The sequence below is a fragment of the Heptranchias perlo genome, chromosome 26, assembly GCF_035084215.1.
Source record: "Heptranchias perlo isolate sHepPer1 chromosome 26, sHepPer1.hap1, whole genome shotgun sequence".
Taxonomy (NCBI): Eukaryota; Metazoa; Chordata; class Chondrichthyes; order Hexanchiformes; family Hexanchidae; genus Heptranchias; species Heptranchias perlo.
The window spans coordinates 20,302,476-20,446,654 of NC_090350.1; the positions used below are offsets into that span (position 1 = coordinate 20,302,476).

The 144,179-nt window shown below is 43.0% G+C and overlaps 1 protein-coding gene across 3 annotated transcripts; it reads right to left on the reverse strand.

The window, feature by feature from the left end:
• Positions 1-12,017: 12,017 nt before the first annotated feature.
• On the reverse strand, positions 12,018-99,993 carry fhl3a (four and a half LIM domains 3a). Of its 3 annotated transcripts, XM_068006477.1 has the most exons (7): positions 99,798-99,993; positions 78,930-79,599; positions 33,165-33,339; positions 27,347-27,521; positions 25,181-25,350; positions 23,166-23,352; positions 12,018-16,278 (listed from the first exon to the last, which is right to left on the reverse strand). In XM_068006477.1, exons 3-7 carry the CDS (start codon positions 33,318-33,320, stop codon positions 16,127-16,129), a joined length of 840 nt encoding a protein of 279 aa, XP_067862578.1. In that variant the 5' UTR covers positions 33,321-33,339; positions 78,930-79,599; positions 99,798-99,993; the 3' UTR covers positions 12,018-16,126. The 3 variants fall into 3 exon arrangements, with proteins under 3 accessions (XP_067862578.1, XP_067862577.1, XP_067862579.1); XM_068006476.1 differs by lacking the exon at positions 78,930-79,599 and having other exon boundaries at positions 99,798-99,992; XM_068006478.1 differs by lacking the exons at positions 78,930-79,599; positions 99,798-99,993 and adding an exon at positions 34,866-35,049.
• Between the last annotated feature and the right edge of the window lie 44,186 nt (positions 99,994-144,179).

Genomic DNA, 144,179 nt, shown 5'->3' on the forward strand with positions numbered 1-144,179 from the left:
GGCCCCCATCCGGAAGATGTACATTTGAGGCGGTCCACAAGGTAGGTACATGTCTCTGGACACCGGGGTTGAGGTTGCAAGTTGGTGAATTTTATTGTTAGGAGGAGGGTGGTGGAGGCCAAACTTTGTCCAAAGTGACAGAGTGGCCTCCTGCAATGAGTGAGGGTCTCCCCCGCCAACCTGTCAAATGGACCTTTGCAGCTGCCACAGGCTGATGGCTGCAACACGTCCATTTGAACTAGGAGTGTTTCCCCTAGTACGGGAAACAGTCCCAGTTGTTTGCAAAATCCCACCCCTCCTAAAATGTTATGTTAATCAGGTCTCTAAACGACCTGAAATACCTAAATAAATACCTTAAGTGGCACCCCGCTGGCTTTAATTGCTGGCGGGAGTCCCACATGCGGGGGCTGCGCGCGCATGTCGGTGCATCATTGGAACCTGGAGATGGGGCGGGTTGGAGCCGGGCTCCCGACCCGCCCCGGGAATCCCCGATTTTCGTAGCCCCCCCCGGCCACCAATGCACCTAATAGTGGGTGCTAAAATCGAGCCCATTGTCTGCACTCTGCATACAACAGAGTGTGGCAACTCAAAACATCATCTGCGGTTTACATACAAAGTTCTACATTGTATTTGTTTAAAGCAGCTACACATTCTGCTCATACTGCTAAGTGAGTGAAAGGGGGAAAGAGAATGTGCTCAGAATTTAAGTAAGGGATTGGGCAGAGGGCACGTAATTTGTATCTTTTATCTTTCATTATTCTGTCTCTTTTTTGAGAAGAGGTAAGAAATCTGGAGAATTACAGTCGAGGTAACACTTTACCATTTCTTCCTCTATCTCCAATCCAACCTCAATCTTTTGTCTGCTTCTTGCTGTATTCAATCTGTGGATAATGAAGATGTCATCTTTGTAATGATTCATTTCTTCCTGTCAGTTAGAGTTCTCGTCACAGGTCAAGTTAAACCCCTTACTCATCAAGTGGTGAGCAATATCTACAGCATCCTCCAGCTTTGTGTGCAACTGCAATTCTTTTAAAGAGGAAGTATCCTTGTGTCAATTGTTTTATTGCTAGGTTTTATTGCTGTCATGGCAATCTGAAAATTACATCAACGGAGGCACAAACACAACTTTACAGCATGCAAACTGCACCATATCTCGCAACATTGCCAATGTGAGATTTTCTGGCCTCTTGCACATCCCTGATTTTCATCACTCCACCATTGGCGGCTATGCCTTCGGCTGCCTAGGCTCTAAGCTCTGGAATTTCCTCCCTAAACCTCTCCAACTCTCTCTCCTTTAAGACGCTCATTAAAACCTCTCTCTTTGATCAAGCTTTTGGTCACCTGTCCTAATATCTCCTTATGTGGCTCAGTGTCAAATTTTGTTTGATAACGTTCCTGTGAAGTGCCTTGGGACGTTAGAGGTGCTATATAAATGCAAACTGTTGTTGTTGTTATTATTATTATTATTCCTCTCTTCAATTTTTTAGCCTTCTCTCTTGAAAGACTGACCCATGCTAGGGTTTGGCTCCATATGCACTGGTCATCCAATGGTACCTTGTCTAAGTGGCCATTCTTCATGTGCGCGTCATGGCAGGCTATTTGACTGAAGGAAGCAACACGCTTGAGCCCAATTCTATCATCTGTTGTCCACACACAAGTACTTTCCAGCAAGTGTCAGTGGGTAGCCATCATGAGCAGGCTCCCAAATAGGAACTGGGGATCAAACTTGGAGATTCCTAGTCAGTTCGACATTACCAACCGAGCCAAATTGACATGGAGAGGGAAGGAATATCAGAAAGAAAGGGCAGATTAAAGAAAATCATCAGAATAGTAATGGCAATGTGTTGCTCGGCAACTCTTATTGGTTAAGGAATAATACACAGCACAAAGAGAGGACCTTCTACAACATTGTATTTGTATAAACAGCTACACACTCTTCCATTCACCCGCCACGTACTGCCAAGTCTGTTGTTCCAGTGGTGCAGATGGGCATTTACCAGCCGAAACATCTGCATAGCAACATCGCTCTTTCCAACATACATTCTCCCATTGCCCTTTCTTGGGTCTCATCCAATGCTGCTCTGAAACTGCCTGTTGTGAGGTGTGGAAACCCAGCCTTGGGTGATTAAGGCAAGGTGTATGATCACAGCTCTTCATATTTAGGTAGTACATCCACCTCAGCCTGTGCGGCAAGCATAGTGTCACCTGGGAGTGGTGTAAAAATGTGTTATGCTGCCATTTTGTGTAAAGAGAAAAAGGAACAAAATGAAGAAGTGCATTAAAGGTTGGCAGCTTTCACTGGTATATTGCCATTTTCATCATATTTATGTTTTTCCACTGGCAGCTGCTGTAGAAATGGCTCCTTTAACCTACCTGGACGGTGGTAATTTCTGACATTTTCGGCACAATTCGAGGTAAGGCAGCAGTAGGTAATGACGACTTTGAAAATGAAAGCAGTGCTTTAGGAATGGGCCTAAATGTGCAAGAATGCCTTGAAACAGGGTAAAGTTCTGTCTGATCTATTTAGCCTTGTTGCAATTCTGGCTCATCAATGCAAAGATCACCAGGAACAATTTATATTCGGATGTTAGTATTCATTGGCAGTGCAAAAGCATGTGTTGTGTAGACAAATAATTTTTATTTGCACTGACAAGTGGCAAGTAACATTTGTGCTAAATGCCAGGTAACGATTAACAACAAGAAGAGGCCCAACCACCTCCCCTGATCTTCAACAGCACCAACATTACTGAGGTAGCCACCATCAATATCCTTGAGATTACAATTAACCGGAAACTTAACTGATCCAGCCATATCAACACCGTGAGCAGAGGCTGGGTACTCTGATGAGTGGCTCATCTTCTGACCCCTCAAAGCCTTTCCACCATCTACAAGGCTCGAGCCAGGAGTGTAATGCAATACCCACCACTCACATGGATGGGTGCAGCTGCAACAATATTCAAGAAGCTCGACACTACCCAAGACCAAGTAGTCCGATTGATGGGTGTCCCTGCCACAGAGCTCAGTATTCATCCCTCCAGCAATGTGGCTGCAATATGTATTATCTACAGGATGCACTGCAGCTACTCATCAAACTTTCTTCAACAGGACCTCCCAATTCCTCCACCAAGAAGGACAAAAGCAAGGAGATCATGGGAACACCATCACCTTCAAGTTCCCCTCGAGTCACACACCATCCTGACTTGGACACCACCAGTTCAAATGTCAATCACATCATGGATTTGAGTTCAAACTCCGTGGGTTGGTAATCCAATGCTCTAACACTGGAACTATCTAACCCACTCCTTCCTAATGACTTATCCATGAATTATTAGCAGTCAGATTCTGTGTTGACTTTAATTTTTCATTAAACATTCCAGGACTGTAGTTCACTTCTATAAAATTCTGGAAATCAGATAGTTGGATAATTACTGGTGATTAAGTGAAACATTTCTGCTTTTCATTTATTAACCCAAACACATCAGTTAAAAACTATCCCATGCCTGCTGAGTGACTATATATGTGGTTGGATATGCATCCTCGACCTACCTTATACACTCATGCTACAATTAATCATGTACAGACCCAACTCCTGAGGGAGTAGGTAGCTTTCATGCCAGAACCAATTCAGAGGCAATACAACACAAGCTGGTGGGTGAGTTCACTAATGATTAATGATAGAATTTCTGTATCAATTTACGACGGCACAGATTGGGAGAGTGGGGAGGGCATGAAATTGAGCGAGTAGGCCTTAGGCCTTTTAGTTGTTGCACAATTCCTACATCATGGCTCCGATATTTACGGGGAGGGACCGGGGGAGTGTTTGTTGGGGGGGAAACCCGGAATTGTCGGGGAAGCGGAGGTCCTGCCGAATTTAACGGTAGGACCCCATTATTATTTTTTTTAAAACACAGTTTCTGGCTCGGCAGCCAGCCAGATTGACAGGTTGACCAGCTGCCGGGTGGGAAAGCCTGCGGTAGAAGGCCGCAGCCGGGGACTTTTGGGGACAGTCCCTGGCATCAGGAAACACCCAAGGTTGGTGGGTTGTGGAGGTGGTTGGGGTCGGACAAGCAATTAGGAGGGAGTGGAGACCGGCAGAGATCACAGGTTGGTGGGCGGGATGAGCCGATCGTGGCAGAAGATTTGCTTGAGGGGCTGGAGAGAAGCACTCCTGCTCCTCCTGGCCCACAAGCAGTGCTCTAAAAAGCACTTACCTGCTGGATTCGGCTGCTCCCGCCTTCCTTTAGCTGCCGGGTTTTATGCCGATAAATTTAAATCACTGCCAAAATAGCGGGAGCGGAGATTCATTTACATATCATAATGTCAGACCCAATTCTCTAGAGCGGGTTACTCGGACGCCCCCAAACCTGCCGCGGTTAAAATGGAAGCAGGCATGTTACCCGATTTTTAATTTTTAACCCCCAACCCTCTCTCCCCAGTCGTGATGGGGTCAAGATTACCCCCCACGTGTTTTTTCCAGGCCAAGAATTTTTTCAGTGCAGAGAGCTCTAGCACATTTTAGAAAAATAGAAACAGGAATAGGCCATTCAGCCCCTCAACTCTGCTCTGCCATTCAATTAGATCATGGCTGATCAACGCCTCAACTCCATTTTCCTGCTTTTGCTCCATACCCCTGGATACCCTTACCCAACAAAAATCTGTCAATCTCAGTCTTCAAAGTTTCAATTGACCAAGCATCGATAGCCTTTATACGGAAGAGAGTTCCAAATTTCTCCACACTTGAATGGCCTAACTCTAATTCAAAGATTATGTCCCCTTGTTCTTGATTCCCCCACCAGAGGAAATATTTTCTCCGTATCTACCTTATCAAATTCTTTTAACATTTTAAACACCTCAATCAGATCACCTCTCAATCTCAAGAGAATACAAGCCAAGTTTAGGCAACCTGCCCTCATAATTTAGCCCTCTCAGTCTTGGTTTTGTACGAGAGCTTCATTCAGTCCTAGATTTTATGTACAAATATCTAAATTTGGACCTGGCACAATTTCTGGGCTTTTACTCCAGGAGCAGGGTGTTTATCTTATAAGCCTATTTTAAATGGCTTTATGAAATAAATAGCATGCTTGTGACGGTACTCTTAAAGCAGTGAAGGACTGTTGTGCAAATTTCCCCCTTCATTTTTACAGAACCTTTTAAGTAGTGTTTATAGTAACTTTTTCCACTTTCTACACTTATATATTTTTGTATAAATTTTGGGTAAGCAATTTTTACTCATAAGTGTAGAAATTTATAAGTTGTCCTGAAAACAAGAGTCAATTATGCCCAACCATGTCAATTCAAGTGTTTTGAAGCCTTCAGTAGATGAGCAACTGATGAAACAAGAGAGCTCATGAAAAGGGAACTCTTGCAATACAAATTTTCATTAAACTTCAGGGAACCACAAGTAATCTAAATATAAGCTACAGAGTCCCGTGGCAGTTAGCAAGCCAAGGCTGGTGGTTTGGATGTGCCCAAACACTCTGTTTCATGATTGGAATGGTATAGGATGCCAGGGAGATCAGCTGGTGAGGTGAGAGTGACTGCCCTTGACATCAAGGCAGCATTTGACCGAGTGTGGCACCAAGGAGCCCTAGTAAAATTGAAGTCAATGGGAATCAGGGGAAAAACTCTCCAGTGGCTGGAGTCATACCTAGCACAAAGGAAGATGGTAGTGGTTGTTGGAGGCCAATCATCTCAGCCCCAGGACATTGCTGCAGGAGTTCCTCAGGGCAGTGTCCTAGGCCCAACCATCTTCAGCTGCTTCATCAATGACCTTCCCTCCATCATAAGGTCAGAAATGGGGATGTTCGCTGATGACTGCACAGTGTTCAGTTCCATTCGCAACCCCTCAAATAATGAAGCAGTCCGAGCCCGCATGCAGCAAGACCTGGACAACATCCAGGCTTGGGCTCACAAGTGGCAAGTAACATTCGCGCCAGATAAGTGCCAGACAATGACCATCTCCAACAAGAGAGAGTCTAACCACCTCCCCTTGACATTCAACGGCATTACCATCGCCGAATCCCCCACCATCAACATCCTGGGGGTCACCATTGACCAGAAACTTAACTGGACCAGCCATATAAATACTGTGGCTACTAGAGCAGGTCAGAGGCTGGGTATTCTGCGGCAAGTGACTCACCTCCTGTCTCCCCAAAGCCTTTCCACCATCTACAAGGCACAAGTCAGGAGTGTGATGGAATACTCCCCACTTGCCTGGATGAGTGCAGCTCCAACAACACTCAAGATAAAGCAGCCCGCTTGATTGGCACCCCATCCACCACCCTGAACATTCACTCCCTTCACCACCGGCGCACCGTGGCTGCAGTGTGCACCATCCACAGGATGCACTGCAGCAACTCGCCAAGGCTTCTCCGACAGCACCTCCCAAACCCGCGACCTCTACCACCTAGAAGGACAAGAGCAGCAGGCACATGGGAACAACACCACCTGCACGTTCCCCTCCAAGTCACACAACATCCCGACTTGGAAATATATCGCCGTTCCTTCATTGTCGCTGGGTCAAAATCCTGGAACTCCCTTCCTAACAGCACTGTGGGAGAACCATCACCACACGGACTGCAGCGGTTCAAGAAGGTGGCTCACCACCACCTTCTCAAGGGCAATTAGGGATGGGCAATAAATGCTGGCCTCGCCAGCGACGTCCACATCCCGTGAACGAAGAAGAAAAAAAAAAAAAAAAATTCTGTTACTAGGGGGAATTTTAACTCTCCTCGATTGGCGTGCACAGAGCAGTTAAAATGGAACGGTTCCATTTCTCGCTCCGTTCCCACTGATTCCCGATTTTAACACCGCTGGTTTTGGCGGCAGATGAGGCTGTTGCACAGACTCATTAATAAATGCAAATCAGGGTTCCACGTTGTACACGGGACCCCGATGGCATTTTAACCCGCTCCCGAGCTGGGCACCAACCGTGGCTACCACACCAGGTAAAGCTATCGAGAAACCAGTGAGGCCCTCTGAGGTGTTAAAAAATTTAACAGGAATGTTCCTCCAAGGTCCACAAGGGAAGTCCAATTAGATATCTTCCACAGGTTCCTGTTAGTAAAGGGGGTTAAGTGTCAGTTTCGGTCGATTGGCAGCACTTACTTCTCAAGTCAGAATGTCATTGGTTCAAGCCTTAGTCCAGGATGTAAACACATTATTTTCAGTGCAATGTTATCAGACGTGCCATCTTTCAGATGAGACTTTAAACTGAGACCCCCATCTGTCTGTTCAGGAGGCCATAAAACATCCCATGATAAAATTTGAAAAAGAGAATGGGAGTTCTTCTGGTGTCCTGGCCAATACTTATCCCTCAGCCAACACCACTAAAAACAGATTATCTGGTCATCCATCTCATTTGCTATTTGTGGCACCTTGCTGTACGCAAATTGGAGGCTGTGTTTGCCGACATAGCAGTAACCAATGCATTGGCTGTGATGTGCTTTGGGATAACCGGAAGATATGATAGGCGCTCTATAAATTCAAGCTCTTTTCTTATACAGAGTTATTAGTTCAAGAATCAAGGTAAGGAACTAAACTGGGAGGTATGGAAGGATCTAGGTCTTTTCCGACCTAGAACATTATTCTGTTATGGAATTGGGGAAATAAGGAGGGAGTTTTCTTCTGTGTCTGGCCTATACTGTGTCATAAGAACATAAGTAATCATAAAATGAGCAAAAGTCTTTCAACCCTTCATGGCAGGTCCTTTGACAGCTGTGTACAACCCATAGTAATATAAAGTCTATCCAATTTAATCTTCTGAGAAAAATTTCAGCAAAGTTTCTCCCTGCTCGCCAAAGGATAATGCAGCTTATTTGGAAATGCTCAGTGCTGACTTTGGGTGACAAAAGTGAGAAAATGTTTCTCTTGCCAGCATATAAACTCCTCTCCCAAAAAAAAAGCTAACTTTTGGTGGTGAGGCGAATAACTTACTCCATGTCTCGTTTCCATTAGGCCCCATGTCATCCTGTAACTATTTTTCACATACCGCTACTCCCCTGTAGAGAAAAAAGGGAATCAAATCAGATTCCAAGTAAATAACTGTTGAGATTATAAGGACAGCATTTCTGTACTATCTTTCATCCTTACAGTCATTGAAAGCACAGCAGCAAAAAGGAACATATGCACCAATGCCCTTGGGCCCAATTTATGCTCTCTCCATTGAAACACAGCCTAGTTCAGAGTGTGCGCTGTCTATTGGGATATACATTACATCATTGCTTTCTTACATAAATCAGAAGTTAGCCTGTGTTTATCCGTGACCAACATCAAGACAAGGATAAAATCCAGATGTTTAAGTGCTTAGCTTTTCCAAGAAAACATTAAGCTGTTCATTTCCTTTTTTGGCAATGTAGCCTGGTTCTTTTGCAAAGTTAACCTAAGGCTGAAAGTATAGTTTGTGGTACGCACACAAACACACACACACACACACACACGTCTGTTTGAAATAAACATTAAAATATGTTTATTTCTTCCTATTCCCCACAAACACTGGGAAAACATTCCCAAATTATATGTCCCTAGTAACCAAGTGCATTGTAAGCACTCGGTCATTCAAGGTAAACAGTAATGAGTAATATAGTATTCAAGTTTGAAATGCTCACAATGGTGTTTTAGTACATTTAGCTCTCATTGAAAAATTGTGATTTTAGTGTTGAAACTACTTTCATTGCATACTGCCCACTCTCATTTTGCACTATTAACACTTGCCTACATAATAATGAGTGCACTCCACAAAAAATGTTGATTAAAAGAAAGGCAGGCCTTTGAGATATTTCAAGCTGAAAAGCACGATCTAAACAAAAGTATTGTCACAAGCCTAATGCAATAATGAACAATTAGTAAATCACTAATTACTGAGGGCTAGGCCTGACCAGAATGAGCTGACTGATAATCTTGGGGACCCCTTTTGTGTGCTAAACTGGTCTGATAAAATATACATTTCAAGTAGGGGTTACCAACTCCCTTTTGTATTAGAGATGATGTCACTATTCTGCAATATATATTCTGCTGCATATAAAACTGCTGTCGTCAATAATACCTTTGGAATGAATAAGCATTTAGTTGGATATAATCATGTAGCAGTTTTATGCTTTGTGAGCAATGCAAGATTTTTACAAATTAGTTAATGATTAAATGATGCTGTGTACTGTGCTTAGAAAAAACAGTACATATTATTGACATGGAAACTTCACTTTAACAAACTATTTTAATTAAACTGACAAGGATTTTTCTGCATAACATCAAATACAATTTTGATACCTTGAGGCAGTCCCATATCCTGTCTCAAGAGGTATCAGAAGGCATCATTAGATATTACCAAGCAGAAGACAATTCAAAACCAACCTCCAAAAAGCATCCCTTTCTAGCCTCCACTTCCTTCCTCTGCTTGTAGACTCACAATCTCCATTTTTATTTTAGATCAAATACAGCTCATTCTGACTGCAACTAAGTGTAACTACCTCCTGGATTAATAACAAGATTGTGTGCAAAAGCATTAACTTACCAGCCCAATGTATGCACTGAGTTTGATTGACAGCCATTGTGCAAAAGCATTAAAATACCAACCCAACACATGCACTGAGTTTGATTGACAGCTCAAAACTGGAGGCAATTTCCATCACGTGTTTATATGAAGCAGATGGGAGTTTCCAATGTGAGAGCTCAGTGAACTGAGGGAGTTAATAACTCATGTTGTGTTCCCTCCCTCCGTTCCTTTTTTAGGGCTGTTAATCTGTAATTTCTTGCAGTTCTGATGAAGGGTCTCCATCTGAAACATTGGGGGCCATTTTAATTTGCCCCACCTGAAGGAACAGGGCAAAATTGCAGTGCCATGCTTACCAACCCCTTCCTGCCCAGTCTCCACCCACCGCCAGTTTTCTAGGGGCTTCCACATGTTTCCAGCATTTTCTGCTTTTTGGTTGAGATTTCCAGCATCTGCAGTTTTATTTTTGCTTTTTGTCAGATAATTAAGATCCTGTTTTTTCCTCAGTGTAGATATACTTCCATAGTCCTAAAAGGGAAGGGCAAATTCTCACTTTAAGGTCTTAATGCAAACTTAGTCTCGCATATTTTGCAACATGCATCTTGCCTTCATTTCAAAATTGTGGCTGGTGAGAGCTCATTTTAGAAAGTGCGTAGGTTTGGATTGTTCTTTGTGTAATATATATACCTCGTAAAAAGGTTTCTTCAATTTAATGGGGTGGGTTTGCAAAATAATCGCTGCATTGTATTTTGTTTCTTTTTCTGTATCTTTTTTCAACTCCACTCTTAAAGGTACAGACTGTTCTTAGTTTCTGGTTGCTCTCCAGCACCTCTCTCCAAGTGGCTGCTACTCACTAGACTATCTAACTGTGGAGGGCATCGTCTCTAAACCTGACCCTGTCCTCACCTTATATCCACACACATTAACTTTCCAACAGGGGATCCTGGTTTGTGATATTCCCCCTTCCCAGGCCAGGCAAACTGAGGCTAATTGTAACAGCTGAACTGCTCACCTGGCTTCGATCAACCAACTGAGTGCACACCCCACACCCCCCCTTCTTATAAAAGGGGGGCCTAATACACAAAAAAAAAAAAAATCTGAAAGTTTCTTTTTGTTTAAATCTCTCAGAATGACAACTTTGAATTATTTGATAATAATTTGATATTTTCGCTGAAGTGACTTTTCATAATCTGGTCAAGTTTATTACTTGTTCGTAATTGTAATGTTGAGACAATATTCAAAGCAATCAAGTAGTCTTGATTGAATTTGCAAACCAACCATTGGACAGAGAAATGGAAATTCCATCCCATGGATGGTGTAAAAAAAAAACTGAGTGCAAGGACTGAGCCAAGGATCTATTGCTTTCTATGGCTCTGGACCCTGATAGTCAGTATATTTACTGATCAAGTCATTGGGAGAGGAAGTGGGGGAGGGGCTCTAAATCTAATTTTTGCTTATTTTAATGAGATTTAGTCAATCATTTAAATTGCACATGTGAGACTGATTATACTTAAATCGCTAACCGTGTACAACGTGAAAATTAGACATGCTTTTTTTTCCCCTTCAAAGTTATAGAATTGTGGAATTTTTAACAGGTCAAAGCAAATAGAAGTCTACACCTGAGCTTAGTGTAGGAGCCAGAAGCACAATGACAGATACATGTATGAGTATCACAGTCCAAATATGTACGGTTCTAATTGGTATCATAAGCTGTCGATTTCAACTGACATCAAATACAGATCGTATGAAATGCACAAATGACTTAACTGTTACATTTCAGTACTTGTCTGTTCCTCTTTCAAAGAAAATTAACTTCCAAGCACAATCCTTTAGTACTTCACCCAAATGGACGTTCTCGTCGTGTGTGACCTCAGGCAGCGAATGTTAGCAGGTTACTTCACCATCTCAGCTGAGACAACAACAACTTGCATTTATATAGCGCCTTTAACATAGTAAAACATCCCAAGGCACTTCACAGGGGCATTAGCAGACAAAATTTGACACCGAGCTACGTAATGAGATATTAGGACAGGTGACCAAAAGCTTGGTCAAAGAGGTAAGTTTTTAAGGAGCATCTTAAAGGAGGCGAGAGGGGTTTAGGGAGGGAATTCCAAAACTTAGGAGCTAGCCAGCTGAAGTCACGGCCGGCAATAGTGGGGTGATGGAAATCGTGGATGCTCAAGAGGCCAGAATTGGAGGAGCGCAGAGATCACGAAGGGTTGTAGGGCTGGAGGAGATGGAGACAATCCTGTCTTCACTCTCAACATCCTCACGTGCACTTTTCAGCAGTAGTGATGAGGAATTGAGACCTTGTCCGATTTCCTTTCCCTAACCGGGGGCACGGAGACCAATCACAGCGGTGTTAGTGCTGTACTGGCAAAGACCAGTTCACGCAGCACAGATCGCCATCAAAGCTGGGGGTTTATCAGGGTGGTGCCTATCCCCGCTGAGCCACTGGGGCAGCTGTGATGTTTAAATAATGAGAGTGTATCATATAAAGGAGAAGAGCAACGTCAAAGCCAACTGAAGATTCAGTTTATTTTTCTTTTATTGTGTAAGCATTTTAGGGACACATAAATGAAAACGTAAGTCAGTCAGACAGGACAACTACACTAAGCAGACATTGCATGCTGCTGTTCACAGCTCTCATGTTAAACAATACACAGTACACTCTGACTTACCAGCATCAAAGCTTTTACAATAGTGTTATATATGAACTTTGCTCAAGTGATTAATAATAAAAAAACAACATGCATAACATTCTGTTATATGTAAACTCTCGTGACATGTGGGTCTGGCCCACCGCTCCCAATAGTATTTGGTTACAAAGCACGTGATTAAAAACAGGAAAATATTTTTAAAAGAGCAACAAAGAAAAAACAATGCACACACCAACAACGTTTGGCAATTTTACACATTTTTAGTGGTAACTCCAAGGGAATTTTGATGGGTAGACAAGCTGGAATGTATGAACAATTGCATAGCAACCATCACTGAGGCTGTGTTGTTGGCAGATATTCTACTTTAGTATGCCATACATAAGATTTTAGATACCACTCAAATGGCATAGCTCTGGGTGTTGTCCTCTTATTTACAAGTGTCTGTTCACAATAGATGTTTCTTCTTATAATTCTCAATCCCTGTTAATGAGAACTAACTGAAGTGGATGGTATGGGGTGGGGGGGTGTTCTTGCCAAGTCTGTCATCTTAGAAGAGCATTAGCTTTGAATCTGTTGAGCTGCTGGAAGGATTCAGGTGGGAAGGAACCCACTGGATATCTATCCTTTACTAGCAGCTCTAATCCATGTCATAAACAGGGCTTCATATTTACAGTAAGGTTTAAGGCTGAAGCCAGTCACACAGCAGGGAAGTTTGTATCTGCAATCCTTTAATCCACCTACTTTTGAGCAGTTGAAACGTAACTTATTCAATGACTTTACAGAGTGGACTTTCACCAAAACTTGACAGCTTATCTTGTATAAATAGTGAAGTACTAATTCTCACTGCGCTCAATAAAATGGATGTTCAATATTGGCAGCAGAACAAATACTGTGGCTAAAATAAATGGGAAAAAAACCCTAGTTTTTGTTTTCAAATGGTATCTTTGGAATTGTTGACAATTAAAACTGAACCATAATTTTTATCACACATCACTGCAGTTCTGCTTGTAGAGATTTCCAAATACGCCCTGTGTAAGTCAGTCAATCAAAAGTAAAGTGTTAATGAGACTCGCTGATAGTAATGTCTTTGGTCAACTCATAATAACTGTTACTCCCACAAAGCACCCTACCTCTCTCAGACTATGGTCTAGACATGGGTGGAAAAACATAACTGCGCCTATTTCAATATTGTGTGAAATACAAGATTCCAAGCACAGCTTGTACTCTAAATTTAAAATCTGTTCCAAACAGCTTGAGACTTTCCATATAAGGTGCAAAACACCCTCTGTCTCTTTTTATTGTTACTTGGTTTATCAATGCAACGCCAAGTGCAACCACGCATTTCTGACCTGCTTGAAGCCATTGAGCCATTCCATGTCTCTCAGTCAAACGAGTGGTGAACTCTGGCTTAGATCAGATGTATTTTCTGTAAATACTGACAGGTGTAATGAGCCAGGCTCCATTTTCCATTGCAGTTATAACAAGTAGCCCAAATTAGTTAGCACAGTGCTGCACAATGGGTGAGGGGTGTTCCACCTGAGCAGTTATTTCAATATCACAACAGGGATTAGGGAAGAGATCAAGCGAGCAAAAATCAAGTGACTCATTAATTGATCCTTAGACCAGGGAAACTGCGCAATTAAATTGGGCAACTTGTTTTATATAGGCCAAGGATTGTACTCACCCACTACATAGCCATTTTTTAGTGTCATTTACTACAGTCCCAATCTATTCTGTGCCATTCTACTAAGCACTGCAGTAAGAACATGAAATGGTGCCTTATTAGTGAATGAGTTAATGTAGATTCTGATTGATCTGTGGTTAATTAACTAGAGTAAATGTGCCTGATTCTGAAAATTTACTTAATGATCAGTCAGATACCTGACTAGTGGGATGCAGTGACCCTGATGCGAAGGACTATGATAGTTAAAGTGGAGCTAACTGCACTAGTTGATGAATAACAGATATAATCGTATGCTTTTTTGTAGCGTAGCAGAAGAATTAAGGTTGTCCTTTCCACAAGATAGGTTTGGATAAAGACGACTTTTCAGCCATTTGCTCTCATCCTTTCAGAATACCAACCCTACTGTCTTTCTATTGCAACACCTAGTTGTTTCTTAAATGAGTCTAATGTTGGGTCTTCAACCATTCTCCTGACAATCCATTCCAAATGTTGATCACCCTTCTTGTAAAGAAATACTTCCTGATATCTGTCCTAAATTTCTATCTCATACCCCAAAACAATGCCCTCTTGTTCTGCTGCCCCTGAAAGTATCTTTTTTTTAATTCATTCATGGGATGTGGGCATCGCTGGCAAGGCCAGCATTTATGGCCCACCCCTAATTGCCCTTGAGAAGGTGGTGGTGAGCTGCCTTCTTGAACCGCTGCAGTCCGTGCGTAACAAGATTGTACAACTGAGTGGCTTGCTAGGCCATTTCAGAGGGCAATTAAGAATCAACCACATTGCTGTGGGTCTGGAGTCACATATAGGCTGGATCAAGTAAGGACAGCAGGTTTCCTTCCCTAAAGGACATTAATGAACCAGATGGGTTTTTATGACAATCCGGTAGTTTCATGGCCACCATTACTGATACTAGCTTTTTATTCCAGATTTTATTTAATTAATTGAATTTAAATTCCCCAGCTGCCGTGGCGGGATTTGAACTCATGACTCTGAATTATTAGTCCAGTAACATAACCACTATGTTACCGTACCCTAATCTGAATGATATGTGACACCTGTACTGTCACAAGTCTCCTCAGAGATCGACACACCAACCCATGCGGCCATGTCTATGATGTGATTCTCACAGTGTTCCAGTACAACCACTCTTGGCTTTCACCAAATGGAAAAATGCCTCCTGCCAAGTTCAGAGCCATGTGGCAGAATCAAGGCCAGAACTTGTTCAGAAGTCAATGACCTCATTGTTCATTGAACCAACTGGAAAGGATACCTTGGCTAGAAAAATAATAACTCTAAAGTACTCCCCTCACCTGTCCTCTCCTAAAGGTAGTGTTTCATAATGTAAAAATGTTTTGGGAGACTTCCAGTACCTCATCAAATTACTATTCTTCACGTGACCCTGGACAGTGAGTACCTGTGAGCTATGGGGGGTCGGGGGGGGGGGGAGAGGGGGGCAGGGAATAGGGAGGTGGGGGATTACTGCCAAGCCAAATTGTATCTTCAGTTGATATCCACACACATGTACTTCCACAAGCAATCACTAGCTAGTGATCAGTACCAAGATCCCTGGCTGTTTTTTTCACTCCCTAGTCCAGCAATGCTGAGGCCAATTGTAACATCCTAGCATGACCCTGACTAAGACCAGCAAATTCAGCACAGATCAGGGATCAAACCTGGGTCCTTCCCATCCGAATGGCTCAGTATCATCCCAACTTGGGTGGAGGCGCAGGGTGAAATCAATAGAAAGGGAAATTGGGAGGGGTGTATAACTTGCAGCCGATCTGCTACCACCCATTTTGCGCCCCCACCCAAGTTGAATTTTAGCCCCTATGTGTTTACTTATTGAACCATCAGGAAAGCTTTGTTACTGATGAGTCATTTTAGATGCATTATATAAAAGTGTGAGTTTAATTCTATTGAATAAATAACAACAGAATTGGCCACTTCGAAGCCCCAATTAATGTGAACGGGAATAAAAATAAGTTGGCTGTTGTTCTTGTTGCCTAGAGAGTTGCTACGCATTACTGGTAAGGTGGAAAGTCATAGGGGAGAGGACCTAAGACGTTAACTCTTGTTTCTCTCTCCACAGATGCTGCCTGTCCTGCTGAGTATTTCCAACATTTTCTATTAATTCTTTATTGTACAGGTTTATCAATGTATAAAATGTCAGTCGGAAAGTGTAAAAAATAGATTTTCGCTGAGATACAAACTGTGCTTTAAATGGCCTAATGCTGCATTGGTGCAATTTAGGTGTACAAAAATATATGAAGAGTGGAACTGGTGTCAGCAATCGATTCATAAGTCACTGTTACATTCACGGCAAAGAACGTCATCCTTCTCTGGGAAAAATCCCTTTCCGACCAACGAGGCCGAGCATCGCGAGCAGGTGAAGCAGCTCTGGTGCCACTGGCGATCTTCAAAGGAAATGTATTTACCGCCTCCAAAACCTTTAGAGAAAGAACAGGGTTTTTAGAAACAGTCACCTGACAGTAGTGTGCCTCAAGCAAACTGCAAAGTTGCTCTGTAAATTCCAACTTAGTGTTTGAAGTACATCGGCAAGCTCCGTTCAATAACAGTGCTCAACAACACTTGCAGTGCCAGGTTCAGCAAATCTGTGCAACCCGATGACCTGCCCGTATTTGAGAACTTCTTGTGGGATAGAATGAGAAGTCAATGCAGCCATTACTTCCGATAGCAAATGTGGGAGACTGCCTGATTACAAAAGTCGCCGGCAATTAGTTTGTCCTAAGCATGTATACTGGGCATGACAAACTCATTCTCCAGAAAAATTATAGGATATAAACTATAAGATGTACAGGCATGATGGGCTGAATGGCCTCCTTCTGTGCTGTAAGATTCTATGATAAGCTCTACACCATCATTGAGATTTTCTTCCTTTAAAGTGAAATTGGTCTGTTTCCAAGTCCATTGACCACTATTCAGAAAATCCATGGAGCCAAGTAACAGGATTGCCCAGGTCACAAAGACTTGAACAGATACAAATTGTGGCCAACTTACAGAGCCTGTTCCCCCATCCCACCCCCCTCCGTTGCCAACTTTCCCCCTGCTCTTTTGAAGGTGCAGACTCATAATCCTTGGGTGCCAATATCTCTCAGGTTACCTTGTCCAAATGGCCATTCTTCATGCTTGAGCCTAGTCAGCGAGTGCCAGCAGGGGTTTACGATCAGGACAGCTGGGGAGGGGGTTATCAGAGCCGAGTCTAATGCTCAAATGCGTGCACTTTTCAGCAGGAGTCAGTGGAGAGAGATCAGGAGCGGGAACCCTGGCTGATTTTTCTCCACCCTTGCCCGAGAACACCAAGGTCCTTACTGCTTCCCTGACTGAGTTCAGCTAACTCAGCACAGACTGGGGATCAAGCCTGTGGCTTTCCTGCTTTGTATATTTCAGCAGCACACTAGGCCTTATATTTACTCAACCTGGGTTTTCTATTTTTTTAAAAATTTTCTTTGTATTTTTCTGTCAGAAAACATCTGGCTTCAATTGAGTGAAGCAGTGAAATCAGCCATCTTGCAAAATGCAAAGATCAAATAATGGATCTCAAGAATTTGTTCAACTCACTGGAATTTTGCAACCTTTTAGGAAATTTTTATTTTGATTAGTGCTCATTCTGACTTTTTTAATGTTTCAACCCTTAAAGCTCTTCCCGCCTCATCATATTCCCAGCAGGGAGTGCGTACATCTACATCAGGCAGAGAGTAGTTAAAGTCACTTAAATAGAGGATTATGCTCAGTTTCAAATACTAGAGCACATTAAAAAATAGGCTTCCTGTTTAATCATAATTCATGCATCTCACATAACTGCAATACTTAGGTATCCTATGAAAGGTTTGTTGGTGGGCCCACAAATTTACTGTGTATGCACTAGCACTGTTGTTGTTAATCAAGGAGGCATAAATTAGGACACAGATTAATTTAGAAAGCTTTGTATTTGCAGATCAAAAGGCCCCGTAGAGCTGCTCGTCAGCATTCCAGTACTCACTGCTGATGCTATTACCGTTGTTAAGAGCCCTTTATTATTATTAATTTAAGAGATACCGCTGTGTATACCTTACGACATTATCACAAAATATTTGATCCCCGAGAAGCTTTTCATCAAAGCTTCAGCTCCAGTATTTTGGCACTGCACTAAGGAAAACATTGTGATATTTATCTTTCTGATTTCTGCCACATGAAATCCTTTCAAGTATGACAGAAGTATTTCTGATATTCCTGTGAATATGGCAGAATGTGCCTGGAGGTGAAGTTTATAACAGTAGTGAACCTTTTGTCTCAGTTGGGAGTCTTTTTTCACTAAAACGTCAGATATCAGAAAAATCGCTTTCTGGTAAAAGCAAAGGATTAGTGGAATCATTAAAAAAAATTGCTTCACACAAAGGGCCAGAGCTTATGGTAATTTACAGACAAACATTAAAGCACCAAAATATGATGATTTTGCTCTTGCATGTGTTTTGCTCTCTTACGTTCCCAACAGCCTGTGTTTTCCCTTTCAGCCACGAGCTCTAGGCCTCAGGCTTCTCCCTATTCAATGGACAAAGGGTATTCATCTGCCAGGTGGATTGGTCCTGCTTGTTTTTCTCCTCCCCAGAGACGGAATCCTTCTGTAATGTGATTGACTCCATATACAAGCCTAGCTCAGAGCCACAGTAAGTACAGCTAATGAGGGCAACCAAGTTCAAATAACGTGCATGGCTGGGTTTCAAACCTGGGCCTGCTGGAAGTTTTTGGTTTGGATGGTGCAGTAGTTTCCAAGGCCGGAGCAATAGAATGAAAGTCTCCTCTGCCTAGTGGCTTTAAAGACCTCCAAAAAAATGTGTGCCCACAGCACAAAGCTACCCAAGGCAAACTGGTCAGTCTGAATCATACACAGGAAATGGAAATGTCGCACTAGTACAGTAGAGAGTGCTCTCTCTGTGGTTACATTGTTGTAATGGAGCAGAGGATAATGTTCCACTTCCCAGGACTGCCATACCTCACTTGAATAAGCACAAAAATTATAAATTTAAGAAACTTGTCTCACCTGATTGGGAATCTAACACTTTACTGCTAAAACCACTGGGCTGCTGTCAGAATATGACATTTCAATGTTTTTCATTATTTTCTACAGACTTGCGTTATGTCAGTATATTGAAGTAAAATGTTTAGTGCACAAACTGTCATGGGGATTAATTAATGGCAGGCTCAAAACAAACCTCACACTGGAACACAAAATACCTGAGCCCTCCACAGAAATACATGCTTATATTGCATGTTCGTGAGGTGGAAATGCCCGATAATTGGCTGACGTCCAGTGCCTGACATGCAATACAATCCCAATCTAATTGCGAATTGGGCAGAAGCAGATGCAGTGTTTGGCCGGATGCCAGGTTCTGTCTGGGACTGTGCGCATCCCTGATTTTAATCGCTCCACCATTGGCGGCCATGCCTTCAGCTGCCTAGGCCCTAAGCTCTGGAATTCTCTCCCTAAACCTCTCCACCTCTCTTGCCTCCTTTATGTTGCTCCTTAAAACCTACCTCTTTGACCAAGCTTTTGGTCATCTGTTCTAATATCTCCTTATGTGGCTCGGTGTCAATTTTTTCTGAATATACTCCTGTGAAGTGCCTTGGGACTTTTTACTACGTTAAAGGCGCTATATAAATGCAAGTTGTTGTTGTCTGCATCATGCAAAACAGCACAACCCTCAGTTTAAAGCACAGGAGCTCATTTTATGTCAGACCAGAATGTGTTAAGAGTCTGTGCAACCTCATAATATTGGTGGTTGATGATATAGTGGGATTTACACATAAATTACAACACCGAAACAGGCCATTCAGCCCAACCAGTCCATGTTCGTGTTTGTCCCCAACACGAGTAGTCGCCCTAATTTCATGTACCTGCCCTGTTCCCACATATATTTATCCTCCTTTCCTTCAATCATATATCTTAACTATTCTTAAATGTTGACACGATCTCTGCTTCAGTCATTAACTCCGATAGTGCATTTCACAGCTTTACAATCCTCTGTGTAAAAAGCGTTTCTCCAGCTCTGTCCTAAATCTTTCACATTTAATCTTAGATTTATGTCCCTTCATTCTAGCCTCCTCAATCACTGGAAACGATCTGTTTCTTTCTACTCTATCCCTTCATAATCTTAAGCACCTCTATCAAATCATATCATGATCTCTGTTCTAATGAAAACAGCCCCAATTTTTCAACACTTTCTTCATATTTATGTTTCCTCATGCCAGGCAGCATTCTTGTGAATCTGCACTCATCCCTCTCGATTGCCTCGACATCCTTCCTGCTGTGTGGAGCCCAAAATTGCTCGCAGTACTCCAACTGTGATCTTACTAATGTTTTGTATAGAGTCACCATTACATCTCAACGTTTATTTTCTGTATCTCTTGCATTCCATTAGGTTTTTTTTTACTGCCTTATCCACTTGAGGTGCCACTTTTTATGTCTTTCGAACCTGAACCCCCAAACCCTTCTGCTCTTTCACATCATCCAGCTTTCCCCTGTTCAAATATTACTTCTTTTTTAAACAAAATGTACCCTTGCTGACAGTGAATTATACCTACCACATTTTTGCTCATTCCGCCATCTTATAAATATTCCCTTCCAGCTTCCTTTGCTCCACAGAATTATTTACTTTGCCTCCTATTTTAGTATTGTGTGCAAATTTGGCCACCACTCCCTGTAGCCCTGTATCTGAATCATTGAACAGTGAAGTGGTCCCAGAGCAGAATCCATTGGGACACTGCTACCCACTTCCAATCACTCTGAGAAACTGCCCTTAATTTCTAACCGGTTTCCTCCTTTCTAACCATTTGTTAATCCAGTTTGCTCCCCTTCCCCTAATTCCATGCCCCTTAATCTTCTCCAATTGTCTCCTGGTGGTATCTTACCAATGGCTTTCTGAAAGCCCGTGTACACCACATGCACTGCATTTTCCCAATCCACCATTTCGGTCACCTCAATGAACTCTTATCAAGTATAATCTTCCTTTTTTAAATCTGTGTTGGCTGCTTCTGATTACTTTTTCTTCATCTAGACATTTAGTAATTTCATCTTTAATTAAAGGTTTCAAAATTTTCCCGACCAAAGATGTTAAACCAACAGGCCTGTACTTATCTCCGTTAATACTGCCACCGTTTATGAATATGATTGTTACATTGGCCACTCTCCAGTCTTCCAGCACACATCCACTCTCAATAGTACCCAGAAATATAAATTTTAGAGCTGCCACTATTTCTTCCCTCATTTCCCTCACACGATCGTTGGGTGTATCCCATCTGGTCCCTGTACTTTTGTCGTCCTTTAGCTTAACTAATTCCTCCAATACTTTCCTTTTACTTCAGCTCTTCCCCAATATTATTTTCTTTTGTAAATAGTGAAGCAAAGTGCTTGTTAAGTATCTACCAATTTTTGCTTATCCTCTACTAACTCGCAATCCTCTCCTCTCAGTGGTTCAACCTCACATCTGACCATTCTCTTTTTACTGATATTATTTGTAGAATACTTTACTGTTCTTTTTAAATTATTTTTCAGATTCTCTCATACTCCCTCCTTGCTTTATTTATCACTTTCTTAACCTTTTTCCTTATTTTCCCATGTTCCCTCCTATTTTTATCATTTGTACATGTAAGGATTTTTTTTAAAAAAGTAAAACTTGCTCAAGTTTAGGGTCAGGGTCAGAATCAGCTCAGGCTGACCTGAAGTAAATATAATGTCTGCTGCTTTATACCAAAAGCTCTGTGGTTTTACGACACACAATATTAGACTGATTGTCATGCATTGGGTTTTCCTTTCCTGCAGGTACTAGGAGATTTGCATTCGATATTTATACCATCCTGATGATAAATGCACCCAGGCAAGTCTGTGGACTCTGCTTGGAATGAGTAACTGGGCACTGGCCTTTGGGAGAGAATTAACTGTAAATCCACAGCTCTGGCATAAACAGTACTCCAACTATCAGAAGCCTCATGCCTAAGAGGCCGTGATGCACAATGTTATTTAAAGTCTTAGCCTCTTATTTCATAAAACAAACTTCTAAGAGGAGACACAATGCAATAATTATAAAGCTATTCTAATCCATTCCTTTCTTGCAATTACATTTCAGAGTTGCGAGTTTTTGTACTCTTTAACTAGCAGATATCCCTTAAGGGTTAATTCAGTGATCTTGTGCTTCCAGCAGGGAAGCTGCACTCAAAAGGAGCTTGGGCCAGAGACAGGGCTACAACACTGTAACCTCGATTCTTCATCCCGCGATCCATCTGAGCATAGCTCTCCATTGGGATTGCAGAATTAGCCATTTAGTTCAGGGCAGGAATTAATTATTCTACATTACAACAGTGACTATGCTTCAAAAGTACTTCATTGGCTGTGAAGTGCTTTCGGACATCCTGAGGTCATGAAAAGCGTTATATAAATATAAGCCTTTCTTTCAGAAAGATTGATTTTGCATTTATATAGCATCTTTCACGAACTCAGGACATCCCGAAGTACATTACAGCCAATGAAGTACTTTTGAAGTGTAGTCACTGTTGTAATGAAGGAAATGCAGCAGCCAATTTGCGAACAGTAAGGTCCCACAAACAGCAATGAGGAAATGACCAGATAATCTGTTTTTAGTGACGTTAGTTGAGGGATAAATATTGGCCAGGACACCAGGGAGAGGTCCCTTGCTCTTCTTTGAATAGTGCCATGAGATCTTTTATGTCCACCCGAGAGGGCAGACGGGGCTTTGGTTTAATATCTTATCCGAAAGACGGCACCTCCGACAGTGCAGCATTCCCTCAGTACTGCACTGAAGTATCAGCCCAGATGACATGCTCAAGACTCTGGAGTGCGACTTGAATCAACGACCTTCTGACTCAGAGGCGAGAGTGCTACGACTGAGCCAAGGCTGACACCTTGTCGGTACAGATTATTGCGCCAATCAGGTCTTGCTTAATAGGCCCTGGAGTCTGAGTAAAAAGTAATAAACTTACTTAATTATAAATAACTTGGACTGGTAGCAAACTACAGTGAGGGCTGTGTGATTCTGCCAACACCTCTGATGTATGGGTAAAGCTTAAGTGTACTGAATGCGAGACCACTGAGCTCTCCCACTGAATCGAGAGTCATTTTTCATCATGATACAATCTTAACTCTAAATAAGTGGAATTAGAATTGGAGCAGTCTGTAATGTAGCACGAGGCACATTTTTATGAGAAACACTTTGCAGAAATTCTAGCACTGTTGCAAGATAATGGGATCATTCCCAGTTTCAGTTAGATTGGCAGACAGCCAGGAGAGCATTGTTAGAAAAGGTTGAGATACACCGCTGTTTACCTGTGATGGGCTTGGCACAGGCTGCGCATTTCTTGGCGTACAAGTTCCCAAAACACTTGAGGCAGTACGGAGAATCCTCCCGGGAGGTGAAGTGCTGGCCAGCCAGCTGAGTCTTGCACCCGTTGCAGACAAAGCATTCCTTGTGATAAGGCTCATCGTGATAAGTAACACCTCCTTTGGTCAAGGCCTGCAGATTCATTCAGAAGAGATTTTTAGAATTATCACTGCATCAGATTAATTTGTCACTAGATTTCTACATAAGGATATTCAGCAGTCTGTAAAAGCTTGAGAAACTCTCAGGTACAAAATAATTTTAAAAGGCCATTCAACTGGTGGCAATCGGAGAGACTGTGAGTAGATTAGCTATTGGTATCTTCATGCTTTTATGATATATAACTGCAGTGGTAAAACAAGTCCTCTTAAAACGAAGGGCTCTCAGGAATTAACACTTGCTGACTATCAACAGTATATTGAGCTGAACTAGCAGGCTGTGCAGAGTGGTAGGAGAAAAACACTTGAGAGATGCAATAGTTAGCTTTCTATAACAGTTCAGTGCTGATTGTATTGGTGGGAAACAGTCACAAGAATATGAGAAAAAGTTATTTGGTTCCTCAAGCCTAGTCCACTCTTCCCACCACATAAGCCACACAGATGTTGCCTTATCATAGTCTCTACTCAACTCACCTAATTCAAGGGAAACAACCAAACTGAGGTAATCCTCGAAGAAGAAAGTTATTGACTAGTTCCATGACTTAGCGGCCCCACTCCAGGTTGAGTTCCATCCATACAAATTTCCAAATCCTAAAGCTACAAGGTCCCAATTCAACCCTAACTGACAATATGCAGTTAGATAACATTGAACAAGTCTACTCATTGCTCTATTATTCTGTTGTGCTAATAGTGAGAAATAAGGAGGCTTGAACCATCTGTAAGCAGTAAATGTACCAGGGAAGTTACACTAAACCTTTATAAATCACTGGCTAGGCCTCAGCTAGAGTATTGTGTTCAATTCTGAGCACCACATTTTAGGAAGGATGTCAAGGCCTTAGAGAGGGTGCAGAGGAGATTTACTAGAATGGTACCAGGGATGAGGGACTTCAGTTATATGGAGAGACCAGAGAAGCTGGGATTGTTCTCCTTAGGGCAGAAAAGGTTAAGGGGAAATTTAATAGAGGCGTTCAAAATTATGAAAGGTTTTGATAGGGTAAATAAGGAGAAACTCTTTCCACTGAGGGCAGGAGGGTTGGTAACCAGAGGATTTAAAATAATTGGCAAGAGAACCAGAGGGGAGATGAGGAGATATTTTTGTTTTACACAGCAAGTTGTTATAGTCTGGAATGCATTGCCTGAAAGGGTGGCAGCAGCAGATTTAATAGTAACTTTCACAAGCGAATTGAATATATACTTGAAAAGGAAACATTTTCAGGGCTATGGTGAAAGAGCAGAGGAGTAGGACTATTTGAATAGCTCTTTCAAAGCGCCAGCACAGGCACGATGGGCTGAATGGCCTCCTTCTGTGCTGTATGACTCAATGATTCTATGTACCCCTCAACTTTCAAGGGGCTTTTTCAAATCTGTCAGATGAAATGATTCTCCCTCTGATGTAAATGCTGGCAGTAACACTTCATTATTGAACAGGCAGAGTAATGAGTCACTGAATGCTGAGATTTTTAATCCCTCTCCTGATTAGCATTAATTTTACAGATGAAGAAATAGAAGAGATTTGAGCTGCTCAATAAAATTATTAAAACTGCAAGACTCCTCTTGGCGATAGTTTGTACATGTGTTTAAATAACAGCCCAAGGGTGAACATTTCCCTTGTTGCAACCCAGATTCCATTCAGCTACACAATTGTACTTCCTGCCCCTTCATAAAGCTGGGAGGTGACTTAAAATGGCATACACCATAGATACATAGGGTACGCCCATCACTAGCTCCAGAGTGAAAGCACATTCAGTGCCCAAAAGGCGTAAGCAGTGCGCTAGAATATTCTCAAATCAAGGCTCGGTCATTACCTTCTTGCAGCGAAAACATCGCGGGGCAAAGTGGTTCTCATAGCAAGGCACACAGTAAATCTCGTTCTTATCAGGAACAAAGGCCTTCGATCCTATTGGCTGCTCACAGGTGTGACAAACAAAGCAGCCTTCGTGCCAGGTGCTGCTATTGTATTCAAGCTTACGGGTACCTGGGAGAGACAGAAACGTTACTCACCATCACAAAGAATAACTCATTTGGAACACACAGCAATGCAACACCACTGGGTTGACTGGGTAATACAGTCGCTGGACCAAGATATACTGAATAGCATCATGGAACGAGTGTCTTATCAATGACTCAGATTTTCTCTTCAGCTCCTGGGCGCAAGAGCTCAACAGGGCGGAAGCGGTTATCACAAATTTGGGCACAAGCTGCTCCTAATGTGCCATCCATTAATATCTGTGTTGAGTTAAAGGGTGTGTATACAGTACGGAACTTAATGAATTAGATTAGATTTTGGAAACTTGTGCTTGTGCTATTAATATAGTACATGCATCATTCCCTCACTGGGTGGCTGAGAGAGCCAACTATGCCCAGGCCTCTTTGTTTTGTTCCCCGTTCCAGTTTCCCTGCCTCATCTCCTGAAGGTGTTGAGCTATGCTGGGATATGGTTCCATGGACATAGGGTGTCCTTTGATACCTCACCCAAACAGCAATTTTTCATGTATGAGCCTAGAGCAAGAGTGAATATTGGCAGGATAGTCATATATACTGTGGGGTATCGCAGCTGAATTCATCCCTGTTCTCAGCCAAAGTTCCCACGCATGTACTTTCCAGCATGTACAAGAAGGCAACTAGAAGCATCAGCTGGCTGATACTTCCCTCCCTAGCCAAGGAGCAGTGAGGGTCATTGTATTTCTATTGCCACCGTGCTTCCTGAAATCATCTAACAGTGCAGACATAGCATTAAACTAGAGGTCTTCCTGTTCTTCATATCTCAGTTCTATACTGGGTGGTGCTCTTTCCAACTGAACCAAGAGGAGACCAAATCAGACTGCTGTTTATGCCCTGGGGAGGGGGAGAGAAATTGCAATCAATATGAGGTGGGTCATCCTCCAATTTTTCCACTTCTGGTGTTTCCGGGAAAGCCGTGAGATTGGTAATTGTGAGAAATAATGAGTTTCAGGGTTGACAATGAGTTCCAGCTGTTACCTCACCTGTGTGAAGCCTTATCGCAATTGGCTTGCTCACAGGTTCTATATCTTTCATACTAAAGGAATTATCAAAAAGAACCAATGACAACCTAGTGCAGGGAAGGTACCCAGCCTCACTGTTTACATTCATTTTCCTCTGGGTAATTCTGACGAACGTCATTTATAAAGTCAAAACTCCAATACCAGACTAAATAATAATTTACTCGGCTCTTTGATCAACACAAAGCATTGCCTGGAATTTCTGTGAAGCTTCTCCTGATCATCCGCCATAACGTGGCCGTTTCTTCAGGGTTTCCGATGATCTTCCGCCAAAGTTGTGGAGGGAGATCGGTAGAACCCAGCTCCAAAATCATTTCTTTTTCTCATATAATGGACTTGTACTGATGGGTCCTGCATAAAGGTACCAGGACAGACTGCATTGGTACCGGCCGGTCCCCACTGAAGATCCGATCAAGCAGATCGCCTTGCAGTGAAGGAATTATATTTCACAATTTGCTATTAACTGATCAGAATGAGTCAGTCAGCAGGACTCCAAAACAATAATACTAATGTAAATTTTCTGTTGCCCAATCTTACAGGCTTCTTATTGCAACAGAACTGAAATGTTTCCGATGGTTGTTATTCTTAACTGGCTATAATTTTAGGAGATTATTGGAACAGCCTAAATCATGCAGCTGGTTAATGTGTGCAATTTGGCCTGTAGACACATGTAAATATGTAAATCTAGGGGACAGCAAAATGATCCAACAGGGCTGAGAAAACAGGTCCATACAGAAAACAATTCAGGAATTTCACTTTCTGTTTTCTTAGCAGGTCAGCACTCTGATTCTTTCTCTTTCCTTAAAATCTTAATTATGAATATTTTATGAATAAGGTGCAAAGTTACATTATCACTTTACTTAATTGAAGAGAAATGGTCCAACAGACTACTCCAGCAGAAGCAGGGAAGGGCAATAAAATGTTTGACAAATGAGACTAAAGGGCACATACCAGGCATGACAACCTTGTCACAAGCAATACATTTTGAGGAGTATTCACTGCAGTAGCAATCATTGCATAGCAGCTCTTCTTCCTGACATGTAAATGGCTCATCTGCCAGAGACCTGTCACATCGATAACACCTGAAGCAATGCTCATGGTAATGGCGGTCCTCGTAGAACAACTCCTGAGCAAAAGAATCAAAAAGGAGATTAAGGCGATACTTAGCAACAAGTAGGAAGGTAGCTTTTCAAGATCACAGTTCAATTGCATAACTGATTCAGAGGGTTCAATGTTATCTTTCAGATGCGAATGAATCATTGTTGTGAAGAAAGTATTTGCATTTCTATATTGCCTTTCATGTCCTTAGAATATCTCAAAATGCTTCACAGCAAATGAATTACTCTTTAAGTGTGGTAACTGCTGTTTTGTAGGCAAACACGTCAGCCAATTTGAGTACAACAAGATCCCACAAGTAACAATGAGATGACTGAACAGTTAATCTATTTTGGAGTGTTGGTTGATGCATGAATTTTGGTCAAAACACTGGGAGAACAGCTCAGATAGAGAGACTTTCTGTCTATAGTGACCAGCAGGCATTAGATTCACCAATCAAAACGCAAGGCTATCAACAGCAAACGTGCTTACCCATCATAATCATGTAAAGGATTGTTGTCCATCATCACTGTATTTTATTTGAGCTCCAATTTTCTCTGTTCATCTCCTTAAGGTGATGACTTATACTAGAATGTGGTTCCATCTGGTACCTTGCCCAAATGGTTATGTTGCATGTTTGAACTGGAGTGGGACATATTGCAGCCCAGCCCAACCTATTCTTTTCACAGGACATCGAGCAGGAGCAGGCGCCCCGGACAAGTTTTCCCCTCACTAATGCAGGGGCACAGAGAGCACTTGTACTGCTGCCTTGACTGAAATCAGTTAGTTCAATATAGATGGGACATTGAAACTGGGAACCTTCTGGTGTGTATGCCTCAGTTCCATGCTGAGCAGCAAATTTACCAACTACATGACCAGAGGACTTCCTACTAACCTGGCATTCTTGTCTCAATGACCCCCTTGATGACACTCACATCAAAGTTAATCTCAAGTATTACATGACAACATGCCAAACATGTTCACAATAACGTACAACTAAACAAACAAAAAGCTTCATGCCTGGATTTTGAAAGCCACTGCGCAACAGAACGTTCCCATGTAACCAACATCTTTTAGAACACATCTGTGCACTTCCATTGAAACTAACTGTGGCATTTCCATTGAAACTAATTGGAGCATTAGAGAGCAGGAAGCGACATCATTCCCTGTGCTGATTGCCTCCTCACTCTCCTGGTGTTTGAAATGGGAGGAGAGGCTGAAAGAAGGGTCTCTCTTCTCAGTGAGTTAAAAGGCCATCTGAGTTCATTAGAAGTAGAAATGTTGAAGATAAATTATACCTTTTACAAAAAAAAATTCTGTACAATTCAAATATTGACAAATATGCATTCAAATAAATCTTGTCCTGACAGTTCATGACTTCAAGCAGAGTCCAGGTGCATTTCATTCTGCTCAGTCACTAAGCTTCAATCTACCCTTGATCTCAAACTGTCGGTTAACACTATAACTCACTGTAGTACCTAAACTGTGTACCACAAGTCATTGTGTATGTATATATAGAAGGGAGAAAGAAACTTGGAGCAAAAATTAAATTCAGTATGAATTGAAAATAATCCTGTGCATAACTACAATGGACGAGCCAGCTTGCTGTTGACAGCTTTGCAGGGTGTTGATGTAACTGATGTCCACCGGTCACCAATGCCTAGCGGCCACCAACGCCCAGTGGTCACCGTTGACTGATAGCCTATACAGGTAGCTTTCATCAAGAAGAGAAGGATTTTGTAGAAAATATTTGATTATTCATTGAGAAATCCCATAGGCCGCTGCACAACATTCTCACTGTGGTTCTGTCTCAAAACATTCTGATACATTTACTATTCTAATGACACTGTTTGGTCCTGTTTCCACTGAAATTATTGGAAGGGGAGCAGATGGTGCCTTTATTGCAGTTGCATAGAGTGGATGTAACCTCCAACAAATGAGAGCATTGCAAATCTTTGAGTAAGGTATCCAAAGATGTTAAAACAGAGCCCAGAATTTTTGAAAGTAGCTCATTATTTGCAAAAAAGTAAAAAGAATTTATGGTGGACAAAATGGTGCTGTGGAACCATTCTTTTTAAGCAACAGAAGTATTCATTGGCTTCAGAAGCCAAACAACCATTGTAGAGACTTGCTGAGATCAGTAAGATGTGACCTCTGGAGTGAAGCTTCTTCTCCATTTGGACCCTATATCACACAAGTGGACTGTACTGTCTAGCACAGATCCTTTTCTCTAGTCACTTTTCAACACCTGGGGAGATGGTATGAAATTCAGTTGTGTATAGCATTGATACAGTACAAGCTTCAGTCACTCCAATGAATGTCTAGGTCCATTAGGAAACCCTCTTTTGTAATAAATGTATTTGGCTGTGAAGCATAGGATCTACTCAGCTCCACCCACTAATCTCATTGCGCTCACATTCTGTTTGCTGAGCAACAACATTTTTTTAGTATTCCGTCTCATGTTGCTGGCAAGGCCGGCATTTATTGCCCATCCCTAATTAATTACTTGCACAATAATCTTCAACAGATCATGCACATTTATGGATCACCATGAATAGAGATATATAAAACATCCTTTCCAGTTCTAACTACAGCTCAGGTACTAAGGGCACTGCCTGAGCAGTGTAGGATGTATCAAAGGTGTATGTGTGCATGCGCAAATAAAATTGAATTTATAACTGGTTATTAAAAGGTGGAAGATATAAAAAATGCAACTGAGAGCTTAAAATTTCAATACAGTCATTCAGAGTCCTTCATTCCACTTGCACATCCTAAGCTATACAAAGCAGGAAGGTCCCGGGTTCAATCCCTGGCCTGTACTGTGTTAACTGATTCCACCTGGGAGGACAAAAGGACCATTACAAGGAGAGGGAAAAGAAAGCAGCCAGGATTTCCTACTCCATTGAGCCAATGTTCATGTGTGGATGTCAGGCTCACCTGTGATGCCTCCTATGGTCAAATAACCTGGTACCATTCATCATCTAGGCTCACTCACGTAGAATGGCCACCTGGGCATGACTGCCAGCAGTGAACCAAACCCCAATATGAATTAGCGCCTCCAGGAGAGCAGAGAGAATGGGGTGCAGGGGTGGGAACCACATGAGAAAAATCTTCCTTTTAAACACAAGGAAAAAATACTTGTTTTGAAACTTCCAAATAAAGAAAGGTCTCTTCATGTTGACATTGCTGGTTTCCCACATATTTCACGCAGTGGAAGCTGATATGCTGACAGCATCGCCCGATGATAAAATGCCACTGATGACCTCTCTGAAGTAGTTAATGGGCGAAGTCAGGTAAGTGGAAAATATTCACTTTCAGACTTGTTTTCATTGCAGAGATGAACTGATAAGAAGCAAATTGATGTTAGTAATTCAGTAACGGAGGAATGTTCCGTGCATTAAATACAAATGGTCTTCGAAGTCTTGACTTTTGCTTTAAAATAAATACTTCAAAAAAGGTTGCCTGGCATCGTACCAACAAAATGAAACACTCCTCAAGGGAAACTAGGAAAATGAGCCACGCTCCCAAAATCCTCTCACGAAACAAATGATGTTGCAAAATGTTTGGGAAAGCTTTCAAAAAGCAGCATTTGAAGAAAAGAACTGAACATACAGACATGCACTGCCAATGTAAACGCAAAACCATTTGTTTATTGGAAGCTTTGAGCAGTGCAGGGTTGTTTTAATGAACGAATACGTAAATCTCAAAATGATTAACTACCTGACTGTACAAAGCTAAGATTAAGATATACAATCGTACTCCGTGCTATGATAGTGTACTCACAGAATGCAAATATGGGGAAGCTAATAAAACATTATTTACCGGGGTGACGTTAATATTCACAGAATGGGCAGTGCTCAGGATTTGTTTATTTTCTACAGGAGCTAACTTCTTATCAGAGGTAATCATTTATTAATTTTTGAGGAAATGCAATAAAGGCATGTTAAACCTATTGATTTCTGAAAGTGGCAAGTACACTGTCCTAAGACCCATATACACATAGAAATAGAAGTTACAACGCGGAAACAGGATATTCGGCAAAACAAGTCCATGTTGGCGTTTACCGTCCCTGCATCCCAAGTTTTGAAAGCATTCCAAACTCTTCAGGACGATGAGGCCGAGGAAACACCGTGGACAGGATGGGTTAGAAATTCGTTTGAGCCCATTTTTGGGCCCATATATGGTGCTGTGTAGGCCCCAACCAAAAGGACCGAGGCTGGCCTGAAATTGGGCCTTGAGCCTCATTAACATTTTACGTGCGAGCTGCCATCATCTGTCGCGCCTCCACAGGAAGCTCGCCTAGTTGAACAGCATGAATGTTGGGCTGTTTGGCTCACCGGCAGCGACCCGGAGGTAAGTCCTGGGAGGAGGGGTTGGAGTGGGCAGAGCAGATTGGGGGGCGGTGCGATCATGACGACTCTGGAGGTGTGGGAGCACTCCTGCTCCTCCTGGCTCCACAGGAAAGTGTTTGTAAAAATTGGCTTTCCTTGGCAGCTACTGAAGAATCCTGAATGGGGAAGGCCCATACAGTGGGCGGAATAGGAGCCAGTCCCAGCTCCAAAAGCAATGGCACAATGGAGCAGGGTGGGGCGAGTGAAAGATGCACCTGCTCTCCCCGTCTTTGAAACTTTTCTTCAGAGCCAGAGAGAGGTGGAAACCAAGTGGAAATGGGTTCAGTCCCAAATGGCTGCCCCTTCACCCTCACTGCATCAGATTTCCAGCTCTCCAAAAGTGCACAGTTGCTAGGATCCATTTTCTAAAGGACCTCAGTAGCACAGGGGACAGTGGGTGATAAATGAAAGAGAAAAAGGACAGATAGATATTGTTATTTTCTAAGGAACAAAGTCTGATTTGAGAAATGCCACTTACCAAGTTTGGAGAAAATCCAATGGAACTTGATGTTCGTGAAGTGACAAGTTATAAAGAAAGAAAGATTTGCATTTATATAGCACCTTTCACAACCTCAGGTCATCCCAAAGCACTTTCCAGCCAATGAATTACTTTTGAAATGTAGTCACTGTTGCAATGTAGGAAATATGGCAGCCAATTTGCACACAGCAAGGTCCCACAAACAACAATGTATTAATGACCAGATTATCTGTTTTAGTGATGTTGGTTGAGGGATAAATATTGTCCTGGGATCTTTTATGTTCACCTGAGAGGGCAGATGGGGTCTCAGTTTAAGGTCTCATCTAAAAGATAGCACCTCCGACAGTCCAGCACTCCCTCAGTACTGCACTGGAGTGTCAGCCTAGATTTTGTGCTCAAGTCACTGGAGCGGGACTTGAACCCACAACCTTCTGACTCAAGAGGCAAGACTGCCACCAACTGAGCCAAGGCTGACATGTTATGAGACATGGAAATAATGCACAGATTTTGCTCAGCATTTAGCTTCTAAAAGTTATTGAGGTGGCATGTTAACGGCTGAGATGGGAGGACATGCACACAGATCAGTAACATAACTTGACTGTCTTTAGAGCTAAAGGACGGTTTCTAGCTCGCGATAGATTGAAGTCCAAGATGTGTATTTCTTCAACATTTGTGGCTCAGTTTTGACTAACTGCATAGTGCTACTCACATCACAAAAATACAATTTTGGTTGTTGAGACAGAACAATACAATAATGGTAAAATTAAGTAATACATTTTATGCACATCTGAGTCACAGTATTTACCCTCGCTTCGTGTCCAATCAACTCTTTGCATTCATCACATGTATTTGCAAACAGGGTGTCATAACACGGGATGCAGTAGGGACTGTCTTCGGACAGGATGTACTTCCTGCCGTACAGAGATTCTTTGCAGTTATCACAATCAAAGCGGTCACTCATCTTCAATGGATAGCAGTCACTGTGAAGAGAAATGAGGAAAAGCCTTTATTCAGACATTGATAGACAAGTGCGGCGTGCAATTAATGGCATTTGTTTATTTCAAGTGAATTTCTTTTCATGAAAATAATGCTGCTTTGAAGGAGTTGGTAAGAGTTGTGGAAGAGCGAGTGGAAATAACGCTACACATTTCCCCTCTCTACCTGTGAGGAAGTGCCACAGATGAATTGGGGATTCCAAAGGGTGGGATATGGAAGCCGTGGACCTGCTGCTGTCTTATGTTAATTACTGGTCCATTCCCCTCCCCCAACACTTTTTTTTCCTGAAGACAGCGACTCATGCTAGGTTATAATTCCACAGGCATGGGCAGCTCGCTGGGCCATCGCCACAGTGGCCATTCATCATATGTGAATGTAGACTGTGAGCATTGGCAGGCTATTCAAACATCAAGGCAGCACAGAGGAGCCTGGCCTTGTACTTTCCTGATGCCCATGCATGAACTTTTCGACAAGAATCTGGATAAGAATAAGGAGCAGAAACCCTGGCTTTTTCACCTCCCTAAGGCAGCAGCAATGAGGCCAACTGGAGTGGCAGACCCGCTGCTCCAGTCAACATCCGTCAACTCAAATGAACCAGAGATCAAACCTTGGGCCTTGCTGGTTAAGTACTAGCTCAGTACCACAAGGCAACAGAGCCTTCGTTTACTGAGCCAACAGGGCAACTGCTAATTGTTATTCTTAACAGGTCAGAACAAGCATTGTCTTTTTACATGTATAGTTTTGCTTCTTATTTTATACTAGTATACTCTGTGTGTGTGTGAGACAACTAACCACCAGTGCTAAGTTTCAGAGAATAGAATGAAGAAGCTGGGAAGAACAATTCAGAGGCACTGGTCGTACTAAGAAGCTGAGAAAATGAAACACATGAACAGGATTGGTGAGGATGCCCGACAGGACTTCAAATCTCATTGCAGCAATGGACTTAAAGTATATCGCTACTTTTAAAAATCAATTCACAGGGGAGTGGATGCGTCACTGTTCCACTGACTGTTGATAATTCTGCAAACATAAAACTTGTAATAAACACACAAAAGTGCAAAACGGTAATCTGGAAACCGATTTCCGTACATCTTCCTGATTATGAATCCCTATTGACTTGGGATGACCTGAAAGTGAATCCCATCACTGTTACCGTATATGTTAAGGTCTTACTTGATAAACCATTAATAGGCTAAAGTTGAGTTGAATACAATTTCACCAATGCAGCTAATCATGAAAAAAGAATCAGCGTTATTTTACAACTTATGATTAAAGCCAAACACCACTTTACTCTCTGAAGATTATCTTTTGGAACTTTTAATATACACACTACTCCTGCAAGTTTTTACTGTTGAAGCAGAATTCTACAGGATACAAAACTACTGTGCACAATGCTCCCCAATTCATGGTGTTCTTAAAGAAAACAAGTTGCGATTTAGTTACCTTATATTGTTACCAGATTGCTTAAATCAGTATGAGAAAATGTAAAGAAAATAAGGTTAGGACTCACAAGAAGCGATTCCAACAAGTATCCACAGCTACGAACAGGATTAGTACTGACAGGCTAAGGGTACACAGCACTCTACATTTCTCCCACACCAAATGCCTCAGTTAACAGACTCGTTTAGGCAGGAAGATGACTTATCACAAGAATATGTAACACATGGGCTATTAAGGCTGCATGCTACTAATTTGAATCTCCATCTCACTCCGTCCATGCAAACCCCTGCAGCTCACTGATGGGAATAACGAAAGGTGCATCAGTGCTGACAGATAGATTAAAAACTGAAAAAGCAAAGCTGCCTGTATTAAACTGTCAGTTAAATAAAGCATGAAAACAGCTGAAAGCCAAGAGCATCAGCATTCGAATACCTCGAATACTGTTAACAGTAGCCTGATAAGATAAGATAAGCTTCTCTTCTCTGCCCTGCTCCGACCTCAAATGTAACATGCATTATTTACAGCCCTTTTATTAGTGAAGAAAGCATCCGCCTAATAGCACAACTGCTTATTAGCAATAGTCATTTCACACACTTCCAAGGATCACTTCATGTCGAAGGTTCTACTGCACATCACAAAACACACAAGGTATTTGCATTTTTATTACTTTGTGCATCAGTTAATTCTGTAATGATGCAGTAAAGTTGGGTAATATGCTCTCACATGTACACTGTTGTGCAACTGTTCACTGAGTGTAACATTGAACGTTTTGATTCACAGAAGGAATTAAGCCTGTAATAACTTGTCACTTTGAATGTGCTCCATTCCATTCACCACTCTGTGGCTGAAAACCATTCCTTGATTAATTGATTGCTGATTGATTGCATCTAGTTAATGAAACTTATAAGTGTCTGATTTCAGCTCTGTATTAGATCCTACTGAGCTTTATGCTGCCATTGTACCAAGAGGCTGGAGTAAGCCTTTGGTTTATTGGTAGCATTCCAAGTTAGATATTATAGGGTTCAAAACCCCACTCCAGACAGTCCTGGTGAATGGAGACCATTGCTCTGGCTCTGAATTCTGAGTTGACATCCAGTGGGATACTTGTGTCCGGTGGGTGTGGCTGGCCCTCGCTCACCATACGGGTAGTGGGAGCCCATAAAACTCTCTTGCCATACAAGACTAGCCACCCTATCGGCTGGTATAAAGATGGTTTTGGTCATGGAACGAGCATTTATGTCATGGTCTATCAGCCTGCAAATCCTTCTGCTACTTCTTTATTATTCTCTAAGGGAAGAGCGTGAAGATAAGACAACATCCAATATACATTTTTTTCTGGTCAGCTGTGTGCCTAACACACATTAAAATACATTACCATATCTGACCAAGCTATAAGAGAAATTTCACACAGGCAGAGTTCTTGTTTGCCTGATTATGAAGTATACATTATCTTCCTGTAGCGTCACACCCCACTTACCCCTAAGTCCAGAGATCTTAGGAGCAAGTTGGCAAAGATAAAGCTTAGGAACCCCTACGTGTGTACAGGGCATTAACAGCTAATATCATGAAGCCTGCCAGCACAAAGCACTGATAAACTTTATATTGCTTGTTTGCCATGGGCATTACTCTTATGGGCTTTGGTTTGCAGTGATATCTGGAGGTAGTGTGGGAAGAGTTCCATCCCCCAGTGACAAGTCTGCCCCACTGGGTTCTGTTTTGGAGCCAGGCTGATTTGTCTATCATCAAAAGCGCCATGGATCTGTAGATCAACCAGGCTCAGGTATCAGATTACCGAGCCTGCAAAAGAGGATTCGCTTGGTTCCAGACTTCCATCACCAGGCATGTCATCTTGGAGCTACTTCGATGCCATAGACACCCCAATTACCTTCACCACCAAGAAGAATAGTCAGTAGGTGGTCAATACTAATAGACACAGTGGCTGCAGTGTTAATTTCAACCAGGCAGCACCTCATTTATACTGCCTGGTTCGAGTTGCTATTTTCCTGTCCAAGTGAAATCCCTACACATGTCTGCTTACACACGTAGGCAAAGTCCTAGTGAATGACATATCAATGTTTATAATGTGCAGCTGTAGCATCCGCTCACTAAATATTTATTACCTTCAGGTAAGTTTAAAAAGTGCCCAGGCATATCAACCCCAAGTGGTGTGAGACAGCCTGCCACTGGCATCTAACACTGCTTCTCTCTGGAGGCAGGTCATAAAATCATACAGCACAAAAGGAGGCCATGCAGCCCATTTGCCTGTACAGGCACTTAGTCCCACTCCCCTGCTCTTTCCCTATAGCCCTGCGATTCTTTTGCCTTTTCAAGTGTTTATCCGATTCCCTTTTGAAAGTTACTATTGAATCCGCTTCCATTATTCTTTCAGGCAGTGCATTCCAGATCATAACAACTCGCTGCGTAAAAAAAATCTCTCCACGTCTCCCTTCTGGTTCTTTTGCCAATTACTCTAAAGCTGTGTCCTTCTGCCAGTGGAAAGAGTTTCTTCTTATTTACACATTCAAAACCCTTCAAGGTCATGCCAGACTCCAGACTTACACTGCAACTTTAAGGTCACAGCAACACTAAACTAAAAGAAAAATTAACACATTTTCATTGTGTTTTCAGTTTGGATTCCCCGTCTGTGCTGAGTTAGCTGTCCTCAGTCAAACCAGCTCTACTGCTGGTGCTACAATTGACTCAGCATCTTCGGGCTTGGGAAGAGCAAAATTAGCCAACATTTCCCCTCCTTATCACGATCCAATGATTCCTGCTGAAAGCTGAGGTGGGACAGGATAAGCTGTGATGCCTGTCAACGTTCACTACCTTGGCTCAAACATGGCTACTTGATAAGGCACAAAAAAGTCTCTGTCACCCGTGGAACTGTAACCCCGTCTGAGTCAACAGCTTCAGGGGAGGTCAGGAGAAAAATACCATTCTGTGTTTATTCAAATTTTAAGTCTAAGGGTTTAAACGATAGGCAAATGTTATTCCAAAAGCCCAGTGCAAGAGCGGCAGCTGCTACCAACGGACAGCTTTGGCTCAAACAATGTTTGTATTTATTATGTGACTGTCAGCTGTTTCATTGTCATTAAACCTTCCAGCTGTTTAAAAACAAGAAAACCTTAGTCAGAAAGAAAAAATTATTCGTAACATGCGAGGGAGGGGGAAGCTTGGATTTACAGCGGGATAAGCTACTGTCCAAAATGGGTTCTGGTAATCATCTCTGCATATTAATGTTGACTCATCCCCAAGTAAGATATTTTGAATTATAACTCATAATAAAGCAGTACAACCCATGTCATTTCAATTACTTAACACAATAAAATACTGGAGAATGTGACTAGGAGGAACCAGAGGAAGTGTGGACAGCATTTTCTTGCCTGACTGTAATTTGAGTTTACCCCTATTGGTATCAATAAGAGCAAAGCAGATGGGAGTTCCCATTTTCCGTAATTCCCGAGAGGCAGTAATAGGGAGCTACTGTGCGGTTCTTGGAAAGAAGAGGCTGGGTCAGCGGTAAAATCAGTCCTCTGCGGTCTAGTCAGTTATTCTATTCCTGACAGTGCTGCCAACAGCAGAGGTAAGACAACAACTACTTGTTGAAATAGTAGATAATATCAGTTTTACCATGTTTCCAACCTAGAATCCGCTCCATGACCCTAGCCAGATAAAGAAATAGATTTCAGAACAGAGCGAAAATAAAGAATATTCCACAGGGGTGGACTCACTGGCCATTAGCAGCTGGTGTATTTCTTTCCCTTCTTTAGAAGTAAACAGACACACGTCTGGATGGAGCAGGCCTAGAAATCCATTGTCACTTTTGGCATGAGTCCTAGCCATCTTGATAGGATGAAGGATTCTTCTCTCTGCTGGCTGTAAAAAAAGTTTGGGCATTCTTGACCCAGTTCCTGATAGACACGGCTTCAGAGCAAAAAAACTTCACATTGTTGGGGTGTGTAGTGAGAGTACCTTGCTGTACTAAACTGGAGAGTGCTAGATATTACCAATGGTGCAAAAAGTGAAAAGATGTTCTGATTGCCAACATTTTGAGAATGTACTTATCTCTCCCCTCCCCGCCATAAAAGGTGTCAAGATTTTAATTCTATAACAGGGCTTTCTCTTCATAGTTTATTGCAAATTTAATCATGAAGGGAGGGAAACTTGGAATATTATCCCTTCACATTGTAACATTCCTCTACTGATGATCCTCCAGCTTTCAGGCAGTAGGAAACCTGTAAGAACAGTCTTAACATAGGCTGAGAAAAAGACTGCAGTTATTCCTTGGACAATGAGACTTTCTCCAAGTGTCTGGGGGAGGACATTAGGATAGTAGCATCATACATCATGGCGTTGCCATTCTTAACACAACTGAGTTTGGTCTTTATTTCACTGGTACTCACTGTTAGTCACACTCGAGTCATTCTAGCTTAGGGCTATAAATGGGGTAACTGATAATACATTGAAGTCCTCAGATGGAGGCCATCACTTGCAATGTTTGTTAACCCATTGAGGACAGCGGTACAGTAGTATTTCTACATCCGCTTCAGAAACATTTGACAACAACTTTATTCAATGTTACATATTTCCGCTAGCACTCAGGGCTACAGGGTGGGGGGAGTCATATTCCATCCACCCAATCCACTCAGCTGCCAATCTGGGTTGCACCCAAGTGGGGAGGAGCTAGGAAGAAGTTGTTGCATCTCCCTGAGGGAAAGACACCAAAGTCTGTCTCACGCTTCTTAGTGGCCGCCCAAAGGGGATACACCTGTTCTCAGCTAGAGTGACGTGAATCCAGGTGAATTTGGAGCACATGGATGAGTCATTCTTTTTTTAAAAAAGCACTTTGTTCACAATGTGCCTGAAGTACAGAGATACCTTCTTCTACTTGTGTGTTCCCTATAACTCCAGGCCTCTCATTAGTTAGTTTGAGTTCTTGGATATCACCAGGGAAGACCAAATCATAACAGTTATTAAAAGGTGATAGTTTGAAAAAAAAAATCAAAGGTCAGATATTCAGAACTGTACTCTATTATAAAAATGACATGAAATATTCAGGTATGTGAGCTTACTAAATATGAATGCATTTTCACATGTTGCCTTGAATACAGGAGATTAAAAACCAATGTGGATGTTCAATAATAATTGCAATAGACATTAATGGTGTTCCTTACGGATATGCTGACACCAATATTGGTACAAGCAGGTACCCCCATAATGAGATGATGAGGTGGTGAAGATACAAGCCAAATAGTCTGTCTGAGCACTGACACTTCCGCACAGCTGCCTGTTAGTAATAGATAAAGATACTCTGCCCAGTGAAATATTGAGGCCAGAAGGTGCCAGGTTTAATTCCCGATCTGTGCTTTGTTAGCTGATCTCAGCTTTGGTAATGGCTGGGACGCTACAATTGACTTCAGCTCCAATGAGCTAGAACGGGGAAACACTTAGCAAGGACTCAGCTGTTATGTCAACAGCCATCTAGAGCACAGACATATTTTGATAAAGCCACAGTTATTGTTGTAGCTGGAAGCAGAGTAAACTCACAGGCTTATTTGGAATATAGAGACAGGACTTTGCCTCAGTGATTTAATGCGCCAGGGAGGTAAAGCATCTTTTAACATCGTCCAGTCCCCATACTAAACTCATACACATCTGGATAGGCAGAGGTGCTAATGTACAATGATCGAAGCAGTACTGCAGCACTCTGCACTACTCGTGATTGCTTGCAGTTCCAATTTATACATTTTAAAAATATTTGACTGTTCTTAAAATCAGAAATATCTGAAATTTAGACTTGACCTTGGGTTGTTATAATCTGACACAGTGCTGTGGTTGAGATATTAGTGCAGTTACTGTACAGGGTTACAGACACAACAATGCGGAGACAGATGCACAAGGGTAGGTTTATGAGTCTTTTGCAAGTCTGACTGGAATAACAGAAGAAGGGAGCAAGCTAGGTTGACAAGACCTCCATTGTCATTTATTCACATTCAGTCACTTCTATCGCTTGACTGTATCTTGGTCTGCCTCACGTTGCACTACCCTTGCCATTCCTACACAGTGATCTCTTCTCACCCAGTTGCCCATTGAAAAATAACAAAGCTGTTTTGGATGGATTGATGCAGCGTTGTAGCATAAGCATCAGCAGCAGGCTTCCTTCTGGCCTGTTAATACTGTAGTTGGGATCAAACACAGTCATAACAGCAATTGTTTGTTGGGGAGGAGGCTGCATGTTTAAGTGGAGGCAAGGGGATAAGTTCCTGAGGTGATGCCATGCCTGTTGTGCACCTTGAATGTATCTGGTCTCCAGCTTTTTTGGGGATGAAATTAAAAGATCTTTTTAAGCTTTTGAAGTTTGCGCTATAGCACGGACTTCCCGTGAGCTGATAGCAACAACAATGTAATATATCTGTGCGGAATTGGACAGAAAACAATGAATCTCTGCAATTTGTGCAGTGATTCATTCAATAATAGTCATTTGTATTTCAAGAGGATAAATACTACATTGCAGTCAGTGCCTTATAAAGCTGATGCTATACAGTAATTACAGGAGAAACATACACATCAGTGACACAGACAGTTGTCTACTGTGAGATGTGGAAATGCAGACAATACAGTTACGAGCATTGAGTTATTGGGTGAATCATGCTGCACTAATTGTAAGCCCGCTGTGCATGTTCATATCCGTGGCTTCCTGAAGGTTTAACCAGAGCCAACTTTTACTTTAAACAGCTTGTCCTTGGCCAATGCTGACATTCCGTTCTGATGTCTGTTTTTTTCAGATCAGCATATACTGGGGCAGTGAAGTTAGGAATGAATCTGGAACTTTCGGGGGTGTGGTGAACAGAAGGTGGAGGTAGGTGATCAGAATCAACCGACTAAACGCCAGACAAGCGCAATCCTTTGAATTTATTCAAAAGAAGATTGAAGTGAAAGTAAGTAAGCACTGGAGAGAGAGCATTGGGCTGCACCCCCACATTTCCTAATGAGAGGTGGGAGGCTTTTCTTTTCATAAGCAGAGCATTCAAATCTTGATAACTGCAATACGAACTTGTCAAGAAATGTACTATTTCCATCATGTTTCTGTAAACGAGGGATAAGAACATCCAATTTGAAAGTCTTTGCTGTGAGGCCCATATTTCAGCGATTCAATGCAAATAAAACACAAATCATAATCCTACATAAAACATTAATTTTGAAAATATGCCAATGCCTTCGTAACATTTGGCTGTAGAGAGAGTGTGTTTAGTGCTGTGTAACTGGGAGACATTTACATTTGGGTGAGGCTTTGTATTTAAGTGTTTTGCTTGGATCAGCAGTTCTGTGCAATGGCGATGAATAAGAAGTGGTTGGTACATTGGAATTCTATGGATAAACAGAGTAAAATTATGCTTGGACCAGGCACAGCTTTCCTTGGACTAGGCAGCAGTCTTCGTTCTTACTCAAGCTTTTTTTTGTTAACTTTTTGTTCTCCTTTTATTCTTTATCATCTTGCAGAACCCACTACTGCTGACCCGGAGCTGAAAGGCTCGGAAACACCAGGATGTGGACAACCCCAATGCAAGGCTTTGGTATCTAGTCCGTCGGCACGGACACGATGGACCAAATGGTCCCCTTCCATGCTGTAAACTTTCTATGAATCTATGTGAAGATTACACTGAGATAAGAAAGTATTCTTTAAAACTATTTCAGATGTCATTCCATTCACTTGCTGAAACACTTCATGTAGAATGCAGAACTTGGAGCGGTTAGAGGTCATTAAGCAGTCAACAATACTGCCAGGATTTTCTGACCACTTCAGTCACCCAAAAGAAGGCTGAATGTTCCTCAGTTACAGCTACTAGACAATTCTTGTATTCGCAGAGGTACTAGTTTCAAACAATACACTGAGTTGTCTTGTTCCCACCATCTCTTGTGACATCCCTTCCCCATCTACCCTCATTTGTACTGATACCCATCAGCTTCATGGTAGTAACAGATACAAGCTGAAGACTTTTTACCCCAAGGCATCCTCCTTCCCAGTGTGACTATCTTATCCCTCAGCAATCCTTCCGGATACCAAAGCCTTGCATCATGATAATTGTGGTCAGTCAGACAAGCCCCAGTGCCTGCTCCTTCAAGCTGCACAGTACACCACAACCCTCCCTACAAACCTTTAAATACTGTACCACTTTCTTTTCTTGCAACTGTAATCTTCAAGGCAGAATCCCACTAACTCCACACCAGCTGTAGACAGTTGTCATTGATCAAAAAATCTGAAGAGACTTTTCGCCTCACACCGTACACTCGAGAGATTGAAGCAATAATGAAGAAGAAGCCCTGTAATTATTATGGTCAGATGGTGAAAAATAAATTGGGCTATGCTAAAAAAAATACACAGATTTAACCTAATTACTGGGAGTGAACAGTATCAGCAGCTAGAGGGGTTTTCAGGAAATACTGTGGCCGCCCTCACTTTTGCTTTGTACTATTGTTCCATCAGTTTGCTCAGTCTGAGACATCATTATCTTTCCTGTACAACACAGTGATGGTGGATCTAAAGCCCCTGTCACTGGCTATTTATCGGTGAATGGGTCAAAGGTAAAGCAGCATTTCTAATGCGACTAGTTTTGAAGATGTTTGCATTGTAGTAGCAGAAACTGGTATCTTGAAATGTGGGTTTTGTACTCTATGGCACTGATGTGGCTTCTGGTTACTGATCTCTGCTACAAAAGTGTGAATATTATTGAAAGTAATCCCTCAAGGTAAGCTGTTTTACCACTGCCCTGTGTGATACTGCTGTGTTAACAATGGAATAGCCCCACGTAAAGTCCTTTAAAATACTCCTGCTATTAGGATCCTGAAATGTATTTAAGGGGAAGCTAGATAAGTACATGAGGGAGAAAAGAATAGAAGGATAAGCTGATAGGGTTAGATGAAGTAGGGTCAGAGGTGACTCTTGTGGAGCATAAACACCGGTATAGACCTGCTGGGCTGAATGGCCCATTTCTGTGCTGTAATTTCTATGTAAACAACATGCAACAACCCACCCCTAATCTATCACATGCCCACTGCTTCTCCCTCCTCCCACTTCTGCAACAGACAGAGCAGAGAATACAAATGATTTATAAATACTCCACTACAGTCTTTTTTTGTATTTAGTGGCCAAACTGTAAGACCACATACTAATTACATGCGTATAGTACACTGTATTTATTCTGGGTTTTACCACTATACCCATTAGGCTGTTGTGTTGGACCGTCTCATCTATAATCTTTTAGATGAATTACTTTTTCTTTTTCTTTAATTATGCCACAGAGAGGCTGGGCAGTTCCACAAACCTAGATGTCTATTGTAGCTACGTGCTTACAGCAAAGTTAAAGAAAGAAAGAACTCGCGCCTTTCACCGACCTCACAATGTCCCAAGGTTTTATAGCCAATAAAGTACTTTTGAAGTGTAGTCACCATTGTAATGTAGGAAACGCAGCAGCCAATTTGCACACAGCAAGGTCCCACAAACAGCAATGTGATAACGACCAGATAATCTGTTTCTTTTAGTGATGTTAGTTGAGGGATAAATATTGGCTAGGACACCTGGGAGAACTTGCCTGCTCTTCTTTGAAATAGTGAGATCTTTTATGTCCACCTGAGAGGGCAGACAGGGCCTCGGTTTAACATCTCATCCCAAAGACGGCAGCTCCGACAGTGCAGCGCTCCCTCAGTACTGCACTGAAGTGTTCTGGATTTTGTGCTCACGTGTCTGGCATGGGACTTGAACCCACAACCTTCTGACTCAGAGGCGAGAGTGTTACCACTGAACCACGGCTGACACCTAATTCCATCAGAATCAATGTGCCTGATCGTGTGTCCCTACCTCTGCTGTTACTTCCCGGAGGGTACCATCACTAAAGGTTCTAATCACTTTTGTGTAAGCTGGCATATAAGCGTGAGGTGAGAGTCTAGAGAAGAGTCATTTTTTTCTTTTAATCCAGTGCATTGAAGAACAGGTAGATGTCAACCTTGGCTCGGAGTAGCACTTTTCCCTCTGAGTGAAAAGGACGTGGGTTCAGCCCCACTCCAGGGTTTGAACACATAATCCAGGCTGACACTTCAGTGCATTACTGAGGAAATGCTGCACTGTCAGAGGTGCCATTTTTCAGATGAGATGTTAAACCAAGATGTCTGCATTCTCAGGTGGACGTAAAATGGCACTATTTCGAAGAAGAGCAGGAGAGTTCTCCCCAATGTCCTTGCCAATATTTATCCCTCAACCAACATCACTAAAACAGATTATCTGGTTATTATCTCATTGTTCTTTGTGGGAATTTGCTGTGCACAAATTGGCTGTAGCTTTTCCCTACAACAGTGACTTCACTTCAAAAGTACTTCATGATGAACCTTTATAAAAAAGTGGTTTGACCACAACTGGAGTATTGTGTCCAGTTCTGGGCACCGCACTTTAGAAAAGATGTGAGGGCCTTAGAGAGGGTGCAGAAAAGATTTACTGGAATGATTCCAGGGATGAGGTACTTTAGTTACTGGATAGACTGGAGAAGCTGGGATGTTTCTCCTTGGAACAGAGATGATTGAGAGGAGATTTGATAGAGATATTCAAAATCATGAAGGGTCTAGACATATTAGATAGGGAGAAACTGTTAACATTGGTGGAAGGGTCAAGAACCAGAGGACATAGATTTAAGGTGATTGGCAAAAGAACCAAAGGTGACATGAGGAAAAATGTTTTTACGCATGATCTGGAATGCACTGCCAAGTGGAGGCAGATTCAATCGTGGCTTTCAAAAGGGAACTGGATAAGTACTTGAAAAGAAAACATTTGCAGGGCTACGGGGATAGGGCGTGGGAGTGGGACTAGCTGGATTGCTCTTGCATAGAGCTGGCATGGACTTGATGGGCTGAATGGCCCCATTCTGTGCTGTAACCTTTCTATGATTAGCTGTAAAGTGCTTCAGGATGTCCTGAGGTCATGAATGGCACTATATAAATACGAGATAGTTTTCTCTTTCTTTACAATGAGAAGGAATAGTGAGCTTTTTGAATATTATCCTGTCAAATCTCAAAAAAGACCATTTCGCCATTCTAAGAGGCTGATAGATCCACTTATCCCACCAAATATATTCTTTTGTTCTCCTACCAAGAGAAATTTAGCAGAAGTTACTGCTGAACAATGAATAGTTGTGTGCAATGGACTTGCATCCCTGAGAGACTGGCCTGGCACCACCACATACGATGCATAATGGTCAGCAGAGAGAGAAAACAAATCTTATCTGACCATGCTAGATTGGAATCCAGGCCTACAAAACGAATGGCACATTAGATGGCAATAACACAACTGGAAAATGCACACAGTTCCAGACCACGGTTTTTGTAAAGAGCTTCATTATCTTCGCTTCAGATCTGGATTGTTCCTTAACAGTTGCTTTCTCATCGTTCTGAATAACCAGAATATTCTGCCTATTCACACGGCCTCAATCCAATATTCTCTCACAAAGTTCCAAATACTGCAGTCTATTAAAACACTTCCCCCTGCTGTCAAACACAATTTCTTACGGGCTTAGAAAACAACTCTTTCTGTGCAGTCAGGAATCGAACATGTTCCACCCAATAATAGTAACATTACTATCGGGGCATATTTAGGCCAAGAGTGTTGGTGATGTGTGGGGGAGGGGGTGTTCACCCAACAAAACTGAAAGATATCCTCCATTTACTTCAATATGAACCTGTAAAAAAACATTCTTGCCAATTTTCTTCCATCACCTGAAGGCATGAACTCCTGGCACGGCTACGTGTTTCAGAGAAGATGGTTGCTTCCTGTTACCTCGCCCAAACAGCCATACTCATGCATGAACAGGGACACCACAGCCAACCCTGATCCTGCCCTCAAATCCACAAATGTGCACCTCTGGCAGGGATAGCAATCAAGAGTGGGAAACCAAGCCAAATTTCCCCTCCCTAACCCACAGCCAGCACCAGCTGAGGACAGCTAACTCAGCACAGACCAGGGGTCATACCTGGCTCAACTACTCACTGCTGAGACATCAGGAGTATTGAAGTACAGAGGGCATGTGGAGCAGTGGAATAACAAACGTATTCCATTCGTGAAGAGCTATTTCAGCCCTATTAAAGCATGTCGACTCCCTTCCATTCTAGCTTGTGCAGCCACCACTAATCACTGCCTGGATTTTTAAAGAACGTATTCTATAATGCACTGCTGATAGCTCTCTGCATGATTACTGTATTTATAGGAGATGTAGATGGTTGTCTGCAGACAAGAGGAGACTATCTTCTTTGAGAAATGTGGACGGATGGAGAATTACTTGAGGAATCATGTGAAACACTTCACAGTGTCATTGTAACCAGCTGTGGTATACGTAGTTTCACCTTGTTTGACTGGAGTCAGAATTCAAGAAAAATTGCCTATTTTTCACAAACAAAATGAGGTTTTCCTCAAAAACGTTTGAAATTGAAAAAAAGCTTTTAAAAAAACTTCTCTTGCAACAGGTTGAGGTCTTCTACAAATGTCCAAAATAGTTGGGATTCTGACAGCAAACAGTACACATCAACAGAGTTAATTACTACCAGAATAAAAACGCATGTATGGCCCTGAAATTCCGTTCTTGAGACTCGTTGATGCAAGGATTTTTTTTTGCCCTGCAGAAAGACACTGATTGATGATGAAATGATGTGGGCTTTGTGGATAAGGTTGAAACATTTCAATGAGCTCAGTAAACAGACAATGAGTTTCCTATGTTTTGTTTAGTTTTTCTGCCAATCCAAACCCTTGCACTGTTGGGGACAGTCCAGCATCCTGAGCAGAACCGTCCTTCAGCCAAAGAAAAGTTCCAACTGCTGCAGCAGAGAAAGAGAGAGACAGAGAAGAGGGAAAAAAGAAAGCGAGAAGGGGGAGAAAGAATGGGAGTGAGGGAAAGGGAGGAAGAGAGAGAGGCAGGGGATGAAGGGTAGAGAATAAAAAGGAGGGAGAAAAGAGAGAGAAAGGAAGGAAGGTAGAAGGAGCGAATGAAAGACAGGGAACGAGAAAGGCACAGAGAAGGGAGAGAAAGAGAGAGAGAAAAGGGAGGGAAGGAGAAAGAAAGGGAAAGAGAAGAAGGAAAAATGGCAAAGGAGAGAGAATGTAAGCGAGCGAAAAAGGGCTTTAAGCTATATGCTTGAAGACTTTTTGGCCAGTTCGATGTCTTGGCACATGAACACGTCAATCCGGAATGCCCAGGCAAAAATATGGAAGTCGCAACCTTACGAGAAACAGTTGAGAATGGATTATGGGAACTGGTTTGAAAGGACTGTGGGAGGTGTTGTGACGTTCCACAGTTCAGGCTTTATAACCATTGGGATCTGACTAAGGAAATGGAAAGTAATTGCTCATGAAGTCAAGATAAAACCCACATCCTTGTGGCTTCCAGCCACAGCTCAAAGGTGCCTAAAGTGATTTAGCCATGTGACATCATACGCTGTCAATTTGAGATAAAAAGCAACTGGGTTTGATGGAATGCAAGCCTCTCATTAACCCACAACGTTTCCTTCATAAGCATGTTGCTCAGAGCAGGAAACTATTTTCCTATTATGCAGCAACGATAGATCCCAGAATTCACTGCTCACCAAGACTGCACACATGTGCTTAGGGTAAAACCAATATCTTACATAGAATGGATTTAACTAATAGATTCTTGCTGATAATATAAATCAGTTTAAATTGAGTCATAGAATAAATTTCTGAAATCTGAGATAATCTTGAATGACAAGAAGTGACTGAGTGAGGTAAAGCAACTTTCCGCATGGTGTAATTAGACAAAGTCACTTCAAGACAGATTCTGTGCAGAGATCTGAATTTTGTAGAATGATCTGGTTGCAGGTTAAGGAAGACCTGTGCTACAGGCCAGGTTTGTAATTAAAGGTTGCACATCCACTTGAGACAACAGGCTACAGTTTAACTCTCGGAGTGCGTAGGCTGGCCGCCTGATCCTGCCAGCGGGAGGTCTGGGCCATTTTGAGGACAGGCCTCAGTGCTACACTGCTAGCGAGCTGCAAGCAGGTGTCCCGCTGAAGCTTGCCAGCTCTGGGTGGGAATGGGCCAGTAATTCCACCATATGAATTGTAACTGCTACCATCCCGTTTCAGCTGGGTGGAGGAAGTTAGAATCACCCCTAAGGTAAATTCTGCTGAGTGTTAGAATGGAAAATGCATCTTACCCAAAATCACTCATTGCTCGAGATTGGTCTACTTTGTGGCCATGTTAACTCAGCACTAATCTCTCAGGTAGCATACCAAACAATTATGGAGCATAGAAATGTACCTTCTTGTGTACAAGCATGACACTTTAACCCACCCCGCCGGGCGAGAACAAGGTTTGTGATGGGTTAAAATCACCTCCTTAGTTTCAATTGCCACATTTTCTTGCTTCTCACTGCTGTAACTTTCCACTCATTCCAGCAAGTTGTTTAGTTTGTCTCAAGGTTTTGAACTCATCCTTACAGTGAAAGAACAGAAACACCTAATAATATTGGAAATCCAGTCCCGTGCCAGTGCCTGTGAGCTTGATTATACAATAGCAGTCTTGTCTCAACTGGCATTGCTCACACAGTAGTCTCAAATCTGAAACATGGTTGAGTTGCTAATTTGTCCTGTGCCTTTAAAACCACCACTCAGGTCCTCCTCTAAATAGGTACATTATGAGGTCAATTGGCAGCCAATTACTGAAAATACTGGGAGCATACAACACATCATTGAGCCTCTATAAAGAGAAACACTCCCTTTTGAATCTATTCTGCTGAGATATTAGCTGGAAATTAGTATAAAAGCCAATGATAGAAACAGGTATGGCCTTATTTTGAATGTTTCCCAACATGGTCATGAAAAGGACCCCAATTCTTCAAATCACAAACCACTAATTAGTGAGGCTCCAATATTGTGCAATCTATCACACTCTTCACAATAACTATTTTTTGAAAAAATGCAAACAGCCCAGTTCATTTTTAATTTAAATACCGATAGTGCCAGGGACTCAAATCTGATTATTCTTCAAAACAAATAATTAGTAGTAAACTGTGACATTGCTTTGGTCTTTTTAATGGCATTTGTCTTTGACATGTTTAAACAATCTTCATACAGAAACAGATAATCTGGCACACATCAAACTCTTTTTTAGGTAAATTTAGGCTCATCACTATTCAGTGATATTACTTTGAATCTCATAATCAACACTATGGTTTGTGATTTGGTTGTAAAATAACTCCTAGCAGTAGATTGATTAAGTAACTCCCCCACCACGAGTTACATGTTATAAATTCGGGATCTGCAAAAAGCTACATTACAATTTGCTGAATTTGATCGTTTCCTGGGCACCCTTTGAAAAACTGGTTTGCACAAGCACTTGTATGTTATAGCCAATAACTGCTCAAATTCTACACAGTTATGAATGAATGTGTACAAGAGAAGACACAAGGGAGCAAGTGATATTATGACATGCAATATTCAACACTAATGTTCCTCATGATTTAATATAACAGGAACTGTAGCAACAGCACCAGGGAACAATAGGTATGGTAAATGGCACCATCTTGATAGCTACAATAATCAACATTGTCATTTATTATGACTTAATAGAAGAAAAATTATTATTGGGGAACATGATGAAACTCCATGAAGATTGTAAAGAGCACACATTAGAGACTACCGTTCCTTGTCGCCAAGGAATATTCCCATTCGTTTGCCAACTCTCTGTCAAACGTATACAAGTGTGCCCCCTGCTCTCTATTTATCACTTAAAGGAAAGCATGTCTCTATTTGCAGTTCATAAATACACACCTGGAGAAACATGTTCTGCCATTAAGTCACAGCAGAGTAAAATTATACAAGCCTTTATATTTAGAAAAGAATTTGAATGGAAATTAAAGCAACATGTTACTATAGCGCAAACTGTGAGAGAAATGCATGACTTATGATATATTTTTCCTGTGGATGTGTGGCTCTCAGGAGAACTCCTGATGACTATAACAAATACACAGCTGTAGAGCATGTGGAGTGGTGATTGTATGACATGCCTGTTCCTCAGGATTCTCTTTCTTAATGTACTTTTTCTTTTTTTTTAAACAGTAAGTTGTTCCCCATTAAAAACTTTTTGTGATGACTCAGTGGAACAATGCACTGCTACCCAATGTGGTGCTCAGCCATACTGATCAAGAAGGTTCTAGGTTCAATTCTTGGTCTCTCTTGAGTTAGCTGATTGCAGTTGAGGTGGCAGCGAAAATCCTTCAAAATAGTCTCAGCGAGCACGATTTAGTAAAGGGCAAACAAAGAGCAGCCAGGATCCATCTCCTGATCACTAACCAATGACCACCATGTGGAGGCATTGAGTGAGTATGGATTTGCTTGGTTGTGATGGTCCCTTCCCATCATAGTTGAATAGGCTGCTGACAATCTGTTTAGGTTCACTAATGTCTTTCAGAGGCCACAATTCCAGTGTTCTTATTCAAGGCCACTTAAAGGGATTCTCCAATATGCTGCACTACAGAACGATGAAACACAAGTCTGTATCTGTGATTTTCCGCAAGGTGAGGTCTTGATCGCAATTGTACTATCCTATTGTATTTGAGGAATGAATGCTGCAATAGCTACAACTCCTAATATAGTTCCCTTCCTTTCTGTTATAAAGCAGATGGAGAGACAATAGTGCTGAACCCCAGCAGTTAATATACCATAGCTAGGCAGGCTCACCATCAAGCCCCTGAAACACATGGAGCAGCAGGTTCAGCAAGGGGCAGAGTAAGGGAAGGCAAGCCAAAAGTAGCCTCCCAGTCATAGAACAAGTACCACTGCTCTAGGGTCACACATGATGACCGGGTACTTGGGCGAGATGCTGGAGAGTAGCAGATGCCCATGGAACCGTGACCAGGATAAATCACCACCTTCAGGAGAAAAATACAGAACCTATGGTGGTTTGATACAACACCCATTGCTTGCTCCATATATGTCTGTTGCCAGTACAGTGTTAGCACATTCTCTACAGTGTATAGTGTACAACAGCACTTTGAAGCTCAGTGCAATATCAGTTGTAAGGGTGAGCAGAAGCTTTTACTTCTTAAATATCTGTATCAGAGCCGAATAAGTGCAGTAGTCATGTAAAAGCCATTTGGCACATCCAGCTCAGTCTCTTCATAATCCAGAGCCCAGGGTTAATTATGTGGGCAGATGTTTCAATACTATCATTCACGTGTGATTTAACTTTCCAATGGCGCTGCTTAGGCATTAACCACAACCTCGTTTATCATGATCCTGGCCTCAACTCAAGATCGTGGCCTTTATTTTTCACACAGCATAGAACATGGTCAGTAATATTTTTAAGAGAGACTGTTTTTCTGAACCTGTAACATTGTTGAACAATTCCCTGACTGAATAAAAAATCTGAGCAAGACTTCACCTAAAGTTCGATAAAGAATAATACTTAACTACAAAGTTATTAATATGTAGTGGCATCACTAGTTATCAAACTTCAATGTTAAAATATATGACCAAAGATCTAATGGCTGGTAATGCTGCTCACTGCTAGCCACAGAACTACAATTAAATGCAATGTAATGACGAAAGTGCAACCATCAGTTAGATTTAGAATTATTTGATACCGGTAATTACACTGTTGTCTACAAATTTGAAAGAATCCATACCAGACTGTAACTGAAAGCTTATTCTATGTCCATATCTCGATCACAACAGTGACTGCACTTCAAAAGTAATCCATTAGCTCTAGGACGTCTTGAGGACATGATAAGGCACTAAATAAAGTCTTTCTTTGGCTGGGGCTGTCTGTAATTTCTACATAAAGTGCCATGGCTGTTGTCTCCGGGAAGGAATCTATCTGGTATTTTCATTCTGATGACATTGTGCATAAGTGATATAATGAGCATTTCAATCCAAATTGCTTCATTGAGTTGAACGTGGCAAAAAATGTTTACCACGCACTTTTTGGACAACAACAATTCTAAATTATTAAGAATCATTCATTGAATTCAATGTGAAAACACTGTAGCAGTGGTGAGGACAGCAGGGGTTACCACTGTGATCACAATAATACTAGTGATTGAGTTAATATACAATGCAATAATGTCTTCCTCATTTGGTTGGCGTTGGTTTGTTGTTGACATTTAGCAGGGTAATGAGGAAAGAGCGCAATGATAACCCACGTATAGCAGGGTAATGGGGAAAGAGAGCAATGATAACCCACATATAGCAGGGTAATGGGGAAAGAACTCAATGATAACCCACATATAGCAGGGTAATGGGGAAAGAGCAATAAAACCCACATATAGCAGGGTAATGGGGGAAGAGTGCAATGATAACCCACATTTAGCAGGGTAATGAGGAATGAGCGCAATGATAACCCACATATAGCAGGGTAATGGAGGAAGAGAGCAATAAAACCCACATATAGCAGGGTAATGAGGAATGAGCGCAATGATAACCCACATAAAGCAGGGTAATGGGGAAAGAGACCAATGATAACCTTCCCTCCCAGTAACATTCTTTTGGGATGGCTCGTCTTACAAATTTGTATGTATAGTATTTGTGTATGTGTGTCGTACAGACTGAAGGGATTCTTCCCTGTACTTGTTCTCTAGATTTGGAATAGATCAGGGAGCTCTACAGAATCCAACCCCCTGCCCGTGGGCTAATTTTGTACGTTCTGTAGTGCTGGGCAAAAGGATGTGGAGTTCAAAACAGAAAAACAGGAAAGTGGCAGGAAAAGGAAACACATTGAACATGCTCATACTGTAAAATCAGAATAAATACACAGTCAGCTTGTTTTAATTGATGGCTTGAATTAGTTATGAGGATCTAAGTTAGAAAAATAAATCAAATGTGTGGTAAATATGGTGTCATTCCCTCTTTGTTTTTATACAACTTTTCCTGAATGATATATACTTCAGATGAAGTATCAAATTGAGACCCCATTTACTAGTTTCAGTGAAGCAAAAGAAGCATTTATATAGTGCTTTACAACATCTCTCAGAAGCCTCCCAAAGTGCTTCACATTAATTGGTAAATTCAGTGACTGCATGCTCCCAGTGGGGAGCTGAACTTGAAGAGTGTTTCTTTATAGCACAGCTCTCTGCTGAGGATTATGGATTCCAAAATGTAATCTTACAAATGAATTGTTTCGAAGTGCAGTCACTATGAAGAGCAGAGTGTTCTCCTACTGTCCTGATCAACGATCCTTCCTCAATTAATACCACACATAAAAAAAGTTACTGGTCATTTATTTCATGACTGTTTGTGGAATATTGCTAGCACAAAATGGCTGCTGTATTTGACTACATACCAACAGTCACCACCGTTCAAAGAAATTCATTGTACTTGATGCACTATTGGACATTTTGATATAATAAGACACTATACAAATGCAATTATTATTTAATTATTAATATAATGGTACAGGTGGTCCAATATATAACTCGCACCTCTATGTGTTACTGGTCTTCAGGATAATGGTACATTCTTTGTAAAATTGTCCGATCCACGGAAACGTAATAGATGTGCACAACCCTTACAGTGTCAGGGTCGTACCACAGTTCTCTTTCTTTAAGGCAAAATAGCTTGAAAAGCTGCAAACAAGTGTTTATAGAAATTCAGTTATCTGTTGATATTGCTGCTGGTGACAAAACAGACATTTCAGGAATGTCAAATATGGCAGAGGACGAATCCAACCCCACTGTGATTTTTCCGTGGGCTGGCAAACTATCCTTTCACTTCTGGGACCAGGGTGTGAATTCAGCTGAGACCGATGGTATGAAAGTCTTCACTCTGCCAGTTGAAAGGATTCCATATGAAACAAATTTGGCAGTCTCATTCAGAGAGACCATAAAAATGGCAGTGTAGAGGGAGCTTAACTCTGAAACTAGCAGTGCCATGCCTGGGCTGGGAGTGCTTAATGGTGAAAAAAGAACTGTCTTCACCTTGAGGAATGAAATATCAGCAAAGGGTTCTTTTCAAATATAATTATTTTGGACAGGCCTGCTGGGAGCCTCATACAGAGTGATCTGGACAGGTAATTCAAATTGTGGCCCTGATTCACAGTAGGGTATTGTAATTACAGCTGTGAATTCTAAAGCTATCGTGCAGCAAAAACCTAACCAGCCATTACGGAGATCCTGTACTCCTGGGACAGGGGATGCTTTTCCCACCTGTTGCTCTTTCTTAATGACCCTGACTTCGGACAGTCTCAGGAGTGAGATCTTCATGCAGACATGTTGGAAACAGGAAATTCCAGATTAGATCCAATCTATAGCCATGTGAGAGCCTTACAACGGACTGGGCTCTATAGTGTCTTATGTGAAATACACATTTATATATGACTGGGAAAAAAAGACTTGTGACTACCAGGTGGGACATCAGGTGATGCCCTTAATCTACTTTCTAAGGATGAATTATATCTTTATATTTTCAGTTCTTTATATTGGAAATTGAAATCATTGATGATAATATCATTTGATGTCAGATTCTGTGTGGTATGACCATCACCAGCAATTTTTTCCATATGTGCTTTGAGTTCACACGTTACATTTGCCCCACTGTCACTATGAATTATTTCACATATCCCACTGCTTACAGTGGTAATTCTATCCATGACTACACAGATCAGTTATCAAGTCCCTTTATTATGATGTTCTATTCACTTTAGTAGAGTGTCAAAGCATTTCAACTCAAACTTTTAAGTGAGACATACAATGTTTGCTTCACATACATCATAAGTTTGCAGAGTGAATTACTAAAAGTTAAATCACTGTTTACTTGCTGACACACAAACTGCTTTTTTGTTTTTTGGCACTACTTACAGGCTGTTTATCTCATCCATACATTACCACTTATACGGTGTGAGTACACATACACACCAAATACATTGAAAATACATGGGATCATGAGCATTCCCACCAGACAAAGGACACATCCAATTGGCGAATTCTCTCCCAGGAGGGAGATAAAACATTATGGGACATCCATAGATTATAAATGGGATGGCTCTCTTCTCTCATCATACTACTAAATTGATTCCTGGGATAAGAGGTTTGTCCTATGAGGAGAGATTGAGTAGAATGGGCCTATATTCTCAGGAGTTTAGAAGAATGAGAGGTGATCTCATTGAAATGTATAAAATTCTTGGAGGGCTTGACAGAGTAGATGCTGAGAGGATGTTCCCCCTGGGTAGAGAGTCTAGAACTAGGGGTCATAGATAAGGGGTCAGCCATTTAGGACTTTCTTCACTCAGAGGGTGGTGAATCTTTGGAATTCTCTACCCCAGAGGGCTGTGAATGTTCAGTCATTGAGTATATTCAAGACTGAGATCGGTAGATTTTTGGACTCTAGAGGAATCAAGGGATATGGGGAAAGGGCAGGAAAGTGGAGTTGAGGTTGAAGATCAGCCATGATCTTATTGAATGGCGGAGCAGGCTCGAGGGGCCATATGGCCTATTCCTGCTCCTATGTTCTTACATTCTTCTGTACAGTCCCTGGGAATCAAGAACCCTGCAAAAATAGAGTCTACTGTACACAGGACAGACAGTATACAATTCACAATAAGGCTTATCTTCAACTAGCCCAGGTCACAGGCACAAATATCATACTGTTCCCTTATACAGTATTATTTTCAATGCTTTTTTAACCGAATGGATCATTTAATGTAATTTAAAGTCCGTGAATGCAGAAGATCTGCTTCCACAGAGACTGGGTCTGTCTGTGCAGGTAACATTTCTTGTTAATTTTCCTTTGTGGGGTTCAAGCCCATTCCAGGACTTGAGTACATAATCTAGGCTGACACTCCAGCTTAGTACTGAGGGGAGAGCTGCATGGTCAGAGGCCCTTCAGGTGAGATGTTAAACAAAGGCCAATAATAGTGTAAAGTAATGTGAAATGTGGAGTGCCAATTTACAGTGGTACTCCAACAGAGATAGCACTGTCAATGAGGGACTTGTGATGTCTACCCCAGTACAGATGCTTCTTTTCATTTGGGGGCAGCTTTATTTGTACACAAGGGGAGAGAATGATTTGAATCACAGAGAGACTTCAAACAAAGCATCAAGTTTAATACAAGTGCTTGACGTCAACTGTACTATGAGTTTACACAAATCCAATCTCAAGTGAATCATGTTTCAAACCACAAAAGGAAAACAGCTGTCTCTAAACCCTAGTTCTGGTCTGCATTAATCAATGGAAGGGCATTATAAGTGGTTTATTTCACCTAAGATCCAACTTTTCCACTTCCTTCACAGTGGAGAGCTAAAAATAAATGTAAGAAGAAAGAAAGAACTTGCATTTACTATAATATCTTTCATGACCTCAAGACGTCCTAAAGGGCTTTACAGCCAATGAAGTTCTTTTTTTGAAGTGTAGTCACTGTAGGAACGTGGCAGCTAATTTGCACACATCAAGGTCCCACAAACAGCAATGTGATAATGACCAGATAACCTGTTTCAGTGCTGTTGGTTGAGGGATAAGTATTAGCCAGGACACTGGGGCGAACTCTCCTGCTCTTCTTCGAAATAGTGCCATGGGATTTTTTACATCCACCTGACATCCAAGTGACAATTTATTTTCTGAACAAAATCATTATCACCAGTGAAATCTTGCTATTCATTTGGTCACTAGTAGCTGAGCAGTTAGTGTCTGAATGTGGAACTTTGGTTCTTGTTCTGTTTATTTCTTCTGCTGGATGATATAAGGGTAGAAACTCCAACAACACTCAAGAAGCTCGACACCATCCAGGACAAAGCAGCCCGCTTGATTGGCACCCCATCCACCACCCTAAACATTCACTCCCTTCACCACCGGCGCACTGTGGCTGCAGAGTGTACCATCCACAGGATGCACTGCAGCAACTCGCCAAGGCTTCTTCGACAGCACCTCCCAAACCCGCGACCTCTACCACCTAGAAGGACAAGAGCAGCAGGCACATGGGAACAACACCACCTGCACGTTCCCCTCGAAGTCACACACCATCCCGACTTGGAAATATATCGCCGTTCCTTCATCGTCGCTGGGTCAAAATCCTGGAACTCCCTACCTAACAGCACTGTGGGAGAACCTTCACCACACGGACTGCAGCGGTTCAAGAAGGCAGCTCACCACCACCTTCTCAAGGGCAATTAGGGATGGGCAATAAATGCCGGCCTCGCCAGTGACGCCCACATCCCGTGTACGAGAAAAACTACACTGGCTGATACTATCATATGGATGCTTAACGCATTCACACTAAATCTCTCTGCTAGCTTAATGGAGGCATTAATCTGTTTAAAATAAAACGGTTTAACACCTCTGTTAAAATAGCAGAAAGAGGATTTTGGTACAAGTGTGGCAAGCATTTGTACAATAACGTGACCCACAGTAATTTCCATCCAGTACCTTTTTTTAGTCTTGTCGCTGTTTGTGTTTAATTCCAGACTCTCCACCTCGATAAGGTCCTCTCCAAAGATTGCATTGCCCCTCCCCTAGCTCGGTTTTGCTTTGCACTTGGTTCTGTATTTTTAGTTTCTCTGGGATAAGAAAGTCTGAAAATGCCTTCCCTACCCGCAGAAATGTATTTAATTTTTCATACCAGTTTGGCATCCCAGTTGTTTAAAAACTGCCTATTCTTTGGAACTATGAAGAGCAATAGCATAACACGTTGTTCTTTCACTTCGAGGAACTGGGTTTGAATGCAATCCACGCTGATGGGATGACATTTTTATTTCTCCCTCTTTAAAGGTGGTGCAGTGAATGAGAGCATTGCTGGTTCACATTAAGGACTTAGTTCAAACACAACCCAGATCGATGGGATTAAAGTCTCCTCTCTCTCTGCTGATCAGTGAAATGGGTTTGGACAGTTTCAAACCACTTAAACAAAGCTGTCTCTAACATATCAAAAATGGGGACTAATTTGGCAGCTCCATTCAAACAGGCTACAAAGATGGCTGGTGTGAGATATCCTGCTGGCAGGGGCAGGGGAGGGGGGTTCTTCTGAGGTTGGCCTTAAGGCATATTTTAGAGGCAATGTTGAGGGAACTTTATTCCAAATATAACCTGAGTGATTTCTGGGTGCTTGAAGTTGATACTGATGAAAAAGTTAAATGAGCTGAATAAAAATTGTTCAGAAACTATTTGTGTTAGATATCCAGCAACAAATAAGAAGCAATATGTTGTATTTTTCAAATATTAGACATCATTCAAGTGGGTAGTAAAAATAATGATACTTGGAAAAATATTTTTCTACATCCAGTGGGGCCTTAATATAACACTTTCTGTTACACATGCTTTGTTTATGGCTCCCCTCAGGAACACAGCAACTAGTTCCTAACATGGCTTGTGCTGTATTACTCTGTTGTGACGTACTGTTTATGGCTCCCTCCAGTAACAGAGAAACTCGACTCTGTTAAGGGTCTTCCTGGAAACACTCGGTTGTATCATGGCCTTTGACAATGAGGGGATCTATAAGCCACTGCAGGAACAGAAAAAAACAGACTCTGTAACAGGGGCTTTAGTATAATACATTTTTTGTATTGTTCCCAAAGGCAGGGTTTTATAGAGACGGCCCACTGTACTTCTGTTCTACTAAAGAATAACAAAAACAAAGCTCGCCAGTTTGGGGGACACTGGACTCTATTACTTTAGTCGGGAATGGTTTTTGTTTAAAGTGGAGGTACACCACTGTGCAAGTTGCCTGAAGCACTGATACTGATGCTGCTGATGTAGTCAGTGTTGTTTTGTTGCCCTGTGAACTACTGAACTGGGAATGGAACTATCTGACCTTATTTTTCAAGGCAGATGAGAGATTAGTTGAGCCAGACATTGCCCTTGGGTCTGATTAATAACCAAAAATGAATCCCAGTGCTGAGAACAGCTTGTTGAGGCAAGCACTGAACAAACACAGGGGTGGCCTTTCAGACAAATGCCACAAGATTATGTTAAATTCTTCCCTCCTATTTCAATTGTGCTTTCCCTGGGTCCATGTTTGTCCCACGTACAGATTTTTTGCCCATTCCTGACACAAGCAGGCTACCCACTCTTACGAGCAAATGACTCCTTCAGTTGCGCTGCACAGACTGTGCTACTGAGGGACTGTCCAGAGTGAGACATGAACTGTGAAGTGACACATTTTGTTGTAGCTTTTAAAAGTTGCTGTCCTGAACTTTATAGGTTTCTCCTACTTAAACGCATGTGGTTTAAGGAGCATTTTATTGGTTCTGGGATCAATTAATGACAGTAGAATAAAGGAAATTTCTGCTAAAAACAAGTTTCTCTTGGCAAATGGACATTGCTCTTAACAGGAACTGACTACAAGGGATTGATTTGTATCCTTTTTTTTGCTACACACGTAAGAGCTGCTGCTGAGCGGCTGTTTCCAATATCACAGTTACAAACTCGTTCTCAATTCTTCCAAAGGCTTGTGCCATGTTCAGTTATCAATCTCAACTGGAGTGGTAGTGAGGTGCTGCAATTAGATCTGTGTATCCAGACTAGGTAGGGAGAAAACTGATGGGATTAAACAACAACTTGCTTTTATACAGTGCCTTTCAAGTGTAAGAACATCCCAAGGTGCTTCACAGGGGCGTGAGGTAAAATGGCTACTGAGCCAAAGAAGGAGATAATTGGATGGGGTGACCAAAAGCTTGGTCAAAGAGGTGAGTTTTAAGCAGGGTCTTAAAGGAGGGAGAAAGAGGCAGAAGGGTTTAAGGAGAGAATTCCAGTGAGTGGGACCTAGGCGGTTGAAGGTACGGCCGCCAATGGTGGGACGAAGGGAGGTGGGATGCACAAAAGACCAGAGACAGAAGGGAGAGTTAGAGTTAGGGATGGGTGAGGCCATGTAGGGGTTTAAACACCAGGATGTCTCATTCCTCTCTAATGACCAGGAGATTCCCAAATGAAATGAGCTTGGGCCATCTCAACTCACTTTGACAAAGCTGTCTATGGTTTCATAACAATTGACACTAATTTGACTGCCTCACTCCATCAGGCCACAAGAATGGCTGGTGTGAGAAATGGAAATGTCACACTGGTGAAGGGGAAGTGGCTCAGGTGGGTGGGGGAGGGGGGATTGCTCCAGTCCCTGGTCACTGTCCCAAAACCCCTGATGGACAGGGCATGTGTAAGAGGGCAGGATCAGGCTTCGTCAAAACTCACTATTTGGGCTCCCACATAAAGAATTGGTGCAAGGATGAGGGGTCATCTGACACCCATAGAACTATACCTCAGCACAAGTCAATGCCAGTAGGAGAGGATGGGGTGAGAAAACGGCATAGAAAAAAAAAAAGAAAATAAATACTTGGACATCACAGGGCAAGATGGCACTGGATTGCAAAGTCTAGTGAAAAGAAATAGACACACAAACAAAAAAAGCAAATCTGTGTTCTAATGTAACATCTGCTTTACATTTTGAAGATATGCATCATGCCTTGGAAGGCCACGTTGGCTCTGGAAACCATTTACGTCATAAAATTGTAACTGTTTGAATTAACTGTGGCGTTTCTGTTGGATTTATCTGTGCTAAGTAAATTAGTCAGTCATTCATTTCAGTATTAACTTTGATCTTTATAACACACCATGCTGCCCAAAATAATATGCACAGTCCCCAAAGCAAAAGGAACTTTGCAAAATTCCTCCGGAGTTTGAACAGCACGAGCCCTGGAAGCAATCATTTTCTCCTTATCTCCACATCCTGCACTCTAGAGCACAGTGTACTGAAAAATTCCTATTTGCAGCTCAGCCATCACTTTTTCCGTTGAACACTTTCTCATCGTGAACCACTCCAGTGCGCCCGTGTCACCGATTGAAACACGTGCTATTCGCCCTCCAGCTGCCTTGTAATTTTAGAGCCGGCATCGCCATTGTCCAACAGTGCTTGATATTTATGTCGGATTGGCTTAGTTGGTAGCACCTTTGTTGTAAATCAGAAGGTTGCAAGCTCAAACTGCACTTACAGGGCTTGAGCATCTAATCTAGCCTGACACTTCAGTGTTGTACTCAGAGACTGCTGCAATGTCAGAGGTGATATCTTTCTGATGAGAAGTTAACCCGAGGCCAAGTCCAAGGTGGACGTAAAAGATCCCATGGCACTGTTCAAATAAGGACAAGATGTTCTCCCTGTGCTCTGACCAACATTCCTCCCTTAACCAAAGAAACAGATTAATCAGTCATTTCTTTCATTTGGCAGTTTTGCTGTGTGCAAATTGGCTGCCGTGTTTATCTGCATAACAACGACTGCACTTCAAAAATAATTCATTGGCTGTGAAGCACTATAAGATAGCCTGAGGATATGACATGGTGGCATGTTAATGCAAGTTCTTTCTTTATATTACTCCACAAATATATTATTTAGCATTATAGGTGAGGAATCTGAGTTCATAGCTTTGATAGCAAAAAGTCTTAGATTAACGCCCCAGAGCCATATAATTGTTAAAAATACAGATCAATGGGTGGCAGAGTGCCACAGCCTTCACACACTGTAGCAGAGCAAGAGCACAACAGCACACAAATTTGCACTCCTAGTTTGTCACAAAATGAGCTCCTCACTCAGCCATCTTGTCAGGAGAAGGCGACTATGGAGACCGGGGGCTCAATTTTCAAAGGGTGGCAAGATGGTAGTGGGGGGGGTCAATGGGCGTGCGGCAAACCCAGATAATAAAAACTTACCGTTCCCCAGTCATCACTTTTTCCGTTGAACACTTTCTCATCGTGAACCACTCCAGTGCGCCCGTGTCACCGATTGAAACACGTGCTATTCGCCCTCCAGCTGCCTTGTAATTTTAGAGCCGGCATCGCCATTGTCCAACAGTGCTTGATATTTATGTCAGATTGGTTTAGTTGGTAGCACCTTTGTTGTAAGTCAGAAGGTTGCAAGCTCAAACTGCACTTACAGGGCTTGAGCACGACGAGTTAATTGGTGGCTCTTTACGTGGCTTCTGGGTTTGCCGTCCGATAGCTGCGCAGTGGGCGGACTGTGTACCCGCATGACAGGCTGTCAGCTGCAGCGTCCACATTTAAAGGACCATTGCTCCAATGGCTTTTGCTGCAGCAAAGACCAAGAACACACAATATGGAGCAGCACAGGGGCAAGGCTGCTCCAAGATTTAATGATGCCTCACTCCAGGTGATACTGGCTGGGGTGAGGAGGAGGAGGAGGGAACTGTTTTACCTGGCTAACAGGAGGAAATACCCTGCCTCTGCCACCAAGGCTGGGCTGGTGACCGCCTCTGCCACCTCGAGCCCGGCCTTGGTGGCAGAGGCGGTCACCAGCAGCAGCAACATATCCCGCACCTGGGTCCAATGCAGGAAGCGTTTCAATGACCTAACCAGGTCAGCAAAAGTGAGAACACTTACTGATTCTCCTGCATTTCGTGTTCCACATCAAATTCCCCCCAGCTCATTCTGCCTTGCCAAGACGACTCCATCACATCACTCCTCACACCCACTTAAGGCTAATCCTCAATTTACCTGCGCTTCCTGAGCACTTCCTCACCTCCCCATTTGTGACCCCACCACTACCACTCACCCCAATCCTGATCCAATGTGATGGCTCTGTCTCATACTCACCCTCTGATGCATCTCTTTCACGGGGTCAACCTCACCCAAACCATGCATTCTTCGGCTGACCACTTCACCCTCACTCACTCACACGCCTGTGCTTTCTCTCCTTCTAGGAGAAGAGGGCGCAAAATGCACGCGAGAGGGCGAGGACTGGAGGGGGACCACAGCAAATAGTAGTCCTCACAGACACAAAGCAGGAGGCCCTGCAGATCAGCCGTACCTCCGAGTGCCTGTCCGTCGGGGACGGCGAGACAGGCACCCCACAAATGTCTGGTGACACAACTTTAACATTCACCATACACAACATGAATTGATGTTAACAACGATTGGCATGTTGAACACCTCAGTATGCTCATTGCAACATGACACATCTGTGATGATGCTTAATATTGCCTTCTGATCTCTTACAGGCCCTTCAATGACCGCAGTGATGGGAGAGGGCGATTCCTCAGAGGAGCTCCAGGCCTCTGAGGGTGCACCGTCACATCTTAATGAGACATCCACCAGCGCAGATACTCACACCTCGGTGGGTTTTCATAGTCAGTTAGTTGGGTTGGCACCTGGTGAGTCACCACACACAAGTGAGCACGAGCAGACACTGGTGGCAGGGGCAGCTGCGGAGAGTCCGCGTCGGTGGGCGCACTCCTCCCCAGGCTCCGCTCAGCTGGACGCAGATGCTGAACCCCAGGTGCCACCCTTTAAGAGGAGAACGATTGAGGGACAGCAACACATTTGCGAGGTACTGGAACATGTGCCACGCACACTCTCCACAATAGCGCAGAGGATGGAGGAGTCCAACTCCTGGATTATTGGAATGGTGGCACAGGTACGAGAGCCATCGTGCCCCCCATCCTGATGGTGTCAGTTTGAGGGTGTCCGGAAGGTTGGTAAATATGTGTAAACAGAAGAATTCTGAGTGGAAACCAAGAATTTTCAGTCTAAACACAAAGATCTCCCAGCCAAAAGTTTGTCTGAGAGAACTGAGTGCCCTGCTGCAATAACTCACCTTTTATCCCCATCTGTCAAACAGGGATTTAAATGTCCAAATGGTTGCTAGCTGAAACACGACTCCTTCAACTTGGAGTGTTTCACACAGGATGGGAAACACGCTGAGGCAGAATTAAAATCCTTTCCCTGCCTCAGTCACCATAAAATTAAGTATTTTGACAACTTTAACTATCTTAATGAATGCTTTAAATATCATCCTGCCAGCTTTAATTGCCGGCGGGCCCTCCGCATTCCTGAAGATGCTTCTGTGTGAAACACGGAAGTCGGTGGGTCGAAGCTGGCTTCCTTACCCACTCTGGATTTTCCCAATTTTCATTGTTCCCCCCCTCCCCCCACCCCATCGCGGACTTCCATTTGAAATTGAGCCCCAGATTCTTCTCTAAAAGGAAAGAGAATTGGCCTGAGCCACTCCACCAGCAATCAACCTATGGAGTGGTATCACCAGAAGCCCAGGAGCAGGTCGTCTGCCTGCCCTCTCTTAGCTGGGATATGGACCTATGGTGCATGACGTGGAGAGGCCTAGAAAGTGGAAATGGGAAAATTAAAAATCTTGCATTAACATAATCAAGGAAAACCTAACCATAATGACCCACATTCTATTCTCTATAATTAAGTCAGGGAAGAAAGTGAGTTCTGAATGAAAACTATCGTTCCTCACCTGGTAATGACACCAGCCAAGATACAAGACTTCATTAACCTCATCTGGCCACAGCTGACTGCTTTATAGATACTCCGCAGTCAGCAACAGTCAAGGTCCACAACAGACCATCAAGTACCATTCTGAACAAGTCCCACTTCCTAATAAAATGAGTAGGAACTGCAGGGACAGAGCCAGGATTCTAGGAAGATCGATTGAAAGAAAATTAAGATGTACGTATCTGAGTTTGAAGGAACATATTACCCTGTTTGAAACTTTACCGGCATCAACAGTGTGAAGGGACATGGCTGCTTCAGAAGCGTATCAGGAGGTATACTAGAGGTAGCTTAAATCATGCTCAGGAACCCATCAGAGCAAAGGCTTGGCCACTGATAGATCACATATATTATAATGTATTGTGTAGAATGTTGGATTCTCCTCTGTGATCCTGGTGCAGAGGATATGGGGTGGGAAAGTGTAAAAGACTGAGGGAAATTTCCAGGAGCGAGGCCTATTATCACTTCATCCCCTCCCTCCACCCCCCCCAACCTGGATTTCCCTTCCCCTGCTCCATTAGGTCCATTGCTGGCCGCTTCTTCATCGCCTTCTGCATGCAAATGGCAACAGGGGCAGGGCCTGGGTCCCTGGCAGATTTTCCTGGCATCTGCCCCAATTACCGCTGCTTCTCAGGACTACCATGTGGAAGGTGGCAGTAGGGCCTTGTAGCCCTCACTCATTAGCCAGAGTTTCTGCTCCTATTCACAATCCAGCAGTTCCTGCTGGAAAGGCACCTGAGGACAAGATGGTGCACTTGGCTACCATATTTCCCCTGCCCCCATCCATTCGCAATCAAAAAGTCTGCTGACAGTCAGAGTCAAGGCTAACGTGTGAATAATGTAATGAGTCACTGGCACCTGTGGAAACATATCCCAGCAAAGGGTCACCTGGTTCAGGAGTAGAGGAGAAGGAGAAAGTCAGCAAAGAATATTTTTTAAAAATCCATAAGAAAGTAGACTCAGAGTTTACTCAAAAAGTGGTGGTGAGAATGTGGAACTCGCTACCACATGGAGTAGTTGAGGCGACTAGCACAGATGCATTTAAGGGGAAGCTAGATAAACACATGAGGGCGAAAAGAATAGAAGGATATGTTGATAGGGTGAGATCAAGTAAGGTGGGAGGAGGCTTGTGTGGAGCATAAACACTGGCATAGACCAGTTGGGCTTAATAGCCTGTTTGTGTGCTATAAATTCTATGTAGGCTGACCCAATTCAAAATTTCTATATGTAAGTGCTTCTGAATGATGAACTCAATTACTAACAGAACCTATTGATTTACTTTTGTTTTCTCATACATTGAAGAATCCGACTATTGCTTTTGATGTTTTGATTAAAGATACATCAGTTCAAGTGTTGAGTTTCCCTTTTATACCTGGGTAACCTGCACTCAACATTATTTCAAGCCAGAAGGACTGTCTGAAAATAATGGGCTTAAAATAATACTGTGGTGAAGATTAGACAAGAGGGAGGAAGGAAGTAAAACACTGGAGGGATACAGAACAGGGCAGAGCGAGAAACTGTGCAAAAGTAAGAACAAGCTGGAACGAAACTGCGTTCACAATTAAACCAAGCAAAGTAATGCAGCATTTTTTACAATTTGTTTGTTTTCTTTTAACAGAAAGACCACCTACAGTGACACTCGAAACTGGGGGAGACACAGACTCTTGGGAAAAATGATGTTGATGGTCCTAATGAAGAGCCTCCTGTCTGCCGGAGCTCCGACCTGTCTGAGGGCCCTTAAAGCACACAGCTGCTTTATGTCATTTTAAGCTGTCAAACGAGCAGCGAGAGGAAGGAAACCCAAACATTTCCAGGGGTTTGAAATCTCCTGCAAGTCACCAGTTCAATTTGTCACTCGTGATTTCTGCTACTGGTTTCAAATGCAGTGAGCTGTGAGACGAGTGGTTTAACAGAGGGCCAGTGTTGGAGAAGTCGAGTTCAGAATCTGAATTAGGAATGGTGGCAATGGGTGCCTCAATGCTTCCAGCGCTGTAATATGGATGATCCCAGAGAAGCCAGTGGGAGCGCTGGGGAGACGTCTCTTTTCTTTGTGAATGGCTTGCATCTCCCTACATGCATCAGATATTAGCTGCATCATCAGAAGGAGACATGGGTATGTACTGCAGAGGACGATTATTTGGCGGGAAGAATGGACAAATCAGAGGAAGAGTCATTCTGGCTGTTCTCATGCATCCGCTGGCATAAGGGATTGACATTTTTCACTGTCATAATGGGTAAAATTCCTTCTTTGAATAAAAATGACACAACACTTATTTTTCTCTGCAACTTGCAGCCTTGAAAAGTACAATTGCTGAGAATGCAGTTTCGTTGACAGGTAATTAATTATGAAGAACAGGCATTCTTCCTACGTTTGTTGGCAGGCTTAGCAAAAAACCACAAATAATCCCTCTGAAATCAGAATGCTCTGACAATTTTTCTTAATCGTAGAGGGTAACTGAGCAAAAAATAAATACTGTAGACTATCAGTAACGTTCACCCATGATTGGTGGCTTCCCATTAAGATCCCTCATTACCCCATATAGGGGTAAACTTCTGTGGGAGGGTTGTCTTGAATGTCCATCATAACTTCAGAAGAAGATCCACGGAAAATCTGGAGAAGCAGCCTCGAAGTTACGGCGGACAATTGAGAGAACGCCCATCGAAATTCAGTCCCGAAGCATCTGACGATCTTTGCTTCTCTTATTACATATGGGCTTTCTTCAACTTAAGCTTTGGATCATCTTTATTCAATTATAAAGTGAAAAGGAGACTTCAGTTAACACTAAGTCAGGTTGTGCCTGATATGGGCATGGGAATAGAGCTTTTTAGAACAGGCCTGGGTCCGACATGAAGCATGGCTGAGTTGGGATCGTATTAAATCAGCCATCGCTTCTGGGCTACCAGCTGATGCCCAACCGTTTGATATGGGGCCACGTTGTTTCTTTGTACTAGATCAGAACTTGGAACAGTTGAAGTGCCATACTAGCATTTGCTTTATTGAGCAAACTTTACGAGAGAGAGACAACTCTTCAGCTTCTTATTTTAATAAAGTCATTCAACAAAAATGCTCCTAATCCTCTTAATCACAGTCCTTTCAGTCTGTTGGCTCGATGGTGCATTTTTGGTAAAACTGGTAATTTTTTTTTTACAAATTTTCATGAATTTTAAGCCAAAAATTTAGCTACAAAATTACAACATGCCCAAAGAATGCAGTGCACCCCATTCAGGGTGCAAGTCCTCTCAATTTTTAGAGTCAGTTATCCTGTGCAAAGCTGTGCCAAGAGGGACACCTTTAACATGGTGAAAGCAGCTCCAGCAACTTCCTAAAATGCACACAGTTCCTAAGGTGAAGAATACACCCGTCTGAACCCAACGTGCACAGAGCTTTGTGGAGGAAACCTGCCTTTGCATGGTGTATCTAAATGGAATGGATTTGGATACAACTTGAAGCCCAATTGCTCGCTGGCACTGTTGTAGTTACCTCAAACTCCCTCACCTTTTCACCTCAAGTTGCAGTTGGCAAAATCCCAGCAGAACCACTAGCGTCTGTGAATAATCATTTGGTTATGGAGGGTGATCATTCCCATTTGTAAGTGGCCATTCATGAGTTCAGCTGAAGGTCACCTATGCAACAAAATTCTAAAGTGACTGGGCTACTGGCCAGAGATGGAACAATGGTGAAAAGAAACCATTATAAGGGGTTCAAAGGAAAATCCAAAACATATATTTTTTTTAAACTCGCATGAGAAGCATGTGACCAACAGCAGCCCTCAGGAAACCTCAGCTGTGATGGATCACATGCATCTAGTCATTGACAGATAAGACAGCTGTTTCTGCTAACCAGTTCCAGCCCTTTATCTGACACAGAAGACTGCTCTTATAATGTAACAAGTCTCCCTTTAGAGTGAAAGAGTTTCAAATGTCCCCATGAAATGACAGAACAACTGCTGTCTCCTCATCTGGTGAAACTCCTCTTCAAATGCCATTAGAAGTGTCAAGCACCAGTGTATTGTTTGTGGGGCTCACTTCAATATTCTGCTAATCGCTCAAAAGTCATTTTTTACACTAAACAAATGAAGCCATCCGATAATTTGAATTAAGCAACGAAAAATACATAACATGGAAATCTGATGCTTAAAAATAATTTGAATAATCAGATAATTTGAATTGAGCAGCTTTGAAATAAGAAGAGTAGACTGCAGGTGCTGCAATATCCAGACTGTGTCAGAACCACTCAATCCCAAAGTGGAACAGTTTTAAAGGATCATTTTCATCATCATCGCTTGAGTGGTAAACTTAGGGGGGGGGGGGGGCGGCAGATCAGCCTCCCATTATTGCACACGTCTGATTTTTATTTCTACAGGTTCTATAACGGACAGGTGATCCAATTTGCCAGTTCACCGCCCAACAGCTGAAGGTGAAAATTACTCCCTAACTGTTCCAATTGTTTCTAGCCATGTATAGTGTCCATTAGATGCTGCTATTTCTAGGGTTAAATCAGTACAGTCACTGGGCTTCTTTACCAAATTGGAAAAGGGGGAAAAATATCACAATTAAGCCAATATACTTTAATGTTGTACCAATATACTTGTGATACCATTAACTCTAGCTCAAACTACCACCCACTACCACCACTAGTTACAGACTTGTAACCACCAGTACTGCCCTCAATGTTATATATAGCTCAAATTCTATAACAGTACTGTTGGGTGTTTTTCATAGTTGAAGTGAACGTAGAACAAAAATATCACACCCACCAGTACATTTTACTGAGATTATAGGGGTAAAAGTTCCAATATGCCCACTTCTGGTGCTCTCCGGGAGTGCAAATCGCAAAATTGTGCACTTCCCGCCTATGATTGTACAACCATTAACTTTACCCCTTAGTGACAAAACCAGAGTTAAGCAATTAAGACTTTTTAAAGTTTCGTTGTTATAAAAGATAGCAGGGTGTGACTGCCACCTGTAGAATCTTAAGATCTTTCAGGAGAGGTGGGGAGAGGAGAAAAATGGAATGGCATTTTCTATTTGATGTTCCTTTGATGTTTCTCATTTCACAGTTTCATTCGAGCTCTTCAAACAAACGCTGAGGGCAACTCATCAATTTTGTTTTCAAAAGAAAAATTCTTCAAACTGACTATGGCCGATGCATTATAACACACATTAAAAGGGGAAAGCGATACTTTTTAGAAAGTAAAAAATTGGATGACAAAACTCAAAGACTTCAAAAGGAGCTTTCCCTTGGGGAGAGAGAGAGGGGGGAACACCAAAGCTCTGTTCATATGAGCATGCGTTCTTTTGTAATTCAAGTTCAATTCACTTTGTACGTTATAAATAAGCTGTCACTAAGGTATAGTGCAAACAGCCGGCTTTACAAAGCTGCGCACAAGTAGCCCGTCCCTCAATCAACCGCCTCCAAATCTGATACGAACTAGTGGAAGTCTCGCGTCCCGCTTTATATTGTAGAGGTTGAACCCTTTGCGTTGATCTGGAAAACTTTATTGTCATCTGTCCAAAGGTGCATTTTGCTGGTGGGCAAAATTTAAGCTTACCTAACCTGTAGGACTGAGGAGAGAGGAAACCTAAGGAAGGCCAGGGGAGCAGTCAACTTCATAAGGAAAAATAATACTATACAAAGACTCTAATCTCTCCCCGTTAAAGGAATGCGTTTTTTTAGCATATGGTTCTTATTTACATGAGATTTGGATCTTTTAGACTATTCTTTATTTCCATATATTTTTCAATGCTATCAACCCGTCAGTCACAATCCCTGCTGATTTGAGACAGGGCTATATAACATGCTACTTTACACATCAAAAATGCAGGGGGAAAAAACCTGCAGTACTAAAATCAACGCAGGAATGAACAGATTCATTGTTTCAGCATTTCCTGCTGCTTTCCTTAGCTTGTTTTAGAAATATCACATGTAGATGTGTAAGTGCTTGTGACATTAACTGGTTCTCTCCTGTTGAATACAGCATGCCGAACTCTCCAGCCGCATATTACACAATTAAATGAGACTTACAGTTCGAGGATTTTTTTTAGATCAGATTTAAAACCAAACCCTATTCTTTCTCATTTATCTTTCTCACGAATTGTTTTCTCATTCATAGAATCATATAGCACAGAAGGAGGCCATTCGGCCCATCGTGCCTGTGCCAGCTCTTTGAAAGAGCTATCCAATTAGTTCCACTCCCCCAAAGCCCTGCAAATTTTTCACCTTCAAGTAATTATTCAATTCCCTTTGGAAAGTTATTATCGAATCTTTTTGAATTCCTTTTTGAATGCTTGGATATTATTTTCCTGCCGTATTTGTTCTGCCGAATGTTGTGTCGGAATGCTCCAGTTAACATCTTTTTAATGTTCCCAGAGCTGAAATGAGCTGCACTTCAAGCAGTAGTTTCCACGTTTGTTATCCAAGACATCATTGTCCAGTTTCAATTTATTTTGTCTGTTGTCAGTTTCAATTGCAATGAGGTTGATGCAAGAACAAAGAAAACAGGACAGCATGAGTCACAAGTCCTGTAGACCTTACCTCATTGATCGCAGAAAAAGTTGTCTGCAATTACCCAATATACAGACTCCTTTTATTATTGTACATGCATGGCTCACTCTGTACCTGGGTCGTGGGGACCCACTTCAGAGGAATAGCTCTCCCTCAGGCCCATTTAGAATCCCCCGGTATAAAATGTCGGGGAGACAATTCTCTCAACTGCCCACCCATCTGCCATCTCTGCCACTTCTACCACCAACACAAAAATAAAACTTGCAATTTTTCCTTTGAATCATTGAAAGCATGTGCATATATTCTATTTAACTGTAGTATGGCAGCAACATTTAGATCAAGGGATAGGTGAGAGGCAAAGCTTCAGGTGGGAGCTTCAAACGGGGCGTTACACATACAACATTGTGGCCATTTCCTGGTTTGTGGGGCTACCTCAAAGTACAAACACCCAAAGTACAGACATAAAATACTAATCTTGATCCCAAATTACACCCCCAGGGCTCAGCCCTAAACGAGGCAGAAAGTGTTGGGGCTATTTCAAATCATTTCCTAAGTTTCTATCATGTCGTAAACAAATGACAATTGCTTTAAACATTCTCTGCCTGGATTAAGCCCTGGTTTGAAACTAAACACATAGACAATGGAAACTTAGTGGTCAGGATCAGTGGCCTTTATACCTTCCTTTGATTCTGATATAGGATATCTTGAGCTTGACCTTAAGGACATTAAGTTTCTCCCTGTCCTGTCCAAGGGGATTGTGGGTTTTCCTGTGCTGCTTGATGCTGCCCATCTCATCAAAGCCTTTGAAGGACAAGCTGTAAAAGCAATCGACTTGCTGAGCATCATGGACTGGTGTTTTTTTTGAATGCTCCGTGCCAACTTTCTCCCCTCCTTTCGTGCCTTTCTTGATTACTCTCGGTCTCTTTTTCAAGTGTCGTGCTATTGATGTTTGAGTCTAGGAAGTGGGCTTCACAACAAGTGCCATCCTATCCTGGCCACGATGTCTCATACACTTGCAACAAGTGTCAATCAGGAGCAATAACCCTGACTGACTTTCTCCACATTAACCCAGGGGCACGGAGGCCATTTATAGCACTTCTACTGTCAACCTGCCCAAGATCATCTAACTCATAACAGATGAGAAATTAAACCTCAGACCTTAATGGTCTACATGGCTCAACTACTAACCAAATAAACCCACTGAACTGTATGGGGAGCCATGGCAGGTTTATTTAATATCTGAAACTGTGGTTTTAACAGTGCAGCTGGAAAGAAATAAAGAACTTGCATTTATATAGCACTTTCACGTCCATGGGACAATCCAAAGCTCTTTACTGCCAATTAATTACTTTTGAACTACAGTTACTGTTGTGTTATAGGCAAACTTGTTAACCAATCTGTACACAAGATCCCACAAAGAGCAATTGAGGTAAATGACCAGTTGATCTGTTTTGGAGGTGTTAGTTAAAAAAAAAGACGTGCATTTATATAGCGTCTTTTACAACCTCAGGACATCTCAAAGCGCTTTACAACCAATTAAGTACTTTTGAAGTATAGCCACTGTTGTAATGTAGTTCAAGGATAAATGTTGGCCAGAATACCGGAGAACTCCCCTACTACTCTCTGAATAGTGCCATGTGGACGTTTATGTCCACCTAAACAGGCAGACGAGGCGTTGGTTTAATATCTTATTCAAAAAACAGAAACTCTGACAGTGCAGCACTCCCTCATTACTGCACCAAAGTGTCACCCTTGATTATGTGCTCACATCCTGCATCCTACCAGCTACACAAGGCACCATGCACGTTCAGAAGATGGGATATCTTTTTCTTACAATTGTACAAGTCTGGTTTTCCCAGTTAGAAGAATGGGCCATTTGGAATTAGTCTCAGTTCTGAAAGACTTTGAATGTCCACTGTTCGTCTTCTAAAGGTTCTCAATAGCTTTGTACGGCTGAAATTGCTTAGTTTTGGGCACGTCCTGAGATTTGGTGCCACAATGATTCAGAGGTTCAAGCACCAAGAAGGGTTATGGGGTTTTAGAAACTCACATGCAGAGGTAATCACCATACATGGCACTGAGCAAGAAGTTTTTATATGGGGTGGAGGGAATGATCCTGAATGACCACAAGATCCTTACACCTCAGTCAAGACACTAATTCAGGATAAACCTTGTGGGATGCCAGCCCAATATATGTGGAGCTTGAACTAATAAAGAAGAATCCTTCTTATTGAACATACAGTAGTTTGGGTTGGACAAAATGCATCACACAGGACTGACCGATACATACCAGCACTGACTGAGTTTGACACTCACTCAGGATTTACATATTTCACCTATTTTAGGTCACTTGTTCTTACACGCCTCTTCCCTGGGTGAGAAGCTGGTTGGCGACCTGTTCTCAGGACGATATCTATGCTCTACTGGGACCAGTGACCCAGGGTGCCTCCATTATGGTTTTCCAAACCCTCTGCATTGTCCAGGTCTTTGGAAAGACTTTGCTTCTGCAGTTATCTTGGTAAAAGTTTACAAATATAAATGGAATTATTTTACTAAAATACTCCAGATGAAGACACTATATATTTGTGTTATTCCTAATTTAAACACTGGATAGATGTCATAAATGGCCGATTAATTGTCCCTAGTCCCATACTGCAGTTTCAATGTGTACTTGCCCTTTTGGACAAATTTCACGTTCATCCTTTGCTTAAATTGGCAGCCACGTTTCCCTACATTACAACAGTGGCTACACTTCAAAAGTACTTCTTTGGCTGTAAAGCACTTTGGGATGTCATGAGGTTGTGAAAGGCACTATATAAATGGAAGTTCTTTCTTTCTTTAGTTCTGGGTTTCTGGGATACTGTATATTGAAAGGGTTCTCCTGAAGCCATTAATGATTTACTCTCTTTGTTCATAGTGCATGGTACAATGGGATGCCATATCTTCAAATGCAAAGCATCTCAACTCCTAGTTATTTGAGCCTTGTCTGACACACCCAGACACTCCTTAGAGTTCAACATAAGGATTGTGTATCCAACTGCACCACAATTAACCAAATAACTCTCCCAAACAGCTCAGATAAAAAAGCAGTAATAGAGATGTAGATTACTGTATATAATGGACAGTATGTAACGACCCCAGAGCACTCTTAAAACAACATTGCCAATACATTGGCCATTACAGCTGTGAGAGATCCAATGTGGGCTGATGGGCTCAAATGGAAGAATATAAAACTGCCTGCGGAACCAAGATAAGGAAGATGATGGAAGGCTGGAGTCAAAAAGCTTGCTACTTCACACTGTACAAAGTATGTCACTGAGTACACAGAGCGCGTAACATAAATGACATGTCCAGTACATGACCAATTTCCTCCAGCCAAATACTGACTTATTTAATAGGTGAGATGACCAAAGCAAGCTCACTTGAAATTAAATCACTATCAGTTTGCCTGCTTGTGTCCTGTGACACACAGGTTTTCTAAGGCTGTGCCAGTTAACCTTTGTACAGCTGAAAATCAATTTAAATACACAGTAGGAATCCATATGTTGGAAGTTATGGATTAATCCATTTTTAAAATAGTGAAAAACTGCAATATACACAGGTCAATTGGAGCTATCAGCTGTTAATTATCACTTGATAAATCTACATCACAAATCGTTCAGTAGCAGAAGGTCTAAGGGAATTCAGGACAATATAGAGGTAATTTTGAATTTATACCTCAGTGTAAAATGGGCGATATCTGCTCGGCCACCCGTTAAATACTTCAATGGAAATTAAAATCAGGAGAGGTGTTTAACGGGTGGTCGAGCCGTTATCGCCCGTTTTACACTATTGTCCAAAGTCAAAATTGCCTCCGTATGGCTCTGAATTTCCTCAGACTTTCTGCTGCCGTGCAGCTGTCTTTTCACTAGAAGTGAGGTGGAAACCCAGTTTCCGTGAAGTTAGGATGGGGGCAACAGCAGAAAGTCCGAGGAAATCCAGGGCCAATATCAGACAATAACTGCACAGAACATGTTGGCCTTTGCATTCACTGCAACAATGGCTCCCAGTAATTAAAATAAAAACAGCCCCACAATAATAAAATAGCCCCATAAACAATATAAAAATAATAGATACAAGGGATTGCATCATAGCTGTATTCTCATCTTGGTGTTCACTGTTTATAGACTGTTCTTATGCTTCACCTTTGTGATCCAGGATGTTACTTGAGCCCTGGAGATGCAGCGACTGCCTTGTAATGACTCCTAACTACCCATTATTTTCTATTTAACAGATAGAACATGAAGTCAATGAATCAATTGACCTGTCACTTATCTTGGCTGTGGTACAGAGTTGCAAATACACCAGGTCTACTCATCCAGATCCTCTTCCGCACAATACTGCTGACAATCTTGTGATGATACAACACTGAAATCAATTGATGGTCTCTGGGCAATTGACATTTATTGGCTGAAAAATGTGATGGGAACAAGCTGGGACTCGTTCAGCATGCAAGTGTGCAAGACCTGAGCCACATGTAACTGTCATCGTTGTGATGGTTTAATGTACTGTATCCAACGACTTAATGATTTGTATCAGCAACTGATGGGATATTCAATTACCGGAATAATCGGTTGGCTGGCACAGCCCCTTAGTCTTTCCCCTTCAGATCACCTCGTTCTTTGCTCAAGTTTTGGGTGGATAAAACACTTCCCCAAGGCAAGAAATGAGGAGAGATCCTGAAGATTTCACTTAACCTTGTAGTTATTTTGAGAAGCAAAGAAACAGGGAAATTGGGGGCCTGGAACAATAGCCGCATCCTGTTTGGCAGAGGATGCACTGGAATCAATGGTTGCAATTAACATTCAGCAGTATCAATGAGCACTGATCGTCCTGGACTCTTTCACATTCATGCATCTTTTATAAAGCAGTGAAACACGTGAGTTGGGACATAAAGCAGTGGAATTTCCATTTCTTTTTACTTTGGTTATATAGATAAAACTGTTTTAAATATGAAAACATATTTGGAATAATTTTACTTATTATGCCTGCCAGAAAATTAGCAAATGCTGACACAGCCCCCAAGAAGCTGACAACCCAAATGTTCCTGAATATAAGTCTATGATCAGAGTCCTGAGAATTCTGCAGCACCTCAAAGCCCATTTCTGTGGCAGGAAAGTGTAGATTCTGTGGCATATTGCCAAGCAGCATGCAGATATTAATGTCTTAAGAAAGTGACAACAGCAATTTTTATATTAAAAGCACAAGTTTAGAGAACAGCGGTTGAACTATAAATTAACACACGGTACTTAAAGAGCAGGAAAGAAAACAGAGCAGGAGCTGAAGCAGAGTCTGCAGCACAGCTGGAAACGCAGAGCTGGAGCAGTCACAGTGAACCCACAGTCACTTCACCAGCCAACCTGGAGCCAACCAGCTAGTTAACCCGTAGCCCGACAGCCAGAGAGCCAGCCTGTGACTACCATACTCACAGTCATCCCACCACAGTCACTGCACCAACCAGTCCACCACAGTCACCGCACCAACCGGTCCATCACAGTCACCGCACCAACCAGTCCACCACAGTCACCGCACCAACCAGTCCACCACAGTCACTGCACCAACCGGTCCATCACAGTCACTGCACCAACCGGTCCATCACAGTCACCGCACCAACCGGTCCATCACAGTCACCGCACCAACCGGTCCATCACAGTCACCGCACCAACCGGTCCATCACAGTCACCGCACCAACCGGTCCATCACAGTCACCGCACCAACCTGTCCATCACAGTCACTGCACCAACCGGTCCATCACAGTCACCGCACCAACCGGTCCATCACAGTCACTGCACCAACCGGTCCACCACAGTCACCGCACCAACCGGTCCATCACAGTCACCGCACCAACCGGTCCATCACAGTCACCGCACCAACCGGTCCATCACAGACACTGCACCAACCGGTCCATCACAGTCACCGCACCAACCGGTCCATCACAGTCACCGCACCAACCGGTCCATCACAGTCACCGCACCAACCGGTCCATCACAGTCACCGCACCAACCGGTCCACCACAGTCACCGCACCAACCGGTCCATCACAGTCACCGCACCAACCGGTCCATCACAGTCACCGCACCAACCGGTCCATCACAGTCACCGCACCAACCGGTCCATCACAGTCACCGCACCAACCGGTCCATCACAGTCACCGCACCAACCGGTCCATCACAGTCACCGCACCAACCGGTCCATCACAGTCACCGCACCAACCGGTCCATCACAGTCACCGCACCAACCGGTCCATCACAGTCACCGCACCAACCGGTCCATCACAGTCACCGCACCAACCGGTCCACCACAGGACAAAGCAGCCCGCTTGATTGGCACCCCATCCACCACCCTAAACATTCACTCCCTTCACCACCGGCGCACAGTGGCTGCAGTGTGTACCATCCACAGGATGCATTGCAGCAACTCGCCAAGGCTTCTTCGACAGCACCTCCCAAACCCGCGACCTCTACCACCTAGAAGGACAAGAGCAGCAGGTACATGGGAACAACACCACCTGCACGTTCCCCTCCAAGTCACACGCCATCCCGACTTGGAAATATATCGCCGTTCCTTCATCGTCGCTAGGTCAAAATCCTGGAACTCCCTACCTAACAGCACTGTGGGAGAACCTTCACCACACGGACTGCAGCGGTTCAAGAAGGCGGCTCACCACCACCTTCTCAAGGGCAATTAGGGATGGGCAATAAATGCCGGCCTCGCCAGCGATGCCCACATCCCATGAACGAATAAAAAAGTCACTCCACCAACCAGTCCACACAGTCACCGCACCAACCAGTCCACCACAGTTTTCCCACCAACTATCAATCAGCACCACAAGTGTTCAGCCAGCACCAGCAGCAGGTTCGGGTGAGTTCTCCCAGTATCCTGGCCAACATTCCTCCCTCAACCACCAGAAAAAACATTAACTGGTTATTAATCTCATGACCCTTCGTGGGATGTTGCTGATGTAAAATGGCTGCTGGGTTTGCCGCCTACATAACCACAGCCCAAAAGTAATTTAATTGAATGAAATACCTTTATACCTATATGTACAATATACCTATATATTCACCATATAAATGCAAGTATGTTTATTTATAAGGCTATTTTTCACAGAGTTGCTTAGAGAGCTTTATAAATGCCCAAATCTTTTAGCTTGAGTCTATGTGGTAATACTTTGAATTATTTTCCCATGCAGGCACGCTTGCCAAGGTCAGACCATTGGAAACAGAAAAGCAGTGACATGGATTATAAACCCACTGAAGTGAATAGAGCTGGGGTTAGAAACACACAAAGAGGTTATACTTATTCACCAAGAAAAATAAAAGAGAAATGTCACCGGAAATGTGAGACTTGGTGGGTCTGAGACGTGATGGTTCGGTGAGACAAGTTGGGCCTGTGCAGAGGTCCGAGTTCCCCAGGCTGCTTCTGCTCTGTGTTTACGTGAGTTCCTTTCTCCTTAATTTAGAATTTTGCACCAGATAAAATTATGCAAGGAGATAGGAAAAGAGGGGTGGCAGAAAGGAGCATTTCCAACTGTCTACTTTATTTAAAGCCAAGGGATTTACTGCAAAAGCAACGCATCGAATAAGGTTAGATCATCTGTATAATCTAACATGATTTTATCATTTACAAAAGCACATTGTATGCATTCTCTTCATTTTTTTGTGCAAACAGCCAATTCCTTTGTAACAATGTCACATAGCAGGAGAGCAGTGAGGTCCGAATTTGTAATGGAAACGTGGGAATGCAGTTGGGAGACTGAGGTTCAGTGTAAAACGTTGAAATGACAGTCAGGTCGTTACAGATCTTTTTGACACTTATTCGCTCTGTTGCTTTCGTTAGTACTGTTGAGATGGAGGCAATTGCAATTCCAAATCCTGAAAATTCCAATGAGCTTATTTAAAACTTCCTGTAGCGTTGGTGATGGCCGTTTGTTTGTCAGGTCTGGGAGATTAATTTTTCCCAGTGCTTTGTAAACGCTCCTGATCTGAAGCCAAAACTGGTCTCTGCAAAAAAAAAACAACCAAGGCAATCAGTCTGCTTGATGAGTCAAGTTTTTTGAGCGTCTGACTTGGGCACAAGGAAAGTCTGCATTTAATTGCTCTCCCCTTCCTTTTCTTCCTCCTTCTCCTGAAGATTTTGGCTAATGCCTGGGTGTGGTTCCACCAACACCATCCGCTGTCCAGTATCTGGCCCAAGGGCTATTCTTTGGTGATCCCAGATGGTGAACCTCAGCCAACAAACAACTTGCATTTATATAGTGCCTTCAACTTAGTAAGACGTACCAAGGTGCTTCACAGGAGTGTTCTCAAACAAAATTTGACACCGAGCCACATAAGGAGATATTAGGACAGGTGACCAAAAGCTTGGTCAAAGAGGTAGATTTTAAGGAGCGTCGTAAAGGAGGAGAGAGAGGTAGACAGGCAGAGAGGTTTAGTTATTTAACCATGTATGCATCACTGCCCTCACCTGGTGTGCACACATGCACATTGTCTAGCAGGGATCGCTGGAAAATGATCAGGAGCAAGAAGGCTGGCTTTTTTTACGCAGTGAGTTGTAATGATCTGGAATGCACTGCCTGAAAGGGCGGTGGAGACAGATTCAATAGTAACTTTCAAAAGGGAATTGGATAAATACTTGAAGGATAAAAATTTACAGGGCTATGGGGAAAGAGCAGGGGAATGGAACTAATTGGATAGCTCTTTCAAAGAGCCGGCACAGGCACAATGGACCAAATGGCCTCCTCCTGTGCTGTACCTACTATGATACCAGATGCCTAGATACTAATGGCCCCACTTCATCTAATTCACAGGCACTATGGTCAATTCTAGTGCCCTTGGTATTGTCGCAGCTGAGATCAGTTAACATAATGCAGATCACAAATCAACATCTGATACCTTCTACATTGGGCTGGGCATTTACTAACCAAACCATCAACTGAGCCCAATCCAAGTTTGTATCGATCTAATTCCACCATGATTCAGGCATGCATTTCTTTCTTTTAGAAGATATTTGTATTCTCTCAATTTTTGCAGGGAACCCAAACATCCCTGAATTTTTGTATTTCCCTAATTGTCTCATACTTGAGATCAGTTCAGCTTTGTCCAGGATCAAAAACTGATTGTGTGGGAAAATTCACAGCACAAGGATTTGTCCCTAATACCAGGCGATTTGAATGGAAAATGCTCTGTTTCCATTGTATCCCGAATGTGCATTTGCACATGGCACAGTGGATAGTGACAACAGAATGAATGACAGCTCTTGTACTGATCACTGAAACACTTCGATAGTTGGAACGTCTGCACTTGTTTCTCTGTTTCTCACCTCGCTGGTCATTTACGATCAGGCACCCTCCTTAAGCCACAAACGATCGACTCCTTCATCGTTATTACTAATATAATGCTGCACACTCAGCCAGAAGATGACACAACTCAGCTCATGGTGGAAAATTCCAGGCGACGCAGCATCCTTTGAAACTGCCTTGCAAATTCAATGCAGCCAATTCCTTATAAGGCTACAGTTGCTCCAATATAAGCAATAATAGCTGACTGCCTAAACTATATTCAGATATTATGAGGAGCAGGCCGATCCAAAGCTTTGGAGCTGAAATGCCTGTCTCTGCTAATTGTAGTGGAGAAAGTCGTGGGTATGAAGTGATGGAATGTCACTTTTTACTTACAGTGACTTTATTGCTAAAATTAGCAAGATTTTCAGATACCTCCTCTGTGCCTTATTTTCAGTTGCCCAATGCACTAGAGCCCATAATTATCCTTCAGCCAGAGTTCCTGCTACTGTTTGAACCACTGCCTTGGTCTTCTGGCCTCTTTCAACTTTCGATAAGAATCAATTGGAATCTAACGCTGGTGGAAAACCCTTCAATGCTGTGGACACTGATGGGGATGATTGGTTAACTGCTAAAGCATCTCGAGTTGGCTCGCTTTATGAAGCCAAAGGACATTCATAATGGTCACAATGCCTATAGGAGACGATGGTACAGAGTACTGAGATGCACCTCCATTGTGCTTTTGTCTTGAGGTTAGTATTATAGCCTGTGACTGAACGCTGAAAGTGACTCATGCTGGATTGGGTTACAGCAGGTGTTTTGGCTGAAAGTTCATGGTCTGTATAAAACAGACTGTCCAAACATAAGTGGTTAACCACACTGTCAACTACCAAGGAGATCCCTAACAGCTGAAGTCCTGTCCTACTTGAGTGGTTCACCCACCCCCCACCATGATACCTATTTTCTAGCTTGCAAGTAAAGAAATATGAGTTAGTTCCAATGTGATGACGTTGGGTTAGCTTTTCCGCTCATTTAGAGTATAAATGGGTGGAAATCTATTGTGTTGTTTTGCACTGATACTAGTATTGCTTCCTTATGTTGGTCTTACTTTTTATTGTTACCATTATATAAAAAGACATTAACTACAATATTCTGTGATGGATTAGTTCTAGTGATGTTGCCACTCTATTGTTCTGTGATGTGTGATTCAGTCGAAATGCTAGTACAATCCTGATGCCTTGGAGGTAAACAAAATGGCCCCAAAAATCCACATTGCAGTTTGCATCTCCATTACACTGGCTGGAAGCGATTTATGTCCCATGGTAAATTACACCGCTGACCTCACTGGAGCTCGCTCGTTTTCATATGCATTGGTGGGCCACGAGTGCAACACGAGGGTAAATCAACGGTGGGGGGGCGGGGGCGGTGAGGAAATTTGCTGCTGGAGGATTTAAAATCTGCAGCAACCTAAAATGGCAGCAAATTCCTGGAGGCACAGAAGGTTAGTGGTGTGTGTTGTGATGCGTTTTCTCCACCAGCTCTTGTCAGAATGTTCATCTGCAGTGATTTGTAACCAAAGGATTCCTTGTGCTTTCTCAAGACTTCATAATGGCTTCTACCTCATGCTCTGGTGGCACATAAGAAAGGCCTGTCTTGCTACTGCCTAGTAGTCCTGCCAAATGGAATGAATTCCCCAGTTCTCTTGAAGATGGTATCGGTGACCTGGCGCGTGCAGAATTGAACTGCACCCTGGCCGATGTTGCATAAGTCTCCAGCTGCAGCTGGGAAAGAGCCAGTGGCATAAAAGTGGAGAGCTGCGTTGTCTTTGGCAGCCATGGACAGAGCTGTACTGTTACATAATTGGGGCTGTAGGTCGTTGTGCAGAAGATGCCACAGCTAATCCAGGGCTTCCTGAGTGAAGCGAAATCGCCCAAGGCAGAGATTCTTACACAGTCCTTCATTAGATCTATGCATAATGGGTTGGTATCATCCTTTTGATGCTGCTTCAATCTCCTTTACTCCCTCCCTTGTTTTCCTCCTCCTCTATTAACATTGCAAACAGAAGAATCCCCATTGGAAAACCCATATTTCTCTATGATGTGATTACTATGGTTAGGAGTCAAAAACCTCCTGGTGATCAAGAAACCCTTACCCTGCCAGTTTGGTGTACAGCTCAGTAGCTCCCCACAATATAAACGTTCTTCTCAAAAGATGCAGGTAAAGTGAGATATAGGCAAATGTATTCACTGCTGTAAGTACCTTTATATGTTTCACTTCTGCTGGTTAGGCCAGTGGCTGGGAAGGCTGCATTTCATTTATCTTTGTGTAACCAATGGAAATGACACCTAATGAGGGATGTGCATCCCAGGAACACTTGACTCCTTAAGCCAACCAAATCTTTACATGTATGCGCCAGTGAAGTGGTGGGCATAGCAACTGGCTTCTCCCACCTGGACTGGATACAAATGAGCAGAACAATGGTGTAAACAGATCCTGCTAAAAGGCTCTAAATTGTATTGCGCTGCCTTGTACTCCTAAGTCACCACTATAAATGAGCCGTACAGATCCCCATTACTGCCCTAGCTGATCTCAGCTGGTGCAATAATAGGGCAGCTACAATTGGCTGCAGCATCCGAGTGAGATAAGGGACAATCAGCTGGATTCCCATTCCATTATCGAGTGACCCCTGCTGAGGGTGTTCATGTGTGGATATCGGGTGAGGATAGGATTGGACTCTGTGATGTTCTTCCCTGTTAAAACTGGAGTATTTTTTTCCCCTTGCTTCTTCCTTAAAAAGCTATAGGAAAAATTATTTCTCAACAAAAAATACCTCTCATAGTAGGAATGTGACCATCGCCATCCTATATCAGCATGTCGAATGTGACATTATTTATATCTTGTGTTCATGGATGCTTCAGGTGGGACCTAGGTGTGCAATTGGTCCCACATGTGATCTCACACAAGCTCTTATTACCTGTTGCCACTTACTGTCCAGATTGACACATGAATTGATTATTCAAGCAAGGTACCAAAGCTCTGATGGCTTGTGTGGGATCATACCCCAACATGAGTCAGCTTTCAGAAAAAGAAGCAAGGAACTAGGGAGGAAAAAACAAAATACAGATTTTTACAGATGATCATAATGTGAAACATCACGTTTTTAAAAAAAAAGAGAAACCAACATGAAGGGTCAAGGCTAATAATGGACGGCACTACGAAGGTTGAAAAGAGTAAAAGAGAAGACTGACTAAGTCAAGGTAAAAGTCTGTAGATTGAAAAAGAATGGGAAAATGGCGAGAGGCAACATGCTCCATAATTTGAAGTGGGAAAGTACGGAAAAGGAGCAATAAACATGGTTTCATCAGTTAAATAGAAATAAGGAAGGTTACGTTGGAGAGTTGGGTTGGAGGCTAGAAGAGAAGTAGGCACTATCAGATGGCAAGCTATTTCTTGTATCATGCTCAGGAGTACCATGAGACATGTTAGAAAACCTGCCCAAGATATAAGAGCAGTATTGAAGTCTTGGACAGAAATAATTGACATGAAAGAAGAAACTGAGCTTCTTCAAGGCTGTTTTAAGGATATGTGAGATCAGAAGAGGAATTGAGCCCATGAATATCAATGGATGAAGAAGGACTAAAGATGAAACCTGGGGGCAAATTTTCCTCAGGTGCGATAAAGGAAATTCTTCCCAGTATCTTTGAAAAATTGAGAAAAGAGAATTTTCATTGCCCCATGAAGTGCATGGAGGAAATAAAGATGGTAGAGAAATAATGCTTGTGTGCACTCAGGGTATGCAATCCAAAGGAAATTGATGAATGTGGAATGAAATCATCAGCAAAATAGATAGAATTGGCTGGGCTCACCAATATGAAAAAGGAATAGTTGGAAAAATGAAGGACTGGGGAAATGATGGAGTAAGATGAAGAGCCATTAATTACAGCACAAATTGACCTTTTGGATAGCCATGTATTGATATATAAAGGCTAGATTTAAAGGCTAATTTTATCAATGCAAACTATCACTGGGGTAAATTGAAGGATAAAAAAATCAAGGACAACAGACTCGCTGCCGTGTGCATTAGTAAAATCGGCCCTTTGGAGTTTTTTTTTCATGGCCATGAATTTTTTGCTTGGATGCCATAAATCCAGGCATGTAAACAAGGCCCTTCGATAGGTATTGAATTGGTCCCATGTCCTTGTTATGATGATGTTTACTCTAGAAAATTATAGCTGCCACTTTTTACTGCCATCCCTAAAACTTGTCTTTGTTTAAAGATAGAAATTGCTGATGACAATGGCCCTTTTAATCACTTAAGATTGCTGAGCTCAGTCCTGACAGAGGGAACCATGCTGTTATCGATTACAGTGCAGTTCATAGTGGTTAGGCAGACGGCAGTGATTTTGTTCAGACCATAAACCACAGGTTCCATTTTCGCAATAACAAAGCATGTTTTAGGAGTGAGGTAATGTGTGCGTCTCATGCTGTCTCTGCACTTATTTGAATTCCTCGGGGTCTTGTGGGGAGGTGGGGGTGGCTATCAAACGTTGTGAACACTCAATCAGATCTGGTAATTTGTTAATGAAGAAAAGACATGCTTAAATAGTCTTTTAAATGCATTGGATTGACTGACTCATATTGCAACTAACTTGGAATCACTAGACCGGTAGTGAACTTCCTCACTCAATTGCAGGTGTGAATCAATAAATAACTATCATGATCCAATACAAAAAAAAATCAGCTGGGACTTTGTAGTACAATTTGATTTACAGCAGCACTCCGTTTTAAGCAGTTAGTTCAGTGCAACAGGTACGATATATTCAGGTTTTATGGTAATGGTGTGCAAACAGTTGAGAGGAGACGGTGTAAATCGGGAGGGTTGTGGGCAGGTAGTCCACTACGGCTACTCGATGGAAACAGTGGGAAGCCTGAACCATTTTCATGGTCGGGCCTGATTCGTCTGGACAGCTGAGCCAGAAGTAAGCTTCTAAAGGAGGGAAAGGCAATCGGGAGATGAGCACTGAGCAACTAACAGCGGGTGGGAATATTTTTGTGGGGCCAAGAGGAACCTGCACACCCCCCCCACCCCACCACCCCTCCCCAAAAATCAGTGGCACCGTTTTTTTGGGGGTTGTTTCAGAGAGGTCCCTTTAAGGACCGTTGGTTTGGCTACTCAATGCTCAGTTGCACTTAGGACCTTGATTTAAATATTCAGGCTCCTGTTTCGGGCGGGTGTGCTGGCTGCCTATTTCAAGGCCTTCTGAGAATTCTAGGCAGGCAGGCCTCAGGCGGCCAATGGGCGGTAGGTTTTTGTTTAAATCTTCATCTGCCTCCACCCCATTTTTCAGAGTGAACTGGCCACTAGGCAGATGACAATCAGCCCAGTGATTTCTCCCTCTCTCCCATTCCACCACAATTCCCAGAAGGTGTATTTTTACTAACAACTAATAGTTATAAGTTCATTGTGGATTAAAGGATTTAGAACACTATGTTAGAAGTTACAGTTTCCTTTGGACATTGTGCCTGGGACTTCTTGTGAGGTGAGTTTAACCATGCTGTTGATGGGGAGTGAGCAGGGGTCAGGTATCGCTCTACGGAAGGGAGCGAAAATCACCCCCCCCCAGTCACCTTGGAACTATTTTTTTACACACCTATACGGGTTGGCTAAAGAGTGGCAATGGTAGAAATCTGGAACAGGCTCTTTTCCAGCTGAGGGAGACTTCAGCAGCAAACACAGGAGAAAAAGAATTTTAAAACTGTAAGAGGGAAAAACGTCACAGTTTTCACCACATACTATATGACTAAAGGTCTTTGCAGCAGTACATTATCTTTTCATTTTTGAATTTCTTCTGCCCTGAAGACAGTGACTCCTGCTCTGCTACGATTCCATGGTTACTGTCAGCTCTCCGACACCTTGCCCACATGGTAATGTGTGGTCCTAGGCAGTAAATGTGAGCAGACTATTCGACCATTGGGCTGGCGGGGGATGGGGGGAAATAATCTACGTAAGCCCAATCCTGAGTGGAACCCTGACAGATTTTGCCCCCTTCCTTAGCCCATAAACAATGGAGCAATTTGTAGCTGGGTTTTGTCTGCTTTCAGCCAAATGATCACAGCTTCAACTTCTGTGTCAATAAGACGGAGATCCCTCTTTCCTGTGGAAACTGGTAGATTTAGTTCCTTTCTCTCTCCTTCTCCTCCAGCTGACAAGGAACAAAGAGGTAAATTGTCGTATCCCAGAGGTTATCCTGCTGGGACCATACATCCTGGTCTGAACCTGGGGGCTCCTAGTGCATAACTCAACAACATGTTGCTCTAAAATTAATTTTTATTCATGTAAATTAATTTCTCTGCTAATAGGCTGCAGCAGTCTGGCAAAATACTTGAGAAACCCAGACTGATTTTAACAAAAATAAAATACTCAGTTAGGTAATACTTTCTTGAATTATATTCTGACAGGCTGGCCTGGTGCCAATCTGAAGCAGCGTGTCTGTGGTTGCTGAGCTAATGATATGACAGCCATTCCTGCTTGGTTAGGATAATGATATCAGAAAGACTCCCTGTTTTAAACTTCTTGGCTGTTGTTCCTGACAGTGTCATAAATGCTCAAATTCCTCGCTAACTTTGCGATTAATCACAAATTATAAAACAGTTTTATTTCCAAAGCTCCTGATACTGTAATTCTTTGAAATTTAAACTCAACTGTTTAATTATATTTATCCCAACACTTCAGCACATCCCAGCATTGCAAGCCAGATACTGCAGCTGTTCCCTATCCCACAGACTGGCAGCCAGTTTTTATGGACCTCATTAAAAACAGTGCCACAAGCACACCTCGGTCTACAGTATAATCTGTGAAAAACAAGGAAAGTTCTAACCTTACATTATTTTTCAGCTTGATAGCGTCACAGCTGCAGGGAGCTGCAATGACTGAAAGGGACAAACAAAGACCTTCCATTAGAGATCCCCCACAACTTAGAAAAGCCTAAATCACAGCTATTCAACTGACTGAGGGTCAACTGCCATCCTTCCCTCACCTCACTTCTGACTCTGGGTCCTTTCATCCATCTCAAAGTGCTTCCCACTCTACCTAAGAAGAGAAACCAGGTGGAACTTTGTCACACCCAAAGGGTAATAGACTGACTAATTAGTTACTAGGGAGGTCACTGAAGCATACAGTTCACGACAGGAGTCAATTAGATGTGTTCCTGGAGAGAGAAAGCATTGAGGGTTATGATATGGTCAGAAGGTGTTGGTGAGGATTATCCATCAAAACAGGAGGTCCCTCCCAATTGGACCAAATGGCTGCTTCCTATTTCTAAAAATTCTGGAGTTCATGTGTAATGGAATTTCCGTGCAAAAGTTTGATATATGCTGTGACTGTAGAACTATTTAAACATTTCAATCCTTAAAAGCAATGAAATTAAAAGGATTACTGTAGACAGTTTGCTGTTGGTCCTTCCTGGAAATTCAAGAGTGAGTTAATTTGTTCATATTAGGTAATTTTACCATGCAAGCCAGAAATACCTCTTGGTGCTCCTTTAAATAAAGAAAGAACTTGCCTTTATATAGTGCCTTTCACAACCTCAGGATATCCCAAAGCGCTTTACAGTCAATGAAGTCCAGTCACTGTTATCATGCTGGGAAGCGCAGCAGTTAATTTGCGCACAGCAAGGTTCCAATCAAGATAATGACCAGATAATCTGTTTTAGTGATCTTGGTTGAGAGTTAAATATTGGCAAGGACACTGGAAGAACTCCCCTGCTCTTCTTCAAATAGTGCCATGAGATCTTTTACATCTGCCTGTGATTGAACCTTTTCTCCAATCCTGACCGACTGATACACGAACTGGAAACTGATATAGGAACAACAAACTGACCACCTCGAAAATAATCATGTCAAAGAACTGCACAGAGGAAAACCTGTAGAAACAGAACCTCCGAGCCCTGCAAGAGCCGGTAGCATGACAAATCCGTATCATCACTTCAGACCGTGTGGTCACTTTGTGAGTGCTCTTGCATGTTTCCACTGTCCATGAGGAGGGACCTCAGCTGCTGCAAAGGCTTATCAGACAGGATGGGCTCCCTGCCGAGGACATGGAAAATTACCCCTCATGTGCAAGCCTAGATACTGGGTGTCAACACATTATCTGCCCGTGGAGGCATTACAGCCAATCTCGATCCTGTTCTCATTTAACTCTTATACAAGAGTGAATTGTACAGCCTCACCTGCTACCCAGGTTCAGCAGAGACCTGGAATCAAATCTGCGATCTTCTGGTCCGTGTGCCTTAGCATGGACCAGAAGATCACAGATTTGTTCATGTGCCTTTACCTACTAAACAGTTGTTGTAAGAACCTGCCTCATTTTCATTCCATTGACATCGATGGAAATGAAAGTTGGGCAGGTTCTTTAAAGGGTGGCCGCTCTGCTCAGCCAGGTTACCGCCCAGGCAGCATAGTCGAAAATTACCCCCTGTACATCTGAGCCAGGAAATGTAGTCCTTACATGTTACACTATTCAAACTTTTAAGAGGGAGCAGCATTAAGGAATAAAAACAGACAGCAACAAACCATCAAACCTTCAGCCTCAAGGCTACTCCCGAGAAAACTCCCTTGTTTTAGTATCTCAAAATTACATACTGAAGACAAACACAGCCTCCAAAGTAAGTGCCTGATCTTTGATCCTCTAACTGACAACCAACTTCAAATTATGTCTGCAACCTGATAGTTCCAGTGGTTTGGCAGTGTAGGGCTTACTGCCAGACAACTCCTGAGAGAACCAACATAATCAGACTCCCTGGAAGCTGCTGTATCTCCATTTCTGGGCTTATTAAACTAATTTGGACACCACAGATACAATTAAACTTTTCTGTAGCAACCAGTCCCACACAAGCTAGACAATATCAATGCAAAATAGGAATTCCTAAAATTTATCAGGAATAAGATAGTTCTCAGACAGGTTTAGCTTCAGAAAATTCCATGTAATATTTCAAAATTAACTGTACCTATCTATTAACCAAAGACTTATTTAATCCTTCGTCATTCAGTGAATTTATGGAACACCTTACTGCAGTTGGGAGCACCCATTTTGATTACAATGGTCGACTGATGCTATTAACTGAAGTAACCATTTTGTTTGCCAGAGCTACAGTGCTGCTGAATATTACATTTTAAAGTGAAAATATGTTTAGCAAATCTAATTTGTTTGTAAAAACTGCAGCTCGACATATTATTGTGCCCACTCATCTCTGTTACAAAGAATGGACCAAATTCTTCTCCCTTCCCAAACAAAAACAATTTCCAAAACACTTTTGAACTAAAACACACCCACATGCAGTAAACATTTTCAGCAGATTCCACATGAAGTACCTCAAGGGCAACACTTACTACAGAACATGGGGCACAAATATTATTCTTGTACAATTAAGTGCTTATTTTGTCAGTTTGGTGTCTGACATGCAGAAAACCCATCACCATATTTAAGAGCCTGCGAACTAAAAGTAGAGTTTCCAGTTGTCTGATGTGGAATGTACAGTCTTGCCCCTCGTGGTGCCATCCAACATATTATTGATGAATTAATTAAATATTAATGGGTGACAGTGGACAATCCAGAAAGAAGGAAAGAAAGAAAAAGAAAGAATTTGCACTTCTATAAAGCCTTTCACATCCACACAATGTCCCAAAGCACTTCAGTCAATGAAGTATTTTTGAAGTCACTGTTGTAATGTACGCAAACTCATCGGCCAACCTGCACACAGACACGACCCACAAAAAACATAAGATAAATGACGAGATGATCTGTTTTAGTGATTTTGGTTGAGAGATAAATGTTGGCCAGAGCACCAGGAGAACTCTGCTGTTCATCTTCAAATAGTGCCGTGGGATTTTTTATGTCCACCTGAGAGGACAGATGTACCCCAGGATAAGTCAGTACCGCCATTTGTGGAACCTTACCCCAAGATGAGCCAGTGCAGCCAAAGTGGAAGGGTCTTCACTCTGATCTATGTTTCACCTGACGTAGCGATGCTCAGTATTTAGACTGGTGCCAAATGTCGACAACTATTTCATTTCTGGCACCCACATCTCTCCCTTTCACAGTCAGATAGCTACTAAAGTATATCACTTTTGACGGCAGGATTTAATTTCTTTTGGTCAATTTTCTCCTGTATTGCTTTCCCGAAGGAATTGACACGTTGCTAGGGTATGGTTCCATGGGTGCCGATTGTCCTCCATTACCTCTCCTAAGATGTCATTCATGACGTGCAGCCCAGGTTTTCTTCTTTGCCTTGATCGACAGCTTTAAGTTGGCAGGTCAGGCTTTGTACCCACCCAACCGACCCATCCCTGGCCCCAGGGGCAACCTCACTTACATCATTTCTGTGGGCTCCCGATGGGATTCCTGCCTGCACTGGGGAGCTTGCCGTGAGGGTGGGAGGGGGAGTAATTTTTGATGCCTGTAGCAACGTAACAAGTCAGGCAGTCTTATAGAAAGAAATTTTCTTGTTGCAATGAATCTACAACTGTATTATCACCGTTCCATTATGCCTCAATCAATGCTGGCCACCATTGGACCTCTCCTAGCAACACTGGACAATGTTGAATACTGGAGCAATTAGCATCTAGCATTGCTAGGCTGGAAATGGTGGAAAATGTGACATATAACGTAATTCTTTAATTGCTGCCTTATTAGAATGCGCATCTGTGGGCAGAAGCTTACAGTGTTGGCAGCAGATTGCCGCAGTCACAGCAATGGGCAGAGCTTCAGTGGCAAGGATTCCCACCTAAATTTCTCACCGCTGCCCAGCAGCAATAGCACTCAGTGGCGTTGAGGTTAACAGTAGCACCCCCATGCTGCCACCCTGCTGGATCAGTTAAAACAACACAAATCTGGAGTCAAATCTGTGACCTCCTGTGTGTGTGGATGAGCAACGCACTATCATTAGCAACTGAGCCATCAGGAGAGCATGCTGACCTGATCGTAATTCCATATATAGACAAGGGCAACTGCAAGATTAATTCAAAAGACTCGAATGATGTACTACCTACCAAGTCCCAACAAGCCATTCATTGCAGTACAGTACATACCGCACCCACATCTAATCTAAAGCAATACACACTGTACATATCACACAAGTCATACATACAATACCTGTCACTCATGCAGCACATATTGCACAAACATCCTGTGGAGTCAGTGGAACAGGCATAGCATTTATATTGCTGGATTTTAGCGCTTGACATTCTGCCAAAGAGTGATACTCAGTGTGATTTGTGGTTCGACATTTCTCACTGCCATGTCGATCTCTTGTTGAAAATCTTAACATTTCTCATGTCATATTGTAATAATGAAAGTGAGTTACAAAGCTATGACCTAACTAAAAAGCAGTCCAGGTCACGTTATAAACCGGAAGATTTAACTATTGAGCAGTTTGCAAACATCCAGGATTAGATTACACCTTTCAACTCACCCCATTTTGTGTAATAGATGCTCCATGTGGAATTTCAGCCTTAACAGTTGTGTGAAAGTTCCAGGGGGTATTGGTGCTTTCGGGAGAATGCCAGTGCCTCAGATCTGGATGACTGATGCTTGTAGGAAGGTATCACACTGCTTTGTTACATCACTGTGGTGGGTTTATTGGCAAAGAAAGCGCCATAGATTACAGTAAAATCCCACACGCAGTTGCTTGTAATCGTATTCATATTAGTGGCAAACACTTAGTTCATTATTTTATCAATGGCATTAACCTTTTAGTTAAAATGGCAGACATAGGAATTCCATATACCCATATTAATGTGCTCTTAACTAATATCACACAGCATGATTTCAACCTGTGTTTTATAACACCTGGAAGTGCTATTTAAATTATCTCTCATCCTTTACAAACAGCCTTTTTGTGACAACTAAATATATTACATGAGAGAACCTGTATAAAATACAATCAGTGGATAACAGATAACAGCATTTAATATGGAAGGGTTTGTCCAGATCCAGACCACAGTTAACTGAAAAACCATTATAATATTCTGCACTTGAAACTGGAATTGCCTTTTTACAATCACTTTAGGTCTCCCTATATCTACTTTCTCCCACCATTCAGGTATTTCATCTTCCAGTAAGAGTTATCGGCATGACTGTGGCCTTTCTGTGGACCCGTAACGATCAGTACTGCTGCCCAAATGGCTGGATCAAGATGGTGACAAGCTATGAATGAGAAAGGATCTGTGGTGTATTAATACAATTCTATGACCAACTCTCAGGATTTACAGTTTGAGTGAGCAAGTCAGATTTCTCCAGTGTCGTTTCCAAACCCACCCTCCCCCCTACCCACCTTGTCATTCTTCCAAAGTCAGTCTCCCTTCTAAAGTCATGCTAGATCTAGCTGCGTGGCTGAAATCAAGGGAGTTTGAGTAAGTGACCTTGTGCAACCTTTCTGTAGAGAGTCAAGTAGCTAACCACTTGAGCTCCTTAACAGCTACATTTAACTGCTCTATGCAAGCTGTTACCAGAAAAAATCTGTCCATCATAAGCAAATGTTCAAATAACATTTTATCTCCAGCCAAGGATCCTTCTTTAAGCCATTCTCAGGCACACATTTGGGTCCTCATGAGAACTCGAGGATCATTTGCTTGAGATCCAGAGAGACATCATCTGCAAAAGATATTCTGCTGCTGAATATTATAAAGCAGAGTCAGAGAAGTGTTAAGAATCACAGAAAACTTGCCAAAAGCAATTTCTGGATAGTTCGGAGATGGCGGACATTTTGTAAGCATGCATCCTCTTGTAACATTCCTATGATTTCGAGGTATGTAGTTATACAGCATTCAGAGCAAGTGTGTCCAAAGTGCAGCCAAAGGACCACATGCAGTCGCTGAGCCTCACAATCTGACCCTTAAAGCTCAATCCTATTTACAATTACCCTGTCAAGCCCCCTCAGAATCTTACATGTTTCAATGAGATCACCTCTCATTCTTCTAAACTCCAGAGTGGAGAGGCCCATTCTACTTAATCTCTCCTCATAGTACAACCCTCTCATCCCAGGAATCAATCTAGTGAATCTTCGATGCACCGCCTCCAAGGTAAGTATATCTTTCCTTAGATAAGGAGACCAAAACTCTACACAGTACTCCAGGTGTGGTCTCACCAAAGCCCTGTACAATTGTAGCAAGACTTCCTTACTCTGAAAGAGCAGGAGAGTGAGACTAATTGGTAGCTCTTTCAGAGAGCCGACACAGACACGATGGGCCAAATGGTCTCCTTCTGTGCTATGATTCTATCTCTTTACTTGCTGGTTTGTAACACAAAGGTTCCATGCAGAATTTTTGTCCCCCAATGTTCTCCTACCCTCTCCCAGTGACGTGGTCCCTTGCTGTGGGACAGCTCCACAAGAGCTAGCAGACCTCAGTTAGCTTTCCCTAATGTCTGTTTCATGTGTGAGCCTAGACAGTGAAAGTCACCAGGATATCTGACCCTAGTGGGACATTACAGCTGAGCTATCATCACCCACAGTCACATAAGCACATTAGTACCAGGGGGGGGTCACTGGATAGTAATCAGGAGTGGGAACCCTTGCCAGTTTTTACATCCCCTAAATCAGTGGCACTGAGGCTAACTGTAGCACCCCTAATACTGTCCCAGGTAAGATAAGCTGAAGCAGCTGAACCTGGGTTCTTAAGGCCTGTACGGCTTAATGCTTTAACCCACTAGGCCATCAGAAGAGCTCATCCATCCAGGTTGAAGGCAATGGGCCAGGTAAAAAAAATGCAGCATATGCCTCATACTGACATCTGCATTGCCAATGTTTAGTAATCCCACATGCAATTCCAGAGAGACTTTGTGTAGCAGATTATACTACAAAGACTTTGATGTCCGGTTGGCATGAAGCCCACCTCTACAGAGCAGCCATTTGTACCAGTATACTGGAGTTCATACCCAGCACAGTTTATCCCCAACATGTTGCAGAATCTCAATGTAAATGAGGGAGAGGGGATTACCAGCCAAAACTGGCATGTACTGTATGTGTGTCAGGTTTCAACAAGAGCATTCCTTGACCTCCCAACTCTCATAAAAACCCAGTCTCTGCTCTCCTTTGTACATTAAAGGCTCGAGGCAGACAAATAAGATTTACAAGTGACCATCACCTTAAGCCTCCACCTGTTCTGTAATGAAAGCTCCATGCGTGACCTCACAACTTGAATTTATGGCTTGGAACGGAGGTAACTAGGAGTTTCTCCCTGAGGCATTAAGAGGGTATAATTCCCTCCCTTTCCCCACGGTCCTATATTTCTTTTGTTGTCACCTATTCCCTTTATCCACACTACAGTTAGCCCTCTTGCACCTACCAACATTGAAGTGCTACTTTCCTGGTCCCCAGAATGTGTATGGGGCTCATGGCAGCCCCACGGACACTGAATGAAATCTGGAATTTCTGGTGATATTGGAGCTGTACACCTTGCTTTGGTGGTTGTTTCTTTAATTTTGCAATTTTAATGCCATCAAGCCATATAATAAAAATAAAATTATTAATTAAAAACAAGATGGCTTTTTCATCACAACAGCCATTTTGCACGTGGGTGGGCTTTAATTGCCACCCACCTACAGCCTGACCCCATCAGTCCACGCAGTTTCCAGTACAGCGACATTTATGAAAAGCTCACTTTCACTTCCAGTGTGACGGCTAATGAGACCTGTGGGGTTTTTAGGATCGAGTAACTTAGAAGGAATGAAGGAACATTACCTTAATATTTTCATTCTATTGGCTCTAAGAACTAAAGGGACATTGGAGTGATTTGGAAGAGTCTTCAATGACAGCCAGCTCTGAAAACAGTGTTTCAAAAGAGCCTGTTAGTCACCAGATAACACTTGCACTGCAGAAGCTCCATAGTTTGTTGTAGTGCAAATGATTATAACACAATCTTTGCCTGGTTCTGCTAGTCTTCCAAAAACTTTCTGTAAAGGAGAATATTTTTAGTGGGAGACACGAATGGTGCTGCAAGGACATATTGTGGCAATTGTTCATTCACAAACCTGGCAAAATTACACCTCACCAGGACAACAGCACCTTCTTAAAGGGGCAGCACACAAAGCAGTTTTATTCAATAGAACAACATCATCTAAAAATTTACTGCTCCCTGTAAAGCCATATCACTGAATGTGTAATTTTTTTCCTGGTTTCTTTTCTCGAAACGTTTGAAACTGACAAGGAATTATTGGAAAGAGTTGTGCTGTTTTTGTGAAGTTTTATTTTTGTATCATATCCTGCGAAGCCTGCTTGAAAAAAAAAGGATTACTGATAACAGCTTAAATAGTTTGAAGTTGGGAGGTTATTGGCTTCCAGCACAGAAACCGCACAGGGCCAATTAAGGGTTACTCAACAACTGGCTTGTTCATAAACTTGTTAAAAAGATTACAGTGGGCCCCTTGCTGTCATTATCTTAGATTCCCCCTGAGTTGGCCCTGAGCAGCTTTTGTTCTTCACAGTAATATTGACTCTTTACATGCCAGGTCTTAAAAGATGAAGATGTTTCCCAAAATTCATCATCTTTTCAGAATAAATTAAAAAGGGCAGCAAAAATGACAGGAGACTCTTTGGTGAATGCATATTATATATTGTAGCACTGTTTGATACAAGGTAATATGAATAGTTTCTTTTCTACAAGTCATAGAATCATACAGCACAGAAGGCGGCCATTCGGCCCATTGTGTCTGTGCCAGCTCTCTGAAAGAGCTACCAATTAGTCTCACTCTCCTGCTCTTTCAGATTAAGGAAGTCTTGCTACAATTGTACAGGGCTTTGGTGAGACCTCACCTGGAGTACTGTGTACAGTTTTGGTCTCCTTATCCACGGAAGGATATACTTGCCTTGGAGGCAGTGCACCGAAGATTCACTAGATTGATTCCTGGGATGAGAGGGTTGTCCTATGAGGAGAGATTAAGTGGAATGGGCCTATACACTCCGGAGTTTAGAAGAATGAGAGGTGATCTCATTGAAACATGTAGGTTTCTGAGGGGACTTGACAGGGTAGCTACTGAGAGGTTTTGTTTCCCCTGGTTGGCGAATCTAGAACTAGAGGGTATAGTCTCAGGATAAGGGGTCGGCCATTTAAGACAGAGATGAGGAGGAATTTCTTCTCTCAGAGGGTTGTGAATCTTTGGAATTCTCTATCCGAGAGGGTTGTGGATGCTGAGTCATTGAATATGTTCAAGACTGAGATAGATAGATTTTTGGACTCAAGGGATATGGGGATCGGGCAGGAAAGTGGAGTTGAGGCCAAAGATCAGCCATGATCTTATTGAATGGTGGTGCAGGCTCGAGGGGCTGTATGGCCTATTCCTGCTCCTAGTCCTTATGTTTCCCCATAGCCTGCAAATCTTTCCATTTTAAGTATATATCCAATTCCCTTTTGAAAGTTACTATTAAATCTGCTTTCACCACCCTTTCAGGCAATGCCTTCCAGGTCATAACAACTCGCTGAGTAAAAATATTTCCCCTCATCTCACCTCTGGCTTTTTTGCCAATTATCTTAAATCCATCTGATTACCGACCCTCCTGCCAGTGGAAACATATCCCTCCAATGGTTATATAGGGAGCAGTAAAATTATTTAACAAGAGTTGAATTTAGCAACCCAGTTCGCTGTAACTTTCGGGTGTGAAGGGGCATGGCTGGTAGACTTTTGTCAACAGAATGGTTGGTGCAGGGTTTGGAATCTGGGCTAGCGAAACGGAAAAATCACAAGCGCCCCCTGGTGATTCAGTGATCAAACAGAGTTGAAGACGATCCCCAATCTCTGCTGAGTAGCTCATCTCATGAAGAGTGGCAAGGGGGATGCTGCAATTCGTCTCAGTGCTCACAGGTTAGAGTGGGCTTCCCACTCCAGACCACTATCCGTTGACCCCTACTGAGATATAAACACAAAGTGAGGACATGATCTGACTTGGCTTTAATTCCCCCCCTTCCCCATGGTCAAATACCCTGGCTACACTCACTAACTGTGCTCACTCACATATGGCAATTGGCCACTTGGGTGAGATACAGGAGGGTGGGCAGCACTTATGGAACATATCCCAGTAGAAAAAGTTCCATATTTAAAAAGAGAAGGAAAAAAAAAATCATAAACCAAAGCCTCTATTTCCAGTTAGGCCCTTGTGATTACCAGCATCTCATTCCTAAATATTTCTTTTGGAAAGTTATAATAATATTTGAATTTATAGAATGCAGTTTACATCAAAACCTCTCAAACTGCTTTAAACAATAAATTACTTTTTTGAAGTGCAGTGAGCAATGTTATCTAGATCGTAGAATGATTGTTTCTTTATTCATGAATTGTGATACTGTGGCGTGTAGTTTAAGACAGCTTGACATTTAGGGGTTTAATTGCTTCTGGCGGAGCACTGGTTAATGCAGTACCATCGAGGTCCATTCTTTTAATGCGGTCTTTCGACCATTTATAGTAAATCTGTGCGTTAACATAGCGCCCAAGGGAAGCTTACGTAAACCCAATGCTCCATCAGATCCCTCCCCTCCTCCTCCCCCCCACAACAGCGATGTCTGGAATACTTGAAGGATCCAGGGATTTTCTCCAAAGCCTTTTCTCACTTAAATCACACACTTTCCACATTGTTCTGAAAGCAGATACATCTTGCTTGAAGCCACTTTGAATTTTTGAAATTTACATGGAAAAGTAATGGAGTGGGCTCTTGCTCACCAATTATGGTCTGTGCAACACTCAGAGCGAGTCCTGCTTTGAGGGGCTAATTGTTCTCAAACCACATTGTCTTGGCTTTATTTTGACTCCTTCTACTCCCAGGTCTCATTTTTCTCTCCATCTTTAAATACTCAGTAGATCTGTTTTCACTTAAAACTGCAAGTAAAATTGTTCCAATTTGAAACCTTGAAATTTCATGTGAAATTGACGAATTCCTCATTCCTGTCACAAAATTCGCAGATTGCACGTGTCTCTAGAGTTTACTGCAGCTGGAATCGTCCATTTATCGCAATCCACAGGTTTACAGGAAAAGAAAATCTTCAAGTCTGAACTGTAGAGAGCTGCTTGGGTTTGATTGTAACTCGAGGCCAAAAACGACCAGCTTCTGACAGTGGATCTGTACCCAACCAGCAGACTCTCATATCAGGCACCCGTATCAGTACCCACTGCCAAACCCTTCGGGCTTTCTGAAGCCAAGGGAAGCTCCAGAATGAATGCTGGGCCGGTAATTTAATACAGGACTTGAGATAACGGGAGCTGGGGAGGGAAGCATTCTCAGTGTACAGCCTGTGGTTTTTGAAAGCTGATGTTTGTTGCTTCACTTTCAATGTGCAGGCTTCAAACAAAGGCTGCACAATGTCAACAGTGACTCCCCTCTTTAGAAACTCTCCCAGTGCCCCCCTTTCCTATCAATATCACCCAGTGGTGATCCATCCCTTGGATCAGGACAAAAAAAGACTGCAGTTTTCCTTATTAAGTTCAGCTCAATTCCACAGTCTGTCATTATAAATGGGTGCAGATCTATGTCACTGTTAATGGTATTTTACTTAAAATACAGCCACTTGCCCTGAAGGGTCAAAGGGTAATTGCAGCAGTCAGGAGCAGGATCTTTCCTTTCTATCCTAAAAAGACAGACTACCCTTTGATTGAAATTGTAAACTGTACAAAAAGTCATGGATAAGCTGCCAGCAAAATGTGCTGTTAGTTTCTTCCCTGCTTTAATCTACGCATAACAACGACCTCAATGACTTTACACGGCTAGAAGTGCCACACTGTACCAGGATAATCTGCAGAGCAAAATACATTAAGGGAACTTTAGAAACACTACCATAGGCATACAGCTCCAGATGGCTTCCAGACAGCTAGTCACAGGCAGCACGAGCAGCAGTAACTGTAGATTGTAGATTTCAAGAGAAAAAAAAATATTGGACACTTACCAACTGTATTTTCAATGAACTCAGGTCACTGATCAAAGTGCTCCTTTAACATAAATACTTCAATCGCTCACTGTGCTGAAATGCTTTGTCTTGCTCTTTCCTGCTTGGAAGTGGTTGGAGTTCTCCTGACATACAGTCTGCAGGACAGGCAGGCTCGAGTCTGACTGCTCTGGCAGAACTGAGGGAAGAATAGGGGCCCAACAAGCACAGGAAGTGACTCATGGGATCCCGCCCTGAAACCCTTGCATCCAAGCCAAGGTAATTAGCAAGCAACTAACCAACTCTGACTAGGGGCCTCCTTCAACTGACTCATGCAGGCATAGCTGGGAGGTGTGACTGAATGGCACCTTGGAGCTGTCGATCACTACACACTGATAGCACTTTCAACACCTACTCAGGCCGGCCTCTAGCAATTTGATGATATCAAAGAAGCAATTGCTACAGGCTATTCAAAGGTAGATGAAAAGAAGGTGGACACTTCTTCCTCGGAAAGAGAATCCCAGCAGGAAAGCTTTGGCTGCCATCCTTCCAGGGAACCAAAGTGTGTGTTTTATCCCTTGGAGCCCTGCTGATGTGTCCCTATTCAACACAAGCAGCAGCAGATTTGAATCGCAGAGCACATTGCAGCAAGTGTAGCCCATTCCAATTTGAATAAATAATATTTTTGCTGCACATTGATATATACTGTCAATCTCCAGTGGTTAAAAGCCGTGCATCAAAAATCCTTTAAAAAGATAAAACCACATGAGGTGAAAATCTGACATTAAAACAGGATAAGCAAGAAATGCACAGGGCAGCCAGCATCTGAAAGATGAAAAGGGACTAATATTTAGGTGGGGCCTGCTGAAGAGTCCCACCTGATACATTAACCTATCTGACCAACTTGCCGTGCATTTTCAGCATGTTTTTATTAAAAACTTCAGATATTCAACAACAATGACTTGCATTAATATAGTACCTTTAATGTAGAAAAAGAACCAAGGCACTTCTCAGAGGCATAAACAGACAAAAATGGACGCCAAACCAAAGAAGGCTCAATACATCCATCGATCTAAAATAGTGGCCTAGAAATTCAGGCGCACCCACTTTTAGGCACATCCGGGGGCGCGGGGTACATGTCCTGTGCTTAAATGGTGAGGTCCAAGGTGCCCCCCCACCCCTTTGGGCCTCGGGCCTCATTTCAATGGAGCCAGCGTGGTGCGAACAGCCAGCAGGGCGAAGGGGAGACTAAGATTGGACCTCAGATAAGTGAACCCAGGGGGTGGGAGGGTTGGGGTGGGAGACCGGGTATCAGGAGAGGAGGTCAAGGGACTGACCTCTGACCAAGAGGCAAGGGCCGGGAGAGGGTGCCGGGAGAGGAGGCCGGGGATCGGGAGAGGAGGCCGGGCGGGGGGAGGATAGGGGACCGGAGGTCGGGAATGGCGGGGAGTTTTTATTAAATGTGGGGTCGGGCAGAGCACCCCTGATCCCCTGGGCTCCACATTCAGGTAACTAAATTTGAAAAACTTATCTTATAGGTCGCAGGCAGTCCAAAGGTCTAGTTTTACTGAGTGCAGACAGCGCTGGCTGCCTCAGGGCAAACCAATCTTGAAATGGGGGCCTCAAACAGATGGTCAGACCCCTCGTTTGCATGTGCAAAGGGCCTAATGCCTGCTTCAGACGTGGGCTCTGGACACCTATTTTTTTCCTTTACCAATATGACCACTGGCGCACTTCCGGCCCGCCATAATGAGGGCTTATTGGGCCAATCAGCGCCCAAAAAACGGGCGCTGCACAGTCAAATTTATATGCTGGTATGTCTGGACAATACAGATGTCACAATCCATGCATCCCGCACTCTGTTACAGAACAATCTTAAAATACTGGATGCTTCTGAGCAACACATTCCACCCTCCGAGATCTCTGCGCTCCTCCAATTCTGGCCGCTTGCGCATCCCTGATTTTCTTCTCTCCACCATTGGCGGCCGTGCCTTCAGCTGTCTAGGCCCTAAGCTCTGGAAATCACTCCCTAAACCTCTCCGCCTCTCTACCTCGCTCTCCTGCCTTAAGACCCTTCTTAAAACCAACATCTTTGACCAAGCTTTTGGTCACCTGTCCTAATATAGATTCATAGAATCATAGAAAGATTACAGCACGGATGGAGGGCATTCGGCCCATCGAGACGGCCCCGGCTCTATGCAAGAGCAATCCAGCTAGTCCCACTCCGCCGCCCTCCTTATGTGGCTCGTTGTTAAATTTTTGTCTGATTTATGCTCCTGTGATGCGCCTTGGGATGTTTTATTACGTTAAAGGCGGTGTATAAATGTAAGTTTTTGTCGTAAATGCTTTGGATTTCAAAGTTCTGAGGAATTTTGATAAGGTAAATGTTGGGGGGGGGCGATCTATTTTCCACTAGCTGGTGAATTGGTAACTAAGTGGCATCAATTTAAGGGTACCACCAGAAAAACAAAGGGAAAGGTGGGGAGAAAGTTTTTAAGCAGAGGGTTGTTAGGACATGGAATGGCTGAGCAGACGGATAGCAGAATCTATAATAGCTTTTAAAAGGGATAGGGATAAATATTTGACAAAGAGGCATTATAAAGGCTATGGGGAAAGAGCAGAGAAATGGGATTAGGTCAAGAGCTTGTTCAGAGAACTGGCACAGTCACAACGGGCTGAATGGCCTCCATCTGTACTGTAAAGTTCTATGATTGCAAGGTTCCTTGACCAAACAAGAATGAAATCAGCCTGCCCACATTCATGCCTGCCCACTCCAAGTGCTTCCCATTCCACTTGATTTCTTACCTGCCCATCCTCAATGTTTCCCACCCCACCTGCTCACTTGCCCACTCAGCACTCCCAGCCCCCCAGTCCTTTGTGTACCAGCTCTCCAAACCCCTTCCAGCTGCCCACAACTTCCTGAGTGCTTCTAGTTTCCAGAATTTTCACTTGAGTGCACCACCCTCACTGTTCCCCAATTATTCATAGGCACTGTCCCCTCCCTCCCAGTATACCCAAGCCTCATACTACACCCATTGAGTACTTCCATGACCCAAGGCCCTCCCATGAGTGCTGCCAGAGCAGAGAAACCTGCGCATCTTTGCCACAAAGCCACAATCCCACTAGAGTTCTCATGCCCCACCTCCTTTAAGACCGTCCTTAAAACCTACATCTTTGACAAGGCTATTAGTCACACATCCTAATACCTCCTCCTTTGGCTCGGTGACAATTTTTGTATGGCAAGAAATAATAAATATTTCTTCTAAATATAGTAATATACAAATACATCTATAATAGTATATACCTTTATAATAAAAATTAACATTTTGTAAATAAATTTATTTACATGTATTTTCCTTAGTTTATTTTTTTAAATAGTTATTTAAGACTGGACTGCTTCATGTGAGACACTTGTTCTTTTCGGATTAGTGCTTGTAGCTTATCCAAATACTTTGCTGCTTCTTCGATTTCTTTCGATGGCTCTGTGAAGATAAGGGCCTGTTGACATACGTGGTAATAAAAGACGGCCTTTAATACCATCAGGGACTTAAAAAATTTGTCAAATTAAGTGTGCCAGAGTTTATGTTGACATGACATGGACAGTAAGTTTTAGGTATAAATGTGCAGACGAGAGATTGGGACTTCATTTTTTTGTGGATATAAGTGGGATGATGACATAAACAGTGTGACATAAATGGGGAGGACTGTATTAATAAAAAGGTATGACAACATTTCTTTCAATATTTTGACAAGTTTGTCTAGATTTCTCTGACAACAAGCACACAGTGTCATAAGCACAAATTGAGGGCATCACGTAGTTCAAGAAGAATTGTGAGAGTCTGTGCTGAGCCAGAGTGGTAACTAGGATGATACGATAACTATCAGTGTCCAGAGCTGGAGTGGTGGGGGGAGGAATCAGCCCAGGAGTTTGCTTCTGATCATTATCCTGTGGCCCCTGTTGGAAGTACATGTGTGTGGGTGTCAAATGAGAACAGGATCAGGCTCAGCTGTGATGCCCTCCACAGTCAACTAGCCTGCCAACATTCGCTGTCTGGGCTCAGTGATGAAGAACAGCCATTTGGACGAGGTATCTGTGTCTCAGCTACCCCTAACTCAGGAAGTGTCAACACCTTCAGAAAAGGGGAGAAAATGAGCGAAAGATAGAAGAAAGACTTGCACTTATATAGCACCTTTCATGACCTCAGGACATCTCAAAGCACTTTACAGCCAATTAAGTACTTTTGAAGCATTGTGTAGGAAACACAGTAGTCAATTTGTGCACAGCAAGGTCCCACAAACAGCAATGTGATAGTAATCAGATAATCTGTTTTAGCGATGTTGATCAAGGGATAAATATTGGCCAGGACACTGGGGAGAACTCTTCTTTGAAATAGTGCCATGGGATCTTTTATGTCCAACTGAGAGGGCAGACAGGGCCTCGGTTTAACGTCTCATCCGAAGACGGCACCTCCAACAGTGCAGCACTCCCTCAGTACTGCACTGAAGGATCAGCCTAAATTTTGTGCTCAAATCTCTGGAGTGGGACTTGAACCCACAACCTGCCGACTCTGAGAGTGTTGCCATTGAGCCACGGCTAACAGCAAAATAAGTTGGCCGTGTTGGGTTAATCCTTTATCAGCAGTATCATGATCTCAAGAATTAAGGCTAAGATTGTTAGTTTGACATTTCCTGTTGCCCACTTTTAACTGAAAAACTTTTTCTAATGTAACCTGTTTTGTGTTGATTATATTTACTTTTTTTGTGGTTTGGCAGATTGTCAAAATATCAGCTGATTTGTACAGAGATGACCTAGTGTGATCTGAGCTACAAATTTGGTCACAGGTATATAATCAGGATTATAAAAAAACATATTCCCTTAATTGAAGTACTAACTAAAATGATCCAGTTATCAGAGTGAGTATAATATGAACGTACAAACATTCGAAAATGAAGGACAGGAAAAGACCAACTGGTCCATCTAGTCTTTCACATACAGTTGTGATGCCTTATGTGTCACGACTCAGACACTCCCTCCCCACCCAGAGCCATGTAATCTCCTGGGAGAGGTGAAAAAACAGATTAAAAACCCAGGCCAATTAGGGAAAAACATCTGGAAAATTTCTCTCCGACCCCTTTAGGTGATCGAAACTAGTCCAGGATATCACAATGATCCTGTTTTATATTACAGGGTACCCACTGGCCCTGGGTAGAGTTTAGCCAATATCACTTTCATACTTGACACTGTATCTGGTTTCAGGAAAGTGACATTTTTAAGCTGCTCTCCCATATTTACATTCAGACTGGGGGAACCAGTCCCCATACGTTTGCTCGACTCTGTGTTTATATGAAGATTTACAAACAGCAAACCGACAGGACTAGTGTTTATTAAAACCATCTGTCTTTTCCTGAAGGCAGAATGGTAGACCCACATTTTAATTAGCATAAGGTAAGTGGACCTGGTGATATCATGGAGAGCAGTGATGGAGGGAGCCTTGATCAGCAGTCTACCACTTTCCTATAGGGTAAAAGCACCAATAGCTTCTATCAGTAGTGGTACAGGTCTATTGCAGAACTCCTACTTCAGGAATTGCTTCAGTAATATCGTCAACTAATGTAGATTCTGTAAAAAAATGCTCGGTTTATATAAAGGGGCGGTTTATACAGCAGCTGGCCAACATATGCATGCAGAAGCCTGCGTGAATGCCCACTTTTAAAGGTCCACTTCACTATTATGTATCTGGCCAGCGGCTGTGCCTATTTTGATTGAACCAATAAGAGTGACACCAAGTTGCCCAAGTGTCACTAAACAAGACTAGGCACAATTGCCCTTAAAGGGCACACTAATATAAGAAACAAGCATGTTGAATGTCTGCACAGAGCAGCAAGTGCAAAATCACTTTGCTAACCCAGTTTACTGGCCCAGACAGAGACAGTGAGTCTGTCTGTAGTCATTAAACATGGCCAATTCTGTCTCCAACAGCACGTCTGGTTCCGTTTATACTGCTTTCGGGAGTGCTACCTTGTTTACATTGCCCATTCACTGTTGAAGATGGAGCTGCCATTGGCAACAAAATTAAATGGATATGAAAGGAAATGCATGGGCTCAGCCTGTGGCTCAGAGGTAAAAGATCACCATCTCTGAGACGTACGGGCCAGAAAGGTCCCAGCTTTGTTGCCCAGTCTGTGCTGAGTTTGTTGCGTTCAGCTGGTGGTGGCAGTAGAGGGGCACTAAAATTAACCGCTGTGTTAGGGAATGGAAAATCAGCCAGGAAATTCCCCCTCCCGACTGCTATCCAGCAACCCTCTGCCAGAAGAGCACATGTGGATGAGGACAGAATAGAATCAGTTGTGACGCCCCGTGCAGTTGCATAGCCCACCAGTATGCACCATCTAAGTTCACACATGAATAATAGCCACGTGAAAATGACCAGAGAGTGACTGGCATCCGTGGAACTTGCACGGCAGTCAACCCCTTCAGGAGGGGGAGCCAAAAGGAAGGGAGGAGAGCAAATTTGCAAAGAAAATTAGAGAAATAGAGATGAAAATACCCGCTACTGAACCTTTTCAAAACAGAACAAACCCCCTGAATGCTAATTCACCTTAGGCAACTGTCTGCATCACGATCTGTATTTTAAAAATTATATGGCTTAACTTTTCTTCCAGAAACAAAATACAGGAGCACAATATGAAAATTAGAGTATAAATTACTACAACACAATACTAACTGCAAGCAGTTCCATTTCCAAATTCACCAGGGACGGAGCAAGTCAATCAGACTATCTGTAAAGATCCAACTGTCGCACAATACACAGCTCATCGAGTCAGGGTCTGGATTTTAAATCACTGAAGATTCATTGATTTTAATGATGTGTGTAACAGGAATGCTCACTTACATGGAGCTGCCTGTGCTTCAGTGACATTAAAAGGAATGCTGTGAGCCGCTTTGTATCCAGCTCAGTGCTTATGTAAGAGATCAGGATGACCCGACTGAATGGTGCACGATGACAGCCTCGATAAATCCCGGAAATGACAATTACAGGATCGATGTTTATTTAGTGGCGTTTCTCAATTTCTCACCTCCTATCCTTGCAGCCAGTACTTACATACAGGCACTGCCAACCCTCCTGAACGGGATGACGAGTGTTGTCATCTGTTTTCTTTTGAGTTGGACAGGATTTTTTTTCCCAACAGGCTGTCTTTTTTTCCTACATTTAAACTGGGCATTAGAAGTCCATTTTTTTGAGCAAGTGGCCCATTATTTTGTCCACGTAATCGCAAAGATGTCGGTTTGCTTTAACGGTGCCGACCCTGTTTGAAATCGCTCGTGTGCGCGTGCGACATCCCATTTCATTCTCAGTCAGTCGTCAAGATCTGGGGACAAGCTGGAAGGGGTGAAGTGACATGGAGGCTCTGTGGCCAAGCAGAAGGGTAAGGGCGGATCTCCGCAGGACAAGGACGGACTGGGAAGCAGCCACGTTATGGGAGGTGCGGTTCTTCTAGTGCAGAATGGCCCCTTAAAGCTATAATTTAAAAAAATATATAGTTGTGCTGGTTAAGATGAAGGATATCAGTAGAATGTCCAAAATCAACTTTTTATTATCGGACAGTCCCATTTTTTGGATGGCTGCTAAGTAATTTGCGAAACTGAAAACTAGACAGTGGTTAACTGAACAACAGATAGCATGTGTTTTTTTGATCCTGGTATTAAAAGAATGGTCCATGTATGCACGAGCAGATCTTTTCTAGTGTTGGGTTGGGCAAAAGGTGACTGCCCTGGGACGGACTTTGGCTGGCGGATAGTTGCTAGGTTGCCAGCAGTCCTACAGTATCTCACCGAAGTGGCTGTTCTTCACAAGTGAGCCTAGACAATGAGTATTAGCAGGCTATTCTTAGAAAATGTCAGCCTTGGCTCTATGGTAGCACTCTCACTTCTGAGTCAGAAGGTTGTGGGTTCAAGTCCTGCTCCAGAGACTTGAACAAAAAATCTAGGCTGGCACTTCAGTGCAGTACTGAGGGAGCCAGACCTTTCAGGAGTGAGATTAGAAAACATTTCTACACACAAAGGGTGGTATAAGTTTGGAACTCTCTTCCACAAACAGCAATTGATACTAGCTCAATTGCTAAATTTAAATCTGAGATAGATAGCTTTTTGGCAACCAAAGGTATTAAGGGATATGGGCCAAAGGCAGGTATATGGAGTTAGATCACAGATCAGCCATGATCTTATCAAATGGCGGAGCAGGCATGAGGGGCTGAATGGACTACTCCTGTTCCTATGTTCACTGTCAGAGGTGCCATCTTTCAGATGCCCTCTCAGGTGGACATAAAAGATCCCATGGCACTATTTTGAAGACGAGCAGGGGAGTTCTCCCTAGTGTCCTGGCCAACATTTATCCCTCATCCAACTCCTTAAACAGATTATCTGGTCATTATCACATTGCTGTTTATGGGACCTTGCTGTGCACAAATTGATTGTCGCATTTCCTACATTACAACAGTGGGTACACTTCAAAAGTACTTAATTGGCTGTAAAGCGCTTTAGAATGTCTTGAGGTTGTAAAAGGCGCTATATAAATGCAAGTTCTTTCTTTCTATTCAATTGTGGGGATGGGGAGAATTACAACCAACTCTGATCCTTTCCTCAACTAATGTCCATCCTGAGTCACTCGAGGGCAATCAGGAGGGGGAATGCTGGCTAATTTTTCCCCTCAATCCAGTGCATTGAGGCCAACCTGTGCACAGATTGAGATCAGCTAACAGAACATGAAACGTGGTCTGAGCAGCTTAGTGCTACACCAGCCAGTGTATTTAACACTAGACCATTGGGGGACTCTGTATTCTTCATGCATGAGGCTAGACACTGATTGTTGACAGATTATTGAACTATGGGGGCACCATAGTCCCTTTCTCTTCTGATGCCCAAACATTCACACTTTTCCAGCAGGAATGCTTGGATAGGAGTAAAAACCAGACCGATTTTTCTGCATTCTCATCCAGACACTGAGACTCACTGTAGCACCTCGACTGCAACCCTGACTGAGATCAGTTCATTCCGCACAGACCAGAGATGGAACCATATGGGTGTGTACCACAGCACCAAGTACATTTATTCAACATTCTATCAGAGGAATCGACACATATAATGTTATTCTATGTGCAGAAAAGGACCAGGATTAATACCTCAGTCGAACTTGTGGATGGAACTCATTGCAGGCTTGATAACTACCTTAATCTGACTGGATGGTGTAAATGTTCTGAATCTGTCAATTTCTGACTGGTTTGATCTATTTCATCAACTAACTCCTCCAACAGTTTACAAGGTGAATGGGTTGGACAGTGTGGTACTAAGCCATAGAGACCAAGATGGTCCAAGGCCTCTGTTGTGTTAGCCAATTTCATTCAGAAAGACAGCAAGGGGTGCTAACAATTGATTCAGTGCCTTTAAGCTAGAGAGAGAGAATAAAATCTGCCAGGTTTCCCACTCCTAATTGTGAGTGAGTGAACACTGCTAGAAAGTGTGTGCGATTGGATGTTGGTGAAAGCAAGATTGGTTTTGGTTGTGATGCACCTTTTAGTCAAATAGCCTGCCAACATACACTGGGCTGTTACTCAAAGAATGGTAACTTGGTTAAGGTACCAAAGACCAGTTGAAACCTGTGGAAATGTACTCCAGCAGGAGTTAGTGGCTTCAGCAGAGAAGGTGAGAAAAGGAGGAAGAAGTAGTAAACTCTAGAATCAAAGATGAGAGCTTTTACAAAAACAAGGCCCCATTTATCCAGCTGCTCGTGTACAACTCACACTCAGGTCACTCAGAGTGACCTGAACTAAATACAATCTCCTGGGGTTTATTTGGAGACCTTTTTTGTTTAAGTTCCTGTGCCAGACAGTATTAAGTTGCCTCACTGACACATACACTGACTCTCCTTCGCAGCTGTAAACTGCAAGAGGCTTCCATCTCAACCACTTCAAGCAGTCTGATATGAACCACCTACTTCTAAGCTCATGCCAACTTCAAACAGGTCAACCAATCCTGTTTAATCCAGACAGTCACCATTTTAAAATTTAAAGAAGCCAGCTCGCCGATTCGTGATAAATCCGATGTCCCTATGTGCCAACTCCCTCCCACATTTATGTTGCTAAAACCCACTCTCTTATCCTGACGGCAAAATTGTGGATTCATGAAAATGTGTGTCCGCGATTCTGCCATCGGGATAAGTGAGCTGGTTTTAGCAACATAAATGTGGGAAGTTGGCACATAGGAGCATCAGAGAGGTCACTCTCCCCAGATCCAAGCTACAGAAGCGCCAAAATGTAAAAGTGTTAATAACTCAGGCAACAGGGACAATGCAGCAACAGTGTGTTGAATGGGATCTTATCACAAGCACAGACGCAGATCACAATCACAAACAAGTAAAGGCTTAACAGTATGTCTGACAGTCTGGGCAAACTAATTAAGTGCTCTCCACAAAAATTCTTTCACTAACTTGCGGAGGTTTGTAATGACAGTTTAGTAAAATATACACACAGAACAAAATATAGCTCCTAGTTATTAAAAAAAAAAGCTTTTTACTGGCCTGACTGTGACTGCGGCTGTGGGACAGGAGGAGTTACTGTGCAGATTTTAGCTACAAATAATTAACTCGTTCTCTCCGGTACACGGTGCAGATTTAAAAGAAAGTTTCCCCTCCTCTCTCGAAGGTTCTGACTTACATTGGGGTATTATTTCACAGGCACCAGCAACCCCCAGGCACCTTGCCCAAGTGGCTATTCTTCAAGTGTGAGCTAAGACCGTAGGGGCAATGAGTTGGTACCATAACAGTGCCCAGTCTTCTCCTCACCCAAGGTCGACACACACACACGCACCTTCTACCCAGGTCACTTACTAACAATCAGGAGCGGGATTCCTGGTAAAGGTTTTTCTCCTTTCCATAGCTCAGGGTGCTAAAACCTGGCTGAATTCTGGGAACTCAGCACAGACTGGAGATTACACATGGAACTTTCACTGACAATTTTTCTCCCTTCCCTTCCTCTCCTGAAGCTGTGACACTTTGCTGTATTACAGGACAAGGTGCCCTGCAGTGCCTCAGCTAAATGGCCATTCTGCATGTGCCAACCTTGACAGTGAGTAACTGCCAGGACGACCATAGGGAGCCTCACTGCTGAGTTTAATTCTATCCTCATCTGGTGTCCAAACATATCCTCTTCCATCAGAGGTCATTGCAGAGAGTTCTGGAGTGGGAGTCTTGGCCAATTTTCTCATTCCTAACACAAGAGCACTTCTTAAAGAAATGTATTCGTTCATGGGATGTGGGCATCACTAGCAAGGTCAGCATTTATTGCCAATCCCTAATTGCCCTTGAGAAGGTGATGGTGAGCCGCCTTCTTGAACCGCTGCAGTCCACGTGATGAAGGTTCTCCCACAGTGCTGTTAGGAAGGGAGTTCCAGGATTTTGACCCAGTGACGATGAAGGAACGGCGATATATTTTCAAGTCGGGATGGTGTGTGACTTGGAGGGGAACGTGCAGGTGATGGTGTTCCCATGCACCTGCTGCCATTGTCCTTCTAGGTGGTAGAGGTCGCGGATTTGGGAGGTGCTGTCGAAGAAGCCTTGGCGAATTGCTGCAGTGCATCTTGTAGATGGTACACACTGCAGCCATGGTGTGCCAGTGGTGGAGGGAATGAATGTTTAAGATGATGGATGGGGTGCCAATCAAGTGGGCTGCTTTGTCCTGGATTGTGTCAAGCTTCTCGAGTGTTGTTGGAGCTGCACTCATCCAGGCAGGTGGAGAGTATACCATCACACTCCTGACTTGTGCCTTGTAGATGGTGGAAATGCTTTGGGGAGTCAGGAGGTGAGTCACTCACCGCAGAATAGCCAGCTTCTGACTTGCTCTTGTAACCGCAGTATTTATGTGGTTGGTCCAGTTTAGTTTCTGGTCAATGGTGACCCTCAGGATGTTGATGGTGGGGGATTGGGTGATGGTAATGCCGTTGAATGTCATGGGGAGGTGGTTAGACTCTCTCTTATTGGAGATGGTCATTGCCTGGCACTTGTCTGGCGTGAATGTTACTTGCCACTTATGAGCCCAAGCCTGGATGTTGTTCAGGTCTCGCTGTATGCGAGCATGGACTGCTTCATTACCTGAGGGGTTGCGAATGGAACTGAACACTGTGCAATCATCAGTGAACATCCCCACTTCTGAACTTATGATGGAGGGAAGGTCATTGATGAAGCAGCTGAAGATGGTTGGGCCTAGAACACTGCCCTGAGGAACTCCTACAGCGATGTCCTGGTGCTGAGATGATTGGCCTCCAACAACCACTGCCATCTTCCTTTGTGCTAGTAATTACTCCAGCCACTGGAGCGTTTTCCCCCGATTCCCATTGACTTCAATTTTACGAGGGCTCCTTGATAATACACTCGATCAAATGCTGCCTTGATGTCAAGGGCAGTCACTCTCACCTCACCTCTGGAATTCAGCTCTTTTGTCCATGTTTGGATCAAGGCTGTAATGAGGTCTGGAGCCGAGTGGTCCTGGCGGAACCCAAACTGAGCATCGGTGAGCAGGTTATTGGTGAGTAAGTGCCGCTTGATAGCACTGTCGACGACACCTTCCATCACTTTGCTGATGATTGAGAGTGTACTGATGGGGTAGTAATTGGTCGGATTGGATTTGTCCTGCTTTTTGTGGGCAGGATATACCTGGGCAATTTTCCACATTGTCGGGTAGATGCCAGTGTTGTAGCTGTACTGGAATAGTTTGGCTAGGGGCGCGACTAGTTCTGGAGCACAAGACTTCAGCAGTACAGTGTGCTACCAATCGTACCACCCCTACTGCTTCCCTGGCCAAAATCATCTAACTGAGCACAGACCAGACGGCTGGAAATGGTCTGTATGTCTCAGCCACTCACTGGATAAACTCACTGAGCCATCATGAAGTGGGGAGTGGGTCAGGCCTGAACCTGAAGCCTTCACGCTCAGTTTGCCTCAGTTCTACACTGGGCAAAACATTTAATTAATGAGCCACATGGCAACTACTGTCTAGATCTTTATTTAACAAATCCTGGCAAGGATACAATTCTGAAGTCAAGAGGTAGAAGTCCAAATTCTAAGTGGAGGAAATAATTCCACATGATTTAGACTTAACATGAGTAGTTGTAACTTTGGGTGATGGTGTAAGATATCGAATGATAATGAATTAGCTGCCCATTATACACCTTTCCTGATTTTTCTTTCCATTGCATTCAATGGAAGGTAAAATCGGAGTTGGTATATAGTGGGCGGTCAATTCGATATCGCCCATTTCAAACCATTGCCGAAAGTTAAAGTTACCTCCAACATGTGAAGTGAAGCAGAGGCAGGTTAGATAAATATTCAAAACTGTGCTTTATGGAAAAATGTCAGAGTAAAATAACACCTCACTATTAATGTATTGCACCTACACAGCAAAGTGCAGCATGAATCAGCTACAAGTTCCCATCCAATGTTAATCCTCAGCAGTAATGAACGTGGAGCTTGAGGCACCAAGTGTTACTCAATATATTTCACTGGGTGATATTTGTTGTAACCTGCAACATTGCTGCATGTGGATTTATATCCTCTGTAGCGGGGTAATTGAGGACTGGAGGGCCCTGATCCCCGAATAAGGGTATGGCCCTGTTAAGAAACCTCACCTTTAAGAGGAGGGGTATGGCCCTTTTAAGAAACCTCACCTTTAAGAAGTAATTGAAGCTGGAGTGGGTGGAGAACTTCCCCAGTCAGGTGAGAGTAAAAGGGTGAGGTGGAGAGAAATAAAGATCCTTGAACGGAAAGCTAGTAGTTGCAAAGCATACTAGGCATTGTCAAAGGTACTGTAGTGAATTAAAAGAAAAGTGTTTTGAAGTATGAATTGGTCAAGGACTATTATTTGCTGTATGAAGAAGGTTATGAGATGGTAGAACTCTGTGACACCTGGCAAAAATTAAAGGTCACAGAGCCAAGCAATTTTTCATACTTCCTGCTATATGGCCTCTTAGCGAGGCTGCCTACAAAGGTAATTGTATCGGAACGGAAGGCTTTGCCAATGAAATAGTCTTGCATGGCACTGAATTTTTAAAGGTAACAGCGCATTGGTACATCGACATGCTGTGTCCAAAGGAATGCTGCGATGTAAACTGTGCACTCACAATTACTCTGTGAGTTTCCAATCTCGTGTCTGGTTGAGTCGTAGCAGGCTCTTCTCATATACCTCCTAGAATCTGGATACAGAGCAGCAGAGACGTGAGAGGGGGTTGTCCACTCAACGTCCTCAGTTTGGGTGGGGATCTAAAGAGCAGGAAAAAAAAATGATGAACACAATTGTGCCGTTGATGGTTCAGTTGGTAACTGAGCCATACGGACAAGAGGGCCCTGGGTTTGATTCCTGGTCTGCGCTGAGTTAAATGACCTTAGCTGAGGTGGGACTTTGGGACTATAATTGGTCCCAGCTAAGGCACAACAACAACTTTCACTTATATAGTGCTTTTAAGGTGAGGAAACCCGCCCTCCCACCAAATGCTTCACAGGAGCATAATCAGACAAAAATTGAAACTGAGGCAAAGAAGGAGTTATTAGGATGGGTGACCAAGAGATAAGTTTTAAGGAGGTTCTTAAAGGAGGGGAGAGAGCGAGGTGGAGGGGATTCCAGAGCTTAGGGTCTATAAGGCTGAAGGCAAGGCCACCAATGGTGGGGTGAAGTGATTGGGGGATGCCCGAGAGGCCAGAGTTGGAGGAATGCAGAGTTCTCGGAGAGTTGTAGGGCTGGAGGAGCTTACAGAGTTGGCGAGGCCATGGAGGGGTTTGAACACGAGGATGAGAATTTTAAAGTCAAGGTGTTAGTGGACCGTGTGCCGGGGGTGATGGGTGAGTGGGCCTTGGTATGGATTAGGATATAAGTTTTGGATGGGTTCAAGGTTTATGGAAGGAGGGAAAAATCAGCTCAGATCCCTGCTCCAAATTGATGGAAAGTGCACATCAGGTGAAGACAGGGTTGGGTTTGGTTGTTAAGCCCACCAGGGTAAATGGCCTGTCAATACTCAATGTATAGGAACAGGAGTGGGTCATTTAGCCCCTCGAGCCTGCTCTGCCATTCAATGAGATTGTGGCTGATCTGTGACCTAACTCCATATACGCGCCTTAGCCCCATATCTCTTAATAACTTTGGTTAACAAAAATCTATCAATCTCAGATTTAAACTTAACAATTGAGCTCGCATCAACTGTGGAACTGTTTACGGAAGAGAATTTCAAACTTCTACCACCCTTTGCATGCAAAAGTGTTTCATAACTTCACTCTTGAAAGTTCTGGCTCTAATTTTTAGGCTATGTTCCCTAGTCCTAGACTCCCCAACCAGTGGAAATAGTTTCTATTTATCTACCCTCAGTTCCACTTAATATCTTAAACTTTGATCAAATCACCCCTTAAACTTCTAAATTCCAGAAAATACAACCCTAGTTTGTGTACTCTCTCCTTGTAATTTAACCCTTGGAGGCTCACCCATGAAAAATGGCCTCAAGTGAGGCACCGTGAAGCTATATCCCAACAGGAGGGAAGAAATTGGCAACAATAAAAATGCAATCATTTTACACAGCTAGGTCTCTTTACTCAATGCTCAGAGTGCCCAATAAATATATTATATGGTGCATCAATTAATGGAAAATATGCTTTACTTCACGTTCATAGTTTGTGATATCAATAAAGCACTTGTTTATATGACTACTGTGTAACTTTAACATGTGGGATTTTACTGCACTTTCACACATTGAGAGTAATTCCTTTGTGGAACATAAACGATTTGGGCTCCTCTATTAGCTCAGCAGGTAACGGCAATGCCCAGTGTAGCTCTGAGCCATACAGATCAGGAAGGTCAGTCCCTGGTTTGTCTTCAGTTGGTTGATTTTAGCTGAGCTGGCAGAAGGGACACTGCAGTTGGCCTTAATCTTGCCTGAACTGAATGGGGGAAAAAGATCCCCGAGATTCCTATTCCCGACCCCATTGGAAAGCACATGTGTAGCCATCAGTTGAGTACAGGGGTGGGCTTGTGTGTGATGTTTAAATCCATCAAATGCTGCTATACCTGTTGAGACACAGTTATCATCTGGGTGAATGTAATAAAACTAATTGGGTTAAGGATAGCCTCAATTTTCAGTTGCATGCAGTTAAAGTCCGTTAGAAACAGCTTGACAACATCATAATTAAGTAATAATAACAAAATAGAAAAAAACAAGTAAAGTGAGAGGAACTATGAACAGTCACCAAGAGGGAGGGAGAGAGAATGAGCAGTCAACCAGAGGGAGGGAGGGAGTATTAACAGTCGCCCAGAGGGAGGGAAGGAGTATGAACAGTCGCCCAGAGGGAGGGACGGAGTATGAACAGTCGCCCAGAGGGAGGGAAGGAGTATGAACAGTCGCCCAGAGGGAGGGAAGGAGTATGAACAGTCGCCCAGAGGGAGGGAAGGAGTATGAACAGTCGCCCAGAGGGAGAGAGTATGAACAGTCGCACAGAGGGAGGGAAGGAGTATGAACAGTCGCGCAGAGGGAGGGAAGGAGTATGAACAGTCGCCCAGAGGGAGAGAGTATGAACAGTCGCACAGAGGGAGGGAAGGAGTATGAACAGTCACCCAGAGGGAGAGAGTATGAACAGTCGCGCAGAGGGAGGGAAGGAGTATGAACAGTCGCCCAGAGGGAGAGAGTATGAACAGTCGCACAGAGGGAGGGAAGGAATATGAACAGTCGCGCAGAGGGAGGGAAGGAGTATGAACAGTCGCCCAGAGGGAGAGAGTATGAACAGTTGCCCAGAGGGAGAGAGTATGAACAGTTGCCCAGAGGGAGAGAGTATGAACAGTTGCCCAGAGGGAGAGAGTTTGAACAGTCGCCAGAGGGAGAGAGTATGAACAGTTGCCCAGAGGGAGAGAGTGCGAACAGTTGCCCAGAGGGAGAGAGTGCGAACAGTTGCCCAGAGGGAGAGAGTGCGAACAGTTGCCCAGAGGGAGAGAGTGCGAACAGTTGCCCAGAGGGAGAGAGTATAAACAGTTGCCCAGAGGGAGAGAGTGCGAACAGTCGCCCAGAGGGAGGGAGTGCGAACAGTCGCCCAGACGGGAGGGAGGGAACATGAATAGTCATCCAGATGGAGGTAGAATGAACAGTCATCCAGGGAGAGGGAGCATGAACAGTTGCTCAGATGGAAAGCAACTATGAGCAGCCACCCAGAGTCTGGTAAGCAGGTCCAACAAGCCAAAGAGATGAGCAGTTGAAATGTAAAATTTGTGGAAGTGTGACAGGGCAGAAACAATGGGCATCGAATTATGAATTTACTGCTCAGACAGTAGAGTGATGACACTCTTTTACTTTTGCACTTTTGTAAGAATCCTGGTTCAATAGAGCAACCCTCTATGCTTTGATGCTGTGGGGCAGCACCTGTCTTTGAGGTCATGCTAGGCTCTGCTGTGTAATACAAAGACACACAGCGCAAACCTCTTGGATCCTGTTCCCTGTGTTCTTATAACTGGTAGACTAGCCCGAAGGCACATTCATGGACCCATATTTTATTGGCTCTACAATGTTATAGCTTGCCACTGGTTGGTTCATTAAGAGAAGGCATCCAAGAGGTAAGCTTAGTGGTAAATAAGATAGTTAAAGCATGGAAAAGATAAATCCAGGAAACTACATTAAACCAGTTTGCAGGAGTAGGACAACAGAATATAGGTTCACGCTGGTAGAAAGCAAATTTAGGACAAACATCAAGAAATTCTTCTTCACATAAATAGTGATCAATACATGGAATGGGCTCCCAGTGCAGGTGAAAAACCTTGGATTCATGAAAGAAATAATTGGATGCTGCAATGGACAAATGTGTGATCTAACCGAATGGTGGAACAGGCTCAAGAGGCTGAATGGCCTCCTCCTGTTCCTATGTTCTGGATCAATTAACCCAAATGGACTGAATGGCTTTCCTCAACCATACTTATCTTATGATCTTGTGAATTTCCTCTATCTTCAAATTATTTTCTGCCCTCAGACTCGAGAGTTCCACACCCATCATTACTTGTGGTTTATTATTTGGTAAACTGCTGAATCTCATTGTGTAGCCTCAGTGTAACATTCTCTAAATTATACCTTGTTTTGTCTGGAAATGAGCAAAAGTCTTTCAGACAGCTGCCTGCCGCATTCAACAATAAAATACCATTCCTGCTGTATTAACATTACATCATTTTCCACCTGTCAGGAATGTCTGAATGTGAAAAATACAATATACAAATACAGCAATGGGAAATGACATAGACATACTGGAAATGTTCAATAACCAACTCAAACTTTCTACCTGGAACAATACACTTGGAAGAAGGGAGAGTTTTTGAAAACTCTACAGATTAAATATTTATATATTGAAATAGTAAGTTTGAACTGTTGGCAGTCCCTGAGGCCTGGTGGGTAAATATGCAGCCTGATGTAGAATTATGGAATTGTTATAGCACAGAAGGAGGCCATTCGGCCCATCGAGCCTGTGCCAATATAGCAATAACCAATACAGACCAGAAGGTCCAGGGTTCAATTCCTGATTTGCATTGAGTTGCCTGATCCCAGCCGGAATGATGACAAAGGTGATGACGACCACAACAACAAGCATCTATCTAACACTTTTAATGTAGAAAAATATCCCAAGGCACTTTTCAGAAGCGTGAAGGAAAATGATTGTTAAGCCAAAGGAGGAGAGATTAAAGGGGTAACCGAATCTTGGTCAAAGAGATGGGTTTTAAAGAATGTCTTAAAGGAGGAGAGGGCAGTGGAGATATAGAGGGGTAATTCGGACCGAGGCTACTGAAGGTACAGTCACCAATTATGGGGTTAAGGGAGGGGGAACGTACAAGAGGTTGGAGTCAGCAGAATAGAGAATTTGTTGGGGGGGGGTTTGTAGAGCTCGATAGGGAGGGGTAAAGCCATGGAATGATTTAAACACAAGGATAAGAATTTAAAATTTGAAGCAGTGGCCACCCAGTAAGCGTACTATAATTGGCCTCTGTGTCCCTGGCTTGGAAAAGGGAGAATCAATCAGAGTTCCACTCTTTGTTGCTATACAATGACCCTGATGGAAAGTGCACATGTGTGGATATTGAATGAAAACTGGATTGGACTTGGTTATGATACCCTCAGTGGTTCAACAGACTGCTAACACTGACTGTCCAGGCTCACACATAAGAAAGGCCACTTGGACAAGGTATCTAAAGGTTGCATTCCAGCGTCCCATCCGAGTGGCAATGAGTGTTGCCAGGCTTCTCAACTGAGGGGGATGTGGATTGTTTACAGGGGTCACTGGCTGATTTTCCCCCACCCCACCCCCACCAGATGCTGGCTAAAATCAGCTAATTCAGCAAGGCCAGGGATCAAATCTAGGAGTTTCTTGCTCTGCATGGCTCAATACCACTATTGGACAGCTCTGCAGTAGTAACTTTAATAAAATAAGTTGAGGGTACCTATGTACATGGTGTAATCTCTTGGGTGCTTTCCTTTACATTAAAGAGGGACACACCTAATACTCTTGCAGTTCCACAGCATGGAAAGAGCTTTAAGATATATAGATGTAACTACAGATACCATTCTAACCTTACAAAAGAAACCACACACCAGGTTCTGATCACAGCAGGCTCAAATTTGTTTTTTTAGTCAGAAAAAGGCAATATGTGTTGTGCTTTCAATAACACACATCTAAACACTGTCATTTAATCCACATCTAAATAAGCCACAGATTATACCCAAGTATAATTCTAATAAGCATATAATTTGACTAGTAGTTAAAACTTCAAAACCGCAAACACTATCCTGTACACACCCACTGTATTTAATCTCCTAAATTGCACCCTATATGCTGCGTAACTGCAGTGTACTCTGGAACAGCTAGTCCGACTGGTTTCTATTCTATACTGGCTATTTCTAATAACCCTGGCTGGTTTTAGCCCTGTCTCACAATTTCACCAAAGGTAACAAAATTGCTGATGCTTTTGTACTAAGTACAAAGACATGAAATTCTACAACTTCAGTTCAAAACACACAAACTGTGATTTTAGCTTCCAAGATCTGTGGACGTCAACCAGTTTGTGTCTTTATCATGTTCTCTTCCCCCACCCCCCGATTTCCTGAATCAGCATTTATAAAACAGGAGAATTATTGCTCACAATTCTCCATCATATCTTCTATTCTCTTCTTATTAGTTGTTTCTCCCTGGTGATTCTGTAAGCAACTTCATAAGAGCCTTTTTTTTCATTCCTATAAAAAAATCACAAAGAAAATGCATCTGGTCAAAAAATATATTTATTTAAGGAGACACTAGGATACATATTGGGCAAGCACATTGTCCTTTCACTTCTGGAACTTGGGCTCAGAACCAGAGTCACTACAATGCAGTATAATTGGGAAACTACCAGAAAGATCCTGCAAACACAGTAATTGTCCCGAAAGAAAGATTCTGACAAAGGGAAAAAGGTTGGACACTAGAGGTAATCAAATTATATATCAGCAAACCAGCTTTTTCTTGTAACTTGTTCAAGGGTACAAGCAAAGTGTTAGAAGAGTATCTCCAGAAATGGGAGCACTTTCTAACTCTGGGGTATGCATGACCTTTAGAGAGTCAAAAACAAGTGTTTGGTATTAGTGAAGAAACCAAGTTCTTGCAGGCAGGTTTAGCAATGGAGAAAATGTGGGAGTTCCATTCGAGGTCAGATGAGATAATGAAGTCAAGAACGTCATTAGATAAAGGCAGATTAAGCACGGAGTATCAAAGGTAAGAGGTGGTGGCTGCTAGTCGTAGTTATGAGATGAAGAAAACATGTTTGAAGAATTAAAAGAAACAAAATTTTATTACCCCATCAAAGTGCATGGAAGAGATTAAATTGCAGGTTTCAACCACTTGATACCAATTTTTTGTGCGGTGTGATGCATCGACACACTCTTGGTGGTCCAGTGATGTAGAATGCCTCTGTTTCCATTGGCAATATTAAGAGGTTGATTGGTCCCAATGGGGATATGGGTGTGAATCATGCCCTGATTGTATAACGGAAAGCAACTGAATCTTTTCTTTAGTGGTATAATTTGAATTAAGAGCAGTAGGCTACAGTGGTAGAACTCACTAGGCACTTTGACTTGTGCTTGACTGATGGGCTTTCCCCCCACCAAGGTATATTCCCAATCCCAAAGGCATCTAGTTGTCATTCTGCCTTTCTCCAGAAAGAATTTGCATTTATATATCACCTTTCATGTCCTCAGGATGTCCCAAAGTGCTTCACAGCCAATGAAGTATTTTGAAGTGTAGTCATTGTTGTAATGTAGGCAAATATTGCAGTCAATTTGTACACAGCAAGGACCCCAAACAGCAATGAGATAAGTGACCAAATATATTTTGGTGGTGTTGGTTGAGGGATAAATGCTGGCCAGGACACCAGAAAAAGTCCCCTGCTCGTCTTCTAATAGTGCCAGGGGATCTAAGAGGGTAGATGGAGCCTCGGTTTAATGTCTCATTCAAAAGACGGCATCTTATGACGCAGTACAGGTTTAGGGGAAGAGCTCTAACAGTGCTGGAAAAAATAGGCGAGAGTGATGAAAGACTAAAAGAAGCAGAAGTGCTTCCCTCTTTAGCTCAGTGAGTAGTTGTACTATGTGGCGTTGCATTCAGCCAAATTGGCAAAGAAAATCCCAGGTTCAATCCCGGGTCTGTGGTGAGTGGGGGATGTTGTGACTGTTGCGGTTTCAGTGTCTCTGGATAAGGGAGTGGAAAAGAAAAGGCAGTGTTCCTGCTCTTGATCATTGTGACCTCTGCTATGGACATGGATGAGAACAGCATTTGGTGCTATTCATAGTTTAATAACTCACTGCCTAAACTTGTATACAAAGGATGTCCACTTGGGCAAGATACAGGAGATGAAAGGCCTGAGATGAGAGAGACAGAAACAATAAGCAAAATATCTTGGTTCCTGGTGAGGTCCCAACAATAATAATAATATATTCAGTGCACTTGTTCATTTTGACAGTTATTGCCCAGTAAAATATTGTTTGAGGTTAGAATTATAATCAGATACCTTTCATCAAACTAAAAGGACTTTCTAAAAATGTTGATCAAAGTGCTGAAAACTCTGAACAGCACCAAAACTTAAAAACAGAAAATGTTGAAGTAAATATTCAATGACAGGAGCAGTTAAATCATCGCCTTGTATAGTATCAGAACTTTATATCACAAGAACACATTAAACAGAATGTGGGTCTGGATAAATATTATGCCGTCTGAATACTCAAGTAGACGTCAGGATATTAGTGTTACAATTAATGCTTTTTCCCCAACACTGTCAGCTTGTGTTCACATCAGAAAAGCAGTTCCCATAAGCAGACCGAGTCTCCTATGAAGCTTGTGACCTTATGCATGCCATGCGCAGCATAACACACCACAGGACTGTTTCCCCTTAACAATGGCATACTGCACCTGAGGCTCCCTATGATACCCACCGCATTCTTCAGCCTAATCTGGAAGGTGGTATATATACACTGTCATATCGGGTACGGTAGCAGAGTGGTTATGTTACTGGACTAATAATCCAGAGGCCTGGACTAATAATCCAAGTCACGAGCTCAAATCCCGCCACAGCAGATGGGGAATTTAAATTCAATTAATTAAATAAAATCTGGAATTAAAATACAAGTATCAGTAATGGTGGCCACGAAACTACGGGATTGTCGTAAAAACCCATCTGATTCACTAATGTCCTTTAGGGAAGGAAACCTGCCGTCCTTACCCAGTCTGGCCTATATGTGACTCCAGACCCACAGCAATGTGGTTGATTCTTAATCACCCTCTGAAATGGCCAAGCAAGCCACTCAGTTGTAAAATCTCGCTAAAAAAAGTCACAATAAGAATAAAACCGGACGGACCACCCGGCATCGGACCACTAGACACCAGACATGACAAAGGCAAACCAAGCCAAGTCGACCCTGCAAAGTCCTCCTCACTAACATCTGGGGACTTGTGCCAAAATTGGGAGAGCTGTCCCACAGACCAGTCAAGCAACAGCCTGACATAGCCATACTCACAGAATCATACCTTTCAGCCAATGTCCCAGACTCTTCCATCACCATCCCTGGGTATGTCCTGTCCCACCAGCAGGACAGACCCACCAGAGGTGGCGGTACAGTGATATACAGTCAGGAGGGAGTGGCCCTGGGAGTCCTCAACATTGACTCTGGACCCCATGAAATCTCATGGCATCAGGTCAAACATGGGCAAGAAAACCTCCTGCTGATTACCACCTACCGCCCTCCCTCACCTGATGAATCAGTCCTCCTCCATGTTGAACACCACTTGGAGGAAGCACTGAGGGTAGCAAGGGCACAGAATGTACTCTGGGTGGGGGATTTCAATGTCCATCACCAAGACTGGCTCGGTAGCACCACTACTGACCGAGCTGGCCGAGTCCTGAAGGACATAGCTGCCAGACTGGGCCTGCGGCAGGTGGTGAGCGAAACAACACGAGGGAAAAACTTACTTGACCTTGTCCTCACCAATCTCCCTGTCGCAGATGCATCTGTCCATGACAGTATTGGTAGGAGTGACCACCGCACAGTCCTCGTGGAGATGAAGTCCCGTCTTCGCACTGAGGACACCATCCAACGTGTTGTGTGGCACTACCACCGTGCTAAATGGGATAGATTCAGAACAGATCTAGCAGCTCAAAACTGGGCATCCATGAGGCGCTGTGGGCCATCAGCAGCAGCAGAATTGTATTCCACCACAATCTGTAACCTCATGGCCCGGCATATTCCTCACTCAACCATTACAAACAAGCCAGGGGATCAACCCTGGTTCAATGAGGAGTGTAGAAGAGCATGCCAGGAGCAGCACCAGGCGTACCTAAAAATGAGGTGCCAACCTGCTGAAGCTACAACTCAGGACTACATGCATGCTAAACAGTGGAAGCAACATGCTATAGACAGAGCTAAGCGATTCCACAACCAACGGATCAGATCAAAGCTCTGCAGTCCTGCCACATCCAGTCGTGAATGGTGGTGGACAATTAAACAACTAACGGGAGGAGGAGGCTCTGTAAACATCCCCATCCTCAATGATGGCGGAGTCCAGCACATGAATGCAAAAGACAAGGCTGAAGCGTTTGCAACCATCTTCAGCCAGAAGTGCCGAGTGGATGATCCATCTCGGCCTCCTCCCGATATCCCCACCGTCACAGAAGCCAGTCTTCAGCCAATTCGATTCACTCCACGTGATATCAAGAAACGGCTGAGTGCACTGGATACAGCAAAGGCTATGGGCCCCGAAAACATCCCGGCTGTAATGCTGAAGACTTGTGGTCCAGAACTAGCTGCGCCTCTAGCCAAGCTGTTCCAGTACAGCTACAACACTGGCATCTACCCGATAATGTGGAAAATTGCCCAGGTATGTCCTGTCCACAAAAAGCAAGACAAATCCAATCCGGCCAATTACCGCCCCATCAGTCTACTCTCAATCATCAGCAAAGTGATGGAAGGTGTCGTCGACAGTGCTATCAAGCGGCACTTACTCACCAATAACCTGCTCACCGGTGCTCAGTTTGGGTTCCGCCAGGACCACTCGGCTCCAGACCTCATTACAACCTTGGTCCAAACATGGACAAAAGAGCTGAATTCCAGAGGTGAGGTGAGAGTGACTGCAAGAGTGACTTGACATCAAGGCAGCATTTGACCGAGTGCGGCACCAAGGAGCCCTAGTAAAATTGAAGTCAATGGGAATCAAGGGGAAAACTCACCAGTGGCTGGAGTCATACCTAGCACAAAGGAAGATGGTAGTGGTTGTTGGTGGTCAATCATCTCAGCTCCAGGACATTGCTGCAGGAGTTCCTCAAGGCCGTGTCTTAGGCCCAACCATCTTCAGCTGCTTCATCAATGACCTTCCCTCCATCATAAGGTCAGAAATGGGGATGTTCGCTGATGATTGCACAGCGTTCAGTTCCATTCGCAACCCCTCAGATAATGAAGCAGTGCGAGCCCGCATGCAGCAAGACCTGGACAACATAAGTGGCAAGTAACATTTGCGCCAGACAAGTGCCAGGCAATTAACATCTCCAACAAGAGAGAGTCTAACCACCTCCACGTTACATTCAATGGCATTACCATCGCCGAATCCCCCACTATCAACATCCTGGGGGTCACCATTGACCAGAAACTTAACTGGACCAGCCATATAAATACTGTGGCTACAAGAACAGGCCAGAGGCTGGGTATTCTGTGGCGAGTAACTCACCTCCTGACTCCCCAAAGCCTTTCCGCCATCTACAAATCACAAGTCAGGAGTGTGATGGAATACTCTCCACTTGCCTGGATGAGTGCAGCTCCAACAACACGCAAGAAGCTCGACATCTTCCAGGACTAAGCAGCCCGCTTGATTGGCACCCCATCCATCACCCTAAACATTCACTCCCTTCACCACCGGCGCACAGTGGCTGCAGTGTGCAACATCCACAGGATGCACTGCAGCAACTCGCCAAGGCTTCTTTGACAGCACCTCCCAAACCCACGACCTCTACCACCTAGAAGGACAAGAGCAGCAGGTACATGGGAACAACACCACCTGCACATTCCCCTCCAAGTCACACACCATCCCGACTTGGGAATATATCGCCGTTCCTTCATCATCGCTGGGTCAAAATCCTGGAACTCCCTTCTTAACAGCACTGTGGGAGAACCTTTGCCACACAGACTGCAGCGGTTCAAGAAGGCGGCTCACCACCACCTTCTCAAGGGCAATTAGGGATGGGCAATAAATGCCAGCGACGCCCACATCCCATGAACGAATAAAAAAAAGTGCTTTTGAATTTTAACACAAGATATTCTCTCAGGCTCAACACCATCGGACATTCCCACAAGTGAGCCTTGCATCCCCTATAATCCAATTGCACCTTTTTCTGCCCAATATCTAGGTAAAGTATAGTAAGACCCAAGATGGTAACAGCTTTCTCTGTTTACTGGCTACTGGACTGTATCATGTGCCGCCACATATATCTCCTCTTGTCTGAGGATATGGCACTCAGGCTCTGAATCAATAAATGGTTTTATTTCCATAAGACAGATGAATGAAGATTAAACAGCATTACACGGTGAAACCTACATTATTCTACCTTCCTTCGTACATATAATAATACACGTCATTTGCTTTCTGTCTAAACATAGTTTTAAAATAGAAATTCATTCCCTGTGGAACAGGCTACCATTTGTAAACTTGCTCAGCTATTTCTGCCGACTGTCCTTAAATATTAGGATATAGAATTTTTAAAGGTCCTGGCTGCAAGACTGAAACTAACCGTTGATCCACACATTACACCCAATGTAATCCAGTAATAGGAGATCTCTGTCCACCAAGCTGTCTGTCAAAGAGACTACAGTCAATCAATGACCCAGTCCCCTTCTCATAGCTGTCAATCAAAATCTCTACCCCAGACTAAGGACTGATCCTTTGTTCTATATCAACATATGTAAGGAGACGCACGACACCCGATTATGGTCCATCAGCTTTATTTGAAATCACAAGCTTTCGGAGCTTTGCTCCTTCGTCAGGTGAAGTGAAGAGATGCATATAGGTACCAGGCATTGTTCTCTGACTATATATGCTGTGTCTATATGCATCTCTTCACTTCACCTGACGAAGGAAGCAAAGCTCCGAAAGCTTGTGATTTCAAATAAAGCTGTTGGACTATAACCGGGTGTTGTGCGTCTCCTTACATTTGTCCACTCCAGTCCATCACCGGCATCTCCACATCTATATCAACATGGCATAGAACCACCTCTGCAACAAAAGGCCTGTGACGACTGCATCTCTCATAATTACATTCGATCAAACAGCCGTTCATCAATATTGAATGGATATCCAATCTTTGACAATGGCAAAGATGTTAGTGATTAAATGTAATGGCCCTGGGCAAAGAAACAGTTCTCACTTAGACAACCCATTGCGTTGGTCATAAAAACCCACACTTTGTGAGCCCCGTCCAGCCAACTTGTCTGGGCTGAGATAATAGACGCATCTATTGAAAAATACTTTGTATGACTTTAGGTGGTAACCCCTTTGATATTGTTTCTAGCAATAAAAAATACAAATCAAAAATTCAACACAGGCAAAATGTATTTATATATATATAGAATTATATATATATATATATATATATATATCAATTCAATGGCCAGTGCGTAAAATCATAATCTGCTGTAGTAATTTTTCTGCCTAAATTGATCCATTGACTCAGTCAGTAAATGTTCTGCCAAGTGTGGAACTAAGCAGATTCAACTGCTGGTCTGTGCAGAATTAATTGATCACAGCTGGGACAATCATTAGGACATTATAGTTTGCTTCTGTGGCCATGGATTAAGGAGGGGAAAAATTATCCAGTGATCTCTGTTGGGAATGCATTTATGTAGAGGTTAGGAACAGCTTTGAAAGGAACCGATAATCCTATGAGTGGAAATGACTTATTTGACAGAGGAGGAGCTTCTCCGCTGATTTTTTGTCCATGTTGCTCATTGAACTCATTAGTGAATCCACACAAATATAATGATAAGAACATTTCCATGAGTCGTGCCATTCATCTGGTTAGTCTTGTTTATTTATGGAAATATAGCCATCCCTTTAATAAGCAGAGTAAGTGCAAGGTTTGAATTTGACTTCTAACACGTTACTTAAATGTGTTTTATATTCTCTGTGCTGTCTCAAAGTCTATCTTGGGCGTTTACAGCACCACTGGAATGGATAGTTTGTTTCCAATAGCAACGCATTCTTCTGACATCTTAAGTAAACCATTGCAAGGTGCACAGTGTGTTCGATAGTCTTGCAAAGTAGAATTGATTTTTACCATCAATGTTAATGCACTTGAGATTTAAATATTTTGCCTTTTTTTCATGTGTTTCAAAATTGTTTACATGTAGCATTCTAAAACTATTTCATTTTATTATTTTTCTCTCCTTTCTTCTGTTCCACCTCATTCCACACAGCAGTCCCCACATAACAGGGCCAGAGCCTGGTCTCCCAGTGGCTCTGTAACTGGCTTCTAGCACATGTGTGTGGGTTGCTGGAGCAACATCCCTTTGGCTTTCAAGGAAAGAGCTACCTTGGCTCACAGCTCACTCCCAAAGGAGAGAGAGTGCAAATCTACCTCCAGAGAAAACATTGGAAACTTGGAATCCACTTCCAATTAATCCACATAGAGGCTTCCAATTTTCTCCCCTCCTCTCCTCCGCACTTATGCTCCCTATGCCAACCTGTGCCTAAATTCTCTGGACTTAGGTAACTGGGATGTGTCCTGAAGGGGGCCGAGTGTGCACTTCATATTGTGCAGAAACCCTGAATTTCTAAGTAACTTGGTTTGAGACTATTAAGTATGATAATGGAGTTCTGAGCAGGTCAGACACCCTGCTGACCAAAATCAAAATCTGCTGAAGGTGCTAACTCATGGTGGGCCATGATTCTTTGCATGCTCTCCCCTCTCCCCCAGTACTTCACTCAATGTTCAAGTGTGAGACTAGATACATGCAATTTGGCATTTTCCAGTATCAGAGGACGTGATTTTGCAGTGGCGCAGTATTGTCAGCTGCAATCTAGCATGTAACACACACCCAACTATGTGGCAATGGATGATATCAATATGAGCAGTGTGGTGTGCTATTCACATATAAACACACCTCCATCACCTGGCTCTGCCCTTTAGCCCAACTGTCGCTGAAATCTTCATCTATGCCTCCGTCACATCCAGACTCAATGACTACAATGCTGACCTAGCTGGCCTCCATACTTCAGCTCATCCAAAACTCTACTGCCCATTTCCTATACCACACTGTCCTAGTCACCCATCACTCTTGTCCTCATCCTTGTGTTTAAATTCCTCTGTGGCCTTGCCCTCCAAATTCTCCATTCATCTACCGCCGGCTTCTTGTGCATCCAACCCCCTCCCTTCCCACCACCAGTAGCACCCATGCATTCCGCCACCTAGGACCCACTCTTTGGAATTCCCTCCCTAAACTCCTTTGCCTCCCCACCCCCCTTCCTCCTTTTAAGATCCTCTTTAAAATCCACCTCTTTAACTAAGCTTCTGGTCACTCCTCTTAATCTCTCCTTTGGCTCAGTGCCCAATTTTTCCTTATGCCTCTGTGAAACACCTTGGGACTTTTTTCTGTGTTAAAGATGCTGTATAAATGGACGTTGCTGTTGTTATGTATACACGTACTGCTGCATTGCTACCAAGGGAGCTGGAGTGACCTGGGAAGTGTGCCAGTATTACCAGACTCGTATTAGAAGCATCATGACATCCAAGAAGACAAAATACCCCAGCTCCTCAGTAGAAAGAAGAACAAGAAGTTCTTGTAGAAATGTAAAATTAGATAGTAACTAACAAGAACTGTTGGAGTTCTGCTAGTTCTATAAAATGGGAAATAAATTCTACAATTCAGGCTAAAATAATATAACCATTTTCTTGTAAAGAACTGGGTGTTTGAAGAAATGGAACTTTTTTAAACTAACAGCTACTGTTTGTTTTTCAGGCAGTGACTCATAATAATTCTCAAAGTCAAAGCCAACTATTCAGCCTACGGGTGCAGACGAGTGACAATGACGAATCTTTGAATGTTGTATTATTACTGAATATTACAAATGCAGTGTGTGGATGAAGCCGGAAAGTGTAGCACCTCATCCAGCCACAAACCAGGCAACAATTACATAATTGCACCCCCCCCCCAACCCGAGACCACAAACGACGTTAGCAGATGATTGCAGACTTTGCACAGATCCCTGCCGTAGCTCTTTGTTCTTTATGCAGCTCTATAATACCCATGAAGAATGCACTGACTACTCAGGGCTGCTGGTCATGCATTTTCCTAACATCAAAAGAACACAATAGAGACAGTGTCGTTATCTTGTCAAATGCACTGTGGCCGATGACAATACACTTTGTTTAGTGCACCCAACAGATTTGCTAATTCTGACTCACTTTTTTCTAAGGCCCGGTCGGTAAACGTGCTCCACTCCTGCACAGTACAAAGAACTGGCCCCCAATCCACTCCACCACCACCACCCACCCCCCACACTTCCACTCCTATTCTGTAGTTTCACTCCATCTGTTTGAAAGAATGTCGCACAAATATATATAAAAAATTCTGCACGACCATGACAGAATGCTAAAAATTCCATAAGGTGAAGGGGGTTGTTCTGACAAATTCTGGAGCATTTATGCTATTTACTGCAATCAGCACTAATATCAACCCAATTACACAGTACACACTGAAAAATTCAGCAATCGAGAACGACAGAGACACCAGATTAAAAAGAAACAGAGACACAAAACAGTGAGTGTGAGAGAAACAGATAGGCAGAAATTGAAGCAGCGAGTGAGAAGAAAGACACTGACAGTGGGTATGATTTTAGCTCGGAGCCGGGAACTCAGCGCGTCCGTAGATATTCACGTGGGGAACCCGGAAGCCAAATGAATGCGTCACAATCTGCGACTGCAACTCAACTGAAGGTGAGTATTTGTGCTTCCAGGTTTCCCATGCGTCAGGCAGCTGGCTGCCAATCAGAAGTGAAAGGAGCCGTGAATCGGAGAGGGGGGAGAGAGGGAGTGATCGATCGTGGGCCATGGAAGAAATCGGAGGGTGGGGGAGGTAGGGGGGATGTGGACGACATCGGGCGGCCCCTGGAGAAGATCAGGGGGTCCACCATTCTAACATCGATGGGGGAGTCGTCCAAACATCCAGGGGGGTCCAGCATCTGTGTGGGGGGGTGGTTAGTCTGCCAATTGTGGTGGTCCGATCTCGCCAGGTGAGCTTGTTGGGCCTGGATGAAGGACTCCTGCTCCTCTCGGCCCACAGGCAGAGCAATAAAAATACTCACCTCATGGATCCGGCCCTTCTCGCCTGATTTCACCTGATGTGAATCAGAAACGATGGGAAACCCGAACAGGTAAGATTAAATTTGTTTGACATCTTTAATACACAAAAGGTTAAGTGCCTCAAATGTCAATGTGGTACATTGGCCCTTCGAGTATCGGCCTTCCGGCTTTGAGTGGGGACGGGACTTTCAGGTTTCTGTTGCTCGTCCGCATCCAAACGCACCTGAGTTAAACCCGGAAGTAGGTTGTTTGGAGCCGGGATTCGGTCCCGCTCCAAAAATCAACTATTTTTTACTGCTCACCTGCCCCCAACCCACCCCTTCTTTGGGGTTAAAGTTATCCCCGGTTTGTGAGAAAAATATAAAGAGAGTTTATGGCGGGGGCCGAAGACAGCGGCTTCAGTCTTCCCAATGTTTAATTGGAGGAAATTTCAGCTCATCCAAGACTAGATGTTGAACAAGCAGTGTAACAATACAGAGGCAGTGGAGGGGTTCAGAGAGGTCGTGGTCAGGCATAGCTGGGTATCATCAGTGTACATGTGGAACCTGATGTGTGTCTTTGGATGATGTCGCCGAGGTGCAGCGTAAGATGAGAAATAAACATGTTTCTACAGGAGCACTGTACATGTGCAAATTGTCATTGTTGTTTTGTTAACAATGATAAAAACACAGGCTTTGCATTATAGAGAAGATATAAATAACAGCCTGATTTTTGTACCGTTTCGTGTGCTTATTTCTACTATTGGTTATTTTGTCAGAGACAGCACTCTGTGCTGTAGAGGGAACAGGAAGTTATTCCCACAAGTAAAAGCAGCTAATTATACCAGAACAGCTATAGAGTTCAATATAATAATGAGCTAGAAAGAAAAACCGCTTCCAATCTGGTATCAAAATAGTCCTTAGAGATTTACGCTCAAAGGACGATATACTCATGGATAATTCATCTATTCAGAGCAACCCTACTTTCTACATATTGCTGCATCTAGTCATTCCTTAAATGATTCCTGGGTTTTTGCCTCCACCGCTTTCCCTGGAAGTCCATTCCTAGTGTTGATCACTCTGTGTGAAGAAGAACTACCTGAAATCAGTCCTAAAGTTATCTTTCACTAGTTTGACCCTGTGTCTCCTTGTCCTACTCCCACATTTAATTTAAAGTAGCATTCCGGATTAACCTTTTCCATACAATTTATTATCTGAACTACCTCTTTAAGATCACCTCTCAGATGTCTTCCGGTCACACCAGCATCTTCTCATAACACAGATCCCTGACATTGGTGATCACTCTCATGACTTTTCTCTGCACTGTCTCCACCATTATTTGACGATGACCAGAACCAGATAGAGCATTCAAGGCGTGATCTGGCCACAACAGTGTATGGTTTGATCACAACTTCTTCGAACTGGTGTTCTACTGTTTTGGCTATGTAGTTCAGCATTCTAGTGGCTTTGTTGATTGCTGGTTTGCCTTGGTTTTCAACTTCATCCTTAACTACTTCAATGCCATCCACAGAATATTCATTCATGTTGCCTATTTATCCTTTCTATGAGCAGTACTTTATTCTTGTCCGTGTCCGATGTCATCTGCCTTTGTTCGACCCAATTATTTTCTTCAACTCATTCTGTAATTTCTGAGCCACCACTTTCGATTCTGCAACCCATACAGAAGTTTTGCCCTGAATCCCCACAGTTATGAGCTTAATTATTTTATGTGGAACTTTATTAAATATTTTTTTTTGGAAATTTAAGTACATAACATCATTAGTTTACTGCAGCTGACATAGGTTGCCACTTCGTCAAAGAAATCAAGGAGATTGGTCAGGCAGGCTCTTTCCCACCTAAAGTGGTGTTGACTGTTGCTAACTAGGTCACTGTAGTATAGATAATCCTCAAATTTACTCTTGATAATTGATTTCACTATTTTACACAAATTGAATCAAGACTAATGGCCTGTATCTGTTTCATCATTCTTTTTGAATATAGGCATGACTTCCACATAACAATTGTATCTTTTTATTTATTTGATTAAGTGAAAAAAATAAATACCTCAACTTTTTATGGACTGATTCCATGTAATCGCTTCATCAGAGTAGTCTGGGGGAGTGGGATTAGGAGGGAGTACTGAGTGGTGGAATGGTCCAGAACACAATTCTTTTATCTCCTGGCACTAGTGCTTTAATCCAGTGTGGACTGATGGGATGAAAATCTCTCTCTTCGGAGTTATAAGGAAATGAGTTTGAGTTGCCTCAATCCACTTCTTAGTGGGCACAGACCACAGCACAAAACTGTCAATGATTTGTCACCAGCCAGCAGTCTCACACACAGATGGTGTGGGAACAGAAACATTCACTCTACTACAGTCTAGAGTGCTCTTTTGAGATTGGTGTTAAGGTACAGGAGGAGGGCAGAATTGCTCTGGTAGCTATGTGTAGTATCACAGATTTTTTTTAATGCATTTCTGATGTTACTACACATAGTAATAAGATCAGTTCTTTCCCTATTGCTGGCGGGTATAGAAGGAGAAAACAAGAAACCCACAGTCTAATTTTAACTGGATAAATGAAAACGTAAATGTTTTCCGATCATTAGATAAAATGGCAGTACAATTCATGATGGAGCATGGAATTTCCAACAATGAAACACAGCTGGGTCAATTGGTATTTTCTTCCAGCAATTCCAAACAACTGCATGAGGATCAAATTGTACTTGGAATGAGAAACTCCTGTTATAATCAAAGGCCAGCACATTGTTCATTCCACTCTTGAAATCTGATCACAATTGGTGTTAGGTGTTACACTGAATCCATTCACCGTAGCTAAACACACACAGAAGAGCTGCAGCGTTTGATGTGTCTGGAGCTGTCTCCCTGCTTCATTTGGTAGCGTTAGCTAAATGCAGCTTCTTTTGAGTACTTGAACTTCTCACATCTCTCGGTGTATAAATTCTGTGCACAATCTGTAGGGCTGTTTATGTGCTCAAGCCTTATTTAGGCACAGGTCAAAGTATTAGATTACATAAATAAGATGGACCAGAATATTATTTCTAGGTCAGTCAGGCCAGTAGAGCTTGAGGATATCTTTCCAAATTAGTGAAAAGTAAATTCAAAACAGATCGTAAAAAAAGATTTCTTTACTCAAAGGGTGGTAATCTATTAGGTAAGGATAGTGGAATCAAAAGCATTGGTGGGGGGAGTTAAAGATGCAGTTGATGCTGGCTGGGTGAGCTGAAATACTAGAGGGATGAGCTTGATGGGTTAAATGGCTTTTTCTCATCTTTGACCTTTCCTTATGCACTGAAGAGTGGCTAGTGACAAAATATCACCAATATGGTTAGAGTTGCCATCCATACGGTTTTGGATGGACGAATTGTCAGCAGTACTGGGCACCAAAAGTGTCATGTTTGCTTCTGTTGATGTATGTAAGGAATCTTACAACACCAGGTTATAGTCCAACTGTTTTATTTGAAAATCACAAGCTTTCGGAGGCTTTCTCCTTCGTCAGGTGAGTGAGTGCACTGGTGTGCAGATTGGTATGTGCATTGAGTTATCCTGTACACATCTTGCTATGGAAAATTGCTTTTTCGAAGTTGAGCTAATCTTTTGTTTCTTCGGGACTGGTTTCTATCCACCACAGGTAGGTTTTGTAATTTTCCCTTGCCTCGAGCTGGTTGTAGGTTGGGATTTTGTTGGATAAGAGGGTAATCAGAGCTTTAGTTCTGCTGTTTGTTTTGCTGCTGATGACAATGTGTACAGGATGTGTACAGGATAACTCAATGCACATACCAATCTGCGCACCAGTGCACTCACTCACCTGACGAAGGAGAAAGCCTCCGAAAGCTTGTGATTTTCAAATAAAACAGTTGGACTATAACCTGGTGTTGTAAGATTCCTTACATTTGTCAACCCCAGTCCATCACCGGCATCTCCACATCATGGCTTCTGTTGATGTAGAGGAGTTAGTTGTGGAAGAGGTTTCAATAAATTGTCATCAGAAGCAAAACAAACAGCAGAACTAAAGCTCTGATTACCCTCTTATCCACTAAAATCCCAACCTACAACCAGCTGTAGGCAAGGGAAAATTACAAAACCTACCTGTGGTGGATAGAAACCAGTCCCTAAGAAACAAAAGATTAGCTCAACTTCGAAAAAGCAATTTTCCATAGCAAGATGTGTACAGGATAACTCAATGCATATACCAATCTGCGCACCAGTGCAGTATCAACATTAAGTACAGTACACAGCAAACAAGATTTCTGTACATAAACTGTTATACTCAGAGACTATTGGAGTAGGGGATATAAAATCTACCATGTAAAATTTAAGATACTAAATAATTATCCAATTGTTTTTTAAACCTCAGTAGCACTGAGAGGCGGGGGCTCCTGGTCCAGTACATCACCTGCTGAATTCAAGTAGGAGCAGAATGGGGGAGTATGGGGGCCCAGTCTGTTTCAATTTTTGTCAGCAAATGCTGACAATTCCAGAAGGAATGTGCCACTGGTGCAACAAAGGGAGTTGAAAAATTTGCATGGAAAAGGAATTTATTTAAAAAATATTAAAAGAACTGGTTGTATATCCATGTAATCTACCTTATTTATATTGAAGGGTGCTAGAGTGATGGAAGATGGGGACAATTCCATCTCCTTCCCCATTACAAATGGTGTTAATTATGCAAGGCTGCGTCCTTGCATCATCACTCTTCAGCATTTTGTTTGCTGCTCTGGTTCTCGTGGCTTTCAATAATCTCGAAATTTGAGTCAAGATCAGATTCAGGACTGATGGGCAACTCTTCAACCTTAGAAGTCTACGAGCTAAAACAACGGTGCTGGAAGAACTTATTGATGAACTTCTATCTGCTGATGACTGTGCTGTTGTGCCCCACTCCCTGGATGATATGCAAACAACATTGAACCACCTTGCAACAACTTGCCTGCAATTTGGCATGACTATCAGTGTTAAAAAGACAGTGGTATCCTTCCAACCAACCCAGGCAAGGATTATGCTCCACCTATCGCCATTATTTTTGATCACACGTTTCAGGCTGTGGACAGATTTACCTACCTGGTAGCACCCTGTCTAGAGAAGTCAATTTCAGTACAAAAACATCCAGCAGATTCACCAAAGCCAGCTTAGCTTTTGGCAAACTCCGTGAGTGCATCTGGGGCAAGAGAGGCATCAGCTTGCAGATCAAGCTCAAAGTATACAGGGGCCGTTGTTCCGACGACCCTGCTTTATGCTGTGAAATTTGGACAACATATGCACGGCACATTAAAAAACAGAATCACTTTCACCTAAACTGCCTGAGACGAATGATGAAGATCAGATGGCAAGACAAGATCCCTGACACCAAAGTTCTTAAAAGAAAAAATGGCACGTCAAGTATAGATGCTCTGATCAAGAAGGCACGGCTACAATGGTCAGGTCATGTGGTGCAAATGACCTTTTATGGCACATTGACAACTGGGAAGCAATCTCATGGTGGACAGCAAAAGAGATATAAAGACTGCTTAAAAGTGACTCAAACAGTGCAAAATAGACATCCATAAGTGGGAACAACTTGCTCAAGATAAGAAAGCATGACGGAAACAGATCCATGAAGGTACCTCCTACTATGAGGCCCCGTCGCATCGCTGATGCTGAATGTAAACGTCGGCTGAGGAAGTTTCGCCTGAAAAATCGAGATCTTCAACCTGGTGTATCCGGGGACCATTGTTCACTCTGTGGACACTCATTCTGAGGAAATGGCCTCATCAATCAGCAAAGAACTCACCGCAGAAAATGAGATGGTATTTTCAATGTCGAAGGGATGAACGAACGTTTGAGGAGTGCAGTCTACAGTACTGATTATTTATTTTCGGACTCTTGGGCCTCTCTGGTGGTTGGGGGAGGTGAGCAGGATCCCTTTAGAGTCAAAGTGGCTCCAAGATGATCTACCTGGGAACCACATCAATCCACTGTGGCACACTCGATAATGAAATACTTAAACCAGGCAGATGCACAGTACTCCTGGGTAATGTTGATAATTATGCAGTCAGCCTGGTTCAAAAATTAAACCTGGAGGGATAGACTAATCACTGGGAGCTGGAATTTTTCCTATTCTGCTCTAGATAATCATATAAGTCAAAATTCTATGAAGTAAGCTGATCTTAGCTGGACAAGTGGTGAGAAACTTACCAGTGAATGTGCTGGTAGGTTGTGGGGTTTTAGTTGTGAAACTCCAAGTCTCCCTGTGCACACTTGGCAGTTTCTAAACTCTGCCTCTGCCAACCTGTGCCTAAGGTCTCTGTATTTACAACAACAACAACAATTTGCATTTATATAGCACCTTTAACGTAGTAAAATGTCCCAAAGCGCTTCACAGGAGCATTATCAAACAAAATTTGACACCGAGCCACATAAAGAGATTATTAGGACAGGTGACCCAAAGCTAGGTAAAAGAGGTAGGTTTTAAGGAGTGTCTTAAAGGTGGAGAGAGAGGCAAAGAGGTTTAGCGAGGGAATTCCAGAGCTTAGGGCCTCGGCAGCTGAAGGCACAGCCGCCAACGATGGAGCGATGAAAATCAGGGATGCGCAAGAGGCCAGAATTGGAGTTGCGCAGAGATCTTGGAAGGTTGTAGAGCTGGAGGAGGTTACAGAGATAGGGAGGGGTGAAGCCATGGAGGGATTTGAAAACAAGGATTAGGAAAGTGTGATCTGGCCTTACAGGGAGAGTGTGTGCACTCTCTATCAGAAACTCTACCTGTGTTTCTCAGTACCTTGGATTGGCTTAGTTTAAATATGGTGATGGGTTTTCACATGTGTCAGATATCCAACTAACCAAAAAAAAAAGGTCCTGCACTGTGGGCCTTAGACCTTCACCTAGGTTTCTCAATGAGAAAAGGAAAACTGATGTTGGATTTGTCCAGACTTGCACAAAATTCACAACTTTTTTCTAAACTTGACAAGGTAAATTGATGCAAACTCCACACAGTGATAATAATCTGTTCCTAATTCACTTGTTTTAAGATAAATAATCAGTAAAAAGTAATTGGTTTTTCAAGACTAAAAAAAGTTTTTGACAGCTAATCATTAGTCATCTTGTTACATTAATTCCTGGAGATAGCACATTACCCTAAAATGACATATTAGCTTAAAATTGGTTACATTGAGATTATTACAGTACGCTGAGAGTTATAAAACTATGAGTCATTAACAGGTGATCAAATGTGCAGCCTATAAGGCAAGAATAGCCAAGATCTGCTACATATAGTCTGTTGCCAGAGTAACTTTGGTTACCTCACTCAGCACAAGTCTGGGGTTTGCAGCATTTACACTACTGTAGAATTCAGGCTATCATCACACATACACTTGGAGGATGCCGGACAGAGATGAAAGATGCAGTGTTTCCTCAAGACAAACATAGCAAATCAATTGCCCTCTTTATGTTATGAAACGACTTCCTGGCAATTGTGCTGCCAAATCCTCCCTGTTTATATTCTGCATACTTCTGCAATTTTGTCATTTTGACCATGGACTTTCCCTGACGCTGGGGAAGGCAAGCACAGGCCAGAAATGGCAGAAGCACGTTGCTGGCCTATAGATGCAAGCTAAGAGCTCAGAGTCAAAATACCACATAAGTGGCTCGCTTCTGTCAGAGGCACGCAGTGCAACCGAGAGTTTCAGAGCTCTGGCCATCGCTGAACTAAAGGGACAAAAGGCTCACTGCCCTGCTTAAACCTACAATTTTACACTGGTACAGAAGTGTCCATTCCAGTATAAAGCTACCATGTAAAGCACAATTAAGGGGAAAAAAAACTTATTTGCAAACCATATACAATTAACCTCTAATGACTCCTCAATGGATAAACACACTGCTTGATATGGTAAATGGGCACAGAAACCCAGGATTCAGTGCAGTTCAGTCTCAGGTTTGTAACAGCTGGATTTATCGATTGCTTGTTACAGTGAAAGGGCTATAAGTGGCCTCACAGACCCTGGGGTAGGGAGGCTAAAAGTCAAACGTGGTCTCATACCTTGTTGTTGTCTAGTGTTCCTTGCTCAAAGTGGGGTGTATGTGAATGTCAGATAGGGACTGGCTTTGATGCACTTGGATTTTCCACGCACGTAAAATCCTTAAGCAGTGTTTGCGTAGATGTTAGGAAATATTTCTTTTTACACAGTCACTGTCCTTTGGAACAAATTACCAAAGCATGTGGTGAGAATGGATTCCCAATAGCCCTTCAAAAGGAAGCTGGACAAGTTCCTGAGAGAGGACATTTCCAGTTATAAATGGTAATTTGCCAATTAGCTGGGATTAGAAGGATTTATGGGTTACCATGGTCTGCAGAAGGTTTTGTTGATTGCCTTAGGGATCAGAGTGGAATTTCTTAGTGTTTTTCCTAAATTTGCCAAAGGTTTTTTTTCTTTTTTTTTGCCTCTTCTTCCAGGAGGTTGTGTGATCAGGGGAGTGAGTCACTGGTGTATGTGGCTGAAGCTTGTCTGGATAGGTGGGCTTGTTGGACTGGGTGGTCTTTTCATACGTTTGAAAGATTGAATAGAATGCCAATGCTCATGAAGAACAGTCATCTGGCCAAGGTACCAGAGGACTCCTAAGGCCCATCAGACTATACTGCAGCTAACTCAAGAGGAGAGACACAACTGGGCAGGAACAGAAAGAAATCATTATCACCAGATTGCTTGGAATGCCATAATTCAAGGGATCCTCTGATAACAGACTCCCTGAGACTAACATACAAAGAAAGAATGACATTTGCATTTATTATTATGTCTTTCACATCTCATCCCAAAGTGTTCCACAGGGAATGAATCAATTTAGAAGTTTAGTCACTTTCGTTATTGAAGGGGCATTCCTTCAGAAATTGACTCCCAGAAGCTCCTTTGATTGCTCTGAGTTTTAGTAGACTCAGTGTCCAACCAAAGCAGAGCAGCAATCAATAAAGCCAATAGATTGTTGAACTACATTCCAAAATAGTAGACCACTAGTCAGGGGAAGTTGTGATCAAAGTGTAGAGTGCTCTGGTCAGGCTGCATCCTGAGTAACGTGTCCAGTTCTGTTTTGCCAAGAAATAAGGGAGACATTCTAGCACTAGAGGCTGTGCGGAGAACAGCCTCGAGGCTGATCCTTAGTGTCAGGGGTCTGAGTTATGAGGAAAAACTGGAGAGACCTGGGCTTCTCAGCCTTGAAAGGAAGCATTTGGGAGGTGATCTTGCCGAGGTAGATAAGATAGTAAATGGTATGGAAAAAGGATAATCCGGAAAACTACTTTAAATTAAACAGTGGGAGCACGACGAGGATACAGGTTCAAACTAGTAAAAGGTAGCTTTAGGACTGATGTCAGGAAGTTCTTATTCACAGTGAGAGTGATCAGCACTTGGAATGGACTTCTGGGCAGAGTGGTGGAGGCAATAACCCTGGAATCATTTAAGAAACAACTAGGTGGAGGGAGTGTAGGCTTGTTCTAGATGGATGGATGTATTAGGATGGGCTGAATGGCCTTCCTCATCCATGAGGATCTTGTGAGGTTTGGCTCTTGATGGTGTCAGCAGGCTATTTGACTATGGATGCTTCGCAGTGGAAGCTGATACTGTGCTCACTCGATGTGCACACTCACCCGCACTTCATCAGACATCACTGCATAGTGATCAAGTAGGAGGCCCGTTCAATTGCCGCCTAACCCATCCCAAGGCTAATGGTAGCACCCCTACAACTATTCTGGTTGAGATCAGAGAACTCAGCATAACCAGGGATCGAATCTGGAATGCACCAGGTCTGTAAAGTTCAGCTACTCACTGGGTATTTTACTGGAGCCAGAAAGGAATGTCTCTTTAAATGTTGGCTACACACTTAATTTTTAAGATTCTTTATAGTCCCAGCAGTTCCTAATTGTATAAAAATCCTAGTGGGAGCCTTGCTTGACATGAGTGGTTTACAGTGCCAAATGCACAAGGGGGTGCAGACCCCTATCAGATTCGTTCTACTGAGAACTTGGCAGGGGTATGGGAATCAGATCACTGACGTACAGTTTAGAAAAGTAATGTGAAATAGCAGTTTACCTTTAGCAGAAATTTAGTGCTGTAGAAAATGAAGAGGAGGGGGAGGAGTACAATAAGCAAATTGATAGATGAGACTTCTTCTCGAGCAAGACTAGGTCTTATCTGACTTGCGGTGCATTCCAACAATAAAGGCAGCCATATTGGGAAATTGCTGGGTGGAAGAGGGTTTCAAAGAAGGGGGAGCCATCTGACTGGGATTATATGGGCTGGGAATGATTTGACAAATTGCAATCAGAGGGACAGCTGGCTACGTGAAACTATTTGAAGCTCTAGCAGAAGCACTGCATCAAAGAGCTGCGAGGCTGGAGAGGTCCAAGAAGAACGCAGCCTCTCTCGCCGCCACTTTAACTGACTGGGGATATTTGCTCAAGTCAATTGAAACCAGATGAAAAACATCTGGTACTGACAATGTGATATTTAGATCCTAAACCCACGGAAACGTGCTTTCATTTTAATTTGAGTTTGCTAAACTCTACAAATCCCACTCATTTCTTTCTGAAAAATTTCATGCACAGCTACGGAGTATTGTTTTACTTAAAAGGTTAGCATTTGCAGATTACAACATTTGGTTTCAATCGAGGGATGAGTGTACCATTTACAGCTTAATTTCAGCAGCAGAGTTGAAACTTGGAATGAGTCATGGGTTTGCTCACCATGAGTCCACAGAATATACCACAGTAATGTGACATGCTTTGCAAATGGCAAGTTCTTTAACTCTTCCATAGACTGGCTAACTGGAGAAGTAGGGAAGTGGACTCAAAATACTTCACTGGTGTAAGCTTTTTAATCCACAGAGACTTGTAGTGCAAATGCCAACCTAGAAAATCAGCAAGAGCTGGCCAATGGCTTTGAGAATGCTCACACAGTCACCAAAAAGCTAACAACTCAGGGGCAGCCCTGTTTATTAATCTATCACGTTAATACAAATAGTTGCATGAACTTTTGAACTTAAGCTATAGGTCCACCCAACATTGTGGGCGTTGCTGTGCACAGATTGGCTGTCGCATTTCCTACATTACAACAGTGACTACACGTCAAAAGCACTTCATTGGCTGCAAAGCGCTTTGGGACGTCCTGAGGCCGTGAAAGGTGCTATATAAATGCAAGCTTTTCTTTCTTTACAAATGCACAAAATTGATGTAACATCTCTAGGAGTGGGGGCCTAGGGACACATTCCCATGGAAAATTTAGAATTTTTACATTAAAATGATGCATTTATAGTTAATTTTATACTTCACAATTGTTAGATTTTTAAATCTAAAAAAGAGATATTTTAATTCTTAACGGACCAACCAGACGTCATAGCCTCAAAAGTTACCACAACAGTCACTCTCGCACTTCACCCTTTCACAGGGACAATCTCTCCTCTTTCATTCCTCCAGCTGTCCACTGGCACTTTTTTCCCTCTCCACAAATCATTCAAGCCGGCATTCTTCTTTCCCTTCCCACCTACAAGCTAGCACTCTTTTTCTCCCAACCTCTCGATTCAAGCTGGCACTCTCCCCTCTCTCCCCCGCCCCAAGTTAATTTTAGCATTATTTCCCTGACTCCCCAATTCAAGTAGCCAGTCTTTCCCCCTCTCAGTTCATGCTGACACTGTTTCCCACCCCCCCCCACTGCCACACTCCCTCAGTTCAAGCTTCTACTCTTTCCCCCATCTCAGATCAAGCTAGCAATACTTGCTCCCTCCAGTTCAAGTTGCCACCCCCCCTGCACAGTTAATGCTACCCCAAAGCACAGCTGCCAGCTTCCACGCCCTTCCCTCTTCCCTTAATTTTCCCCTTTTCTTCTCCCATAGCACCCTCCCCACCTGATTGCTGTTGCTAATGGAAGTGATTCCATGTTGTAAACTTCTATGATTCTATGATTCCGGACACTACATACTATAAGTGTGAGTTCCTCTTCTTGAGATTTTCCCCTCTATAGTATAGCGTGAGTAGGTTCACTTCCATTAGCGACAGCACTGAGGTAGGAATGGTGCCCAGGGAAGAAGGGCCTGGCCTGTACTGATTTTTGTCGGTAAACACTGCACTAGGCTGTTGAAACATTGACCGTCAGCTTGAAACGTTGTTGGGTGACATGTATATTGCAGGTGCACCCCCTCTCCGTGTACAAAAAGAACCAGCATCAAGACAGATCTCACGGACTTCCAGGGGTGTGAGATTTTGTGAGCTTGGACTTCTTAGTTTCTCATCTCTGGCTGGTCAATCATTGTTCATTTCTGCTCATCAGTAGAAATGAATGATGATGATTGACAGTGATAATTTTATAGACAGAAGTGAAAGGGCTCCGTTGGCAGGACAAAAGTTGACTATACTGACTGTGGTAGATTACTGTTGAATAGAGCAGAGTGAAGAGTTTTGTGATCAATGGTCTGATTTTTCTCGCAAGGAAATTTAAACAATAAATTGCTTGAATCTGTTTTAGATAAAATAGAGTTGGTTAACTTCCATACAAAATGAAGAGGAGAAAATGTGGTCAATTGTGGTTTGGATTTGTACTTATAGTATGAAAGGAGCACAGTTGTTGAAATAATATCCTTAACCACGACATTTCTGCAGCTACTGATCTGCTCACCCTCACCTCCACCTTTGATGCCCTTTTCCCCATTAAAACCACTACTCTCTCTCACCCTGGTCATTTCTCCTGGTACGGCCCTCATCTCTGCTCCCTTAAGTCCAAGGGATGCAGACTTCAACGTTTATGGCGGACAATTGGTTTAGCCATTCATCGCCAGATCTGGCTGGACCACATAAAGCACTATCGGGTCCTGCTGTCCTCTGGCAAAACTTCTCACTGTTCCAGGATCATCCTGGAATGCAAAGATAACCTCCGGCTTCTCTTCTCCACAGAAAACCGTCTTCTTAAACCCCTCTCCCCTGCCTCCTCCACTCTCACCTCTAACAATAAGTGCGAGGTGCTCATGGACTTCTTTGTCACCAAGATTGAGACCATCCGTTCAGTTGCCTCTGCCGCTTCCCTCCCTTCCCCTAGCCCACCAAGCCAAACTTACCCTAAGGTTTCCCCCGCCTTGAACTCGCATCTTTCTCTAGTTCCTCTCCTATCTCCCCTGATGCCCTTTCCGAGCTCATCTTGACCACGAGACTCACCTCCTGCTCCCTCGACCCTATTCTCACCAAACTACTGACCACTCAACTTCCCTTCCTGGCCCCCATGATAGCTGATATTGTTAACGGTTCCCTCTCCTTAGGTACTGTCCCCCTCCCCTTCAAATCTGCCGTCATCACCCCCCTCCCTTGACCCCTCTGTCCAAACTGCCGCCCCATCTCCATCCTCCCTTTCTTCTCCAAAGTCCTTGAACATGTTGTCGCCTCCCAAATTCGTGCCCACCTTTCCCGCAACCCAATGTTTGAATCCCTCCAATCAGGTTTCCGCCCCTGCCACAATACTGAAAACGGCCCTTATAAAAGTCACAAATGGCATCCTA

What these genes read in the sequence shown, in the direction of transcription:
- fhl3a (XM_068006477.1), bottom strand. Translation starts at nt 33,320, where the DNA reads ATGAGTGACCGCTTTGATTGTGATAACTGCAAAGAATCTCTGTACGGC. An exon ending in TGATTGGACACGAAGCGAGG is followed by an intron (nt 27,522 to 33,164) that starts GTAAATACTGTG and finishes TCTTTTGCTCAG; the next exon opens with GAGTTGTTCTACGAGGACCG. An exon ending in CTGTGCCAAGCCCATCACAG is followed by an intron (nt 16,279 to 23,165) that starts GTAAACAGCGGT and finishes CTTTCTCTAAAG; the next exon opens with GTTTTGGAGGCGGTAAATAC.